The 121896-nt window shown below is 41.5% G+C and overlaps 1 protein-coding gene and 1 long non-coding RNA gene across 2 annotated transcripts; both read right to left on the bottom strand.

Moving 5' to 3' along the window:
- Positions 1-223: 223 nt before the first annotated feature.
- LOC137149091 (uncharacterized) lies at positions 224-81824 on the bottom strand. The gene is made up of 2 exons (XR_010918662.1): positions 81744-81824; positions 224-1898 (listed from the first exon to the last, which is right to left on the bottom strand). It is a non-coding gene; the product is annotated as an uncharacterized lncRNA (long non-coding RNA).
- A 4018-nt stretch (positions 81825-85842) lies between these two features.
- Positions 85843-111395, bottom strand: IYD (iodotyrosine deiodinase). Its single transcript, XM_067542399.1, has 5 exons — positions 111159-111395; positions 101373-101567; positions 98772-98931; positions 92085-92241; positions 85843-88441 (listed from the first exon to the last, which is right to left on the bottom strand). Exons 1-5 carry the CDS (start codon positions 111343-111345, stop codon positions 88259-88261), a joined length of 882 nt encoding a protein of 293 aa, XP_067398500.1. The 5' UTR covers positions 111346-111395; the 3' UTR covers positions 85843-88258.
- Positions 111396-121896: the final 10501 nt, after the last annotated feature.

The following is a 121896-nucleotide window of genomic DNA, read 5'->3' as shown; positions in this document are numbered from 1 at the left end:
GAGTGAGGTATGAGCATGAGGAACAAGTAAATTAGTTTATTTGTGATAAAAGCAGGTGTGTCAGTATTTTGGCAGTTTGTGGAAAAACATTGCATAGCCCTCGGAAAATATACTATTTGTAGAATTTGTTAACAGTACATGAGAAGTTTTAAAACAGGGCTGTGGTTGAAACAAGTTACATGTTTTGGCTCTCTGGCCTTCATGCTTTTGAATTTAGTTGTAACAAAGATTGACGCTATCCATATGCAGTGAAAACAAGTTAAAGCCATTTTCAACCCCAATTAAATTTTAAATCATATTTGTACAAACACATTTGTTAAACTTACTTAAAAATTTGGGACAACATGGCCAAAGTTGATTTGTGATTAGCTAGGTTTTAAATTATTGACTCTGCACATGGAAAGATTACACTATAATGGTTGCAGATCCTAGACCATTAAAACACCAGTCCTGTAACAATTGTGCACTTTTGTTTTGGCGTTCAATGGAACTGCTCAAGTGTATAAAGATAAGCACTTGCATAGGTGTTTGTAGGATAAAAACCTGAGTTTGTATTTCAAGAATTGTATTTCAATCATTAAGATTGAACTGCAAAGCTTAAAATCCAGCAAGTCTTCTATAGCTGTAGGCACAACTGTGTATCCATAATTATGTCTGCAGTTAATTGTGGGCACAAATACTGCCATTGATGTGTGTTGGCACAGACATTTAGATGCCAAAATGTTAGTATTTGCATCTGCAATTAGTTGTGGGCTCAGTTTTGTACCAAAAAAAAAAAAAAAGGGACCTTTTCAAAATCAATCCTTAAATGTTTAAGATTTCAAATAATTAAATGAACAGCTGTTTAGATAAATATTGCCCTTTTCACCAGTACAAAAGTACAACATTTCACCAGTAGAAAAGTAATCCATGTTCTCCTGAGTTGAGGATGTTGTCTTTGCTTTAGGATGGTTGTAGTGTCATATGTAGAGCCCTGCAAATCTGCGGATATCCACGGACCACATTTGCAGAACTATATTTATCCCTCATCTAGCACTATAACCTTTCCCTGTGTAATGTTTAGCTCCAAATACGATTAGGCTTTTGAATCTTTTCCTCCTTGCTTTTTTCGCACCACAAAAGACTTTCTGAAAAAGTGATCTCAAGTTTAATGTTGTTCAGCTTTTCAGTGGATGATATTTTATAATTTTGTAACTGTCTATGGTCTGTTTCTTCTCATCATTTGCCTTTTGGAGTCTCATTATGCTGCTTGAACGATTTGTCTGAAAATTCTAGTCAGTTGTGTCAGTTACTGAGATTGGCAATAAAGCAAGAGATGCAAGTAGACCCAATAGTCACTTCAAAAGAGAATCCTGGCCTCTAAGAAGCAGACTCTCCACTCTTCATTTATTCCAGTTATCATCACTTGATGTGATTAGATTGATTTTATTAATAATTTGATCATGAAAAGTAAAATGTGATCACTATTGGCCTCTGTCAAAATCCTGCAAAAGTTGAAACATGCTGAAGTAACTGCAAGACTCATGTGAGTAAGATTACAAACATGCTTAAGTCTTTGCTGAAGCAAGGCTTTATACTGTATTTGTAGGGGGACCATTTCCCTATATGAGTAAGCCTTCTTTAATATTTCATCTCTTTTCAATATACAGAATTGCTTGAAGCTTTCATAGAAACATGCATGTTCCAGAACGAAACACAGTCAGCCTGTGATACGTTTTATAAGATGAACTTTTTCAGGTTCAAATAATCCATAAGAAGATCAAGATCAGACACTCGACTTTGCTATCAACCCAAGTCTATAATGCCACAGGAATCTTGATCCTTCACTTCATTATTGTTTGATGTTCCACTTCTCAGTAAATAATGGTCTTCTATATTTTTGATAGGATATTTCTGTTCTACAGCGGGGAAAAAATAAGTTTTTCAGCTATCGTTTCAGAAAACATGTTCATCCACACACTCAAGTAAAACAAAACAAGCATATGAAAGTTATACAAAGACTTATGCAAGACTGTACATTTTCCAGTGGAAATTCAATTTGAATGGTATATTTAAAGGGCTAGACAGGGCCCTTAGGCTCAATCCTGAGGAAGGGAAAAGCATGTACTTGGGTTGTCCCTACAAAGTTTTCCAGGAAGCACAATTCCTCTTGTGCTACCCTCCACTACTGGGGGTAAATGGTAAATTACTTCATCTCCTTTCTCTTTTCAGGATGCAGCTTGCTTTCCTCTTCATGGGAACAAGTTACCCAGGGTGGTTGTGGAATCCCTGTCCTCGGAGGTATTTAAAAACAGGTTAGGCCAACACTTTTCAGGGATAGCCTAGGTATACTTAATGCAGCCTCAGCACATGGGAATGAATGCTTCAAGCCCTATATTTCTATGATTCATGCTGGGCTTCCCAGCACATATGCAGAGGCAGAACCATGGCTGCACACATTCTGTGCCCTCTTTATTTCCCTTCCCCACCACTTGCTCACAGTGAGCAGATATTGGGCATACTGCCTATGTTCCAACCCCTCTGCCCCCATGATTCAAGAAGCCCTAACTCTGGTACACAAGGGGTGTGGCAGGTGTCACAGTTCCTGGATAAATTGCCCCTTCTGAGACCCTTTTCCAATCCCCTTTCAAGTAGCAGACCCATGCCTCTACTTCTCTCTGGGGTTGGATTCCCCAACCTAATCATTCCCCTGACTGGGTCTCTGGGTTTACCCCTCCCTGGCTGCCAGCCATGTTACCAAGCAGATTCCACTGGGTTTGGGCCCTGCCAGAGTTTTCCTTTAAGGTCCTGTGGTCAGTAATAGTATCCAGTGACAGAAGCAGTTTCTTCAAAACCAAGTATGATTTTTTTGCCCAAATGGTATAGAGAGCTGGGAGAAGAGTACTTAAAAATAACCGTGACCTATACCTATATTGTCTTGTGTTTGGCATTCTCCTCAAGCAGACATGACTTAGCCTTGCTATGCCCTGTGCTCTCTGCATACCAAGTTACAGTGAGACAGCTGCAGACCCTGGCTCTCAAGTCTGTGTGTCACTCTCACTGCATACTGACTCCATATCCAGGTCAGCTTCCAGCTGAGCGGATCACTTTCCCCATCCCTTTCTGCTGAGGGCACCTTTTTAACCCTTCAGGGTCTTTTGATCTTAACCCTAGCCCTGGAAAGAGAAAGACATCCTAATCTGAATGGTGCCACCAGGTAGGTTCTTTCCCCCAATCATAGTGGAGCCATTGTTTTCTCCTTTGAAGCAGATACTGGGAGTGGCTGTCTTTTCTGTGTCCTTGTTTTACTCTTCCTGGGTTCCTTAACAACTCTCATTTTACTGCCTCCTTTGGTTGGCCTATGCATTCAGGTAAGTAACAATACAAAATTGAACAGGGAAACAGAAGCATACATAATTTTAATAAGAAATAATACAGATATTTTTCCAAGTTGTCACAGGCAATACTTACTCTTGAATGCACCCCTGTACAGCCACATTAGACCATCTAGTGAATCATCCAACATAAGCCTCGATATACACAAAAGAGTTGAGTCATATGCACTCTGACATCTGGCTACGGGCCTTCTCCTGTAGTCATTATTGTGGGGCGGGGCAGGGGGGCAGACCAAAAAACTTTAATTGATTTAATTTGATATTTTGCCTTATTAAGGGCTTCAGGTCCACTATGATAGGGCTCACCCCTGCCATTGCTACCTACTAAACATTCCCATAGACCTGGTTGGGACTCCCACACATACAGAAGAATAGCAGGATCAAGCCTGATGTTTTAAGAAAATGCGGTGTTTCTTTAAATGCAATTATGAGTTACCTTTCATCACTGTTAATACAGATTACTTACATGGTAGTTTAGAACAATTAGCCTGATGATAGAGGTCCATTGTAATTTAAAGGGAACATCATAAAATATACAACCACAGGTTTGTCCTTGCTCATCTAAGCTATTAAAAGAAATTTTACCATTGAAATGAAAAACTTGTGGAGCTGTACTTTCAAGCTGTGCCTCATAAACTGCAATCTTCCATTATAATTAGGCTAATTGTTTTAAATTACCATGTGAATAATGAGTAAGAACCATGGTAAAAAGGTAATAAACTAAATTAAACCCTGGCTTAACTCCACTGACTTCTCTGAGCCAGATTCATCCCTCCTGTGATTCCAGTGTATTTTCCCAAGTGCTTGTTTCTGTGGACACCAAGGACGTGTTCACACTGCAGTCAGCTGACTGGGCTCACAGGGTTCAGGCTGCGGGGCTATTTACCTGCAGTATAGACATTCGGGATCAGGCTGGAGCTCAGGGTCTGTGACCCAGCCGGAACCTGAGCTCAATCTACACAACCTACATCACAATTAAACAGCCTTACAGCCTCAATCCCACAAGCCCGAGTCAACTGACACAGGCCAGCTGTGGGTGTTTAGCTGCAGTATGGACATACCCCAGTAGGCCTAAATTCTCCCCTGCTTTCAGGCTGCTCTGTGCTGTGTTGCGCTGCCAGCACAAAATGACCCTCAAGTTGAATAGGTATTCATAGAAGATTATCCAGCAAAGGGTGATTCTCTAGTCCTACATAAGGGCCAGCAGAGTGGCTTCTATGCCACCCTACCCTCCTGCTGGCGTAAGGCTGGCCAAAGCTTGCCTGCACGCTGGTAAACCCTGCTACTCTAATGGCCTATCCAGCTCACTAGCAGCTGGCAGAATTTTAAGCAGTCCTCAGGCTGCTGTAAATTACCATGAGTGATTGGCATTCAGCCAGCCCAGGGTGGCAGGAGCAGAAAGACATCTTAAATTTTGCCAAATTTGAATGGTAATTTATACCCATTTTTGGATTCACTTTGAACGTATATAAGTGACTACGAGGTGCACAGTAGTGGAGAATCAGATCCCCAGATTGTAATTGCAGACTTTATAATGATCAAGGCTATTACTTACCAAATGATAACTTACAGTGATCTCATGGTTTAGCATCTGGATACCCAGGAAGAGGATATGAGCACTGCTACTACTAATGAAGTTTTTTCTCTTGTTAAAGCAGGGGTGGGGAACCTTTTTTCTGCCAAGGGCCATTTGGATATTTATAACATCATTCGCGGGCCATACAAAATTATCAACTTAAAAATTAGCTTGATGGTGGTACGCAGAAGACGGCTGAGTGTCTGCTGCCGAATTCCCCCCCGCTGCTGCCGCCGTGAAACTGCGCCGCCGCCGAATTCCCCCCCGCCGCTGAAAAGGGGCAAACGATAAGGCCCGCGGGCCGGACGTTCCCCACCCCTGTGCTAAAGTGACAGAGGAGCTGTTTTCATTGATAGGGTCCTAGTTTCAATTCCCAGCAAAGACAGATTCTTTTGATGATTTAAGAACTGTATATAGCACAATAGGTGTGCATAGCATTTTAAAATAGAGAGAAATAGGATGCAAAAAACTTACAGTCTAGGAAGTTGAGTACAAGTGGGGGGATAATGACATTAGACAGGGAGGAGTGAAAGGAAAATATACACAAAGATTTAATGGTTGCAGATTTGGCATAGAATATCCTGTTAGGCTATGTTTACACTACAGTTTATGTCAGCATAACTTGTCGCTCAGGGGTGTGAATAAACTACCTCCCACCCCAAGTGACATAAGTTACACTGACATGAGTGCTTGTGTGCAAAGTGCTATGTCAGCAGGAGAGCTTTTCACGCTGACATAGCTTCTGCCATTCACGGAGATGGTTTTATTATGCCAGCAGGAGAGTTCTCTCCCATCAGCATAGAGCATCTTCATCAGACACAATGCAGCAGCACAGCTGCATCAGTACTACTGCAGCACGTCTACATGTAGACATGCCCTCAGTTATTTTTGTTTAGTTTAGAACAGTAGCATGGGAATGTGGGTCATCATTGGAAGGATTCTAAAAAAATAACTTTTGGATTTTTGGTTTTTTAGAAGGATCATGATCCCAGCATCTTGTAAACATCTCTTTATGTTTGATGCTCTGATTAGAACATTTCCTTTTTTTCCTTAAACAATTTCAGTGTTTTAAGGGACTGTGATGTCTGGAAGATACTAGAGCAATGATGATATTTTCTGCTATTTCTTAGGGATTATTTTGTGTAATTTTTAATCTTTTTTGTTTCCAGGCAGAATTGCACTAGTTGAATGAGTGGCTGACACAATGTACTGTACATGCAAGAGACGCAGAATCAAGTCACTTCCAAGAATGCAGCCTTCTGGAGTCTTTAGTCTGCTATGTCCAAAGAAATATTACATTTTGGCAGCAAGGCTGTCCAATTTATACTGGATACTCTTACTGGTTTACTGTGAGAACTGATTATCCCAGGAAATCGCAGGTTAAAAACCTTCTTTTATAACGTATGATTAATGTAAGAAAGAGAGGGTCTGCTCCATTTCCTCAAGCTTGAGGTCCAAACCTTCATTCCATGCCCTCCGATATCTTACTGATTCTTTCAATGTTGTGATACATCAGGCTCAGCAAAGTGTCTCCTCCTTCACTAGTTTGACTTGACAAAGAGGCCAACAACCCCTTAAATCCATTAGCTGCATGTAAATCTAAGCAGCTGCACAATGAGTCATTTCAGGACCAACTAATTGAATAAATGATTATAATTGTGCTCAACTAAACTAGCACATCCCCTGTGAAATCCTTGATGTCAGATAAAGCCATGCAAGTTAAGTCAGCCATGGCAAAGGCATAATGTTTAATCCGTACCTCTACTCCAAGACCATTCTTAAAATATGAAGTACAAAGTCTTTGGACTACCACACTTATGTCAACAGTTTCCACATATTTTGTTTTCTAGAGTTCAGCCAATGACCTACACGGTAACATTTTTGAAGGCTCTTATGTCACTTATGCACTTCTGTGAATTTTATGCCATCGATATACAGAGCCAGAATTTTAAAACCCAGAGAACCTGCACAAGTCTCCATCAGTGCCAAGCTAACATTAGGAAATCTATAGAAGCTATTCTTCAGGGTTCTGGCAAGAGTTGGGATGAATTCTAAAATGTTCTGGGGTACAAACATTCATTTGAACTTTTCCGAGGCCAAAAGGGCCTCAAAATGGCACATGATTGGCACTTTGGAGTGGTCCGTTTCAGTGGGTTTACAATTCACAATTATCCTTGGCATTGAACTGTCAGTCAAAATTTCACAGCATGCCTTGTGTGTGTCAGTTTTCATTTTTTGCAGTGACATTAGTGCTGAAAGGTGATAAATTGAATGCCAGCTGTAGTGTCCTCCATTTATGCACAGAATAAGTACAATATGGTTGGGTGCAGATGTCCTGCTAATTATTTATACTGCAGTAGTGCTTAAAAGACTCTGTAAGGAATCAGGACTCCCAATCAGTGCTTAAATATGGGGGAGGTGTCACAAGTGGTCACAAACTCAGAAAAAAAAACCCCAAAAAAACCCAACCCCAACAGTTCTAAAAAATTGAAACTCAGACCAGGTCACTAAAGGGTACACTTCAAGTACTGTCTTACCAAACCTTCTGTTCCCAGATTATTATAGATCCTCTCCACTTTTTTCAGACCATTTTAATTATTGCACCCAGTGTACTAGACATTGTACACATACATAATAAAGAGATGGTCCCTTCTCCAAAGAACTAATAGTCTAAATCAGTGGTTCTCAATCCCAAACCCAATCAGCACACAGTTGCAGCTCATGTGACATCCTCAGGGCTGCACAGGTAATATTGGATGTGGCCCACAACAGGTTGAGAACCACTGGTCTAAATAAATCTGACTCAACTTGATCTGAACCCTTAAGGAAAAATCCTACATAACTGAACAGTAACCATTCTCTGCATATTTTTAAAACCATCTTAGATAATTATATCCCTGCTATAGAAATCAATTGTATGGTTAAAAAAAACACTTAAGATTATCCTCTATTAAATTCTATAGCTCTTTAGAGCAATTCCTATTAAACATCATTAGTTTTCTAAATACATTTATTGGTTTCATCCCTATTACATTCTACAGGATTTTCCAATCCACCTCAGGGAGGTGAGGATGTAGTTAATGAGAGCCAATTCAGTCTGATCTTTCTGTTGAGACAATCAAGGACATAATGAGGGATGTGGACATAAACACCTACTAGTGAGTGAACTGTTTCACCTATAGATCACTCTAATGGGTTGCACATAACCCTTTCCTGTCCTATGTGGCAGTAAGAGACTGCACCAGGTCCAGGGAAATAGATAAGCCTTGTAACCTGACAACTGCCAGCTTGCCTTTTCTGAGGGAATACTCCCAGCTGTATCTAACAAATAGGATATGAAAGGAGAAAGCAGTTAGTCAGTCCAGGCTCCCTCTGGACAGAGCTTCTTTTTATGCAAGGCTGGAGGAAGCGCAGGGTGATTGGGTCCCAGGGCGTAGGCATAGCCAGGGAGGGTACCTGATTCCTGGTCCAATATAACTTGGCAAAAGGTCCAAACCAGCCTGATAAGTCCCTAAAACTAGTTTTACCGATAGAATAAAGACATGCTTTATTGTTAATCAGTTTGTTTCATGTTCTCTTGACATATAGAAATGACCATAATTGCTTCCTTGAAGCAACAGGAGGCCCACTTTATGGACTAGTGAGACAAGAGATTGATCTGTTGGACTAGGCAGCATCTGTGAGTGAGGACACTTATTTCTTTGTGTAAGGACAGTGAAGTAGTAAAGATCTTTGTTCATCCTTTGTGTCCCACTCTTCAAGGACTGTGGTTGGCTAAACTTCATCGAATCTGCTTTACACACGTTACCAAACATGAACTTTTTTGGGTTTAAATCCATGTTACTAACAAGACATGTGCCTATCATAAACCTGATCACCTTGCTTGTATATTGTATCCCTTTCTCTCAACCATGGCCTTTTTTTTTTTTTTTTTTTTTTTAAATATTTCTTTCTTCACAGCAGGGACCAGGTCTCCTTATGTTTCTCCAGGAATAGCACTTTAGCCCAAGGACTTCTTGGTGCCAACTAGCTGAAGTCACAGGGTTACATAAATGTTACAGGAATCCCCTGGATTTGACATCATGCTAGTCTGCCAAAGAATCTCATGGAAGGTCTCTAATAGAAGCCTGTGTCACACTGGTCACCATAATCATTGCAAGATGAATGTATGGAAAATAGATGAAGGTACATGCTAAAAATATATGTTCTCTAGGTCTGTAAGTTAAGACAGGTCATCAAAAGGTGATCCACATACTCCTATCAGGCAGGGGAGAAGAGACACTTATCTCACCCTACCTGGTTAGATGCAAATTCAATATTATATGGTTTACAATGGATGCCCTTTTACAGTCTGAGCAAAATGCTAATCAACAGACTGCAGAGGTTGCAGGGAAAAAACAAAAACAACAAGAGTTACCCTGTTTAGAGGTAATACAATGAACTTCTGAAACTGTATCTGGGGTGCAGATGAATGCTCAGTTATTCCTTCAGTCTATGAGGATGAGCCACCACTGGGCTTGATCTTACGAGAAAAGATCTCAGCCAACTTGATTGAAAATGCTGGGAAAAGGATTTGGGGTAAGCTATCTTGTAGGAGATAGGGGAATGCCTCATTTATTTTAGTTATGTTTAAGCTCTAGAAAGCATGTTATGATTTTATTTTATATATAACCATTTGTTTCCAGTATTCTCACACTGTCACTTGAATCTCTGTTCTTAGATAACAAATTTATTTTTGTTTTCACTGTGTGCTGTGTGTTAAGCAGAGTGGTAGTTCTGAGTTGAATCTTGCAAGCTAAGGTGTACTGTTTCTTTGGGGGTAGCTAATATGAGAATTCTGTTTGCGTTCAGCGGAACAAGGGCTGAGCACTCCAAAGGGACACTCAGAGGCTTGAGGGGTTGGTGGCCTATCGCTAACTTGTACAGCGAGAGTAAGGCCTGTGGAAGCATGGAAGGTAGTAATGGTGTTGTCAAAGGCCCATGGTCTGAGGGAGCTGATCCAAGAAGGCACAGACAAGACTTCTTCATTCTAAGGGCAAGTGGTGGCAAAGTATCTCACAACCCTGGGTACCCCGGGGAAGCATCACAAGGCCCATAAATGTTTCCACAAAACAAAATTAATAGTCAGCAGCTTTTTATGAATCTGCTGCTCCTGACTATGGATTTGAGTTGGCAACCTGAAGAATCTTTTCTCCTATCACAAAATCTCCTGACCTATCCAACCTTCCCCTCTCCCTTCCATTTTTAAACTGTCTCTCAAGATCTAATTGGTCAACTACAGCCCCAGCTATTCCATCACTGTTAATAAATTGTGGCAAGATTCTTCTCTGGAAGTTAGGAAAGTTTTCTCCCAGTAGCCATCCTAACAGTGATTTAAATCCTGTAGCCTCTGTTTACCCACTGATCTTTGCAAAGGTTTTCCTATAAGCAATTTATAGGAAATTTGCCATTTTTCATCAAATTTGCCTCAATTTGCCATTACCAGCTTGACTATTTTCCACTTGAAATGAAATATGAAATGCATAGACAGCAGCCTGCCAACTTCAGGTAAGTAATAGAATTAGTTGCTTTAAACAAATGTTGGAGAGTCTGGAAACAAAACTTGTCAATTCAGAAAGCTAATGATCACAAACACACTAACTTGCAAGGTTCAAAGGGCTCACCAGCTTTCTTAATGAGGGAATGGGAAGTGGGGGGGACTTTCTAAGACATAAATGGGAATTAGAAGCTCAACACCCATTGAAAGTCAATGGGCATTAGGCACCACAGTCTTTTATGTATTCGGAAAATGTCCCCATGTCTGTGGTGGATGATGACCTGGCCTCGGTTACACATGCCTTTATCACCTCCTGTCTGGACTATAGCAATGCAGCATCTCTAGTTGTGAAGCCATTAGCCCTAGTTAGTTAGAAACACCAGTTAGTACAGAACATTGCAGCATATCTCCTCAGCAACACAGGCTACTGTGAGCAAATGAAACCTTTCCATAGAATGTTGAGTCATCTTCAAGGTCTTATTTTCAATGTGCTCAATAGCATGGGTCCGGTTTACCTAAATAATTACCTAAAGCTTCAGGATGAGGCCCATATTCAACAACTCAGCTCCTCCTAAGGTGACCAGCCAGCAAGTGTGAAAAATCGGGACAGGGATGTGTCGGTAATAGGAGCCTCTATAAGATAAAGCCCCAAACATCAGGACTGTCCCTATAAAATTGGGACATCTGGTCACCCTAGCTCCGCTGGCATACTGGAACTTTCTACTTGAAGGGCAAAGTTCGTCTGTGCAAGAGACAGAGCCTTCCAGGGGACCAGTCAAAAAGCATGGAACAAACTCCCAGAAAAACTAAGGACCACCACAAACCTTACCACCTTTTACTCTGAGTGCAAGATGCACTTCTTTGACCTTCAGTCTCTAATAATACATAGCAGCATTTATTTATAAAATCAAAAACACTAATGACACATCACACTGCACAATTCTCCATGTGAGGAGAGGATGTGGAAAGAACAAACCATTTGTGATGGATGTTAGTCACATCATTTAATGCATTACTGGAAGGCACTCAGATACTACAGTGATACGGGCAGTATAAAAAACTAATATACAATAGAAGTAGGGAGTTAAAGCACCAAATCTGGTCCTGTTCATGTCCCTTTCCTCTGTGCTGGCTTTATTACTGGAGGAGGATTCCAAATCAGGATCAGAATAAGACCCAAACAAACAAAAAATCCACTCTCAGAGAACTTTCCAGCATTCAGCAAGGGGACATACACCGTTCCTCTAAGGTAGACTTTCCTGGATATCTCCTAAGTTTCTTACCAGGTCCCTATAGGGGTACTTTTTTTTTTTTTTTCTTTTTTTTTTTAAAACAGATCTCACTCCAATCCTCCTTTTCCTAAAACTGAGCCAGGAGCATTCCCTCTATATACTCTCCATCAGTCAGTCATATGACACTTCGTCAGCTGAGCTTTCTTCATCATGTGCCCTTTCTGGAGTCTTAAAGGGGTGATGTCCCCCCCATAATAAATGTGATGGCTACACCTGCATTTACAGGAGAACACTATTACCGCATATTAAAAATGAAGATAATAGGAGTAAAAGACATTTTCCCAATTTAAAAAAACTATTTTGGATAGCTCTGCCAAAGCAGTGTACTGACGGTTACAGTGTGGGCTACAGAAGCCAGATTAACATACACCACCTCTAACGAGAGAGACACTGGAGGTAGTGCTCGGCTGATCTCTTGTTATTGAGTAGGGACTGGAATAGCTGAAACAGTCATACATGGTTTGCTAGGACCCATGATTCGTGTCCTTTCCCTATGCTGTGTATTTAGCAATCAGTCAGTCTCATATAGACCCCAGTCGTTTTGTTGTCTTTGTGATGACCTAAACTCAAACAATGCTGGTCCCTGATCTACCAGTCATTGTCACCATGGAGCAACATGGCTGACTTCTAGAAAGTAAGCTGGCTTGAGGCACAGCTCAGGGTGCCTACCAGGGATTCAGCCTCATGATGACCCAGCCATCATAGGGTCAACGAACTGGAAGTGCACAGGTTTGAGAGGACAAGATCAGTCACTGAAATGAATGAAAGCTGCTGACAGTTATGTTCACACACAAAAGACTTTTTAAACACATAGTTCTGTTTGACTGCTATCTTATCTGTTCTCTGCTTCACCCCACTACTACCCCCAATTAACTTTGAAATTAGGAAACAGAAATCAAATGGAAGCTGTCTTTATTAGCATTCCACTGCCGAACAGCCACTAAAATGAGGAGGTAGCTGTCCTCTATTAATTGACAGTTTTTGATAAATACAACCAAATCTCTGTTACTAATATAACAATAACTATTACTATGGTAGTGCCTACAAGGCCAAGCCATGGACCAGGACCCCAGTGTCCTAGGTGCTGTACAAACACAGAACAAGACAGACCCTGCCCCAAAAGAGCTTACAATCAAAATATAAGACAAGAGACAAGTGAGTACAGATAAATGGGAGAACACAAGGAAACAATGAGAACCTTTGATTAACAGATGCTCAGTTAATTAGGGTAGCAGGCCTGTATGTTCTCTTGTGCTCAACTCCACTTTCTTTTTGTCCCTGCCATGCAAGTCTTCAGTGATCTGGAATCAATGAAATCACTGAATAAAATTTGTACAGCTCTTTTCATCCCTCTTATAGGGGCTTCAAGCTCACATCCATTCAGTGTTCTCTCTCTTAGAGTCTCAACCATTTAATGGAGACCTGGACTGATATCACAGTGGTCTCCCTGATCTATTTGACACTTTAAAACAAGGGAAACTTTTAGGCTATGGGGCTACATTTCAGACACTACCCTGTTTATCCTGGCTAACCAGGATTAACAAATCAGCCTGGTATGCAAAGTGCTTTTGTAACATGACTTCAAAAATGCACCAGGAGTGAAATATCTTAAACAGTGCAAAAGAACCACAGGTATAAGGCAGTATCTGCTTTCAGTTACACCCAAGACAGAGCACTGACTGTTGCAGCTGCCAGCTGTGAGAGGCAATGGAGATGGCAGTGCTGACTCTCAGAGATTCGGTTCAGATGGCCTCAGGAGTGACTCTGCCCCTGTTTTCAACTGCTGAGAGGCCTTAGGCCCCCTTGATCCTGGGACCGCGGAGGAATTTTCCTTATACCTCTGTGGGCCGCTCTGAACGGGGAACACGATGTATGTAACACAACTTCTAAAAAGAGTCTGTACTGTAAATAAGATTCAGAAAATTACTTTGTTTAAGAACCAACACTGCATATGATTTGAAACAATGGTAATCAGCTGAGTAGATGGGAACCTTCACTGCCTCCTCCTCCCATTCAGTGCGTCTCGTGTTCCATGGTGCTTAATAGAAACCGGACCCTCATTAAACCTGATATCATCTACAAAAGCCAGACAGACATAGATTAGTGAGAAGCATATGCTAGACCTTTCCCAAAAGGATATCCTCTCCACCAGAAGAGGTAACAGAGAGGGCCTCATATTGTAGAGTGGAAGCCACTATTACACCATTGAAGATTGATAAGGATATAAATACTCCAGACACACAGTTTGCTAGATTGTTGAAGGATAGTTTTTTCTTATGTAAAAGAAAAAAAAAAAACCCACATAATACTTAAGGAGCAGAAGAATACTGCAATGCACTGTCTTTTTACAAAGATGAATATTTCATCACAAGTGCTGGAAATACTAGTTTATGTATAGTACAAAATATTTAGCACTCAGTGTATTTGCTGCATGTAAGTAAGGTGAGTAGATGTCCCGATTTTATAGGGACAGTTCCAATATTCAGGGCTTTGTCATTTATAGGTGCGTATTTCCCCCCACTTCCATTCTCAATTTTTTGCACTTGCTGTCTGGTCATTCTACTTGGAAGGGCTTGTCTAAGGGAGAGTTGCACCAGTTTAACTAAAGATGCAGGTTTCTGCTGATGCAGATAAGTGGCCAGAGCATTCACGTCCTGACTGTGACCCGTCAATATCATGTAGATCGTTATCCACATCAGCGAAAAAGATGTTATCTGCATACACTTATCAATCTTAGTTGTAGGTAGGCAGTAAGTATATACATTGAAAAGGAGAGAAGCTAGAATGGATCCTCGTGGGAATTCTTTACAGAGATGCCTAAACTGGTTGACTTTGTCTCCAGCTTGCAAGATAAAGCTCTGATCCATCATCAACTTGGCAGGCAGCCCCACACACTAAATAGTATCATGGAGATGTGGAAACATGACGTTTGTCACAAAGGCAGTTTGAGCATGTAGCTGAAGGCTGAGAGGACGTTAGGCAATGTGCTGACCGATAAGAGTGGTCAGCTAGGCTGGGCGAAGTTTTCTCGGAAGCTGAATGAGATAGCAAACTACTGACTGCCTCTTTCTTCTTGACTGAAGTTGTATTTTTCCAATTTAGCAATAAGCTCTGCGCATGCCTTCTTTTGTAACCAAATACGGGAATGTAACCAAATACGGGAAGTTCCTTGTGTTGCTGTATAACAATGACTTTGTAATAAATTTGTATAAAAACCCTCACACAACGCAGATCAGGGGCGCAGTTCAGCTGAAGCTGTTGCCCCAGTTAATTACCTTGTAATAAAGGTCTTTTCCTTGCCCACCCAAAGAGAAGTGAAGACTGTGTTTTCTTCTACAGAGACTTACAGTATGTGAGTCTAAAATGGCAGACACAATCTTCCATCTGCACAGTTGCCTGGCCAATCAACCCTTTACAGTCTGTGTTGAGGATCATCACTCCCTTCGTAGCCAGTATTCACTTATTTAGAAGTCAAACTACACTGCAGTCTAACATACGGATCCCATTTAGCACACTTAAAAAAAAACACCTCCCACACTGCCTTGATCCAGAAACTTAGAGGAACCTACTGGACAGCAGAGCAAATGTTTTACTAACTTCAGTCCTGACATTGGTATTCACTCCAGTGGAAACTGGTGCAGCAGTTTGGGGCAGAAATCAGCATACGCATCTCCTGTTTCAGAGCAGAATTCAGTCACCCGTATCATTAGTGGTTGCTTTAGCCACACATAAACATCTAATTTATGTGTTGGCTCATATAGCTCCCCCCCAAACTTTGATGAGATGCCATTATCCTTAAAATTGCATGGAGGGCCATGATGAATGAAAATCTCCTGCACACAAGTCTGACAATTAAACCGGTACAAGTTTGTGTGCCAACAAGGCCTTTGTAAATTGCTGATAATGAGAAATAAATTTATTTTAAAAGAAAACATCATGCAAATCCTTCATAATATTTAACTACATTTTTATTAAATAGGCTTTGGTGAAATACCCATACATAAAGAACCTGGGTGGAGTCTTCCTGGGGAAGGCCCTGAAACAATTTCCTCTTAACGTATCCTTGTAATTCAGTTACCAACACTCACAATTTCCTGTGCTATTTGCTGTATTTTGTAAGCCAAAATATGCACCATGATCCGATAAGAGTCAATCTTCCAGAAAAAGAACATAGACCAGAATAGTGTCAGTGCTGCATGCAAATTATTGTAGCCTGTATTTTTTAGAAGAACTCGATGGCTTATGGAGCAATAACTGCACGTACAGGTGGCTTGTGAAACACAAACCATTTTCAGGGGATGGATTGGTCATATAATAATTTGCGACTTTTCCTCTCTTAGCTGCAGGGTTGCAATCATCAATAATAAAGTTAAATCAAATATTAGTTCAATTTTTTCATAATTAAATCACTTGTAACAAGAACAGCTGCTAAATACATATTTTGGTTGGCAAACTTAAAATTGCTTCCCATAGGGAGATGCTCTGTGTGTATTACTGAAACACAGTAAGTTTGAAGAAAAAACAGACATACTTCAGCAGCACAAATCCATTTCTTGCAATAATTTATTACAATAATTTACATTTTGCAGTTAGCCTATTTTTCACATCAGGATGAAGCTATCCTGAAGTATTGAGCTTTGCGGGCGACTAATGAAATCCTCATGCAAATTGTACATTGAGGTAATGAGAATTTTACCTCAGTAATGATCTATGTGAAGTCTGAAAAACTGGGCCTTATGTAGAGAGCTAAACTGTGGTCTGGCTAGTACAAGGGGCCCCTTGTGTCCCTGTTCTTGCTAACTGTATCATGCATAGTGGTGCAGGAGAGGAACCAGGCTACACACTATAGCTACGTTTTCCCTTGCACAGATGAGTAGAACCGGTGGGAGTGGGGCAGAGTCCAATGCATCAGCAGGGTGTGGGGAACATATACTGAACATGGTATCGTAGAGCCACAATTTACCCTCTCTCTCTCTGAACCAGTCTCCCTCTCAGGAATGTCTCCAGCTGAAGCTAGGGGTGTGATTCCCAGTTCACACAGACATTCTCATGCTAGCTTTCCTACAGCTAACATGCTAAAAATAGTAGCATAGGTGAGGTAGCATGGACAGTGGCGAATAGTGGCACAGGCTAGCTGCCCCAATTACATACCCATGGGGTTCAGGCATATGTACTCAGCATGGCTAGCCCATGTCGTCACTCACCGCTGCTTGTTCTACTTCAGCTACCCTACTATTTTTAGCATGCTAGCTAGCTCGTGAGAGCTAGTGCGAGAATGTCTCTGCAAGCTGGGTATCACACCCTTAGCTCATGGTGTAAATGTAGCGTCATGCAGCCCCTTCTTCTGGGCTCGCTACATAGCCACAACTGAGCCTATAGTGATGACTGTCTCCCTGATGAAATGCACTAACCCCAGGTGTGAAATGAATCTAGTTATCTTCACCAGGAACATTACACAGATTATTTGTTGGGAGAGGAGGGGAAGAGGAGAAGCAGGAAATAAAAAATAATGTATCCAATTTAAGCTTTAGGTAGGCAATAATATAAGCTGGAATTTAGCCAAGATGTTGGGTGTTTAAAAACTTCCATGTAACAGTGTGGCAGATGCAAGAAATCATGCTTTGTCTGAGACCTTTTAACTAGCGCTGGTCAAAACATTTTTCGAGTGCTCCAAGCACTAGGCTACTGAGTCAGACCTTCTTTCTGGCCCAGTGAATATTTAATTATCTACTTACAGTGGAACAACTCCAACAGGAGAGCGTGAGAAAGAGATACTGACTTTATAGCCCAGTGCTTAGGAAACTTACTTGGGACCAAATCCCTGCTTTTAGTGAGGCAGATAGGGACTTGAACCTCTGTCTCCCAATACCAGGTGAGTGCCTTAACGACCAGGAGTTTAATTATTTTGGACTGGAGGTGATGGTGGGATGTCTCTCACTCTCATGGTTTTTCACAAAAAAAATTCAAAAGGTTTTGATTTCATTCTTCATTGGAACAGAAACAAATTTCAAAATTTCTCACGAAATGGAATTCTTGTTTTCCAGCAGCCTTAAGTCTAAACTTAGGGGTGACTCATGGATCTTTTTAGTTCTAACCAGGATGCAAGGTGGTTTGAAATATTTCTCTGGAACAGAGAAAACTAGGTTAGGAAGGCTACTGGCGTTTAAATTAAAAAAAAAAAACCCAATAATGGGGAAAATTATCATTTGTATTGCAGTAGGTGTCTAGAAGTTCCAGCCATGATGGGGGTCCCATTGTTTCAGGCATTGTGCAAACACATCATGAGAGACAGCCCCTTCTGCAAGTAGAATACAGTGTAAATAGACAGGACAGACAAAGGATGAGAGAGAAAATAAAGGCACAGAGATTTGAAGTGACTTATCCAAGGTTACATCTCAAGTCAGTGGAAGAGTAGGAAATAGAATCCAGGCCCCCAAGACCCCATCCTTTGGTCTAGCCATTAGGCCACACCCTTTTTATATAGTTCTATTTAGTTCTATAGTTTGGACTATATCATGTGGGTGGATGAGATCTATCTTTTGAGCCGAAGAAAAACTCTACCTGCTTGCACCTTCTGTTTGCAGAAGGTGTCATGGAATCTTCTGCAGAATCACTAGTAAAACAGATATAGGCAATGTCTATACTGACGGTAGCAAATTCGCCGCTGCCAGATCGATATGTCTGGATTGATTGAGCGGTCAGTGTAGACCCGCTCAATCGATCAGGAAGTCGATGCTGGTAAACCACCCCCTTAAGTAGCGTAGCGCTGCGTTGACGGGAATGCTGTTTCCGTCAGCACAGCGCAGTGTAGACAGCGCGCAGAAGGGGAGCAGAGCAGTCGATGTGAGTTACGCAAGCTACTCTGCATAGTTTGCATAACTCCTGTTGACTGCCGCCGAATCTCCAGGTAAGTGTAGACCACGTCATAAATTGAGACCTGTTGGAAAGTCTGTTATATTCAAACCCACACATGCTAGATATAAAGCTCTATAAATCACATTAAGCTTATGATAGGAACTATAAATTTCTCAGAAGTTTACAGATAAGACTCTCACTGTTTTTTTCCTTTATGGTATAAGTTAAACAAATAGCCCAACACAGCTAGAAATATCTGCAGCCCCAAAACAACAAAAATTGTTCCACACCTGCAAGATGTGGAGCCAGTCAAGAGTGGGCGAGTTTGTGAAAATGAGCTCCTCCCTGGCTTTGTTCCGCCCTATTCCAGTATGGATCCTTTCTCCATCTTTTCCTCCTACAGCCATGTTGTAAACTGGAGTTACTGTAGGTTATAGGTAGAGGATGGAACTTGTCAGTTCTTCAAAGAGGAAGAGAAAAGACAGGTGCTTCCTACTCCTCGACCAGTCCCAAGGCTTTTTGTAAAATTTAACTTTGGTTTATTTGCACCCTTTCTTTCTTGTGCTCCCCGTGGGGCAGTCCATATTGCATCACCCCTAACTTATGGCTATGTTTTATAGGCAGTCTAGCCTTTTGTACGAAATGCTGTTCCAAGAGTGCCTCTTCTTTTCGGTTATCTCCGTCCTTCCCTGCCTCTCCTTCTCAGCTCCCATGGTCTGTTGTCATTTCTCTTTATGCTTGTTACAACCCTGGATAAGCTCCATTTTTCAGGTGGCTCACCAGGCTGCAGGGCAATAGACTCCCATGTCCTTGTAGGCTGGCTGGGTCTGGACAGGTCCAGTCACTGTCTCAAGCTCTAGGCTTCTAGACACATACTTGGAGTGCAGATCAGATCATCTAGCTAGCTCCCCTCCTGAGATATGCGGTTCCCTAGTCTAAGTGCGTAGGCCCTGAAACTAGTGCTAGTCCTCCCAAACACTGCACAGTAGTTATTGCATGCTGCTTTAAGTTCCAATGAAGCTGCGGGCCCTCTGAGTTACTGTTTCATTCCCTTTGCCAGCTCTGCCCACACATCGACTGTCCTAACCACATCAGCCACATCATCAGGAGCTCATTCACCTGCACATCTTCTAATGTAATATATGCCATCATGTGCCAGCAATGCCCCTCTGCCATGTACATTGGCCAAACTGGACTGTCACTATGCAAAAGAATAAATGGACACAAATCAGACATAAAAAATGGTAACATCCATAAATCAGTAGAAGAGCACTTCAATCTCCCAGGACACACTGTAGCTGACTTGAAAGTTGCCATACTTCTACAAAAAAACTTCAAAAAACAGACTTCAGAGAGAAACTGCAGAGCTAGAACTCGTATGCAAACTTGACACAAATCAGATTGGGTCTGGAATGGTTATCTCATTACAAGAAGTAATTGTCATTGTTCACACATTCTCACCTTCTAATCAAGGGTTGTGAATAGGCCTCATCTACTCCAACTGAATTGACTTTGTTAGCACTTGCCCTCCCCATTGTTGTTTCTTACCCTTGAATGTATATATATACCTCCCATCTGTGATTTCCACTTCATGCATCTGACAAAGTGGGTTGCAGCCTACGAAAGCTTATGCCCGCAGAAATTTGTTAGTCTTTAAGGTGCTACAGGACTCTTGTTGTTTCATCATTTGGAGACTACATGACAGTTAAAAGCAAGGGGGACACAGACTTTGCAGAGGAATTTCTAAACCAATCACACTACTCCTTATAGACAAAGCACAAGAGATATAGGGAGCTATGGGAAAAAGAAAAATCTGCATCTAACACCTACCCCATATCTTCAGAGCCTTTTGGATATTGGTCAGTGTTCTTTCAAGGTTCCAGGATCCTCCTCTCCTCCTTCAAAGTCATGCAAGGTGGTTTTGTTATACCAGTACAAAGTGCAGCTTTGCCAATCTAGCTGTATCTATACTAGGAGCACCTTGCTAGTATAGTATAGTGGTATTCCTATACCAGTAAAGCACTCCTAATGTAGTGACGGCCTTAATTATAGATTACAATCAAAATGGGGTACTCACAAAACTAAGTGGAGTTTGCAGATTGCAGGTTCCTTGAGGTTGGGAATCTCATTATCTTATTTGATTGTAAAGCACCATGCACATCATACTACATAAACTGGAGACTGGCCTGAGCCAAACAGATTGCATAGCTTCAGTTGAGCTCTTCCGACTCAGAATGCTGTGAGGGGATCTAGCTGCTGAATTCCTATTTTAAGTCACTACAGTCTGAACAGAGCCCAAGCACTGTCCCTGTCTTGGGGCCCCTGGGCACACCCTTGGGTTACAAGCCCTCTATCTAGCAGCCATGTGGTCCTACTGCCCAGCCCCCGGAATCAGTGCTGACTCTAGAAAGGCCACTGATGTATCCCCAGACTACTGGACATTCTGGTACTTCCGGGAACAGCGTGGGCCTGCCTCTGCCTGTTTGACCCCGCCCCCACTGGCGTGACCTTGCACACATAGTGCACATGCAGTCAGACTGATGGGGGCAGAGCAGTGCATTCTTCAAAATGGCATCTATGTGCATGATACCAGACACAATCATGTCCCGTTGTGTCTCAGTGCTGGACAAGAGACAAAACCATAGACAAACAGGACTGTTCAGCTTAAAACCATACAAATGGCCTACCTAGATGACCCTTCAGATTCCCCCCGGAGTTTAAAACACACCCACTCCCAGAACTCTAGTCATATTGGCGTTCTGTGCCCAGAGTTTACTTCAAGGAGCAGATGTAACATGTAAAACATCCAGACTGCACCATTTCCTCACCACTCCAGAGCATTTTTAGAGCTGGGGTCAGAGTCCTTTTGCTGCAATGCATGGCTGGTATTATGAAACATGGAGCATTTTGTCTCCACCTTACCGTCCTTGCCCTTGGCCATTCCCTGCCCTTTTCTTCTCCTGCCCAAAACTTCCTGTGTGGCTCTAAGTCTTCCCCGTGGGTGTCCTTTTAAAACTCCTGTTTTGGGAATTTCCACTCTCTTCACCAGGACTCTGCTGAGAACTCTGGTCAAACCTCGCTTAGCATACCTATTGTCTGGTCACAACATAGTCATTACAGTTAAATATTTTCCAATGTCCCAAGTCTGGTGGGTACATGCTAGGTTCTGCCAGCCCAGGCACATACACAGGGGGGCATTCAATTTCTTAACAACTTCATAATATCAACCAAAATTCATAATTCCCCAAATTATCACATATACCCCAGAACTTGGAGAAAGTTTAGACTGGATCTGACCAGTGCTACTCAGTCCCATCTAAGAATCACAGCATCCTGAAGCAACTAAAATTGGGTAGCACTCAAAAGATTCACATTAATTCAGATAAACACTTAGAAATCTGAATGCCAACATAAAAATTAAAAAGATTGCTTAAATCTGGAACAATTTAGTCAGAGATCTAATGAGAATAGGCTATTCCCTGTTAATATTCATGTTAACATTTAGATTTTTGGACTTTTATCTGAACTGAATATATTAATCATTTAAGTGCTACTTATTTCCATTTGCTGTTATCCATTGGTGATTCCTACTGCTGCTCAAACTACAAATAATGCAAGAACAACTTTTTGAGACATTTTAACACTTCTATTTCTGACCTTGGATGGAACCCAGAACTTTAGAGATACACTACCTAACTAACAGCAATTAAAAATGTGGAACTGCTTCAAAGCTTAAAAGAGATTCACTTTGGGTTTAGGACACTGATCTGTGTCAGTAAATACTTTTTTCCAAACCATACACTTCTATTCTAGAAGCAACAGCCATTATATGGCTTTTAAACAATACATTTTCAAACTGCCTTGTGTAGATTTCAATGGAGAAACAAACAAACAAACCAATAGGTATCTGCTTTCATTAGGCTTTACTGAAAAGAAACTATCTGAGGAGAGTGCATTCTACTGAGGCCACAGGAACTACTAGTTCTATGGTTGGTTTGAAGACCACCCAAAATTGCCCAGAATTCAGAGGAGCTCCATTATATTACATTTGTATTGAGCATCTGCAGCCCATATGAGTATCACACAGGAATGAAAAAATGACAGTATATACAATATGTGAATAAAGACCAATTAGTGTTGATGATAACCTTGAATACTGCATGCAGTTCTGGTCACCCCATCTCAGAAAATATATTAGAAATGGAAAAAGGTACAGAGAAGGGCAGTAAAAATAATCATGGACATGAAAGAGCTTCCATATGAGGAGATATTAAAACGACTGGGACTGCTCGGCCTGGAAAAGAGACGACTAAGGGAGGAGATGATAGAGACCTATAAAGTCATGAACTGTGTGGAGAAAAAGTGTTATTTACCCTGTCACATAACACAAGTACCAGGGTTCATCCAGTGAAATGAATAGGCAGCAGGTTTAAAACAAACAAAAGGAAATATTTCTTCACACAACACTCAGAAAGATTAAGCCCTACATTTTCAGAAGTGTTCAGAAATTTTGGTTTCCTCAGTTCTTGGGTATTCAGCACCTCTGAACTGTTGGAGCTGATGCTCAGCATTTCTGAAGGTCAGACTTTGGGTGTCTCAAATTGGACACCCAATATTACTGGACACTTTTGAAAATTTAGTCTGAAGTGACTCTCACAAGGCCATAGAGAGCGTCAGTATCATTAGTAATTGAAGGAGCCCTCGGGAGTTGCTGGTGACCAGTCCTGCGTTCATATCACACTCCTTAAGTAGACTTCAACATTACTTACTTTTAAAAATGTAAATGTTAAAGGCAGTGCAGAGCAATGAATACAGTAAAGAATCTTCCAGGCTCCGGGGGCCAGTAGCAGATACCATGACAAGAGTCACAGACTTAACATGTATGCATTTTCAAGGTGAAGGCATCTGAGGCTTCTCCCCAGTGAGGCAGCAGTGCCGCTGTAAGGACATGTACTGGTTTCAATATGAAAGGAAAGATAACTACCTCAGCCTCCATTTATTGACGCATCAAATGCATTGAACAAGATGCAATAATCCAAATGAGTGAATGATTTTTTAAAAGAGTATCTTGACATTTTGATCACATCCAGTTCATTTAATAGTATGATCATTCTGTTTCAAAGCCTGTGCATTGAGAATGAATTTGCCTTGTAACTACTTGGCTCTGAAACTTGGTATAAATGCAAAGGGAAGTCTTTATGGCTGAGCTTACTCGCTGCCAATTGAACAGTAATAAAAATGACATGACAGATACACCTTTTGCCTTAAAGTGTTATTTGTTTCCATATGTTTCACTGTGTTTTTTAGACTTAATGTATTTCACAGACCGAAACCCTCTCCAATTTATTTTAGTCTTGGTGCTATTAATGTTGATATTAACAAACGGACTTTCAGTCAGGGTGAGCAAATTCATTTAATCTAATTTTGAACCCACAGAAATCGAGTTCTAAAGTTCAGCTTGAACTTTAATGTTATTGGGTTCATGTTCTGCTAAGCAGAAAGAGGAAAATATCCAAAGAAAAATAGCATAGAGTGCAAAAAAATGAAAAGAAACAGGAGGAGAGGAAACTTCTATTGGAAAAAAATGAATACATATTATAAAACTCCCCCTTGCACCAAGCTACGTTGGGAGTGGTGGAGGGTAGGGAGTTCTTCTTTCCCTACTGTAGGATTCAGGCTTCCATGTAGAAAATGTGATTCTCCCTCAGGAGTTTAAATTACAGGAAAATGTAGTTCATGAATTCAAACTAATTTTGCAAATAAAAAAATAAATGGGGTTGCAAACCCTCAAACACAAGATTTGTTCATTCCTATCTTTGCACATTATATAAAGCTGAACTAAAAACAAGCTTGTGGTTTTTGGCAGCAAGTAACGTAAAGAGAATGAACAGTTGACTTCTGATATTTATTATGTATTTTTAAACAGTCACTCTTTTAAAAAAGAGCAAGAAGTTGTGAGTGGATTAAACACTACACACTCAGGATGCATTCAATCCAATGCAATTTGCAGCTAGTAAAGAAAAAAAAGGCTTAATAATAAATTTTTACATGCTTGAGGCCTCATTCTATAAAACCATCTACATACAGATCTCCCACCGAAATCAAAAGGAGTTCCAAATATGGAGAGCATGCATGAATGGGTCTCTACTGTACTTTCTAAACTGATTGTGGATCTTTTGGGAATACATCCTCCACTGACCAGGAGTCATCTCTGGGGTGAATCATGGCGGTTGTTGGTTTAGTGTTTAATGTTTGTTTGTTCAACAGTTACATGTAACTAAAAAAACTAGGATTAGCCTTTAACAGTTATAAATGTGTTTGTAAGCTGTGGTATTTGCACATCTTATATTTGTGTTTGAAGCCCATCAGAAAAGGAAATACAAATAATGCCTCAGGGAGCTAATTATGGGGTTGAAATAATGAAACGGCTTAACTTCTCATAACAATTCAGTTCCTAAATGATGGAAATACCATTACAAGAACAGCTCATAAATGGCTCCTTAGGACAAAAATGGCCTCTGAAAAACAAGATAGGAATATTTTCTATTTAATTTCATCATGTTATTTCAGTTTAAATGTGTAGAACTAGCACATAGTAGTGGGGTCCTTCATAGATCAGTAATATTTACAGTATCTAGAAAGCCCAATAATTGTTTTCCATTGCTTCATCAGTAAAGAAATACACTAAAGACAGAAATAAATGGATGCAACAAATGAGTTTATCCCTCTGAATGCCACACCCACACACAACTGGGATTTCTGGAAGTACTGTAAGGCCTCCTTGCTCTATGAGGTACCATGTACTGTTGGCTAAATAATTTATTTTTTAGTTCACCAGCAATTAAAAAAATATTGTTTTGATCTGAACTGAAAGTGAACATTTTGCAAATCAAAAAATCAGGGAAAAGTTGGGGATGGAAAGAAACATTTCATTTTGTTTTAATTGTGAACATTTCTCAATATTTGAAAAAATTAGAGGACAATTCAAAATAAGTTGTTCTGTTTTGAATTTAAAATATCAAGACATTTCATGTCAACATTTTTTAAACCAAATGTTTTGATTTTTTTTAAGTCAACAAATTTGTGACATATTTTGCCTTAGCCAAATCTGCATTTTCACTGCAAAAAACTTTGGTGAAAAAAAATTCACCTCTCTAATACTGTGCCTCCTAATGCAACTGAGAGTGAAGTCTCTTGTTTCATTCTGTCAGTAAGCAAATCAATCTCTACATGGAAATGGAAACTAATTAACACTATGAAGACAACTTTCTGCGTTTGATAGGTATTGCAAACCTGAATCCGCACAGATTAGTTTGGGGATAAAACTGCAAACATCATCTGCATTTTGCTGTTACTATTACAATACTTAATAGCACCTCCCCGAACTTTTGTTTCTGTTTGATAAACAAGTTGCTGTAACATTTACCATAACAAAAAAAACCAAATCCAAAAAAAGCTCCACCTAACACATGAAAGTTTTTGAGCACAAACCTGCGTAAGATGTTATAAAGAAAAAAATGTATCTGTCCACATGGTTTTCCAGTTGCTCGTGAGCTTCTTGGCTCAGCTGTTCAATAGCAAAACAAAGCCCATGTTCTGTTTTTAGCAGGGCTATTTTTGTAGTGACAATTTTCAAAGTACTGCTCTGGTAGTCTTCCACCATTTATAAAAAGTAGTCCATTGTCCTTCCCAGGGGACAGGAGGGGAGAGCAGTACCAACAACATCCCCAGTGATCCTTGTAGTAAAAAAAGACTGAAGTCTTTACAATACAGAGTAGTGAAAGGAAGAAAGAATGAAATTAATATCTGTTTAGTATATGTAATCTCTGGAAGGTGCTCAGACACCACAAAGATGAGTGCAGTATAAATACCTAGAGAGGCAGGCCATCGACAGCCTCCCTTGGAATCTTCTGCAGCAGTCTGTTGGCAAAATCATTTTATGTGCATTCTCTCGCTTATCTTTATTTTATTTCCAAGATAAGATGATCTGAAGAAAGGACTAGGCCCTTACAGCTACAATAAAGACAGGTGGTCAAAATGGATGGAAAAAGGGCCCACTTCTTCCTATGACCTTCTATGCAAAGCAAAAAGATCATGCTGGGACTTGGTGTGGTGTCTTGGAACACAGCTTGCTTCCAGGCTGGATTTCATTACTAACACATTTCACCTTCGTACAGAAAATGGAAAATTCTATCAATGCAATATGCAGAAATGATGTCAGCCCTTTGATATGGGAGGATAAGGGACCTCTCTTTTGGGGTATTTGTTTTAATGATATCACAACTGTGTGTTATGTGGTTTGAATTAAATAGAATCCTTTGAGCCTAAACGACCGCATTGATCTTTCATAAAATTGCCTTGTTTTGTCTGGTGCTATTTAACACTCAATCTACTATACTTCCTGATAGAACTGCCATTTAAATTAATTCCTTTTAACTGATACATTTAAAAGAAGAAGTAAAGAGACAGCAGCCCAACCTAATTTTAAACGTATTGAGACAAGAGTTAATTAAAAAACAAGAAAATAGATTAATTTACTGTAACTGGAGTGGAAAAATCAACACGATTATTATTAATCAAACTCTAATAGAATCGGATCTGTCAATAAAAGCCAACTGTTTCACACTATTTATAGAATTTTTAAAAAGCCCTAATTTTAACTCAAACTGACTTTAAAAATTTTGTTTCAAATCGGTATTTTGAAACAAAATTAAAAAAAATTCATTTCAGACTTAAAATGTCATTTTCTTAGTTTTCTGGTTAAACACCCTCTACCCCCAAACTAAATGAAACAACATTTTAAGGTGAGATGTCAATTTGGTTTGAAAATTTCCTGTGGTAAAAACAAAAAAAAACAAAAACAAAAACAGAAAAAACCAAATGAAACAAAATAAAACTAACCCCCCCCCCCCCCCAGACTTTTTGGTATTCAGAATCAACTTTTTTCACCCAAAAAAATATTTTTGATTAGCTTGTAGTTTTTGGCAGTAAATCTTTCCACATGGAAAACATCCACCAATTCTACTATACGCTGTTACTCAAACATGGGATGCCCTGTTTGGGAGAAGCCTGCTTTGCAAGAAGCAATATGATGGACTAGATGAACTTATTTTCAAATGTATGATGTTTTTACTGTAAAATGAGAAGTGCCATATTACACGCCTTTGGATTAAAAAAATAAAGGGAAGTTCCACAACCTGTGAGAGAGATTTGATTCTTCCTAGAATTGGCAAAGTGCCCCATGCTAAAGCAAAAAAGTTTAACTTTAAAAGCCATATAGCAGCCATGAAAAATGGAAGACTCATTCTTAAATTAAACACAAACAAAAAATGCAGATTTTAGCTTTTAAATTGGGATTTTCAGAGGTCTAAAGGAGTTACATGCTCAACTCCCATTGAATTTCTTAGGCTCCGTTTGAAAACTTGAAAATTCCAGATTCAGCTCTTTTTTATTTCAGCTGTGGTTACCTGACAGCATAGATGAGAGTCCTGGTGATGCACACAACCCAACTGGTCATGAATGTGGAGCACAGCCAGATGCGCTAGGTGGCTTGACCATACTTAGAACATTAGTATTAACGTTCTGGCTGAGTCTGACAAAGGTGGAGTTAGTCTTGCTGTACCATCTTCTCTCCAGTGCACTTCAGTAAGGACAAACTTGAATTTAGCTGTATATTTTTAGGTTTATAGATCTGAAAATTCCTTCCTTAGTATCAAAGTCCTTCTTTATTTAGTAATGACCTAAATGTACCAAATGTCTTCCATTGTGAAGGTGTGGAAGGCATTGGTGAAAACAAATCAGGGACACAGGAAGTCAAAGCAACCCAGTTCCCTTGATTTTAGTCAACTTAATATCCAAGTACATCAACAGCATTACAAAAAAGGGGAGTGAAATAACTAGGGACCACCCAAGAGCTCTGAATACATAAACCACTGAAACAGCTGAGAAGCACTAAAGAAACTGAAGTATGTACTGCTTTAAGTACTATTCCAATCAACATATGAAGTCCAATGACTTTTTACCAAACTGAATTACCATAACAGGTCACTAACTCAGTAAAATAATAATCTAAGTATTAGTTTCAAGTCTTATCAGAAACATTCTTTGCAAAAGGAACTTTAGAAATACCCTTTTGTAGGGACTGGCTGATGTGGCTTTATAGCATAAGGATTTTCCTGACAAAGGGCCAGTAAGTGTTTCTTCAACAAAATATCCACTCCTTTTTTCATGTCAGTGTATTTATGTGATTTTACAATTAGTACGAGTTTTGCTGATCTGATTTAATACATTAGTCTTGTGGCTAGATAGTACAACTATGGCTAGGGTGTTAGACTTGCCATGCATTCTTGTAAAGGTCACAGAAGGTCACACCCCCTGTTTTAGGCAAGATTTCCCAAACAGCCATTTTCTACATGTAAATCAACAGAAATTATTATTTTCATTTTCTGACTAAACACCTCTAGTTTGTTTAAACTACATAGTTTAACAACCCAAACACAACCCAAAACCCCAATTCTCATGGATTGGATCTCTTTATAGTGGATCAAGGCCTTCGAATGTAAACACCTCAGGGCCAGAATTGTGTTCTTTGCATATCACACTTGTTACAAAGCACCATCTACATCTACTGGACTCTGTAAATAATGTAAAAATAATATTTTGCATTATGGAGACTCTCAGCCTCTTTGTCAGTATATTTCGGCATACAATGGATGTAGACATGTATTTTAAAATCATTGTTAGTTTAATTAATAAGCTGAGATTCTCCATTCGGTTATAGGTACAAAACCACAGGCCTGACTAAAAATTCTTGCATTTAAACCCCACTGCTTTCTGTGTGGTGGATATAAACCATTACAAGGGTAGCAAAACATCTGGGGTTAAATCATGGCCCATTGAATTTAATAGAAGTATTCCACTGACTTCAGTGGGTGCAAGATTTCACCACAGTGATATATGTCAATAGCGGTAGGCTTTAACTAGATAATTAGGCCCACCTCTATTTCTTTGCAGACTTTTCTTTCATGTATTTGCCACCTGATATATAGGGGGACAGCCTGATTCTTAAAAAAACAAGAAAAGAGAAGGCTATATCTCTACACCATATGTCCTTTAAAGGAACATAATGTGTTCCCCATATCCATACTTCCTTAACTTGCTCAGAATCCATCACTTTCGCCTGCCTCCTATGCACTATAGTATTTGCAAGTTCAATAGATTAGGTTGAAGACTCAATGTAGTCAAAATATTTTCTTCATTTCACAAAGAGGATTTAACATATGCTTTCTATCACCATCTTTTCCTGCAACCAGAAATAAGGACAGATGAATGTATATCCTTTGGCACTCTGTTGGTATAAAAATACACCAGCTCTTTTTTGAAAAACAGTTCAGGCAATTTTCTGAATGAGTTCCATACAAATGAGAATGTGTACTTTTAATGCAAAATCCAGATGCATGAGTCATCCCTCTGTTGAGAGTTCAGTGCTATCCAAAGTAAAAAAATCTCAGAAACACATCAGCAGGAACAAAACTGTGTAAAATCCAGGCTAATATGACAATTACAGCGATAATATTAACAATGGAATCCATCACAACCAGGGATTTAGGTCTGGTCCCCAGATGGACACAAAGAAGTGTGCCCACGTTTGGGAAACTCCGGCAAAGGAGCTCACAGGCTGTAAATCTAAAACTCAGCTGGCTAATACGACAGGATAATGCTTCCATTTTGAGACCAGTCATTTCTAATTGTGCAATGTTAAAGGGCTGGCCTACTCAGCAGAGTGATTAGGTAGAAGTGGCACCTTCTTACTCAACAGTCCTGCTCCTTGGGTGCATTCAGAGCAGAGTCTCAGATTTTAAAGACAAAAACAAAACAAAACAAATCAACAGATTTTACAGATTTTCACTCCTATTAGCTCTGCAGAGCCAACACAACTAAGTGAGCTCTAGATGCTATTCCTTGCACATTAAAGACTCAATCCTACTCCCACTGGGTGTCAGTGATAAAGTTCCCATTGATTCGGTGCAGGATCATCCCCTCAGGGCATGATTGACTTCAATCAGCCACCAATGTGCAAAACCCATCAAAGGCAATCAGATTGCACAGATGACTGAGGGGATAATTTGAAGGCAATGGTGCTGTGCAGATGTAACCGGGTGTGTAATATGAAGGCAGCGGGTTGCACAGGTGTCACTCAGTGCCTAAACTGACCTGCAGAACCTGTAATGATACATGAGAAGATGAGAACTCGAGCTTGGCTCTCAGCTCTCAGGTTGTTTGAAGGGCTGGTAGTTTAAAACCACAACAATATATTTTTATTTGTAAAATGAACACATTTGATAAGGAAATCACTGAGGGACAATTAACATAGAACCCGACAAGGCCATTTTAATCAGGCACTTTTCAGTGTGAAACCACACTTCATTTTGCATGTTAGCAAATAAGTGAAAATACTTTGCACTTCTCTGGTGGCCCCCATCTTATAGCATTTTACAAATAAATAAGTTAGGTTTCAGCAATCCTATGAAATATTCTCATTCCCGTCATAGATAGGTGAACTGGGATGCAGGCCAAAACCTTCCAGCGTATCTTCTGATTTTGGGTGCCTGACTTGATGATCTCTGAAAGATGAGGCACCCAAAATTGGAAGATACTTTAGTCAAAGCGACTTGTCTGCAAAATCTATGCTAGAGCCAAGATCTGCTGGCTCACAGTCCTGTGTCTGAACTGCAACACTATTCATGAATTAATAACTCATATTAAAAAATGATACATTTAACATTTGATTTGCAAGTTTGATCAAATTTGCTGGCCATACATTAAATGCATCAATGATATAGCATATACAAATATATTTCCTACTTTAATGTTCTTGTATATGAAAACATTCATATTGCAGATGGGAGGTTTATGCTGCGGGAGGCCATTTTTCATCACCATTATGATGCCCTGCCAAAGGAGGCTGCAGTGAAGAAACAATTCCTGCGGCAGCCTGACCATGACCATTCCACTACATCTTTTTAGTGGCTGTGCTAATGGGCTCTCTCATTTCTGTAGCCACTACCTCTTTCTTTTCCACCTCACTTGCCAGTACAGACCCTATGCTTCAATAACATTAGATTCAATAAATTCAATAATATTAGTTTCCCTTTGCCAGATTGTAGTTTAGGTGAATTATTCCCCAGTTTGGAAAATATTGATCACAGAACACACAAAATATCCAGCTAAGTCTGAGATGCAGCTAACAAATAAATTCTAACTCACTCAGTGCAAAGGATACAACTTGTTTGCTTAATCCATAGGGGACAGGAAAAGAAAAAGGTGCCCTTGAGATGGCAGTAATGGAGGAGATAGCATCACCTCACTACTTAATGAAGACAATGACAATTGTTAGTGAAGAATATCCTGTCAGGAACCTGTGTCCCTGTTGATGATCAGGTCAATGCAGGGGCCCAGACTTGAGGACCTCTCGAGGTCTCTTCCAGCCCTACATTTCTATGATTGTCAGAGCTACAAATGTTATAGTTCATTAGCTCTATGATGACAAGTACAAGTCCCATGCTGCTGCTTTGGAAAAAACCAAGGATTATGCCACAATGCAGTCTTTATTTTCCATCAGGAAGTTTGCAGTATTTCTTCCTGGAATGCTGAACTCTATTTTTTAATGTTAATGAAGTTTTAAAAATTTATATATTCTTACACAGCCATGTCCTGTCATGTCATAACTATCCAGCTTTCAGAAAGCTTCTGACAGCTACAGGTTATGACATAGTCACATTTTGTTAGCAAATTATAGGGTGAGAGCACTGTTCAAAGGGGCCAAAGATTAACTGGGCATGGAGACTAAAGAGGTGACTAGTTAGCACCAAAAATGTGTGGCCACTGGTCTCCAGGGACCTGGACTCAGACAATTAACTCACCTCATATTGCCCATGAAGTATTTGTTATGTGGTAATGATTTCTAGTCATGATCCAGCAAGGCAAAACTTGAACTAGTATCCTAGAGGGACAAAATTTGGAATAGAGGTTTGAGGTACCACCTTGGATCTATCTATCTGTTCCTCTTGCGTGTGCTTGTGGGAAATCGGACAAAGAAAAGCACAGTCATCTCCTACCTCAGACAATGGAAGGGTTATAACAAGTGTATGTTTATTCTTTAAGGCCTCAATTTGTTTTGGAGGAATTTTTTAAAATTTTTTTTTGAAAGCCTGATCCAATGGCCATTTGAAGTAAATGGAAGGACTCCCATTGACTTCAGTGGCTGTTGGATTGGATCCTATGTACATGAGGCATTGTGTAATAAAAGCACTAGAAGCAACCAACACTGAGAAGATCAAGTATTTTGATCTATTACTTTATGGTAATCAAGTTTTTCTTTTAACCAGTTTTTAGGTGCAGGAGAAGCAGAATTAACCATCGTTGCAGAAATGAAAATCTTATGGTTTTGGGTTTTTTGTTTTTTTTTTTATAGAAACTATTCAAATTTAGATCCATCATTTACAAGAGTTAACTATCGTTTTGTGCTAGTTTAAACTCAGGTGTGTGGGCTTCCACAAACATATGTTCTGTCACACCCAGATAGCGTCTATGAGATGTTTTTGGAGTCAAGAGGGAACTGTCTCACATTTCTGGAATGATGGTGGGATTTATAAAGTTTTCACTGGCCTGAAAAAAATAAAAAAGAATGAAAGAAAGAAAGAAAAAGCAGAAACATCTGCTGGAGTCTTGAGTGGATTGTTGGCTAAATTCAATCAGCAGGGGAGTCTGAAATAGATCATCTCTGCCTTCAGCAAAAGGCATCAGTGGAATGGAGTCATCAAGAATAAATACTACAGTGGAGGCCACGACATACCTATAGGGAATGAAACAATTTGAAAAAGTAAAATAATCCCCAGAAATATCAACAAAGGAGCTAACAGCAGATCTCACATTCCTATGTTCACACAAATAAATTCATCTCTTATTAAAGAAGAAAGAGAAACACTTTTGATTTTTGAGTCTGGAATAACATTGAACAATCATACAAAATACCAGAAAAGAAGAAGTCAGAACTGAAAGAGATGGCTATGATATTCTTATTGGCCTTACTGCCCAAAGGTTCAGTGATCCTATATTGTCTACCACACCTAAAGATAGGAGGACAGACTACCAGCTCTGATGCCACTTGTTACATTCCTAATGCTGTGCTCTGTATCAGAAAATGTTCCTGCAATAATAGAGAGGTAACAGAAGTAAAATGCACCATGAGAAATACAGTAATAGTAACAGAGCCACAAATTAGAACTACTCCTTCCTTTTAGGTTTTAAGCTAAAATCAAAAGAGTGCTTTGTAATCATCAGGGGAGTGTCACTAATGTCTTTATGCTGTCCCACTGGCAGTAAAATATAAATAGCATAAACAACAACATAGGAACAATGATGTGTCCATCTCCCATAAATTATTTTCCCCTTCCTATTAACAAACCAAAAACCGCACATGTTCGCTGACGTCAGGGCCTGCTATCAGGAGCTCACATGAAAGCGCTGACTGTGTTTTCCATTAGCTAACTTCTAAAGCCAGAGCACCCTCCAGATTTCAAAAGCACATACTGTAAAACAGTTCTGGCAGCAGACTGACTAGGATCTTGCACAGCTCATGACTAGTTACCTAACTCCAAATGTGCTGATGCATCACTTAATAGAACTGGGTCTCAAGAACATTTTTCATATGGTTGGGAAGAGCTTTTTCCGAGCCACAGTGTCTTTATATGACATGCTTGCCTAGAAAGCACTAGTGTTGTAAGACAGTGAGGGGGTTATTGGTTTGCCTGAAGTGAATACTGAATGACACTTAATTCAAGCAAACTGAGCAGCTGTGATCAGCTATTTATCTTGATGGCCTGGAAGCTTAATTGGGCAAGTGTGTTAAAATTCTGGTCCTGTGACTGCACTAGTATGTTTCCACAGTTAAACTGATCAGGCTCCAGACATGACTAACTCTTCACAGCTGCTGCAAATTGATTTCTCCCCTTTAAATGACCGTCAAGCTCCCAAATGAAAAATCACTGGTTTTTTATTACATCTTGGTTGCTGCTAGAAAGCTAGGCCCAGATTTTTAAAGATATTTAAGCTTTGCTAAGCGTCGACTTTATAATGCCTAGCTCCTCAGTCTGTTAGGCACTGCAATGCTGAGTGGAACAACATCTAAATAACTTTAAAAATCTGGACCCTACTCTGAAGGTGTCAGATACCTGGCATTAAGTCTGGCTTAAAATAATTTGGGGCTCTAAATGTTCAAAATGACCCTCCTTAGTGGCTGCTTCTCCTACCCTCAAACCAGTGGTTTGGAGCCAGAGATTATCAGTATGTAAAATAAAATAGTCAATAGCAGCCCTGTTTTGCCATAGCAATTTTTGCAAGAAAATTCAGTCATGGCAATTTGATAAGTTGCAGATTTGTGACTGATCCATTATTATTATTAATATTATTATTAATTAATTAATATTATATTATTAATATTATTATATTTATATATATATATATATATATTTTTTTTTTCAAAATTTTCTGTCCTGACTTCACGATCAGTAGACTTCTTCCCAGGGGCAGGCAACAAGAAATCACAACTAGAGCTGAATGAACAAATGTTTTTTCAGTTCACCAACCAGAGCACCAACTGTGGATGCACTCCACCAATAGAAAAAGCGCTGTGCGAACATGCACAAGTGATGTAATTATAGAGCTTTTTGAATATCAGCGTAACTTGCATCAACACTCTCTGTAGTGTAGACAAGACTTAGGGGACTGGGAGTCTGTTGAACAGTGAGACTGGAATGAGGCACTGGAAAGAAAGAAAGGTACATGACAGCTGCTTCTGTGGACAAGACAGGTGCAGGCCTGAAGGTTCTGCAAGAAGGGAGTTGCCTATGTGTCATTTGTTACCACTATTTGAGGAAACAGGGCTTATGTACATTTTTTAAATGAACAAGTTTCACTAAGTAAATACTGGACTCCAGGCCACTCCAAATAGTAAACTGACCCTCAAGGCCTCAAAAATATTAAAACTTAGCAAAGGAGTAGTGCTATTTTTATTTAGTAAACATTTCTTTAGCTGTCAAAGATCTTGTCTCAGCAGGAAAGAAATCTCCAGATACCTCTTCTGTGGAGTGAAAGCCTTAAGGCGGAATAGTTAGAAATATAGAGCTTTAGGTGAATGCCATGAGCAAAGAAAACACATGCAACAGGCAGACTTAATGTGCTGCTCATCCTGTCTTCATGTAAAAGGTTAAAGAAAAAAAAAACTGGAGGTCAGAAAAAATCAGGACAAAAGAAGTCTTTACAACATTGCTTTTCCCGTAAGCTTGGTCTTGTCATATGGTTAGGGTAAAAGAAAACATATCACTATGCCAAATATTTTTTTAAAGCAGTTAAATTTTGCAGAGCAGGGAAGTGGACTTTACTTGTGGTAATGTGAAGGTGTGTGCCCTCCTCCTCCCAGATAGGATCTCATTTATCAGAACATAGATTCATTTCTAAAGGCACCCATGCAAAACTCTCCTCACTGTATCAAATATGTTGGGTATCACTGACATTCTTGGGCAAGTTACTTAAACTGTACTTTTGTCTTGGGCCAGGTCTACACTATGGACTTATATTGCTATAACTATGTCACTCAGAGGAGTGAAAAATCCACACCCCCTGAGCAAAGTAGTTATACTGACCTAATCCCCAGTGTAGACAGTGCTGTGTCAACGGGAGGGCATCTCACAGAGGAGGATTAACTACACTGATGGGAGAAGCTCTTCCGCTGGGTAGTAGCATCTTCACTGAAGCACTACAGTGGTGCAGCTTCACAGCTGTAGTGCTGTACATGAAGACAAGCCCTCGCACAGATCCAGCTCATTAAATTAATATTTATAGCATGCTTAGAGATCTTCAGATGAAAGTTGCTCTGGGAGTGCAAAGAATGTAACTAATTCTTGATCTCAAACTATCCAGTTGAAATTGGGCACTCAGAAGACTCAATCTTGTTTTGGTAAATTCAAAACAAATGGAAATAATCTGATAGGTTACTTTACTCTCTAATATTATGTTTTATAATGAAGAAAAGTCAAATGTACTGCATTTATTTCATTAGAACTATTTTTCCAGAGCGTTTAGGGGAAGAATGTTCTAACTTGGGACATGACAGTGACAGCAGGGCACTGTGGGTAGCTATCCCAGTGTGCTACTCACCACTTTCTGCAGCTAGGAGTTGTGGGAAGGCGGAGAGGATTGCAGTGCATCATGACTATGGGCTCCACATTTTATGATGCAGTTTTTTCCATCCCATCATTACATAGGTTTCCAACTTCATTTTGTGGCATTTTTCAATGGCCCCTGTTTGCTATGTGCCTGCCGTCTCTGTCTGAAAGGATGGATCCTGTACTGCAGGGGTCCCCAAACTTTCAGTTGCGAGGGCCACATCACTCAGTCTTGCTCTTATGATGGGCAGGAGAGGCTGGACCCAGGTCATGTGAGAAAGGGTGGGAGGGAAGGGGCAGGGCCAGGAGGGAAGAGCGGCTGCTGTGCGGCGCTGCTTGGGGCTGGGAGCAGTGTGCTGGGGCCACGTGGGAGAGGGGGAGGGGAAGCGGCGGGGCCGGGAGGGGAGAGCAGCTGCTGCACAGTGCTGCTTAGGGCTGGGAGTGGCGTGGCTCCGGCCAGGGCACCGTTAGGCCTACATGGCCTGGGAGAGGGGCAGAGCTGGGAGGGGGGAACGGGCTGGTCAAAATGTGTGCCCATGCATGCGGCCCGCAGACTATAGTTTGGGGACCCCTCCTATACTGATCTCCACTGTTGTGGTCAGTGTTATGAACAGATTGTGGATGGTCATGCAGTATATCATGAGCTCCCAATCTGAATAGGAATCAAAGGTGCCTGACCTGCTGGGTGCCATGGAAAGAAACACCAGATTCATTGAGCAGCTGCACATAGTGGACCATGGCTTTGGGGCTCGGGTAACAAGTACTGAGTGGTGGAAACGCATCATTATGCAGGTCTGGGATGACGAGCAGTAACTGCAGAATATTCAGATGTGGAAAGCCACCTTCCTGGAACTGTGTGTGGAGCTTGCTACAGAACTGCAGCGCAAGGACACCAAAATGAGAGCTGCCCCTCAGTGCAGAAGTTTGTGGTGATCACTATGTGGAAGCTGGCAACTCCAAACTGCTACTGGTCAGTTGTGAATCATTCTGGAGTCGGGAAGTCCACTGTTGGGGCTGCGTTAATGTACATGTGCAGGGCCATTAATCACATCCTGCTACGAAGGACTGTGACTCTTGGAAATGTGTGTGAAATAGTGAATGGCTTCACAGCAATTGGCCCCAGACCATCTTGCGATCAAGTACATCAGTAGAAATGAGTACTTCTCTATGGTACTACAGGTGCTTGTGGATCACCTCGGGCATTTCACTGACATCAATGCAGGGTGCTCAGGAAAGGTGCATAATGCACTCATCTTCAGGAACACTAGCCTGTACAGAAAGCTGCAAGCAGGGACTTTCTTTCCAGACCAGAAGATTCTAATGGGGGATGTTGAAATGCCCATAGTGATCCTGGGAGTCCCAACCCCTTACTCCTATGGCTCATGAAGCCTTACACAGAAAACCTGAACAGCAAGGAGCTCTTCAACAATAGGCTGAGCAGGTGCAGAATGACTGTAGGGTGTGTGTTTGGCAGATTAAAAACACGCTGGCGCTGCCTTTATGGCAGGTTAGACCTAAATGAGGAAAATATTCCCATGGTCATAGCATCCTGCATCCTCATAATATTTGTGAGGCTAAGAGTGATGATTCCTCACTGTGATTTGTAGTCTGCAAATGATCTAGTTGCCACTATGTATTAATTGCAACAGCAACCACCATGTGTAGGAGACAAAGATTAATTATCTTTCAAAGAGTATGTTTTTATTAAATACCAATTAACAACAACACACACAAAATGCTTGGTGGGAAGGGAGATAACAGAGAAGGGCAGCGTAAGCTCTCATAGCTGTGTGTAAATCCAGCTATGACTTTGGAAGCTGTCTGAAGGGATGGAAAAAGCACAACAAACAATCATAGAATATTAGAGTTGGAAGGGACCTCAGGAAGTCATCTAGTCCAACCCCCTGCTCAAAGCAAGACTAACCTCAGCTAAATCATCCCAGCCAGGGCTTTGTCAAGTTGCAGGTCCTTTTCTGCAGAACTGCTGCCTAGCTCATTGGTCCCCAGTCTGTAGCTGTGCATAGGATTCTTCCTTCCTAAGTGCAGGACTCTGCACTTGAACCTCATCAGATTTCTTTTGGCCCAATCTTCCAATTTGTTTAGGTCACTCTGTATCCTATCCCTACCTTCCAGGGTATCTACCACTCTCCCTAGCTTAGTGTTGTCTGCAAACTTACTGAGGGTGCAATCTACCCATCCTCCAGATCATTAATGAAGATGTTGAACAAAACCAGCCCCAGGACCGACCCCTGGGGCACTTTGCTTGTGACGGCTGCCAGCTAGACATGGAGCCGTTGATCACTACCTGTTGAGCCCAATGATCTAGCCAGCTCTCTATCCATTTTATAGTCCATTCATCCAACCTATACTACTTTAACTTGCTGATAAGAATACTGTGGAAGACTATCAAAAGCTTTGCTAAAGTCAAGTTATACCACGTCCACCACTTTCCCCACATCCACAGAGCCAGTCACCTCTTCATAGAAGGCAATCAGGTTGGTCAGGCATGACTTGCTCTTGGTGAATGCATGTTGACTGTTCCTGATCACCTTCCAAGTGCCTCTCTTCCAAGTGCCTTAAAATGGATTCCTTGAGGACCTGCTCCAGGATTTTTCCAGGGATTGAAGTGACGGTGACCAGTCTATAGTTCCCTGGATTCTTTCTCTTCCCTTTCTTGAAGATGGGCATTATATTTGCCTTTTTCCAATCATCAGGGACCTCCCCCAGTTGCCACGAGCTTTCAAAGATCATAGCCAATGGCTCTGAAATCACATCAGCCAGCTCCCTCAGCACCCCCTGATGCATTGCATCTGGCCCCATAGACTTGTGTATGTCCAATCTTTCTAAATAGTCCTGAACCTGTTCCTTCAGCACTGAGGGATGTTCACCTCCTCCCCATTCTGTGCCTCCCAGTGCAGTAGTCTGGGAGCTGACCTTGTCTGTGAAGACAGAGGCAAAAAAGGCATTGAGTACCTCAGCTTTCTCCTCATCCTCTGTCACTAGGTTGCCTCCCCCATTCTGCAAGGGGCCCACACTTTCCCTAAGCTTCCTCTTGTTGGTAACATAGCTGTAGAAACCCTTCTTGTTCCCTTTCATGTCCCTTGCTAGCTGCAACTCCAGTTGTGATTTGGCCTTCCTGATTTCATTCCTGCATGTTCGAGCAGCATTTTTATAATCCTCCCTAGTCATCTGACCAAGCTTCCACTTCTTGTAATCTTCTTTTTTGTGTTTAAGCTCACCAAAGACTTCTTTGTTAAGCCAAGCTGGGTGCAATGAACAGAAGTATGATGGTTAGTTCACTCACAGCATTAAATCATTATAGTAAAATACACCTCTTTTTAAATACGACTCAGTTTCTCACTGTCTTTGGCAAGTGGTGAGTTCGGCCCATGGTGCGGGTGTGGATTAAGATCGGGCAAAGAGTCTAGGCAGGTTTTTCAAGGGATCATTGCAGGCAACTAGGGACAAAACTGTAAATTCTGCCACCATTTTCCACAAGCAGGGGTCATTGCCTCTGATACCTCACTCATGAGGGTAAGCAAGGATGCAAAAGGTGCATCTTCTACATGCGTGCGGCTTCAAACCAGGTCCTTACGCTGCTCGCCTGTATGCCACTTTGGGCCTTGCACAAATGATTGCCAATTGGCACGGGAAAGTTTCCTACAACAGGGGAAGGAACAAAGCAGCTCTGCCAAGGAACCTTCATCAGAGGATTGGTGAGTACCTCCAGGAAATTTTCCTAGACATCTCTCTGGAGAATTCCCATGAATTCCCATGAAATCTCTATGTGCATTAGTGCACTTTTCCACTGGGCTGCCTTGGCTGAACAGAGGAATGGGAAGCACACTCAAACACAACTAGTTTTGTGTGTTTCTAGCCCTTCACCCACTTCTAGAATATAACAAAGCAAAGGACAGCTCTACCACATATAACCGAGCAACATCGACTCAAAAAGATCATTTACCAGAACTCCCCTCTCCTGCATCATGCATGACAAAGACAAAGTGCTGGGACTGGCTCAAACTCTTCTGGTTCAAGAAGAGGTCCTGGCTCCCCATGGTACCTGACGACCCTGTTGCCTGTCCCATCTCATCCTCTAACTCGATCTCCTCATCTACGACTTCATCCTCGGGATTGAGTTAGCTGTCCATTGTTTCCAGCCCCACCAAAGTATCCACGAGGTTCTTGGTGGTGGAGGTGGGGTCGCCGCCAAGGATGGTGTCTAGCTCCTAATAGAAGTGACAGGTCTTCAGCACAGCACCAGAGCGATGGTTTGACTCCCTTGCCTTCCGATATGCCTGCCTCAGCTCCTTTATCTTTGCACAGCATGCCATGAGAAATCTGACTGTAGGTTTCTAAGTTCTTATGGAGAGTGTGCAGTCCTCCTCTCCACATATACTCAGCAGAGCCAACAGCACCAAGCGAGAGAACATTTGCTGCATGGAGCCACCAGGGTCAGCTGGGAAGAGGTGATGTGAGCTCTCTTCACTGAGGAAACAGGAAGAGGAATTTCAAAAATTCCCAGGCCTTTCAAGGGGGTGGGGTGGATGCCTGTATACCTGAGTGCAGTGCAGCAAAGTTCAAACTGCTGACCAGAGCAGTCAGGATGGCATTGTGGGACACTTCCTGGAGGCCATTTACAGTGACAAAATCAAGTGTCATGTCTACACTGACACTTTGTTGACATAACTTTCTGGCAAAAAGCTCTATGCCTCTCGTCAAGGTGCTTTCATTTTGTTGGCAAAGCAGGAGAGTTTTGTCAGCAGAAGGGGCATTGGAGTGAGTATACTTCCACTGTTTTGTTGACAAAAGCTGACTTTTGCTGGAAAAAAAAACTCTGTAGTGTAGACAAGGCCTTAGAGTCACACATGGGAAACCTTGATCCAAGCCTGTTCACTGAAACCACATGGCCTAGAAAGCGGAGCCTGGATGGCTACACTCCTTTTGTACAATTACTACGCAACACAAAGGAACCTCACACCTTCAGCTGCCAAACAAAGGCAAGTACTTTAGCCCTCAAGTGCTGTTACAAGATAGCTCCTTTAGCTCTATGAGAGGCTTCATCTTGGATGCTTCTACCTCAACAACCCCAGTGTGCAAGCCATTAGCATCCTCCACCATGAAAAGGAATTTTCCAGTCACTTTTTAGAAGTATCTGTCACTTTCACTGTCATTAGCTGTGAATGTCCCTGAAGGCAGCTGCAACAGTAATGCTATTCACTAGTAGGAAGTTCATTCTAGTACAGGGGTTCTCAAACTGGGGGTCGTGACCCCTCAGGGGGTCATGAGGTTATTATGGGGGGATGCAAGTTGTCAGCCCTCTGTGTAGGCCAGTAAGGATGGCATCGCATGAGGGGGAGGGGTCATCACTTTTGGGGGGGTGTCGTCAAACCTGAAGTATTTTAAAAGGGGTCCCAGCAAAAGAAGTTTGAGCACCCCTGTTCTAGTGGGTAAAATTAATACATAGGAAATTCATTTCAGTTTTTCCTTAAACACTGTTAAATTAACACAACAGAAATATGTGAAGTGACAGAACTTGTCTTATAACAGCTTTGAAAGTTTGTCTTCAAATGCTAAGCAATATCTTGTGTCTTAAAATATGTCATTAGATTGTCAAAATGGCAGCTTTGTGTTTGAACATTAATTATCCTTCATTATATGGACTTTAAAAATGAGACTGTGATTAGAAAGTCTCCGATAAGTTTTCCATTATTACATTTTTGTTTTCCTTTAAGGCACAGGATTATAGGACTGCAGTCACTGTAGATCTAGACTGTTGCCATATTTACACTCAGTGTATTTGTTACAAAGGGAGAAGTGCCCAAAAGTTCTGAACATGTCTTTTTAGGTCTTGTGTACATACAAATATTGTACCCCTTCAATATACCGGTACAGTTAACCTGTATTCACCCCATCCCCTACCGTAGATGCAGTTATCTGAGTAAAAAAGGTGCTTTATACTGGTATAGCTGTTCTTGTAGGGAAGGGGAATAATCTAGGCCAGGGGTTCTCAACCAGTGGTACGCGTACCACTAGTGGTACGCGGAAGCCGGCTCGGTGGTACGCGCGGGCAAAGCGCACCGCCGATTCCGCCGCCGAATCCCCCCCTCCCCGCCGTCGAGAAACCCAGCTGCCGCCGATTCCCTCCCCCGTCGTCGCCGACAAACGCTGCTGCTGATCCACCCCCACGGCCGAGAAACCCGCCTGTTGCCGTTCGCCCCCCGCCGCCGATTCCCCGCTCTCACCGCCGCCGAGAAAACCTGCCACCGTTGCTCCCCCCCCGCTGAGAAAAGCCGCCGCTGCCGTTCTTCCCTCCCCCCTTGCTGCCGCCGAAAACGGGCAAAGTGGCTGTAGGGTTTCAGCGGAGGGCATTGATTCAAAGTGTCTACAGCGCTTTTTTTTTCCTAGTATTACTCTGGCCAGGTACAGTCAGGTGAAGTGGTACTTGGCCTGACTGTACCTGACCGGAGTGGTACTCGGGGAAAAAAAGGTTGAGAACCTCTGATCTAGGCCAGTATAAGGAACCTTTATATGAATACAGTTGCATCCACGTGAGGGCCTATGCAGATTTAATTATTTCAGTAGGAAAAAAGATCCCCCCCACCCCCAAATCACACCTCTAACTGAGATATAAACTGTTTAGATGAGGCCTTAATCACAGGCTCCTACATGTAGGGTATGTCTACATTGCAGCTAGGAGCAAGACTCCTTGACAAGGTAGATAGACTCACACTGTCTGATGTAAATCAGCTTGATGCTAGTATGCCAAAAATAGCAGTGTGGCTGTTGCTGCTCTGGCGGAGACTTGGACTCAAACCCACCTGAGCTGCAACATGCACACTGCCATTTTTAGCATGGTAGCCCAAGCCGGACTAGCGCATGTCTGTCTACCCTAGCTGGGAAGCACGCTCCCCGCTGCAGTGTCGACATATCCTTTCAGGCTGTCTATACACAGTTTATTTATACTGCTTTAACTATTTCACTTTGAAACCGGTATAGTTTAAGCAAAACATCTCTCTGATGTGGAGGTAGTTGATATAAACCTTCTTATACCAGTAAAACTAATTCCCATAAAATGTATGGGAAACAGCTATACCTTTTTGCCAGAATACCTGTGTCCACATTAGGGGTTGGACCAATTTAAATATGTTGATAAAATATATCATACCCCTAATAGGAACAGTTAAATCAATACAAAAACTGTGTGTAGCCCTGATCCCAGTTACGCTGATGCAGAAAAGGACGTGTCTGGTGGGCAGTATTCATGCTCTCAGAAGCAAAAAGTCTTTTCACTCCATAAAGATTGAAAAAACAAAAGGTTCCATTTGAAGTTTGGAGTGCAAGTTAATGACCTGAGGATGCTTTTTCCCCCCCTCCTTCCCCTTTCTTCTTTTCTAAATAAAGATCATCTGCCTTGGGAAATGAAGCCAGGGTTCCTTAGAATAAACAAACATTTTCCAGATACCATCCAGACCTTTGGTTTGCTGAAACCTAATGCTATGGCCCTTATCTTAATTAACATGTGTACAAAACACCAACTAGAGTCAGATAAATATTTCCTTCTCCTCATTTCTCTATTGTCTAAATTGAGTAAACAATCAGAAGATGCCAGAAGGGCAATAAAATAGAATAAAATCCACCAAATATTTTTTCTGAAGGTGGCATTTGTTTCTATTCAAAATGTAAGAGAAAATGAAATACAGGAAAAGATCTAGTATTCTGTATTCTACTATTAAAAGGGTTAGTTTGTTTATTTATCAAGAATGACTAATATTCTGCCTTGTCTGTTGCATCCCTATTGATTGCTACGTGCATAGCTAAGTACTGGCCTGTCTATTCTCCACTTATCTTTCCCTTTTTGATACATTTCTTCCATTTACCACCTTCCACTACATTACCTTTCAGCACCAAACTCTAGAATAAACCACTTAACACATCATTACAGAAAGGGAGTATTACAAAGAAAAAAATAGATGGAGAAAGGAAAGGGCAAGATCAATTAATGGCCAGGATATTGATTGTCTGGGATATATCCATCTAATTCTAAGGAATTATCCCTACTTGTTGCTTCAGAGAAAGATTAAACCTCATTCCTTTTTCAATCTCTCATCCCCTGGGGCCGGATTAACTCTCCTGTGGGCCTGGGGCTATTAGATTTTGTGGGGCCCCTCTATACACGTCTTTTTCGTAATTTAAAACAAAAATGATCACAATTATGGTATCGAGGCTATTAACGCTATACTAAACTTACCTTTTAATTAATGTAACGCTATTCTGTGGTTACATTTCAGTCTCAAACCATGTAGAATATAGTTAAGTTAATTTAAAATAGCCTACTTCTTACCTTAGAACAGCCGTTATATCAGTTTCTTTCTGGTCTTCAGGGCTGAGAAATCTTCAATGATGTCACTGAAATCCAGTTGACGAAGTAAGTAATTCTCTACTGACATTAGAGTCAAATTATTCAGTCTCATCTGATCCATACTTGACCTCAGCTCGTTTTTTATTAGCGCGAGTTTTGAAAACAATCATTCCCCTCCCGTGTTAGTTACTTGCAGCGTCAAAAAAAATCTGTAAGGCAATGTCTACATTGGGAAACACAGACTGCAGACTCCATTGTCTTAAAACATGAAGTAGCGTCTTTGTTTTCCTCATTTTTTGTGAACTCCCTAAATTGAACCAGTTGATCTGCAAAATCCTCTTGTAAGTCGGTACTATATTTGTTTTGTAGTTTAACAGCTGAATCATGTAGTTCTGATGCAGAAAGTAGATGAAGATGGTTCATAAATCCGAAGTAGCCACATGCCTTTTTGTATGCTTCATACCTGTGATGCAACTCTGCAACAACTTTATCAATAACAACGCTGAAAACCTCCACGCAAAATTTCTCTTGGCCTGACAATTTACAGTCTGGCTTCCCAGACTCGTCCTGTTGTTTTTTACCCTTCAGTTCCTGGTGCTTTTCCGATTTATACTGTTGAGAAACTCGAGGTGTCATTTGTTTAACTGTAGTTTCAAACTGAACTCCTAGTCCAGCCACAAAATCCTTTAAAGAGCCCGCCAACTTTACAGCATTAGGCAAGTCAAGGTCAACAGCCTGAAGCGCAGTGCTTGTTGCTTGAAATCTCTGCAGAACTGTGTTCCAGAGGTTGCAAAGAAAAACAATTTCCAGTTTGTCCATTTTCATGACCAGTGATCAAGCATTGTTGCATGAATTTGGGTTCTGATTTGGATTGTCAGCTAGTTTTTTGAGAGATTCCTGAATATTTTCATAATTCAGCCATAGTGCTTTTGTAGCCTGGGCGTGTGCAGACCACCTTGTATCTGAAAGAGCTTTCAGAGTCTCAATTCGTTTATTGTCATTTGGCTCTAATCCTGCAGTAACAATTTGCCAGCGAGTGTTGATTTCAAGCAGAAATTTAAAAGTGACTGAACAAAGGAAAAAAACACTTTCATCTCTAAGCAGCAGTTCACACTTGTAATCCCAACTAAACTGAGAGTGAGAGCTGCGCAAGGTACCCACTTTACTGATGGATTTATCTCCTGAATTCGTGATTGCAGATCTTTGTATGCCCCTGACTTGTTACTAGCATTGTCATAACACTGACCTCTGCAATTTGCTATGTCAATGTCCATCTTCTGCAAAACTGTCAAAACTGAATTACAAAGCGATTCTCCAGTACAAACTTGTTATTGCGAGAAATTTAAGAAAACACTCTTGAATCTGCCCCTCTTGGGACACATAGTGGACAATGAACATAAATCCATCTACGTGGGATATGTCCGGAGTGGAATCTACAATCATTGAAAAGTACTTTGCAATCTGAAACTGACTATTTCTGAAAGCACCCTTTGTCCCATTAAAGTTATAAATTCCTCACAAATCATTGAAGAAAGGTATGAAGGTCTTCCTTTACCAGCATTCCCATATTTTTTTATATGTTCATTTAGAAAAGGATCAAACTGACTCAATAATACCAAGTTGCCCAAGTAATTCCCATTATTGGGGGATCCAACAGTTACATTGTCTCCTCTGAAAGGAAGCCCACGCTCTGCCAGAAACTTAGCAACTGCAACAACCCGTCTGAGGACCTCTTTCCAATAAGCACGGTCATTTTCAAACTGTTTTTCAATTCCAAGTCAATCTGCTCTTTGGCTTTTGTCCGACCCCAAGAAATCCAGGTAAGCATTGCATTTCTGTGACAAATGTCGCTCTCGTGCTCAGCAACACAAACTGCAGCATGTTTCCAGTCGTTAAAGCCACAACCACTAAATGCCCTTGTATGAGAGGACAAATCTCCAAACAATCGACACACAAAACAAAAAACAGACCCCGTTGATGGAAAACAAAGAAGCCACTCACGAGGTACAGATTCCCCATTTTGAAGAGTATGTGTGAAGAGGGTTTTCGATAAACACCGTTTCTGATGTTCATATTGTTTTTCAGATGCTGAAAAAAAAAAAATCACAGTTTTTGTTTTGAAATAGTGTTGGCCCTTTTGTGATCCAATAAGATCACACCGTTTCATTTACTGGGCCCCAGTGTGCTTCATTGGGGTCAAAATTAGCTGGGTTTTTACCTTCATCACATGCAGCTATTTCACTCTCATCCGAAACAGGCTAACTTGTTGTGTCTGGACTGTCTGTTGTGGCTGCTGTCATCCCCTCGCACGGATTTGTGACACTCATTGACTTGTTTTCCAAATCACTAATATCTGGTGCCTTTGTTGGTAGCTTACTGAAATAGTCTGTCAATTTTGGTATTTTGTTTAACAACTGTTGCTCACCAATTGTTTTTAACTTCTGTGCTTTCCTCTTTTGAGCTCCGCTGTCATATTTTCTAAATGCACAGTCATCCCACATTTTTATCAAACCCATGCACAGGGGCACAGATCCAAGCGATAAGAAATGGCATGTGATTGGATTTTATCACATGATAATTATGATCAGAAAGCTGTTTTAATAAGATATGCTGGTAAAATGGATCTGTTCTACCCCAAACCATAGATCATACTTTTTTATATATTTTTTCATGTATATAATTATGGATTTATTTTTGAGGAGCCCCGCTTAGCCTGAGGCCCTGGGTTGCAGCCCCTAAAGCCCCTGCGTTAATCCGGCCCTGCCCCCATCACAGTGGTTCCCAACCTTTTTGAGTGAAAGCCCCACTAGTTAACACTAGGTGAAACACGCATGCCTCAGCACCCTGACCTGTCCCCTCACTGGCCATCAACACATATAACCCCTATATACACATATAATAATAAAATAATAACAACATTAAATTACATCATAATAAATTACTCTTACCTGAGTAAGAAGCTAAGCCTTCCCTGGCACATCTGCCACCTCATGCCCCCTGTGGCCCCGCCTCTTCCTGTCCCTTATGGATTTAGGGTAATAAAGTGGGCCTTGGCAGGTTGGCCAGGAGTGCTCCTCTCCAGTCGGGCACCCAGCTGGTGTGGGGCTTTGGGTCTGCTCCTCCATTCCAGCTGGAATGGAGCTTGGGGGTGCTGCTTCTTCGCTCTGGCCGGCGTGGAGCTTGGGGTCTAAATGACCTCAATATTACTGAAGCCTTATGAACCCCGTCATCTTTGGTGCCACCCAAGGGGGTCCCACACCCCACTTTGGGAACCATTGCCCCATCATACTGCTGCTGTCCAAGAAAGTTACCCTTTCCCCCCAACAAGTACACATAAGGTGGATTTTGCGAATATTTCCAGGACCAAGAATTCCTAATGTCAATCACTCTGCTTATTCCTCAGACATGTAGACCCAGTTTCAAAACCCATGTTATGACAAAAGCCAACCAGATCTAAAGCTGTTTGAATAGTTCAGTAGCTTTTTTTGATATTGTAATATCCTTAAGCATACAATAATTTCCTTGTATATAAGTTTGTCATTCAAATATTTTACTCTATGGACTGATTGCAAATATTAAAGAAAAAAATTGAGCAGTTGTTTAGCTGTGATACATTAGAAAAGCCATATGGAATTTTTATTGTTTCTTGATTGGGTAAGCACTTCCAGCAGGAATACTCTTGTGTGCAAGTTTTAAAATGGGTGTCCATAAATATCAGTACCTGAGGCTGACAAACATTTTCCATAAACACTTTTGCTAGTAAGCCTTGTTCTCTGAAACATGTATAGAAACTAGTCACAACGGGGCACAAACATATGCTCATGTGGTGAGAGCAATTGACTACCTTGGCATCGCTTATCAGTTCTGACAGCTAATCAATCGTTTCTTCTAAATGTTAGTACTGCAGCCCTCATCCGCAGATGTAGCCTTCACCTGTACATGTATTTTGTCAGGCTGGTTCCCAACCCAAAGGTTGGCCCGTTCAGTTTAACTTAATCTCCCCTTCATTTCACTTCCTCCTACTCTCTTATTTTACCAAACTACATTTCAATACAGTGCCTTATTTACGTAGGTTTCCAATCCCTTTTATGAACAGTGAAAGCCTTAAGACTATTTCAGTCCTTTTAAGAAAAATTCAGACTTAGGCTATCCTACATGATGAAATATTTTATTTAAGTAATTGCATGGGTGCTTGAGAAAAGCTGAAGTCTTACATCAGTCTTACTTAATTGTTTAAGGATATTCAAGTGAGGAGAAGCATTGGAGGAACTGGAAGAGGAATATCCTGCAATTGCCTTTGAGGCCACAAAAACAGCAGCAGGGCAGGAAGGGTGTCACGGGAGAGCACGTTTCCTCCAGACAAAATCTACACAGATGACCAAAGATGTTTAAAATAAGTGTTTATGCCACAGGAAACAACAAGAAAACAGGAACTGTCCTTCATAATGTAAGGGAAGCAAATGCACACTTCAGAAGAAGGCTCTGATTCTAGCTTCTTAGTTGTTTGAAGTCTCTTTTTTGATTATTGGGAGGGGAAGCTTTGACCATCTGCATGTCTTCTTTGCTATTTGCCACCAGTTGCCCAGAACATCTACAAAGAGTGTTATTTTCCAAATACCCCTACTCCAACCATGGATTTGAATAACCCAACATCACCCTAACTAAAGGTCTTTAATCACAGGCTCACCCCAAGTAGTTTCTATTCCCTTAAAGTTATCATCCAAGGTGATAACACATTCATAACCACTATACCTGATGTATTAGGAATTCTGTTAGCTTGTTATTGAAACCTGTGTGTATTTTCACATTTGCTGTACTTTAATCATTCAAAAATAAAAAAAAGAAAGAAAGAAATCTATCTAGTTGTTTACACCATGGTTTCTCAGGACCCAAATTTGAGTTGCCAGAAAGTTTCAAAGGGTCACATGACAGCTCTTGTCCCATGGGGTTGGCTGGGCTCACCTCCCTGTTCCAGGCACAGCAACTGCTGGGGTCCCAGCACCACTCAGGTTTGGCCCAACCCTCATGATGACAGGAGTCTGGGTTGGCCAAATTTGAGTGCACTGCAACCCCATGAGCCAGTTCACAACTCCACTCACACAAACTTGGTCCAGTCAGGGAAGCAGGCCCAAACTGTTTCTTCTAGTGCCTTGAGACAGACGGATGCTACTCTGAGAGGAGCTAGTGAGAAGACTGGAGTAACAAGCTCCCAATGGACTGTGTTGCTAAAAGGGAGGCTGCTGTATTTTGGACCAATTGGAGCCCTTTCAAGGTCAGAGATTTCACTCCTAGGCATGCTGCATTGCAATAATCAAGTCCAGAGGTCATGGATGTGTGATTCACCTTGGACAGGTACAGGTCTACTAGCCAGGCCTAGATAAAAGAAAGTCTTTTCCCCCAATCATAGCTATTTGCGTATCCATCATCTAGAAGGACCCAGAAACTGCAGACCAATTTAACAATCTGAGGCCTGCCACCCTCTCTTCAGGTGTTCAATCTCTTTGAAGTACTTCCTTCTCCCAGTCTGTCAGTTTCAACCAACTGCTCTTCATTTATGCACTGAGGTTCCTCAGAAATTTGGGCAAATGGGCGATAGCACTCTTTACCCTTAATGCAAAATTGAGACAAAAGTTGGGTGTCACGCTCAGACTGCTGGCATGTGAATCCATGGCACCTTATGATTTTCCCCCAGTAGCTTGCAGGGATGTTAAACAGCATAGAAGAGTCTTGCTGTGCAATCAGTGGTATCATGACTCCTTTCCACCTGGTCTACGTGTTCCTGTAAAAGTCAGAGTGCATTTGTCATACATGTTCAAAGTTAGAATGGTCAATGTTATGCACCAAGACAGGAAGTTCTGTCTCAGAAGTAGATCAGCCAATATTTCCTGAAATATGCAGTCTTGCATTTTTTTCCTAGTTTCAGCTTCCACTGATAATTCATCCCTTTGAGCTAAAAGAAAAAAGTTGCATTGCCAGACTTTTAATAGATAATTGTTTTTTTAGAAGCTCAGAATCCCTCCCCTCCCCACAACTTGGCTGACAGGAAACCAAAGACTAAACTAGAATTCTAAAATGGGAAACATCTGAATGTAAGAATGGAGCAATTAGCTGGCATCAATGACAAGAGTATTAACAAAAGCATGTCTGCTTCCTAGAAACCTTAAATAGAAACTTGCTACAAAGCACATACACTTGATCCATGGTGAATACCTCTTCCAGTAAATGAAACAGTTCAAAATAATTGATAGCAGTTTGGATGAGTTGGGAAGTGGCAAATGTGTTCATTTTTTTGCCATTGGCAACCTCAGGGCTGTATTATCCATTAGGCACAATAGGCACAGTGCCTAGGGCCTACTAAACTTTCAGGGCCTATGAAATTTTTTTTTATATATAATTCTTTATTTTTATTAAAAAACTATTTATTAATAGCTTAAAATCATATTAGTTATTTCGGTCGGGGGGCCTATGAAGGCAAGTGTGCCTAGGGCCTACGAAGGTATTAAAACAGTCCTGGACAACCTTATATTCAGCTATATATTATGAGTATGGCACAAGTGAAAATAAGCATTAATATTAAACATCTGTCACATCCCAAAGGGCTAAAAGGTCTAGAAAGTACCAGTTAAGATTTTTTACTTAAATATTCTGTTTGCTTTATAATTTAGACATTCATTTAAAGCTAATATTGAATTGTGAAAAATACACTAGCTTCAAGAGCTTGTGAAGTGAGAAATGAAGAAAGAATTGCTAAAGAGATTCTATTGCAATTAGACTTTTGAAAACAACCTTAACTCAGACCCACAAGACATCCTTACAAATTCTTCCAGTACATACATCCCTAATTGTGTATTTTGCATAGTCCAAGATACAATGCGTTTTAATGATTTAGATGCCAAAAGATTTTTTTGTAAGCCATATGGGTCAAAATGAAAGTTGTTTTCAAAATCTCATTGCAATAGAATCTCTTTAGCAATTCCATCTTTCTTCTTCTCTTCTCTCTTCACAAGTTCTGAACTCAAACTTCACTGCTAATAATGCAATAAATTTCAGTCTCGCCATGCTGACTCTCATAAATCCCTGGGTAAAAGATCTTGTGTGATCTTCAACATAAAAATGAAGCTACAAAACTCACACAGAAGCCAAGAATTGAAATTGTATTTCATTTGGAAATGTTTTTAAACTCCTTGGAATTTGAAAGGGTTAGTGCACAACAGTAATAAAATAATGACAGTTTTTCAGCCAAGTTGCTTCCCTAAGCAAGCCAGGCTTTGGTGTTTGAATAAAAATTCCAAGAACAATGCACATGGAAGGGTTCCTCAGTGCCAGCTGTAATTAGGGCCAGGAATATCTGTTTGCTTGACCTACATTATGTGGTATTTCTACCGTGGAGGCAACAGTGCGTCCATCTGCTTGGTTTAGTTCATTACCGGAAATTAGCGGTAACTGGTTTGAAGTCAATTCTTAAAGCATGCTGGAAGTGGAAGGGGGAGGAAGAGTCCTTTCTTCTTTGCCTTGGTGACAGCTCCCATGTGAAGAAACAGATCAGTACATTGGATTGTTCTGCCGTGTGCCTAGTTTGTAGCATCTTTGACATATCCATTTTTTCAGTCAATCCTCTTTTCTCAATGGAATAAAAGAACCTAGTGCTTTATCCTTTACACCTTCTGTAGGTGTTTGTGGGGTTCCCCTTTACCTTCACTTCACCTCCCCCCCCCCAATCTTATGAAAATAGAGCTTTTAATTCAGTCCCATCATCACATTTTTATTCCAAGGAAATCCCCTGAGTGAAGCAGTTCTCTGAAGCACCTTTGACATTACCTTCCCTCCCCCCACTCCTAACAATTCACTATTCTTATCTGAATTCATGCTTCGTTTGCTTTTCTGAATCTGGCACAGACTGGATGGCCCAGATGCTTTCTCTCTCGCACTTCTGACCAGCTTTTGTCCCAAGCTCAAACGCCTTCTGATTTATATCATGCTGAATAGCTTGGAAGACAGCAGACAAAGCCAGGGCCTCAGCCTGTTTTTCCTCTCTCCTTTCCAGCTATTGTGTCTCCGGAGTATGCAACAAAGGCACCAGCCATACAAAAGGAAAGGCAGAAGAAAAGATGGGAGGAAAGGAAGAAGTAAGAAGCTGTTGTGTAATGGATCACAGTGAATAAGCATGCTGGCAGTTTAATCACCACTAAGAAAATGCTCGAAGGCAGAGGGACTAACAGGATTCATGGGGAAAAATTCAGGCCATAGAGTTTCATCTCTGTACGGACAGACGCTGTACAAAGACAACAATCTGCCCTTGCCTCTTCCCCCACCTTCCAGCTGTTTCCACTTCCTTAACATATGTTGAACCAAATAAAGTGTTTACTAATTTCATATCCAGCTTAAAAAAAAAAAGAAAAAAGCATGCACTGCCAGCACAGGAAGAAGGTGAAAAAATGAGCAGATAAGAAGAATAGTGGAAAATAAAGAAAGGCATTGAATCAGTACATTTCCCAGAGAGTGCTTCTGGATTAACCTATTTGTTGCCATGCTAGACATTAAGAGCAACCTCAGTCTTTACAAGACTCACTGGATCATATGGAATGTCCAGCACAAGAGGTGTTAAAGGAAGATCTGTTCTCCTCACAGAGCCTGATGGTGAGCCGCGCAGCTTTGACTGAAAGCTACAACTGGAAGATGTCTGTTGTTCATTCTGCAAAAGCAGTGCATACAACAGGAACACTTTAAGGTTCAACAGAATGTGAGTAAGTGCATGGAAGTGATTTTCCTTGATAAAATAGTATTAATAACTATTACCTAATTCTTATATACCACTTTTCATCAGTAGAGCGCAAGGACAATTATAGCTACCACCTTCCTTGGCACAAGACATTTCCATAGGAATTTCTGATAAATCAGAGCTAAGGACCTAAAACAAAACTCAGATTGAGATCATTCTGACTTGCAGCTCACTAATAGTTTGATCTCTAGCAGTTGAAAAAAAGCAAAACCAAACCAAAATCACCTAGAAACTTTTTTTAAAAAATAGAATTGCTATTTTTTCCAGGGCTCATCTCTCCAGAACCCCAAGCTCAATCAACTCCAAATTTGGGTCAGTAACTCCAACCTGCACACTCCTGAGGCACACCAAATTTCAAAAGAAATCCAGCTAAGCACGTTGATTTTAAAGGACTCAGAAAAGTCAACCTTCAAACAGACGTCATGATGCATCTTTAACTGTAGAGGCACAGCACAAGCATGGTGTGTACACAGACTTCACACTCTATCTCCTCAAGGAAATGGAACATCGCTTGACACTCTTGCTGGTATTTTTTTTCCCTTGTGAGCACTGCTTCAGTACAGCAACAGCTAGCAGAATGCTTCAACTATGTGCTAGTAAAGGACTGCGATTTAAAAAAAAAAAAAAAATCTCAGAATTAATCTAGTTAGAGAGAGATGCAAACATCCTCAAACTTGGTAGAAGTTGGGCCTGGTCTATGCTAGAGGGTAAGCTGCCTTGTGTTGACCTATCCGGAGTAGTGTCTTCACTTAAATGTGGCTCCAGCCGACACAACTGCCTTTCTATGCTGATTTAGCAACACCACCTCCCCGAGCAGCATAGAGTCACTGTTGACGTAAGTAAATCAACTCAGTGTCAGTGTAGACACTCCATTGCTTACCACGACTATTACTGGCTTTCAGGAGCCATCCCACAATACCCCACTCTAACAATACAATTGATACAAATGCTCCTGGTCAGGATGTGCACCACCAACCCAAGGAGCCAAGTGTGCACACACATAATGATTTAATAACCGTGGTGGGTGTATGCCGACATAAGTTAGGTCAACATAATTTTGTAGTGTAGCCATAGCTTTAGGATCTGAGCTTTGCATCTCAGGGTCATCTCTAGAGACAGCACCAAGCAAAATTCTTTCAAACTCCAGAAAAAGTTTGGGTCTGCTTTGAATTTTCAGGTGGCTCCTTATTTTATTTTAACTGCTTTATGATTCTTCACCCCAAATTACATGACTCAGTAAATGAGGGAGAAGGAAAGGGAGTCTTTTTATTGTATCATATCAAGTTGGCAACAGCTTCCTTATTAGGATGTGAAAATCTAGAAGCAGAATCATGGAGAACTTTTTTTTTTTTTGCTTTATCTTTAACACATAGCTGGTGATCTTGTTGCTGTGATACCTGCTGAGTAAGGAGGGGGTGGCCTCGATCTAGCTGTTTCAGGATCCATGCCAGCTAGTTTTTCCTCCTGAGTCAGCAGTGGCTGTGCTATCTCCACCCATTGGGATACAATGACACACAGGGTTGTTTCCTTCCTTCTCTGCAATTGCTGTTCTCTGTTAAGAGCCATACCTCCCCATCCCAGGGCAACCTTCTTAGGGTCACATTCCCTAGCATTCAAGGAAAATCATAATAGCTGAGATGATGAATATGCAGCCACCAGGAAACATTTTATATTTTGCCTATGAGATATAATCTGAGGAGACTTTACCAGTCCTATGAGATTAAAGAGAACACTTTCACTGCCAGTTGAGAAGGCTAGTATGCTCACTAAGTGGCTAGGCAACTCAGATATTCATGAGCTGCATCTTCCTTCCCTTCCTCAGTTCCAATGGCCCCATTCTCATTTATCCCACTGTTGTGTTGAGTGCATGAATGGAGGGGATGCAGATAGAGATTGCTTTAAGCATATTCACACTCCCCATATCTTGGGGCCATTCAGTGCAGGATGATCTCTAATGTCATTTAGAGCAGCCTAATGTCTGCTCTAATTGACATGATGTTTTCATGGTCCCCTAGTCCACGGGAAACATAGAACAGCCAGAATACAGTGCACTCCAGGCACATCCCCTTCCCGCACCTGCCAGGGGCTGGGAGTAAGGTTGCTATAAGGCTGCTCTTGTAGTTTTAAGCAGGCAGTGGAGACCCACTGGGTGGTGCAACCTCTGGTGGCTGGGCATGGCATGGCAGGCTTGCCTCCTTTTGCCCCCCCCCCACTGACAACCCATCTGGCTCTGTGGTGACCTGCTTCTTCTTATGACTCAGCCCTCTGACTGGGTCACAGTGTCCCACCTCTTTCCATCATCTTCTTCAATTCCCTTTCCTATATCTACCCAACCTGTTCCATCACCTACAGTCCGTCATTCTCCCCAAAATCCTTACATAACCCTTCCCTCATTTAACATGCTCTCTTCTCTATATCTTCCCTGGTCCAGAATCATTTTCCCTCTTCAACTTTCACAACAACACTCTGATCTTCACTCAGTTTTCCTTCCATCACTCACTTCCCTCACTTCCTAGTACACTGATAACTTCTTGCTATAAGGGACCAGGGCGTAGGCAGTCTTGCCTAGTGGTCGCAGCTGGGCTGGGGTCTGCACGTAAGGGACAGTGGCTGCTGAGCAGGAGTTAGAGGAATGGCAAAAGTCAGGTTCAGTAAGGAAGAGTTGTGTTCAGAGGCAGGCCGGAGTTCGAGACCGAAGATCAGAGATAGAGATAGTGCCAGGCAAGAGTCAGGATCAGAGTCAGGCTGAGATCAAACACCAGAAGACAAGGTTAAGTCAGGAGTACCAGCAGGCCAAAGTCTGTGTGGTTGCCCAGACAACTTCCTGGGACAACCCCTGGAGTTAAATAGGGTGCTTGGCCAATCAAAAGGTCACAGGGTACTGTCACTGTGGCTCCCTTGAGCGGTACTTCCTGTGGCACCTACTCTGCACAGTGCTCATTGGTTGCAGCTCCGCATGGCAGTGCAGGAAGATCAGCCGTCCTAGGCTCCGCAGACCTCGCTTCTAGTCCACAGACCCTTATGCTTGCTGCTTTATCCTTTCACACTCTAACTTCATTTTCTATCCATCATCCACCACTTCTATTCACTTACTCCCCTCATTCATTTATCCCCTATTTTCATTTTCCAAACAGTCCCCACTCTTCCATCTTATTTATTTCTCTAAAAACCTTCTCAGTTCCCACTAATCAATCTCCTCTTACCCTCCAACACCATGCCTCCAACATGTGCCTGTCTTCCTTTCATCCAACCACTGTCATCAAAAGCTACTTTCCCCATCACATTCCATCCCTTCCTAACACCTTATTCAAGAATAAAATGACACTATACATAATAAAGAATAACTTGCACTTCTATAGCACGTTTCATACTTGAGCACCACAAAATGCATTACAAATATTAAACTAAGCCTTACAGCATCTCTGTAAGGTATGTAGCTGTTTTTTTACATTTTTCAGATGGGAGAAACTGAGGCACAGAAAGGCAAATTGACTTGTCTGAAGTCATACAGACTGTTTTTAGCAGAGCAGGAATGGAACCTAGATCTCTGGACACCTCTTCCTGTGGTTTATCCACAAGATAGATACGGAGGAGCTTGTTCTTTCTCAACAGCTTTCTCTTTGGTTATAGCTACATTTTTATATATTTCTTTATAGAATTTCTTATATCTTAGGCACATTCACAATTATTTGCCCATAGTTTAGAGATGCAGGTTATCTGCCCAGTCTGAGAAACCAGTCAAATCGCAAGCTTTGTCTATAATTTATGGGTTTATTTAAAGAATTATCAAAAGATACCATTGGTAACACCGTATTTTTGTTCTTTCATAAACTCAGTTTCTTACTTTAAGCAAACCAGCTATCATAATACTGAAATTAAGTACAGCATAAAAAAACCAAACCACTTTTACTGCATAGCCAATAAATATATAGAACAGTGAGCTGGGCTGTCATCATCTGTGCATTATCAATAAGATATTGTCAGCTAATTTCTGATTGCAAAATTATTATGAATAGTAATTACTAATAATTTTAAGAGTCAGAAAGGACCTAATTGGATTTTCAAATCCCAGTAAGTTTGCAATGTTCATCACTAGAAAAATTATCTTTTCACTTGTGAAATGAACACACTTGTTACAGACTCATTGAGAGAGAATAAATATTACACACCATGTTATATTTTTTATTCTTCAGAGATTTATTACCTCTGGCTGCAGCATTTGAAAATATATGGACCTTAGGTCATTCACCAAGTCCACACACATATATCTAATGTAGGTAACTTCACTACATCACTGCGCCTCTGAGTGCATCATACGGTGAGCATTCCATGAGAGAATTTTGTAAAGATACTAAATTACAAATTTTCAATAGGCCAAAATGGTTTGATGAAGCCAAGAAGAGGTACCACGATTTACAAGTGTCCAATAAAACTGATATATAAAAGATACACAGTACTAAAAAGAAAAAATATATGAAAGAACACAGGCTTCTCTAAAGATACTGTGACCCCTACTCACACAATACTTAGTCAACATCTCAAGAAGAGAGTCCTTACTGAACTGTCACTTTCACTTCCTACAGCACCTGGGTTTTCTCTGGGGATCTCCTGTCCAGGTAATGACCTAACCTGACCCTACTTAACTTCTGAATTTGCCAAGTGCACAACGGGATGTGGTCAGTGGAAATAGTGAATGACTATGGCAGGCTAACCGAAGGGGTGTCTCTCCCTCTCTCTGATCTTTACCTCTGTGTGAGTGTGTGTGTGTGTGTGTGAGAGAGAGAGAAACATAAAAAACAAACGTTTTTAAAAAGTTTCCTTTTGTGTGGTATATAAAAACCTTCCTTTAAATGCTCATGTAAGCATCTGTCTGAGAACCCCATCCCCTAGTGTCCAAGTACCATATTACCCTCTTCCCAGACATATTAACAAATCTGGATGAATAATGCAAAAAAGTTTTCTATGAATATTTATTGAACTTTTTTTTTTTTTTTATAATCAATTTGCTGGTGCTATACACATGCCACTTTTATGTTTGCTTGCCATGAACTATGAAATGATCAGGTTTTATTGACAAGTATTTGCGGGAAATACATTTCAGAGATTCACATGGGAATATTCATAGAATCAAAATGTTAAAGTTGCACTTTGCACACACAAGTATTCATGCTGGAAATGATTGTATACTCATCCAGTCAGGCAATAGACCCTCCGCATCGCTCTCCCCCAAATATGTAACTTCTCTGAGCAATCACAGCTAAACACAGTGTCTTGAATTTCAAATGTTTGCAGCTGTCATAAATTAAAATACTTTAAAAGATATCTGAATAAACACATACAACAAATACACCAAAGGAAATCATGATCTGCTCATATAATCAAGCAGCTCATTCATTGTACTCAGTTCAGTCACATTTATTCCCGCTACTCTGCATAGTTAAAACTCTGCAAGTTAAAAAGATGTACATTTGATCATTTTCGGACATAGAATCATAGAATATTAGAGTTGGAAGGGACCTCAGGAGGTCATCTAGTCCAACCCCCTGCTCAAAGCAGGACTAACCTCAGCTATATCATCCCAACCAGGGCTTTGTCAAGCCTCAGCTTAAAAACCTCTAAGGATGGAGATTCCACCACCTCCCTAGGTAACCTATTCCAGTGCTTCACCACCCTCCTAGTGAAAACTTTTTCCTAATGTCCAACCTAGACCTCCCGCCCTGCAACTTGAGACCGTTGCTCCTTGTTCTGTCATCTGCCACCACCGAGAACAGCCTAGCCCCATCCTCCCTGGAACCCCCTTTCAGGTAGTTAAAGGCCGCTATCAAATCCCCCCTCACTCTTCTCTTTTGCAGACTAAACAAGCCCAGTTCCCTCAGCCTCTCCTCATAAGTCCTGTGTTCCAGCCCCCTAATCATTTTTGTTGCCCTCCGCTGCACTCTCTCCAACTTGTCCACATCCTTTCTGTAGTGGGGGGCCCAAAACTGGACACAATATTCTAAATGCGGCCTCACCAATGCCGAATAGAGGGGAATAATCACTTCCCGCGACCTGCTGGCAATGCCCCTCCTAATGCAGCCCAATATGCCATTAGCCTTCTTGACAACCAGGGCACACTGCTGACTCATATCCAGCTTTTTATCCACCATTACCCCCAGGTCCCTTTCTGCAGAGCTGCTGCCCAGTTCGTCGGTCCCCAGTCTATAGCTGTGCATGCGATTCTTCCTTCCTAAGTGGAGGACTCTGCACTTATCTTTGTTGAACCTCATTCAACATGAATATGAAATAGACAGTTATAAATAGTTTGACGTCCAGTTATCCTAGGCAGTAAAGTGCAGTCACCAGAAGGGTCCAATGAACTTATGCTATTGTACAAACAACAGCTCCCTTGATGACAAAGACAGAAACAGCTGGATTTTCCGAAGTACACTGTGGAATTATGAGTTTACAAGCACTAAATTGTGGAGAATGCAAAGGAAGGGTGGCTGTCATTTACAAACAAAGGTTTCTGAATCTATTAAACCTTAGGTTGCTGACACTTTGTCCATTTGCTACTCAAATATATTCCATGGTGAAGGAGTGTTGGGGGAAGGGAAAAAGGGCCAGAGAAGCCATAGATATCCATATCAGTGTCTGGAAAAAATACCTTTAGTGTCAGTTTTCAAAACTTCATTAACTAAAAATAAATAAAAATGTTCAGCATTCTAGGAAGAAATATTTCAAACCTCTTAAGGAAAAATGAAGACTACATTGTTGTATAACAGACCTTGTTTTATTCAGAACAGCATCATCGGGATCTTACAGTTATAGCTCATTACCTCCATGATGACAGATATATCTGTAGTTTTATGACAACAAATAGGAAAGCAAGTTCCTGGCATGACATTCTCCATTAACAATTGTCATTGTTTTCATAAAGTAATAAGGTGATGAAATCTCCCCAGTCACTCCCATGTCTTTAGCAATCTCTTTTCCCACCACAAAAATGCAGCAAACCAGTTTGTAAACTTGACTGGGTTCTTAATCAGCTTTTAGTTAGAAATTGTGAAAACAGAACACTCAGGGAAAAATAAAGTCTCACAGTAAGCTTCTTTATTCTTTAAATTTAGGTTAAAGATATTTGATCCCTTTATGTTGGTTTTCCAAAGCATGTTTGTTTTCACAATTGAAGAGCTAGGAGTTACGGCAAAAAAATTAAAATGAATTTTGTTCTAAAAGTTTAGCCTGTGCAAAAGACCAAGGGAAGACACTGCATCTCTGAAGAGGGACCTAAGTTGTAACCTTTACCACCCTGCCCCCCTAATGGGCCTCAATAATGATATAAAGGAAAAGACTATCATAAAGGCTTGGGGCATGGGGGTGGAGGGAAGGAGGTCAAAGAGTGGTCCATTTTTAAAACCCATTGAATCTTTTTGCTCTGCTGAGACGGCGAGTTGATACCAGCTGTGACGGAAAGGTGTTCACATCAGAACACATTATTAGCAACTGGATAGAAAGAACCACCTCAATTCACTGAGCTAATGGAAAGATGTAAAATAGTAATAATTGACTTCAGCAGGGCTCAGTCCGGGCACAGGACTTTGTTTACATGGAGATCATTGCAGGACTGAGGTCATTGACTTCAGTATCATTATTAAGGAGGCAACTACACTTGATCTACTGTAACTACATAATGAAATCAGACAGAGACCTCAGTGGCATTGTTAAGACTCAGGAAACAAGACTAAACAGCATTAAATGAACGGGACGTTTAAATGACCCATGTGTGAGGATGGAGCTAGCTGCTTTTCCTTTTCTCCACCCGTTCCTGTTATGAAGCCAATGCAATCTGTTTAGCTGCCTTGCTCACATTTTCAAGAAAGGGGGTCTAGAGCATTATTCTAGGATCAGTCTGTGATCCAAAGGAGAGATGGAAACACACACATTCTTTATGGCCAGCGACTGGGAACAGATAGAACAGGAAGAGAGGATTCTGAATGAGAATAAGGAAGCCAATTATTATGCATGTGCAATAAACTCTGTGGTAAGCAGTTCCATGGTAAAGGAGCTGCTGAGACAATATCTTCTAGTAGAATTCATAGCATATCCTGTATGGAACTGTGCAGTTAGATCAGAAATCATAGCTGAAAGTGAACTTTTCCCTTAAAAATGGCTGTATTTAATTTTAAACTGTGCTCTTCCTATTGGTCAATGTACATCTGTCTGGCTAGCAGCTCATGATGTGAAGCATGACTGACATCCACCCACACATACCCTGCCATGACAAACCTCTCCACCTGCAATCACATTCAGGTTAGTCATAGGTCAGATGAAAGGACCTTCCTTCCCCTGGGGCCATATAACAGATCACGACACATGGAATATTTAAATAAACCCACTTGTCTTCATCTCAGAAAGTGACCTATAGCATTGCAAACACTTAATTAGATTTTGTATCAGTGGAACTTCGTCAGCAGTAAGTACATAGCTTAGCTCAATATCTTCGGTGTTTCTTTTGCTGTTCCCACTTGGAAGAGCCATTAACAGCTTCTGGGAACTTTTGCTTGGTACTACAAATTCATGTTCCACTAACTGGTTTTTTTAAAGTTACAGATATATGTTTGTTAGGACACTATCAAACTTAAATTACACCCAATATTTAATTTTTCATAAAATCTAAGAGTATGACTAGTAAATAAATTGATTTAGCATATTTCTTTAAAAAAAGATTTTAACAAAACAAATGGTTTTCAAATGAAGAGACATTTCCCTGCAGTGTCTGAAAGCCAAACACGGCTGCAGGAACACCCCGGAAGGGAAAGTGATTACAGATAAAAGAGAAATGGACTTTATTGATTTTTACATTTCCCAAGTTGAGGGAAATGCAAAAACCAAAATCTGTCATTAATATTGACAAGTAAATGTAACTTTAACATTTTGACCATTATTAATCCAAAAAGTTTTAGTAATATAGGCAAAAATGTGTTTATCAACTTTATTTAAAGGAACAATTAACTTAAAACGTGTAAGTTGTAAATAAAGCATAGAACTACATGTTATAGCATGATTTTAAGACATTTGGCTTATGCGTGTCATCACAGACCTCTCTCCACATCCTAGTTCACTTTGTACAATATTAGAGATGGCCACAACAGTTAGATCTGGGTCCACAAAGTTCAGTCTAGACCATATTGTTTACATAGTCCCCACTTCCTACTTTAAGTTACTTAGAGGTAAGACCAGGTCTGCCGCTGGGATAGGATGGGGCAGGGGGGGATCAGGTGGGGGACAACTGCCCAGGAGCCTGGCGATTTAAAAGGGCCCTGGCAGATGGGAGGATACATACATATCCTCCTCTTCTCCACACACCCTCTTCCCCCAAGGCTCCCGCCGCTCACACTCTCCATCCCTCCTCTGAGCCAAGCTAATTTATTATGTGCCATGCAGGTTCCCAGGTGGCTGATGAGGTGGTATCTGCTACTCAGCTTCCTGGTTCATCAGTAATCTCCCTGGGAGTCCAAGGGACCTGAGAAGCTGAGTAGCAGATATCGCCTCATCAGCCACCTGGGAACCTGCATGGTACATAACAAATAAGTAAAAACTTCCGGTGGAAGCCCACTCGGACCGCAGCCATCCCTTTCTAGGGGGCCCATTGACTGCTCTGCCGTGTGGCCTGGAATTGCTGTCAGTGGGCCTGGGTGTGACACTTAGTTGCCCTTCCTAAATCATTTATTTTTTGAATAATATTCTTCAAAGGTGGATCTACAGGCCATGTATAACTTTAGTCTTCAGAAGTTGGGTAGCAGACTCTCTAGTTTAAGAGAGGTTTATTTATAGCAATATTATGCACAAAGTAATCTGCTGATTATGGTGCTTCATAAGAAAATTGTGTGATACCAGTGCAACTTTATGCCCTGTATTTATGCCCATGTCTCCTACCAGGACACTCCTATCAGGATTGCAAAATTAGTAGATATTTTAACAACAATATTTCCATTCAATATATCGCAGTGACTCATTTTAATCAGCTGGATAAACACTTTCCTTATCCCTTGATGACTCACTTGATTATGTTTCAATAACAAAGTATAAAAGGCAGAAACTTAGATCTTTCAAGCATTTAAACACACAGGTTTGTACTGGAGCTGTACTGCCTTCCAACTAATTAGTTTCTCTCCATTATTCCCATTCTGCAATCTAACAGAACAACAGACACCTAACTCACTATATTTCCTCTGGACTTGTGATTCTGACAACTTCTAAGTTAGCAGCTGTCCTCAAAATCTTTGGTTTGTTTTAGATTCCTCTTGAATCCTCAGCTTTAAGGATCAGCTCCTTCATCACCTAACTCTTTGGGTAACAAAAGCTTTAGAAGCATCTGGTACAGTGGCTGCAAAAAAAGCAAACCTCCATTGGATCTGGCATCTGAGATACTAGTCAAAAGATTAAATGTCAGCAACTCTGTGTGTGCGCGTGCGCGCGCACACGCAGGCACACGCACAGCACACACACGGCATGCACACACGTACGCACAAGCTTGTTTGTGTGCTTTGGTGTGGGAGAAAAAAAGTAGATGTCGTCATTAGTCATTTGTGTGCAACCTCCATGCTGTCAGTGCTAGAGAGATTAAAATGAAACATGGATCTAGAAACTGGGGTGCTGTGCATTATTTCCTTGAAAGGGGGAAACTACAGCTTTAAAAAATATACAGGAGAAGTGGGGGAGGGGAACCAACCGGAGAAAGAGTTCCTTTTGCTGAACAGGACTATTCACTGTTTTATACTCTGCCTTCCCCCAGAGGACATATTTCCAATCAAAAAATGTACAAGGAGACCTAGTCCTATTCATACTGTAGGGCCATTCATGAAGAATATTATAAAATATTGGCAAATGCCTCTCTTAAATCCGAAGAAGGTCAAATACATCTATTAAAATTGGTCCATTTGAAAGTAAAGACCTCCAGACATGTCTGGAGAGGAAATAAAAACTATTTTATTTTATTGCACTGTGGCCTCCTCTTGCTCATATACCTTTTTTGGGGGGAAACTGCAGCTTTCCATTCCTGTGTGGCTCTGGGGGTATTAAACATTTTCTGCATTGTTTCGTGCCCTGCCAAGCAGCTGTCATCTCAAAACTTCTTCTCTGTAGCCCTCACACAGTGCCAAAGACCAACCTGCAGCACTGCAGAAAACACTGAACCAATTGAAAACTCTGGTACTGAAAGAGAGGAGTGACTGAAGATGCCAGTTGAAGAAACTAAAAACTCCCATTCTTTTGGGATGGACCCTCAGCTCAATAAAAGATATTTTTATAAGGATTTTATCTTGTTACATTTCTTCACCGAAGCCCCAGTTTAGCAAAGCAGTTATGCCCAGGCTCCACACAACCCACTCCACACAGGAACTGGGAATGTGGATCCTCTGCAGCCCTGTTACTGGCCAGAAGATCTGGCCTAGACTCTATGTGAAATAATTACAGGGGTACACCAGGCACCTGAATGCAGACAAATGTCTCTCCCCTTTGCAGTGACATTCTCACTTAAGCCCAGGCTTAAGTCCCATTGAAATTCAAGAGCGACAAGATTGGCGAGGTAATAGCTTTGATTGGACTAACTTCTGTTGGTGAAAAAGACAAGCTATTACTTTACCCATCTAGTTTCTTTCATATCCTGGGACCAGGTAGCTATAACATTGAAATTCAAGGCACTTACACATATGCTTAAGTGTCTTGATGAAGCAGGACCTCAAACACAAACAAAGTTCCTAGCTAACACAAATAACATGTTACAACCAACAGGATGCAATTTAAAGTAGTCATTGAGGCAGGATACAAGCAGAGCAGGCTATATTCACATTGCAAAGCCTGGCCCAATTTGGAAAAGTTGAGGCACCGGCCATTCAGGGCACAGGAAGGGGGAATAGGAGAGAGAGAAAGGAAACCAGACTTAGATAAAATGGGGCCTGATTCACAAAAAGAACAGTACTATTTCTATTCAGGATTGGCTGGAGGAAGGGGGGAAGCAACTGAGTTTCTTTTCTTCTAAATTCCAAAGCTTTACTCTTCTCTTGCCTTCCCACCCAAATGTTTGGCAGTAGCTTCCCTCAATCTGCTCTGTGTGAATTTGGAGCCAGGGTGGAGTAACAGATGACTGGCGTTTCTACCCACTTTCATATGTCACCAGCTTCCGATTAACAGAGGAGGGTCTGTCACTATGGGACCAATGTGTTATCTCTTCTTATCCCTGCCACCCTCTTTGGCATATCTTGCTCCTTTGCTCCCCACCTTAAGATGGGTGTTGTGTATTTTGTGTCTTGCCTTTTTGCCTCGGTTGCTGTAGCAACAGAGCTTAGCTTGTTGCCATAGCAATAGAGTTAGACTATTAGGGGATAGCTCAGCCAGTCCTGGCTGGTTTTTAGTGTAGTTCAATAAAGACTTTTCTTGGGTTTGCATCTCTCTGTGTTCCATGCTGATTTCTCTCTAAACACAAGTACTTTCCAAGGGTTTAACATAACAATGGGTTTGTGAGATATGAAAGCAGAATAATCATTTACACAAGTTGAAGGAGGAGTGGGGAAGCGCAGTCTTGGACAGGATGGGGAGACAGGAGATCTGGGTTCTCTCTCAACTTTGAAATTGTTTAACTTTTGACCTGGTGCAAATCACTCAGCCGATTTATACTTCTGTTTGTCTTTCTGGAAGACAAGGATAATTCCGCCTCCTTGCCTTCCAGTGTTTTGTAAGTGTTCATTCGCTAATGGCAGTTTAGCGTTGAGAGAGCCTTCTAGGGGGGGCTTTATAGAAGTGAAAAGTCTCATTACTATTTTTAAAGTGTTCCTAAATTCACCATAATATCTTGAATTACCTCCTCTCATGAGAGGATGCTCAGCTGGGTGGGGTAGGGATGGCAGGAGGGCAGGCAGACAATGCCTTAGGATTTTCTTAGGAAGTTTTCCAAACCACAATGATCCTGAGGATGCAAATAGCTTCTGCATCTGATCCCTGGGGACCCCAAGCATCTGTAACTCCCTCACACCATGGCTCCCATGCTACCAAGTTTCTCATCATGGTGAGTTTCCCCAGCTCGAAGGAGGCCATGGAACAGTTAATACAGCCCAAGGCTGCATTAATTCCCTGTTAGCTTTTCCACAATTTTAAAGCAGAGTAACAGTGCATTGGGGTTGGCTGATCCCTCCTCACTCCACACAGGAACTGGGAACATGGATCCTCTGCAGCCTTGATATTGGTCAGAATATCTGGTCTAGACTCTATGTGAAATAATTACAGGGGCACACCAGGCACCTGAATGCAGACAAACGTCTCTCCCCTTTGCAGTGACATCCACAGTTCCCAGGTAGGAGTAGAAAGCATGGATGTTTGCCAATTTCATGTTGCCAGGTACTAATCGGGACACTCCTGATATTCCAGGCTTTTTCTTATATAGGTGCCTATTACCCCACACACCCCCATCCCAATTTTTCACATTTGCTCTCTGGTCACCCTACCTGGTACTCACCACTGACTCAAAAACAAGCATTAATGCGACATGGTTGTTGTAGCAGCAGGTTCTCTTATAACAGTTCCAACTAGACACTTTTCCTGCAGGATTTACCCCAAAGTAATCTCTGTGCAGATTGCTGCTACTTCTGCAGAAGCTTTCACATTTTAAAAGATAAAATGTCTCCATTGGGTCAATGACTAGGGTGGGTGGGGATCAGATACATTAGGAGTTGGAATCTAGCCTGGATCTTTTGTGTTTGCCTTCTACCAAATGTAACTGGTAGGAACCAAGGACAGATATTTATCAGGATCAACCAGTTACTCAGTGCCACAAAAGGTTAAAGGCTAAATTTTCAAAAATGATAAGGTGCTGGTGCCTACTAGTGCCTAAGATAGAGAAAGCACAGGCTAATCATCCATTTTGAGAAGGAAGAATGTGGCGACAAACACTTTGAAAATGATCAAGTGCACTAAAATGTGCACAGGTGCAGTGTGTGATGTACCAAATCCCCTGCAACTGATTGCACCCAGCAAAAATGATGATTTCTGGATTAACATGAAGAATGCACCCACAAGAGGAGATGTGATGCAAGTGGAATTCCCAAGCTCCTGGTCACACTGTCGTTGACCAAGAAATATTTCCTCCCACTGCCTTTAGGAAGGAAATGCATTCTAGACCCCACCCACAGCATCCAATGCCAGCTATAGGAGAAGCCAAAAGGAAAAGATAAAGGAAAGACAGCTGTCTAGTACCTCTTAGCTGAGCTGATAAGTGATGGATTGCTGAAAATTAAGAATCGTGTGACCGAAGCATATTTCTGGAATCATTTGAAAGTCAAATAACCAGTAAGGGCCCATCTACTCTACAGATAAAACAACTATATCTGAGCAAAACTGGCTGCCATAGTTAGTGTTGGTCAACATTATATTTTCTAGTGTGGAGGGGACAATATGGTTCTCTAGTTAAGTTATAGAATGTATTGTATCCTAGGTGTTGAGCAGGGTACCAACAAGCACCTATATTAGCATTTGCTTTGGAGAGATGTACCAGAAACTATGACTCAGCTGCAAAAATTCACATTCAGCAGTGGTTGGGGTGAATGCTGTATGTCTTTCAAGTGGCATCAATATTTCCTTTTTCTAAACCCATGATTTAGCTGTTAGAGGCCTTGTATGTTGGCCCTGACTATTGTTGAAACAATCCATGAACTGTCACAGTTAATGGATTCAGCAGCAGAGCAAGAAAATACTGCAAAAATGTTTCTGCAGATACTGAGAGCAACTTAATTTAATCAAGTTGAGTGGCCACTTGTGCCCCTTGCATATTCACATTCTGCAAACATTCAAGCTGTCAAACTTAATAGCATGAACGTTCACAAAAGCAAATTTCAAAGCTGAATGCATATTTGCATAAATTAATATTTAAATTTATGTTAAAAGTACTGTGTGTTCACCAATCAGGGAACAGAAAAAAATAATCAGGCAGTTTACCTGAGTTACAGCTAAGCAAACAGCTTGAATTTTGAATATTAAGTATTGAATATTTGCAGTGACTTGTTTGCCCTCAATATACAAGAGTGAAAAAATTCACACACAAAAACTGACTAAATTCAAATAATGATTACATTCAAGGAAATTAGGATTTGTTTGCATAAGCGGCTACCTTCATTAAATAATTCATTGCAAATTGTTTGTTCAGCTCTGATCAGAAGGAAAAAGAGAGCTTAAAATCCAAAAGGAGAAAGTTTCAGGAAGATGATACAACTTGTCAGTCTCAATGTTATTGGTAAAAGCCACTCAGTCCATGGCAAAATGACACCAAGGGATCCATTGCTACAAATACACGTCTTCATAACATGTAGCTCTTCAAAGAACATAGATATGGGCCATAAGAAAGTGCCAGAAATGCAGATGGCATAGAAGTTGAGGATTTTAAATAGCATCCAATAGGGCTAGATTCAACTCAGAATCATTACACTCAAAGCAGACTGCTAGTTGAAATAATGCCCAGTGACCTTGTAAAATTACGTAATACTGGGGGCTTTCTCAGGACTTTGTCAGGGACCACAGTTCCTCCCCCGCCCCCGCCTCCCCCCACAATCGTCAAGAATTTGAATATAATCCCAGGAAATCCTGTTCTATTGACAAAAGATGTTGTCATCCCTAACCTGTGCTTTGCAGCTCCCCGCAGACAGGATTGGCCATTTCCAAATGAAGTCATTGGAAGTGCACGCATGTATCCGTGCTGAATGGCGAGCTCTAAATACTTTCTTGTTTTTCAAATTTGAAATGCCAAGAGGTAGGAACAACACAGGACTTTTATTCTAAAGTGTCCCAACCCCAATATCACAGACCATGCAGCCAGTCCCTAATAGTCAGCTATTGTGTAAAAATATCATCAATCAGCTGGCAATGTGTTTGGTAAAATTGCTGCAGATTCAACCCTGATATAGACAGTGAGAAATGCTAGACTGTCCCAGTGTGGTTGTTATGTGTCTGACCAATCCCACAATAATGTCTGGATCATCCCCTCCCATGGTAAAATCTATAGGAAAGAACTTAGGAAGAGGGAGTCTCCACAATGATCAGCTGTGGAGTTGGCTCCCCTATGTCACTGGGACAGAAAGAGTGAGAAAATGGGCACCCATCACCCTGCTCCAATCTCTCTCATATTTACCAGAGTACAACAGCTTCAGCAGCAGAGATGGAGGGAGCCCTGCATCAGAATATCCCATTGGCCAGTGGTTAGAGTATGCTCCTGAGGAGTAGAAGATCCCCATTAAAATCTTCATTCCTTTCAGGCAGAGAGAGGGGAACTGAACCTTGGACTCCCACATTCCAGGAAAGTTATCTAGCCACTGGGCTAAAAGTTATACGATGGGCACCACCATCTCCTCCATGGAGGCCAGATTTTGAACAGTACCCAATCAGGTAGCCTCTGACTAGGTCTACCAATTGGGCCTCATATGCGATTTAGGAAGGCAAACATCTATCTTTCCTTGGTTCTTGGATTGCTCCAGGGCTTAGGGAGGCAACAGGTGGTCACGTGCGTAGAGGGTGCCAGCAGTGTGCATGCCCAGAAGCAGAAATGTAGGTACCTATGGAACTTCTACCTTGGTAACTTAGGCTTGGTCTACACTGCCGGTGAAATTCGGCAGCAGTTGACGGGAGATACGCAAGCTACTCTATGTAGCTTGCGTATCTCTCATCGACTTCCTAACTTCTGATTACCGCGCTGTCCCCACCACACTGCGACGACTGGAAATGCCCTTCCGTTGACGCAGCATTTCTCTTTTTGTGGGGGTGGATTAACGCGGTCGACTTTGTGATCGATTGAGCAGGTCTCCACTTCCACTCAATCGATCCTGCAAAAATCAATCCGGCAGTGCTGACAGTGCCACCGTGAATGAAGACATACCCCGAGACACCTTGCAAGTTTAGATGCCTACAGGATTAGGTGGCAGTTGAGCTGCAGTTGTGGATTGCAGTGGACCCTAAAACTGGGCTGTCTCCTCTTAAGTACCTCTGTGGATTGGGGCTCACGTACCCATTTCTGCCACCCGTTACTTGCTTTGAATAGTACCTCACCCCACCAATGAGACACCTTTTCTTCTTCATTTTAAAAAGATGTAGTGATCAACACAGGCCCCACCTGAGCCATGATTCCCCTTCTAACAAAAAAGAAACTGGTATGAGAGAAATGAATGTAGGAGGGTAAAAAGGCAAATACAGTGCTAACCGTTCACTCTTCATCATCCTCAGTGCAGCTCTCCAGTAGGTAACCCCCCCAAACTCACAAAAACACTCCCTCCCCCCATCCCCCCTCTCTCTCACACACACACACACACACACACACACACACACACACACACACACACACACACACACTTTTTTTTAATCATATCAGGATGCAGGTGTGATGGAAAGGAAAGTGCTGGAGGAGAATTTTGGTCAGCTCTTAACAATGGTTTCATCCGTTCAACAAGCCCTCCCCCATCTCCCCTTGAAAAATAATCAACTGATCTCTCTGGAGTCCTTAAGGGTTGTTTAGCCTAAGGACTGTGTGATCAAGGCTTTTATTTCTTTCACCCAGCAAATCAAAGGATATTATCAGGGAAAAGCTGAAATCTAGAGACTGGTCTTAATACCATAGAGTGTGCACAGGTCCCATTCATCTCAGTGGGAGCTGTATTTGTGGGCAGAACTTGCTCCTACTGGTGTGTCCCACCCACAACTAACTTTCACATATCCTCCATTACAAAATTTAGAGGAGCTCAGCAAGACAAAAGTGCTGGAACAAATGCCTTTGTTTCTGGGAAGAGACAATAATCATCTCAGCATTCCTCAGAGCGCTGAGAATTTGTTCTTCCTCACTCTACTTCAAAACACATGGAAGGGCCCACGTTGCAGTCATCAGATTTAAGGTTATTTCAGCAAAGCTTCCATTAAGGGCCTTTAATTCTTTGCTAATAATCTGGACAGTGGAGTTACAGGTCCAGAAAAGAGGAACATTTCCTACCTTCCTGAGCTGCCTTTCTAAGGGTACATTGGAGCCCAGGGTATGAATGGCAGCTCCCACAGCTGTACTCACAATAGGAGTGAGTACTCTAGTTAGCTCACTAAAAACAGAAGTGAGGATACAGCACTGCAGGCTAACATGCTGGCTGCACATGCACGTATGTAGCCCATGCCAGAGTGTTCTCACTTCTATTTCTGCAAGCTAACTAAAGTACAATGCGTGTGAAAATGTCTACACAAGTTGCAAGTCAGACCTGTAGCTGCAGTGTAGATATAGCCTAAGAAATGTTACTGTAATGGTTGGACTGGCCGTAGACCTGGCTTGACATGAATAATTACACATGGGTGAGACCTAAATCTCAGGAGACAGAATTAGAGAGGTAAATGGATCAGCAGGCTGGAAGCAGAACATTTGTATTAGCTAAGGTAAGGCGGGGAATGGCCAGCAAACCATTTACAATGGACAAGATATGTTGGAAATGCAAAGACGAGGTAAAGAGTAAGCTGCATGTGAACAGAATGTGCTGTACAGGGATTGGTTCCTACAAGTGATCAAGCCAATCCCAAAACGTATTATGCAGTGTATAGAAAATGCCATGTAATGTGTAAACCTACGTAAAGAAAGAGGTTGCTGTGTAATTATGGATGTCTGGTATGCCCTATATCCACCCCCTAGATTTGAGCGTGATCAACTCAAGCAGAGTTTGATTGTATGCCAATAAAGTAATCTCAGGGCTGAGTTTGGAGTTGAGCTCAATTCTTGGGAACAATTGAGTGGATAAGGTCTCAGAAGCCACTCCAACACTGGCTACAAGCTTACAACAATGCCACTACAGTGTCTAGGAAGATTACTGCAGTATTATTTCTATGGGGCCTTTTGGGTCTGTTAATTAGCTTGAGGAATCAACTTCACCGCCTCCTACTTCTCCTCCCTTCCACACAAAGCCATGAATTTTCATGAATGTATCCTTTTCTTTATCAACTTACAGTGCTCAGACTTCCCAGACAGACTTTCCTCTTTAGCAACTATTTAATTGGAAGAATGAAAAATGTGTTCTATTTTCCCCACAAGCCGGCAAACATTTTTCCCCTGGGGGTCTGCATGACTCATAATGGCAAACAGGCAAAGCATGCAAGAATCAGTTAATCAAAGTAACTTACAAAGATCATACCTACCTAAGCATTATACACACTGTATTCTAAGTGTCCTTTTGCCCTATGCATAGATGATGCTTTTTACTGTACTGTTCCAGCCAGTGGCTGTCTCATATCAATAAGTTACTTTCCTCTTCATGAAAGACAGGACAACACAGACTATAGATGAGGATTATTTACCATTTTGTACTATGTAGAAATCTGAAATCATCTTTGGAAAGAACCAAAATTCAGAAAAAATAGCAGTCAATGAGTATTTTAGGTTTCCACCTACACGTTGTGTTTCCCTCAGTGAACAGAGTTCTTTGATGTCAGAGCATGCATGATGTTAAAAATATTTCCCAAGTGTTTATGCACTCCTTGTTGGCCTCCTATATTTCCAGTATTCTTTTCAGTATCTCTGACTCTTATGGGAAGAACATGTGCACGATTAATGAGCAAATAAGGACAAGGATTAGGCACATACAACACAGATATGAAATCTGGAAAAATAATGTGTGCAGTAGGAGTGAGTCTGGGTTTCCAATGTGGACTGATTCTGTACACACAAACATGATTACCAGTAACCACACTCAGAGGGATAAAGAGAGGCACAACGATATTAAATGCTTTGCCAAAGGGAACAGGAATAGATCTCTTGGCTCCAAGTTCTGGGCCTTAACCAACAGGCTATCTTCCAGCCACAAATACTACTGTACTTGATGTATTACATCCACTGAATACCATGAAAATGTACAGGATGTGCAATGGGAATTCATATAGAATTCCTTAACTCTTTAGGGGAAGATTTTTCAAAGGCACAAAGGGCAGCTAGGTAACCAGCTCCCATTGACTTTCAGTGAGAGTTGTGCACCAGCTCCTTTAAGCCCCTTTCAAAATCGCAGTCTGCATAACCTGAGTACTTAATTTTTCAAATTGAACATTATGTTAAAGGTAGTTTGTGAGTGTCCTTATATTCATACACCCAATCTGCATTTCACCCCCTTCTCCTCCCATCTTATGCCTTCTCTGTTCTAGCTTCTAAGACCACTGAAGTTCATGATATAAAGGAAGTTGTGTATTAAACAATTTATTTAAAGATAAAGACCTGGTTCTCATTTACACTAAGGTTGATTTATACTCTTTCTGGTAGTTCAAATGAGTCTCAAATGAGGGTAAATGTAACGTATTGCCCACTCTAAAGCCCATTTGCATTGTCAGAGAAATGTAACTGTTCTTTAGTGTAAATGAGAATCAAGTCACATGGTTTGCATTGATTAGTAGAAGAACAATGGAGAAAAAGTTTAACTGCAGTTAATTTTGTTGTCCATAATTAAATTATGGATGTAGCAGTATCCAAAGGGAAGTGAACTCCATCACAAGTAGGGAAATCACTCCCAAAGATCTCCTTTCAGTCACGTGGCAGAACCGTAACACAGGATTCCCATCAGCACATCAAGGCTGAAATGGTTTATGATTCACATTTACAAGAGAAGTCTTTTGAATAAACTGGCATTGGAAAAGTTTGTGTGAAGAATTTGACCTAACTGCAAGTAAGATAGGCCTGTGGAGATTTGGGCAGGAGTATGGAGGTTAAAGTGGGCATTAGAGACACAAGTAAAAATAAACAGGAAATGTATTATACAAAAGAATAACGGGGCCCTTTCTTGGTTAGGATGTATCACAGAGGGGAAATGAACATTTATTAAAGCAACGTCATCCATTTGACAGTCTGTTTGGGTGACTAACTGGAAGCACATCTATATTTAGCTTAGGTACAAAGCATAAAGTTGAAATGAAAGTATAAGGATTTATAGTTACAGTAAAATGAAACCTCAAATGATTTAACAATATGCCAAATGTTTTCATTACTGTGCAAACACTTTTTGACCCTGCACCCAAGAGCCCAGGTTTCATGTAGTGTAATTCTGCCATCTAGTGGTTTCAAGGTAACAACAATGAATTCAACTCTTGCTAATGCATTACTTTGAACATTTCCTTGTTGACCATCAGAAGCAGATAAGAGATGAAAAATCAATAAAGCTACACACACACACACACACACACACACACACACACACAGGACAATCGAACAGTTAACTGACAAGTGCCAAGGCTTTATTTTAGAAAACAAAGACTAATAAAAATCTAGCAACTTCCTCTGACATTCAAATAGTACTCCAGTTCTTAAGATCCATGCATATATTTTAATTGCTATTACTTATGGAAAGGTAGTCTCAGTTAAAAAAATTACAATCATGTAGAGAGTACAATCCGATTATAAAGGCTGCATGACACAGAATAACCCACTGGAGGGATATTTTTCCCTCAACCCAACTGCTTGATGCCTTGGGATCTTTGCAGCTTGAAACTCATAGGTTGGGGGGAAAGGGGTACAGTTTCACGATAATGGAGTGGCAATAGAAACGTGACCCTTCAACCAGGAGTTGAGCTCCAATTCTGCAGGGGAAATCCCATAGACTTTGGGCATAGACTAGTGAGGAGGGGTTTAAACTAGGTTCGATGGGGGATGGGGACCTAAGCCTGGAGGTAAATGGGGAAGTGGGACACCAAGAGAAAGCAGAAGTAGGAGGGTGCAACAGGGGACGCCTCCTGAATTGCACTGAGAAAGTAGGGCAATTGGCCAGTTATCTTAAGTGCCTATACACAAACGCAAGAAGCCTGGGAAACAAGCAGAAGGAATTGGAAGTCCCTGGCACAGTCAAGAAACTATGATATGATTGGAATAACCAAGACTTGGTGAGGTAATTCACATGACTGGAGCACTGTCATGGATGGATATAAACTATTCAGGAAGGACAGGCAGGGGCGAAAGGGAGGAGGAGTTGCACTGTATGTAAGAGAGCTCTATGATTGCTCTGAGCTCCAGTATGAAACTGGAGATAAGTCAGTTGAGAGTCTCTGGGTTAAGCTTAGAAGCAAGAACAATAAGGGTGATGTCATGGTGGGTGTCTGTTACAGACCACCAGACCAGAAGGATGAGGTAGATGAGGCTTTCTTCAGTCAGCTAGGGAAAGTTTCCAGTTCACAGGACCTGGTTCTCATGGGGGACTTCAATCACCCTGACTTCTGTTGGAAGAGCAATAAAACAGACAGACAATCCAGAAAGTTTTGGGAGAGTTTTGCGGACAACTTCCTGTGCAAGTGCTGGAGCAACCAACTAGGGGCTGTGCTCCTCTTGACCTGCTGCTCACAAACAGGGAAGATTTCATAGGGGAAGTAGAAGTGGGTGGCAATCTAGGCAGCAGTGACCATGAGATGGTGAAGTTCAGGATCCTGACAGAAGGAAGAAAGGAGAACAGCAGGATATGGACCATGGATTTCAGAAAAGCAGACTTTGACTCCCTCAGGAAGCTGATGGGCAGGATCCTCTGGGAGGCTAATATGAGGGGGAAAGGAATCCAAGAGAGCTGGCTGTATTTTAAAGAAACCTTATATAGGGCGCAGGAACAAACCATCCTGATGTGCAGAAAGAATAGCAAATACGGTAGGCATCCAGCTTGGCTTAACAAAGAAGTCTTTGGTGACCTTAAAACACAAGAAAGAAGATTACAAGAAGTGGAAGCTTGGTCAGATGACTAGGGAGGATTATAAAAATACTGCTCGAGCATGCAGGAATGAAATCAGGAAGGCCAAAGCACAATCGGAGTTGCAGCTAGCAATGGATGTGAAAGGGAACAAGAAGGGTTTCTACAGCTATGTTACGAACAAGAGGAAGCTTAGGGAAAGTGTGGGCCCCTTACAGAATGGGGGAGGCAACCTAGTGACAGAGGATGTGGAGAAGGCTGAGGTACTCAATGCCTTTTTTGCCTCTGTCTTCACAGACAAGGTCAGCTCCCAGACTACTGCACTGGGCGTCACAGAATGGGAAGGAGGTGAACATCCTGCAGTGCTGAAGGAACAGGTCCAAGACTATTTATAAAGATTGGACATACACAAGTCCATGGGGCCGGATGCAATGGATCCAGGGGTGCTGAGGGAGTTGGCTGATTTGATTTCAGAGCCATTGGCTATTATCTTTGAAAGCTCGTGGCAAGTGGGGGAGGTCCCTGATGATTGGAAAAAGGCAAACATAATGCCCATCTTCAAGACAGGGAAGAAAGAGTATCCAGGGAACTACAGACCGGTCAGCCTCACCTCAATCCCTGGAAAAATCCTGGAGCAGGTCCTCAAGGAATCCATTTTAAGGCACTTGGAAGAGAGGAAGGTGATCAGAACAGTCAACGTGCATTCACCAAGGGAAAGTTATGCCTGACCAACCCGATTGCCTTCTATGAAGAGGTGACTGGCTCTGTGGATATGGGGGAAAGTGGTGGACGTGATATACCTTGACTTTAGCAAAGCTTTTGATGCAGTCTCCCACAGTATTCTTATCAGCAACTTAAAGATGTATGGGTTGGATGAATGGACTATAAAATGGATAGAGAGCTGGCAAGTCCATCGTACTCAACGGGTAATTATCAATGGCTCCATGTCTAGCTGGCAGCTGGTCACAAGCAGAGTGCCCCAGGGGTCAGTCCTGGGGCTGTTTTTGTTCAACATCTTCATTAATGATCTGGAGGATGGGGTAGCTTGCACCCTCAGCAAGTTTGCAGACAACACTAAGCTAGGGGAAGTGGTAGATACCCTGGAAGGTAGGGATAGGATACAGAGTGACCTAGACAAATTGGAGGATTGGGCCAAAAGAAATCTGATGAGGTTCAACAAGGACAAGTGCAGAGTCCTCCACTTAGGACAGAAGAATCCCATGCACAGCTACAGACTGGGGACCGATAAACTAGGCAGCAGTTCTGCAGAAAAGGACTTGGGGGTTACAGTGGATAAGAAGCTGGATATGAGTCAGCAGTGTGCCCTGGTTGCCAAGAAGGCTAATAGGAGCATTGTCAGCAGATCGAGGGAACTGATTATTCCCCTCTATTCAGCATTGGTGATGGCCGCATTTGGAGTATTGTGTCCAGTTTTGGGGCCCCCACTACAATAAGGATGTGGACAAGTTGGAGAGAGTCCAGAGGAGGGCAACAAAAATGATTAGGGGGCTGGAGCACAGGACTTATGAGGAGAGGCTGAGGGAACTGGGCTTGTTTAGTCTGCAAAAGAGAAGAATGAGGGGGGATTTGATAGCAGCCTTTAACTACCTGAAAGGGGGTTCCAGGGAGGATGGGGCTAGGCTGTTCTCAATAGTAGTAGATGACAGAACAAGGAGCAATGGTCTCAAGTTGCAGTGGGGGAGGTCTAGGTTGGATATTAGGAAAACCTTTTTCACTAGGAGGGTGGTGAAGCACTGGAATGGGTTACCTAGGGAGGGGGTGGAATCTCCATCTCTTGAGGTTTTTAAGTTGTGGCTTGACAAAGCCCTGGCTGGGATGATTTAGCTGAGGTTAGTCCTGCTCTGAGCAGGGGGTTGGACTAGATGACCTCCTGAAGTCCCTGCCAACTCTAATATTCTATGATTCTATGATTTGCGCAACAAGCTGCTACTGGCTCCCTAATCCATTTCCCATGTTCAAGGGGGTTTGAAAGCATGAATACTAGCAGTCAACACTAATGTGTCTGAACTCTGAAGTGAATTTTGATTCAGTCACATCTGCAGCTCTTTTACATTTGTTTTCCACAAACATTCAACCTTTACAGTACAAATCCTCATGAAAAGTGTTTAGCTACTTGATCATAAAATCTGCAAATTGCTCTGTATTAGCTACACAAGTCATGTAGTATTGCTTTTCTTCACTGATTGGATGACTTGTATCTAACCAACACAGCACACGGTTAGAATATTGCAATCAAATGTACAGGGCACGTTGTGTTATCTAATTACAGCATGAATTGCACATTGTGTGTTCAGTTGCAATTCAAATGATTCACAGAACATCAATTATGTGCTAAAGAAATTTACTAATAATTCTGAATAATAACTAAATTCATGGATTTCATAGTCCATTCCTGGACAATTTACCAACACAGAAGGTAATACTCACCAAATAAGTTATTCAGTTCTATTCAATGGGGTGGAGGATGGTTCCACACTGAAAATTCACTGCAGACACTTAAAGTTGACATTCAGTGGGCTGATGGTTTGCTGTGGCCCTCCTTATTACACGATTCATAACTATTTTGCCGCTACTTTGCGCTGCTCCTGATTGTTAAATGTATCAGGGTGCTGTATCTCGTCTTACGCTTCAACTGTAAGCTCTTTTGGGCAGGGATCATCTTTTTGTTATCTCTCTCACACTCTGTTAAACACATAGTAAGAGACAGTCCCTATGTATTTTGAGGAACTTACTATTGTGCAATCAGCCGTACTTTACATGCAGAGGATTTCTTGTGAGTTTCGGTTAATAGAATAGTCATGCTTGTTTTTGTCAAACCCTCTTAGCTACCAGACACATATTCTGTAAATGGAAATAGTTTACACAGGGAAACTCTTGCCTTACGCGGTTTTATAGGCTGAGCTCCTAGCCATAACTAGGGAACAGTCACCACCATCTATTGTAGATATGAGAGTAATTTAGTTCTTTGTGATATGTCTACATTTCCCCTCCCCCCCCCCCCGTTTAAAAAAAAAATGGTGTGCTTCCAAATTGCTTCTACACAACAGTCTAATTTGGATGATCAATTATAGGAACATGGCTCCTAAACCCAGTGCATGGCATATAATGAACAACATCTTTTTATTCATAAGAAAAGCAGAGATTTTCATACCTTGGTATGATTTAACATGCAGAGAGTGACCCATTTATCTGTGGCATCACCCTAAAGCTGCTATAACTTGATAGCCCCGCTTGACCTTACTAAGATCACTCATGGCTTGTTACTGCGGCTGTAACTCCAGAGGAAAACAAATATCATAGTTCTCTTTAGACCAGCACTGCTACATTCATTTCATGTTCAGTAAGCCTGTTACTTAAAAGGATTATATAATTTTTTACAATTACATGGAAATTTGGCACTAGAGGGGTTTGAATTTTCAAATCTTCTTACAAAGATCCTTCCAAAATAGTCTTCTTTTGTCCTAAATTTATGTAGAACCTGTTCTACTATAAAGATAAAAAAAGAATAGTAGTTGTATTCCCAGCAATCAATTTAGCTTGATAGGATTTTACCTTCTAATTCTTGTGAAATAGGCTTTTCTCCTAAACCAGAGCTACCTAACACAGGCATCTTGACATTTAAAAGAGAGGAGAAACACCCTGTAAATTTACATTTACAAAGATGTTCATAGTTGTGGCTCTATTTGACAGAACAGGTGCTTGATTCTGTGTCTTCCAAGAGCAGTGATATGTTTCCCTAAGAAAATGAGAACTCTTCCTTCCTAGGAGATCGCTTGAAACCTCTTGTAGATGACTGACATTCATTAGGCACCATTCCATATGATACCAGTCAGATATAACTCTACTATGCCTTATGCCCTTGCATACTACAGCTGGAGTTAGTAGTGGTGATCAAGTAACCATCCTTTATATTCTAGTCTTCTGGTGATCTGTTATTTGCATAGAACTCCAGCAAAAGAGAAGCTAGTGTTAGAGTCTGGATCAAGACACAAAATTTGGTCCAGATTTCAGACACCCCAAAGATTAGGGGTGTTTGGATCCCAGGCTTTGTTTCTTTGGCCTTAATGAGCTTTAAAGGTTATATAGCAGATTATAAAATTAAGATTATAAATTAGAACAGATTAGCAGATTATAAGATTAAGATTATAAATTAAAACAGCAGCTATAACCCCAAATCCTGGGCTGACATCCTGGCATAGCAGTACATTTTGGAAATACTACAGCTTGTTTCAGGGAAAGATTGAAATATGCTTTTATTTAAACGCATTCTTGGTATAAAATGAATCCTACATATCTTTAAAATTATTACACTTGCACATTCTTGCTGGGATTTTCAGTCACCCAACTCCTCATTTGCTCTGATTGTTCCAGCTGGTGAAGTCAGTATTTCTAGTGGCTTTGTTTTCTAAATACATCTTATAATATTGAAATGCTTTGTTTTGAAGTCTGTTGGGCAGGACCAGCCCTGCCCAAGTTAATAGACACTTCACTCTGGGTTAAAATATAGCTGCTACTGCTATACTTTATACTGTTATGAAACTACAAACTATACCTATGTGTTCTTACACCTTCCAATGCATAAGAAGTCTTGGATTGTTTTTCAATAGTATATTTAAAGTATTGATATTATGCATTTGATCAACATTTATATTTGTCTGCATTGCAATTATGGATGAAGGCTATTTTCTATATATATCACCTACAATTTATAGTAACATTACACAAAAGACAAATTGAAATAAAACATATATGACTGAATTTGCTACTGAATTAACTCATAGCACTATATCCTCAAATGCTTTACAGAAAAACACTATACAAAATAAGAGTTGCATCAGAAGAGTTCAGATTGATCATAGCCAAATAAGACAACAGCCTACTGGGTCAGACAAATGGTCCATCTAACCCAGTATCCTGTCTTCCAACAATGGCCAGTGCTTCAGAGGGAATGAACAGAACAGGCAAACATCAAGTGATCCGTCCCCTGTCATCCACTCTCAAGCATTGTTTGTCAGCATGATTCTACTGCTTAATCATTTTGAATTACATACCTTTTCAGTTGTCTCATAGTACCCTCCTGCTGAAATATTAGAGTCAGTTCTCATATTTTAGGGTGCCCAGGCATATAACTGGATAGAAGGAAGGGGAAAGATGTTTCAGGTGGGTCCTATTTATCTGAGAAAGTCATATGAAACCCCAAAGTGGACTCTCTAGAACCCACTCCATTTTCCCTTGTGCATAAAATGCATCTGCTTACATGCTGGTGAAGGTGCAGGAAAGCACCTTTCATCTTCAACGCATTCCTCCCCTTGCAAGCCTGCCCAGTGATTAGCCACTCCCTGATCCTTAGTATCTCTGTGCCTCAGTTTACTCATTGATTAAAGCATGGATAACCACATGCCTAATTCACCTGGACACAGATTCCATTCTATATTGAGATCCTCTGGGGGAGGGAGCACATACAAGTACACAATACTGCTAATTTATCTTATGAGGCAGAAAACGGACCAACTAAACCTTTCAACAACACTGAATCCATTTCTCTCCAGAAAACATTTCCAACTACCCGGCCCTCGTTAACCTGAGTCAGCAGGCCCTGTATATTGTTAACCTTGATTAGTCCTTGAGATCCTACTAGGACATATGAGCTTGCTGTGGAGAACAGCAGCTCTCAAGTCTTTGTAGCTTTACATACCGAAGAGATTGTTTTGATTGTTTCTTTTTCCTGCTGCTAGTCTGCAGTGTTCTTGACTTCATGAAGCTATCATTGTATGTGATCAAGGCTAGAAAAGAGATAGCTCAGGCTGTAACCAATAATGCCAGGGAAGATTTTTAGAATACTGCAGAGAGAAAGAGTTGGGCTGGGCTTGGAACCAGAGCCTAGTAAATAGCACAGATAGAAAAGAGGCAAACCCTAGAAGCAGTTTCTGTGACTTACCCTGCGTCGCTGGGAAAAGTAGCTGCTATCCCAAGATATCTTTATATCATTTTGCCCCCTGTGAGGAAAACATGAAAGATCTTTGCTCCTTTCCAACTGGCAATGCTACAGTTCACCGGCAGGTTGCCCTTAGGAGTGAGCTGGTGGAGGACCATGCTTCTTTTACAAACTAAAGTAGAGGGAGCAGGGTTAGTGAGTGAGCTCTACTTACACCAATTTCTGTTACAAACTGCAAGTTGTTCTATTTATGGGTTTGAGTAAGTTGGATGGTTTGAAAAATACTGAGCATGGAGAGGTTTAGGCAATTCACAGCACAGGCCATGAGAATCTTACAAATGTAGCATTGGAGTCCAACAAGTAGCTGAGCCTCACAGCTATGAAGTTGCACCTGGAAAGTGTGTAGTCAATCAGCTGATTAATGCAGACCCTACATTTAAAGCATACTTTTATGACTATCCATATTTTTTTAGCATCTACATTCACTCTTTTATAAAATAAAAATACTGAGTAGCAAGTATTTTTAAATTGTGTTGTTGCTTGGGACAACTGTAGTGGCAACAGTCACTTCAGGAGAAAAAAAATGAACGAACAAACAAACAAAAAATCCAACCTGTGAATTCTTGTCTCTGCCTTCCAACCTCAGCAACAGCCTTAATAATTCACAAGTAATCCTTTTTAAAGTGACTAGATGGCAGAATTCTGGTGTGTGAAGAGCTTTGCAAACCACTCCTTGCTTTTAAAGGGGCGCTGTAAAGAGTTTCTTTCTTAAACTCTATCCAGGAAACAATTCCCACCTTAACTCTGGTCATCCTTGCTGCATTCTCTATGTGCCTCTGGAGTTCACTCTTACATCAGAAAACAAAGCCAAGACTCATACTAACGTCCCTTTGACTATACTGGAATGATTGGATGGATTCTCTCTGCTCAGCTGGTATCATGATTACCTGAAATGCAAACTGACCAGGGCCCCCACATGGTGGGGGGGGAAAGGGTGCACTTTACTGCGACCCAGAGGCCCTGGGGGACCTGTCTGCAACCCCCATCACCATAAGGAAAAAAAATTTCATGGCTCATGAGATTGTATGTATGGGATGAGGGATTGTGGTGTGTGTGTGTGTGTGTGTGTGTGTGAGGGGGCCCGTGTTACAAGTTTGTACTGGGCCCAAAAAAATTATGCTTGGGCCCTGAAACTGACCCACCCTCCCCACTATTAATCCCACTCTCTGTTCTGTATGCAGTTCAGACAGCTGCACTGTGTTTAACTTAATAAATGTGTAAGCAAAAGTTCATCTGTGGCAGGCTTTCACTCAGTTCACAAAATAAGACTGCTAGCAGGAGGAGGAACAAGGGAAGTGCTCTGAAATTGTGGGGCCTAACTCTGATCCTTTGTCAAGTCATGCCTCTGAGCAGAGTTCCTCTGGGTGTGTCCACTGACTCCTGACAAAGTGGGTTGCAGCCCACGAAAGCTTATGCCTGCAGAAATTAAATTTGTCAGTCTTTAAAGTGCTACAGGACTCTCATTGTTTTTACTGACTCCTTAGATGCCTTTAAGGAGCAGTGGGCATTGTCAGAAACTCTCCGCTGGGTGTCCCTTTCTGGTTCCCTGATTTGTAACCATAGACCCTCACTCCCGTTCCTGTATTTTCTTTGTTGTCCCCAGTATTTACCTGTGACCTGGGTTCAACAGCTTCTGCCCTTGCGTTCAGAGAGCAGGCCATTAGGTTTGGGTGGGTCTAGGCCCACCATTTCTCAGTAACCACACCAGGACAACAAGGTTGCTGCCCCTGGGCCTTAAGACTCTTCCTGGTTTGTATTTTACCTGTGAACTTGTGAACACAGAAAATCTAGCCAAAAGGAGAATTCCTCTTTCTGCCTTTTTGTTCATAAGAGGTGATCTTTAGCTGGTAGACACCACATACTGCCAGGCAAGTTCAAAATCCAAGCACACCCCTCCATCCTAACTTTGGAAGCAAGAGTGGTATTCAGTCTTCATACCATTAAGGTTTCTCCTTTTTTTTTCAGTAAGCAGGCGCATGCCCCTTCCATCCCAGTCACATTTTTGACTGAGATGCAAGGAAGTTACCCATCTCTCAAGTATATGGGAACAAGGTAATATGTAAGAGAGGGAGAGGAACAATGAAAAGACCTTGTGAAGTACGAATCATGACTGAATACAATATAAACTCCCTAAGAGTGAGGTGGCTGAGTCATACAAGGTGGGTGGGATTTTCAAAAGTACTGTGATGTACCTCTTCTCTCTGGAAGTTTTCCATGGACTTCAGTGAGAACAATGCTCAGCCTTGGTCTAAGCTCTTTTTTTATATGCTGTTCTGCTTATTTATTTAATTTCTGCTCCTTTGCCTTTGAGCTGAAGTGGCTTATGCAGAATGGCTTCACAATCAGGAGTTTAAGGATTCAATCCCCTCCTGCGTTGCCCACGTTGAATTACATAAGACCCAGCTAGGGTCTGCTTTTGATTCTTAGGGCTTGTTTACACACAGAAATTGTACTGCTTTAACAATACTGGTACAGTTATTCCCACACAGGAAGTGGAATAAGCTATCATGGTAAAAGGCACCTTTATACTAGTATAACTATTTCAGTGGGGGGAAAAGTCATACCCTCATTGAAATAGTTATACCAGTACAAGCATTGTCTGTAGACCAAGCATTAGAGATACCCCAGAAATCTATGTCTCATCCTTATTCAGTGCTAACAGCTTCTCAAAGGCCAAGTTTTCTGCTGGGTAAGATTCAAAAGGGGATTAAGAATAAAAAGGTTTTGAGCTGTAACAAAGCACAGTGAAAGACTGAATAATGAAAACATTAGGAAGTGTCTTGTAGGGGGACAATCCTGAATTGGCCAGAAGATGGACTGGATGATTTCAGAGCTTTGTGTTTTCTATCTACACTCTTGAATTCCCAGGCTTTCATGTATCGCTCACCAAGTGCCAGATTTTCAAGAGCTCAGTAGTCTGGGTTTTGAGCCATTTTGAAAACCTGGCCAGAAGTGTCCCAATGAGAGCTGCTAAATGCTGAACCCCTAAGAAAATACGGGCCTGCTTGTTTACTGTGGTTCACATTTTTAATGGGTGACTGGATATAAAACTACACCCCTCACAAAATGCCTGGGAGACATTTCTAGTCTTTGCCCATATTACAGTTATTAGAACCAACAAATGGAAAGCCTTCAATTAATAAGAGTAAAGCAACTGTAGATGGAATGTTTCATTTTATTTAAGGAAGTCCTGCAGGAAAACACAGGAGCAAAATTTCTTAGCTTCCAACTTCATTTGTGTCTTAAAAATGATAGCATACTTGTAGAATGTTGGCAGATCGAAGCAGGCTTGACATAACAGCAGCATTAAACATGATTGACAAGGTTATCTCAGACAGTGGCATCAACACTTGTAATACTACCAAGATGTTTGTATTTGGATTGTATTTTTGGTTTTTTAGATGTGCTTTGCAGGGTCAAAGATTCTCTGCTGGATGGAATCTTTAACAGAGTCATTTCCGTACAATCGATGAACACCATCCACTTTCATTTTCCTTTTGAAGTGTCAATTTGTTAATTTTCAGAGTCAAAGAATGGAAAAAGAGAACAGTTTTTGTTTGACAGTTCATTTTATGTTCTCTCTTTTAACCACCATAAAATACAGGACCTTGCCTACACGCTAGTTTAATTAAACTGGTCCTGTTAAACAAGAGTTAACCCTTATGTGGGCACACTTATTTTAGTTTAAAAGGGACTTTGGATTAGCTTAAATCAACTGGGAACAGGTTTAAGCTAAACTGAAATGTGTTTCCGTATACCAATTTAACTATACTGTTTTTAAGCTACAGCAAAGTCTGGTTTAGACCAAACTCAGAGTGTAGCTTAAAGGAAATCTCCATGAATTACTACATAGGTGGCATTTGACTCCAGTTAAGATTCATCATATTTTTGCTACGAGGGAGGTGCTCTGCTGCAGTTGTCGCGGGGCAGGAGGAATATACTTGCTCATGTGGTCATTGTCATTGTGGTCATTGTGTCCAGGAATTAGATGGTGTTGTAAGGAATTTATTAAAGAGCTTCATCTTAAGACAACATGCTGGCTTCCTAGAGATCCCCTGACCTGTTTACTTAATGCTCCGGTAAAACTTCTACATTGTAAACAGAATGACAAATTAATTTTTTTTTATTATCAGCTAGATTTTGCATGCACATTACTGGAAAAATGTGATGACTCCTCCTATGGAATTGTGGTGTAGTAAAATATGGACTGTCCTTATCATGAAAAGCTTTCACACCAAGTACAGAGAAATGCCAAAAAGAGGATGGGTATTTAGAAATATGCTCATGCATTTTAGCATACTTCATGGAGGAGGGATCCCCAGCTAGCAAGGTAGAATTTTTAGCCGGGTTCTTTGAATATTTACCCGGACCCTGGGGAAGTGACGTATGATGTAGTATGTCAACTTTTTATTGTAATTTTGCCTTAGTAAACTGTTTGACAAGGAGAGTGTCCACACAGAGTTTTTTTGCACGAGTTTAACAAAATCAGTTTAAAATTACAGCTTCCATTAAGCTGGAGCACCTGTGGTTGCAGACAAACCGAGAGTCAGTATTGTGGTTTACTTTATGGGTTATGTCTACACTCAGTTAAAAATATGCGGCTGCACTGGCTGACTCTGGCTCGCAGGGCTCAGGGGCTGTTTAGACACTCTGGAACCCTCCCACCTTGCAGGGTCCTGATGCCTGGGCTCCAGCCTGAACCTGAACATCTACACTGCAATTAAACAGTCCCTTGGCCTAAGCCCCACAAGCCCAAGTCAGCTGGCACGAACCAGCCACGGGTTTTTAATTGCAGCATAGACATAGAGATATATTTGCTTCACTAGGGGCAGCAATGACGGGAGCACTAGCATAGAGAGCGAACCAGCATTTTCATCATCATGTCACCTAACTGCCCAGAGCACATGTAGATGACACATCTTGGTTGCCATGTCTGCTCTAAATCTCCCATAATTGGGGGACATGCACCAGTGGCAGCAAAGGAAGGAAGCTTAGAGAAAAAAATCTAGCTTAGACAAAGCCTCCAAGTATCTCAGTCACGCAGAAATAGTACTAATACATGTGCAAATATTCTCTTCCTCTGCAAAGGATATTGCAGCTAGAAGGCAGGGGATCTTTGACTGGTCTACATCAAGCAATGTACAAACTGCTTAGATCTCTTCTCTCTGCTGCCTTGTTCTGCTGAAACTCCCAAAGTGAAGATAACTGTGCAAGTGACAACCAAAAGATATCAGGATGGGGAGGTACTTTCCAATTCAGGGAAAGAGTCGCACCCTAATGGGGAAAGGAAATTGAAGCGATGAAAACAACTTAAGTGCTATTGTGCATATCCCCTGGAACAATCAGCCAGGCTCATTGATAATAGCAGCTGTCAGGTTCACAGAGCTTGATTGCTTCCTGCTATTAGGTGGTGCAGCCGCTGCAATTACTAGTGTTAAGAAGGCATATGGGTATAAACAGCCAGAGCCACAGGTACATTTAAGAGGACAAAGATGAGCTGAGTATAATAGACAGATGGGCTGTTGCGTTAGAGAGAGCATTTTAGTAGTTTCTTTACTTGGTTGTTCCGTGCTATGTAACCACCATAATGTCATCCAATGGCTTTCGTGTCAAATCAGGCACGGTGGCGTCTTTGCTGGGGTACCCAACAGGGAGCAGCAAGAGTAACTTCTCATTTGTCGGGCGTTGGAGCAGCACCCGGAGGCGAGGGCCACAGTTCAGAGGTGTAGAAGTCACTGTGACCAGACCGACATTCTAGAACAAAAGAGAGACACAGAGAGACAGAGGCAGGCTCCGGTTAAACTGAACGAAATGAAATTCAGGCCTCTGAGTTCGTAGCTGACCTTCCATGCCCATCTTCCCACTGTTCAGCTCAAACATGCTCACAGGCTTCAAATCTCCATCAGACTTTAAAGCTCATCTCTAATTTATTTGTAGCCTTACCAGTAGCAAAGGAGATTTCCTACCCTACTTAAAACAAAAGACCCTGGGCTCCTGGCTCAATTTGGAGTTTGGTTCCCCCCTTCCCACCACCTCTATTCAGAGGCCAGTTCTGGCCCTCACTCCAGCTTCTTCACATGGTTCCAGCAACCTAGAGGGCAGTGAAGGAGTCAAAAGGAGCTGGGAAGGAACTCCTCACTGCGAGAGTAGCATAGGCTAGCATAAGCAGTTCCATACAACCTTTTGCCTGCGGTAGTGCTAAGTATTATGGACTCATGGTGGTGACTCTGTTCTTAAAGAGTATAAAATAATGTTTAGGAGCTGGTCAAGTGACAGTGAGGAGCAGGGCCACAGCCCAGCTGGCAGGAGCATCAGGAGTCATGCTGCATGACGCGTTTGCTAAGGTGGTACCGGAGAAAATCTGGAGCCTGATCAGACCCACTAATTCTGACTGGTCAAGGGAGCATGGTGTGCAGTACAAACCTCTGTGGCTGGGGATGACAGCTGACTAACTAACTGTAGAGACACCCCCTAGAGTAGTTTAGGAGCAAGAGGTCTGTGAGTAGAGGAGAGCACCATGCTATTTGGGGACATAAAATGCTGGTTCTGCCCCTTTCTCCTTTAGCCACATCCTCATTGCACCCACTTTGTACACAGCTACATGGAGGGGGAGTGGAGAATCACATAAGGTATGTCTACACTGCAATGTAAGCCCAGGGTTAGTGAGATTCGAGTCAGCTGACCCATCTTAGAGAACCCAGGGCCTGAGCGTCTACACTGATTCTTAACCCTACATTTAGAATTTTCTAACCTGGGGCTCTGGCGTCCACACTGCGGCACGCAGACCCAAGTCAAACCAATCGTATTCCAGACTCCCTAGCACCCTCCCAAAATGTGGTCGCTCTAGGCCTTTGACTGTGGTGCACTGTGGGAAAATTGCAGTGCTCCCCCTTCATGTTCCAGGAAGTTTGAACAGCCCGCCAACACAGCCTGCTGAGCAACATTGAGGAGACCCATTTTCAAGAAGTTCTCTTGCTTGTGCTTTCACTCCTGTGTCAGGGAACAGGCAGAGCAACATTCCGGTGGTATTTCCTGACCCACTAAAGGCCCATGACAGAGCTTGGGATAGAGGAGGAGGAAGAGTACCCTGGCATGGCAGACTTGCTCTGTCTGACATTGCTCAGTACACACAGTATAGCAGCTGATGCCCCCCACAGTGCTTCTGTTGCAGGGCCATGAGCTCAGACTGGTGGGATCACGTCATCGGGCAGACCTGGGATGACCAAAAGTGAGTCCAGAACTTTCGCATGATGAAAGCTACATTTTCTGGAGCTTCCTGAACAGCTTGCCCTGACCCTCCAATGTAAAGACCTTTGCCACCCTTGCCAGTCCAGAAGTGGGTTGCAATAGCTGTCCGGAAGCTGGCTAGCTCGACTGCTACAGGTCTATTGCCAATCAGTTTGGTGTTGGCAAGCTGACTGTGGGTAAAGTGGTGGCGGAGGTTTCTGAGGCAATCAGGGATGTGCTTTACTCCAAGGTGGTGAGCATAAAAGATATTCCTGAGCTAATACCTGGCTTTGAGAGAATGGGGTTTCCAAACTGCACCCACTGTTTGCCCTCTTCAACGAGCCCATGAATATGTAAACTGCAAAGGGTAACTAATCCATTGTTATGCAGGCCTTGTGGACACATAGGACGATTTATTAATGTTAACATAGGCTGCACAAGCAAAGTTCATGGTGCCAGGGTTTTTTGCCAATCGGGAGTCTTCGTTCAGGGTGCCAGTGAGTTGCCTGAAGTGTGGATCTGGTCCCGGTCTTCCGATACTTGCTCAGTCTGCTCCCTGCCCTAGTCACCAGTCCAGTAAATTGGCAAAGCTGCCAGTTTCTTCGCAGTTTGCTGGTGTGCATGGTCACTCCTGGTACTTTTACTAAAGTCCACAGTGTTGCTGGCCTCACACCAGAGGGTCACCAAAATCTGGCTGTGCTCCCATCACCAGGAAGCAGCGCATTTTGGAGAAGGCCTGTTCTGTTCAGCCTCCATTGCTAACACAGAAGGCTCTCAGATGGTGTGTTTGCAGCTCAGTGGTCAGATGAAAATGGAAGGGTTAACACTGACTCGCCAAGCTGCTGCTGTACATCTAGGGGGATGGCTTCCATTTTCAACTGAGTCAGTTGGAGATTCTTAGGACAGAGGATAAAGGAAGTTGGCCCATAGGATTGTGGGATACTTTTGGCAGACTCTTGGGACCTAAGTCTAGTGGGGCTTCATCTACCCTGCAAAGCAATAGGGCTTAAACCCTGGGTCACAGCTTGACATGGGCTTGGACCTTCCACCCCAGCAGGGTCCTAGGATCCTAGGTCCAAGCCACAGTCTGAGAGATGTGTGTGTAGACAGAACGGGGTTTGGGATCAATCCTAAATCTAAGCCTGGGCTTACATTGCAGTATAGACATACACAGCTGCAGAGGAGCAACATACCAGTGGGACAATTCAGGCTCATGGCCTGCTCCCTCTTCAGATTTCCTGCTGTGAAGATTTTCCTTCAGAACGAAGGAGTCAGAAAAATGTAGACTAAAAGAGAAGAGTCATTTCACTGGTAATACATTGGCCCACTGTTATTGTGCTCCAAAATTATTTAAAAGTTTTAAAAAATGCACTATTTAAACATTTTTGCATATATTAGATAGAAGAAGCAGAATTAAATGTTGAGAGACTAGTCAAACAAACAAGCTGATTGTCCAGTGTATAAAGTTCAGAGCTTTAAACTCTTTAGAAATAAATTCATCTTTAGAAATGACTTGAACAAAACAATTGAAACTGTATTGCCTGTTAAGCAAAACATATGCCTGCTTCCTGCTCATCCCCAACCCTCGAGTGTTGCGTGTTATAACACTGAAAGTGATCTCAAAGCAAGATGTCCTGGGGATTAATGAAAGGACATTGTGTTAGGGTAATGGCATATCATTTTTGGACTGCCATACTTGTAACCTGAGAATCCTAGCATCATTATTAGCGTGGTACAAGACTTATGAGTGCTCAAGTTGGTATCTACTGCAGCTCTATTAATAAGACAGTATTAGACCTGTACGTGCCTGAATTTACTGTCTAAAAGGAGGTGCAGATAACATGAAGCACATTGCTTAAATTAAGCTCTTCTTATTGTTAGCCAGTTTGGATGGAGAAAGATTTACCTTCTCAGATTTGGGCCTATATCTGGCTAGTCCACAATGTCATCTTTCCATGATGATCCATGCTACCAATGGATGAATATTAAGCTTCAAACTTTCACTTGAGTGATTTTCTTTTAAAAAATAGCAAGTTAAACTTTTTCAAACTTCAAAAATAAGATTTGGGTTTCATCCCAGTTTGCGGCAAAGGTTCCGTTCTATTCTTACCAAGCCCAACCCAGCCATATTTTGTACTGATTCCGACTGGATGGCATGCTGTCAGCGTACCTGCAGTGCAGCAAGGAGAATACCACAGGCAATAGAAACACTGATCTCATTGTAGTAATGGGTCTTCTTTCGGCCATTTGGAAGCATCCCGTACACCTGCTTAAAAATGAGGATCAGACAGGGAGCTGTATCCAGGTATTCTTTTATCCAGTTTGTTCTGCAAAAGGGTGATTTTTGAAGACATTTATTGTGCAGTCTCATTGTTTTCACTACCACATATAATATATGTATTGGCTATAAAAGGTTGGTACGGATGTACAACAGGTATAAAAGGTTTTTTTTAACTACGCAAGCTATTGATCTTAAACACGTTTAAATGAAGTTTGTTGGATGTTTTTCTAGAAATTGAAACTAGAACTAGAACCCTCAGCACACTCCATCTATGTATGAGAGAGAGATTTTATTTGCCCAGCTCTTAGTGTGCAGTTGCCTGAGACTATGGTGCAGATACATCCCCTCCTACTTGAGGACTGGCCTCAGAAACACTCCCCTCAGGCACTGGGAACTAAGACCATGGCATGATTTTCAGAATTTTTGGGTGCCTCTAGCTCCCACTGTAGCCAGCAGTACCTACTGGTAGGCCACTGAATTGGGAACTTTTGGCAACATTTTTAAAACTATTTTGTGTAGTACATATCCAGCCAACCTAGACCTGTCCTTGTGTAGGTCATCCCTTTTGGATTTAGTCGCACTGGTTCCAGATATGTTGTTATAGGAATGTATGTGATGACCTAGATTAGAAGGATATCTAAAGAAGCTATTTGTGAAAAGGTACATTTCCTACTCTTTTCATGTATGCTATCTCATCTTATTAAGCAAAAATAGACATATTTTAATTATTTACATGGCACACACATACTTCGGTCTTGCAACAGCATAATTACTATTGTTTTAAATAAATAAGTGGACATGGAGAACAACTGAACCCCATCCTCTTTATAACAGCCCCTAACATACTTGAAGACTTATCAGGTCCCCCATCAGCCTTATTTTCTCAAAGCTAAACATGTTTTTTTTAAAAAAACTTTCCTCATTTTATCTTTCTTGTTGCTGTCTTCTGGGCTCTCTCCAAATTGTCCACATCTGTCTGAAAATGTGGCAGCCAGAATTGGGCACAGCATTCCAGGTGAGGCCTCTCCAGGGCCAAGAAGAGTGGGACAATTACCTCCTGTGTCTGACATACAACACTCCTATTAGTATACCCCAACATTATAAAAAGCATTAGCCTTTTTTGCAATTGCGTCACATTGTTGACTCATATTCAATTTGTGACCCACTACAACCCTTAAATCTTCTTCTGCCTAATCAGTGATTGCCCATTTTATAGTTGCGTGTTTGACTTTTCCTCCCTAAGTACAGTACTTTGTACTTGTGTATATTGAATTTAATTTTACTGATTTCAGACCAGTTCTCTAATTTGTCAAGGACATTTTGAATTCTAATCCTATCCTCCAAAGTGCCTGCAACCCCACCCAGCTTGGTGTCATCTTTAAGCTTTAAGCATACTCTCCATTCCATTATCCAAGTCATTAATGAAAATATTAACTACTGCCAGATCCAAAAGAGATCCCTGCAAGACCTCATTAGATCCTCCTATTGGACAGTTAACCATTGAAAATAGAATTTCAAGCAGTTAATTACCCACCTAATAGTAATTTCCTCTAGACCAAATTTCCCGAGTTTGCATGAGAATGTCATGTGAGATTGTATCATAAGCCTTACAAAAAATAAAGATTATTGTGTCTACAGCTTCCTGACCGCAATCCTCTCAGCCAAAAACCCTGTCAAAGAAGAAAATTAGGTTGGTTGGGTATGATTTGGTTTTGACAAATCCATGTTGGCTATTACTTATTACCTTATTATCCACTAGATGCCTACAAATTGGCCTTCAAATGACCCTCCAAACCTCTCCAAGCTCATCATCAGAAGAAAACTTCCCACAGATCAGGACACATCAACTCAAAATCTCCAGACCTTGCCAGAACAGATGCAAAACCTGCAGACATATCTCCACTGCTACAGTGATCAACACCCTCCATAACACACCTTTCAAGATCCAGGGGTCCTACACATGCCTATCACAACATTAGGTGTACATTATCCAGTGCACTAAGTGCTCCAACAAGTAGTATGTGGCCAAAACCAGACTGTAGCAAAGCGGCGTGGCCTTCCTCCGAGGCCGACACTGAGTGGCCGACGCACGCCACCTGATGAGCAGGCCCGGGTACCTCGCCACTCACAAACTGGAAGCACAGGGGCAGGACAGGAAGTATAAAAGCCAGGCCCTGCAGCTCAGTCAGGGGGAAGCTGCTGGAGAACGAGGGCTCTCCCCCAGGGCTGGGACTTGAGCCTAAGCCTGTGAAAGGGCCACTCAAACTACTTACTGGCTAGAGCCTACAGGGCCTGCTAGAGCTACTGGGCCCTTGCGACTGGGAAGAGTTGCCTGTGGCCAGTGACTGGGAAGAGCTGCCTGCTGCCAACAGTGTGGAGGAGCTGCCTGCAACTTGCCAGAGCAGCCTACCCCCAATGACTTGGAGGAGCTGCCGGATGCTAGCAACCCTGAGGGCCTGCTGGGACTGCCCCTCACAATCTACCCTGAGGAAGTGGACTACAACCTGGACCACAGGCACAGGAATGGAGGAAATAGCCCAGGGATAGCTGACCACAGGCTGGCTGTGTTCAAGCCCCCACAATATCCAGCGTGTTTTGGCTGCAGCCCTGCTGATCCAGTGGCGGGATGTCTCACCACTGTTAGGGACCTGGGCTGGGGGGCAGTGGAATTGGGTAGGCCTGCATCCCCCTTTCCCCTCTCTTGCCACCACACCCCTGGTGTTGTAACCTCACCCTGCTCTGCCTGAGGGCCTGGGCCATAGACTGCTTGTTTTGCCTGCCCCGCCCTGACCTAGGGCCAGGGTTACTGATTCTTTGCCTGCCTGTAGCGAAGTGGTGTAGCCTCCCTCTGAAGCCGACACCCTGCGTCAGCCCCAATCTGTTACACAGACAATCACTATGAATGAACTCATATAGGAAAATGATGAAATGCCAAACACCGTATCACCTGTGGGTGAACATTTTTCACAAAGCAATCATTCTATATCTGACCCATCAGTCCTCATTCACAAAGGAAACCTGCACAACACTTTCAAGGACCAACCTGGGAGCTTAAATTCATAACTTTGCTAGACAATAAAAATCATGGTCTTAATAAGCCATAAATCCAGTGTCACACTAACCCATTAGTATTCTTTTTGTCTTATGACTACTGAGGTGTTAACAGGCCACTTCACCTTGAATGATCCCTTAGATATGTGCTTACTACTTATGCTGAACTATCTGTTCAACCTGGTATTTATCTGTGACACTCTGAGTACTTTTTTCAGACCTGAAGAAGAGCTCTGTGTAATTCAAGAGGGGTAGCCGTGTTAGTCTGTATACAGCAAAAACAACGAGAATTGTGTAGCACTTTAAAGACTAACAATTTTAATTTCTGTAGGCATAAGCTTTCGTGGGCTGAAACCCACTTCATCAGATAGGTGGATAGGTTCCACCCTACAAGAAGGCCAATCCAGGAACCTATCCCTGCAACAAACCCCGTTGCCAGCTCTGCCCACACATCGATTCTAATGACAGCATCACTGGTCCTAACCACATCAGTCACACCATAAGGGGCTCATTCATCTGCACATCTGCTAATGTTATATATGCCATCATGTGCCAGCAATGCCCCTCTGCCATGTACATTGGCCAAACTGGACTGTCACTACGCAAAAGAATAAATGGACACAAATCAGACATAAAAAATAATAACATCCATAAACCAGTCAGAGAACACTTCAATCTCCCAGGACACTCTGTCACTGACTTGAAAGTTGCTATAGTCTTACAAAAAAACTTCAAAAACAGACTTCAAAGAGAAACTGCTGAGCTTGAAATCATCTGCAAACTTGACACAATCAAACTGGGTCTGAATTGGGACTTGGAATGGTTATCTCATTACAAGAAGTAATTGCCTCTGATCACATATTCTCACCTCCTAATCAATGGTTGTGAATAGGCCTCAACTACTCTAACTGAATGGACCTTGCTTTCATCCACCTCCCCCATTGTTGTTACTTCCCTTGGATATGTATATATGTGCCTTGTGATTTCTATTCCTTACATCTGAGGAAGTGGGTTACAGCCCACGAAAGCTTATGCCTACAGAAATTAAATTTGTTAGTCTTTAAAGTGCTACAGAACTCTCGTTGTTTTTGCTGTGTAATTCAAAAGATTGTCTCTCTCACCAACTGAATTTGGTCCAGTAAAAGACATTATCTCACCCACCTCGTCTCTCTAATATAGAATCACAGAATATTAGAGTTGGAAGGGACCTCAGGAGGTCATCTAGTCCAACCCCCTGCTCAAAGCAGGACCAACCTCAGCTAAATCATCCCAGCCAGGGCTTTTCAAGCTGCAGCTTAAAAACCTCTAAAGATGGAGATTCCACCACCTCCCTAGGTAACCCATTCCAGTGCTTCACCACCCTCCTAGTGAAAAACTTTTTCCTAATGTCCAACCTAGACCTCCCCCACTGCAACTTGAGACTGTTGCTCCTTGTTCTGTCATCTGCCACCACTGAGAACAGCCTAGCCCCATCCTTCCTGGAACACCCTTTCAAGTAGTTAAAGGCTGCTATCAAATCCCCCCTCATTCTTCTCTTCTGCAGACTAAACAAGCCTAGTTCTCTCAGCCTCTCCCCATAAGTCTTGTGTTCCAGCCCTCTAATCATTTTTGTTGCCCTCCGCTGGACTCTCTCTAACTTCTCCACATCCTTGTTGTAGTGGGGGGCCCAAAACTGGACACAATACTCCAAATGCGGCCTCACCAATGCCGAATAGAGGGGAATAATCACTTCCCACAATCTGCTGGCAATGCTCCTCCTAATGCAGCCCAATATGCTATTAGCCTTATTGGCAACCAGGGCACACTGCTGACTCATATCCAGCTTCTTATCAACTGTTACCCCCAGGTCCTCTTCTGCAGAACTGCTGCCTAGCTCGTCGGTCCCCAGTCTGTAGTTGTGCATGGGATTCTTCCATCCTAAGTGCAGGACTCTGCACTTGTCCTTGTTGAACCTCATCAGATTTCTTTTGGCTCAATCCTGGGACCAACACAGCTACAACAACACTACATACAAACGGATAGTTTAATAATTTGTTCCAGTATCTTTCCAGGTATCAAAGTTAGCCTGTTTGGTTTATAATTCCCTGTGTCCTCTTTGTTCCCCCTTTAAAAGATAAGTACTATATTTGCCTTGCCCTAGTACTGTGGGCCCTCACTTGTCCTCCATCAGTTCTCAAAGATAATCATTAATGGTTCAGAGATTGCATCAGTTAGTTTCCTAAGTACCCAACAATGAATTTCATCAGACCTCTGCTGACTTGCATACATTGAATTCTTTAACCTGTTCTTTCGCAAGTTTGGCTTGTGTTCCTTTCCCCTTGATGTTAATAATAATTGTGTTAAGCATCTGGTCATAATTAACCTTTAGTGAAGACAGAAGCAAAATAGGCATTAAACACCTCAGCCTTCTTGAAAGCATGTTATTGTTACTCCTTCCCCACTAAGTAGTGGACCTATACTTTTTTTCATATTTCTCTTGCTCTTAATGTTTTTATAAAACCTTTTCTTGACTTTTATGGCCCTTGCTAGGTGTAACTCAATTTGTGCCTTAGTCTTTCTGATTTTCTCACTATATGCTGTGCTACTCTTTTGTACTCCTTCTTAACAATTTGTCCATGTTTCCACTTTCCATAGGATTCCTTTTTGATTTTCAGGAAGTTAGAGTTCCTGATGGAGCCATATTGGCCTCTTACCATTCTTCCTATCTGTCCTTTGCATTAGGATAATTTGTTGTTGTGCCTTTAATATTGCCTTTTTTAGAAACTGCCAGCTCTCCTGACTTTTTCCCTTATATTTTTTTCTCTCGTGGGACTTTGCCTACCAGTTCTCACATGTTTTGTGCCACGTCTTAGCTGACTTGCACACAGCTGATGTCTGGCACTACTCCAGCCAGAATTCAGATGTAAATGGTGGCACGTCTCCCTGAGTAATTTGTGCTGGGAATCTCTGCATCCCTGCTGTGGAAAGAGAGCGGAGCCATGGAAGCCTCTCCATCCTCTTGCCTGGAGTAACATCCATGATCTCCTCCTTTCCCTTCTCCCTGCCCAAAGGGGAAGGATTTATTTAGTGATAAGTTTTGTAGCCTCTTCCCTAGCCTGAAACCACTTTCCCTACAGGAGGTGCCCTGCAAACTGGTGAATGTTTAAAAGTACTTCTGATCAAAAAGTCTAAAACACAGGATATTACATTGAGAGGAATAATTTTCTTTTCCTTGAAGTAAGAGAAAAACAAGCAGTGCTAGTGTGAATAAAATTCCCTAAATGGTCTTTTCTTTTATCTTTCTCACTTGCCAAGTTAGATTGATTTTATGTACCTTGCCCAAGATTTTTAAAACTGACTAATGATTTTGGATGCCTCAACATTCAGGTGTTCAACTTGAGACCCTTAATAGACACCCAGTTTTCTCAAGGTGGGTGCTCATCTCTTTATAAAAATCAGGTTCCTTCAAGATGTCTCAAGTCAGGTATTCAAAACTCCCTAGTCCCTTTTGAAAATCTTGGTCTATTATTTGCCTTGATTTTCTACCTCAGTCTCTTCAGGTCATTAACCCATCGGTCTCCCATTCTTTTCTTGTAGTTTATTTCCTCCTCCTCTTCGATGATCTCCCGAATCTTGTGTTTTACTTCTGGATCCTGCACTACCACAAACGTCCAAGGTTCAGTGTGTGCCCCACTTGGAGAAGTTCCTTTATGCAAATAAAGTCAAATATCAAAAATCAATCAACAAAATGCTGGGGGGGGGGGGAACGAAGAGTCGGATCATCTTTCTGCATGATACAGGACTGAATCTCAGAGCAATGAGAAAGCAAGCTGACTAAATGGGAAAGAACGAATTCATACCCATTGGTGTTGGTGGTCTCATTTCATTCTTTTTGTGGAGGAAAGTGAAGTTCCTGTTATAGGGCATGCCTGTGCTGTAGTGCCCCCTGCAGCGTCCGTGTGGTGCTGCCCTTATTCCCTGCCTCACTCTCCCTCCTCAGACAAACCAATAACTCCACTCAGGCACTCCTGATGCTTGTCTTAATTATATACTCCCTGGGTTGTTTATTACAAAACCTCCTATAGAAGTGTCCATAACAAGTCCCAAAATAAAGAAAAGGTGGCTTTCAGAGTTTCTCTGAAGCCTGCCCCCTACACCCAGTCCCCTCAGGGTTACTCTCTGTCTTTATTTCTCTCCTTAGGACTGAAGTCCCAGCCCTCTTCCTGGAGCTGGGTAATTCAAGCAGTAATACCTCAGATGGCTCCACTTAATCCTCAGACACAGAGGGCTTGAGCATCTTCTGATGGTGTCTGTTTCCTACTAACTGAGGGACCCTGTAGAAGCCATCTTATTCCCTTCAGTATCTGCAGGCACCTGACCTGCTATGAGGAAGGAGGCTGTATTTATACTTGTTCCCTTTTCCCAGCTCATCCCCAATTGGTTGGGAGAGAGGGGAGCCTTGCCCCACCCTCTCTGCAAGGTTCCTGGTCCCACGCCCTTAAAGAACAAGGTTTCCTCCTAAACTTTTCTTACTCCCAGAATCACTTCTTCTCGCTCAGTATCTCCCAGTTCCTTGTATCTATAATTGGACCTTTCAAATCTTAAAGAGCCATGCTGGGTGATGGGATGGACTGACCAGCAGGCAGTGCTGCCCTCAAGAGGCAGACTACTTGGTCACAGTTCCGTTCAGAGGTGCTAAATCCCCTGGTTAGGTCCTATCTCATGTCTGTTCTGATGACAGTCTTTAAATGAGATGTGAGAATTTAGACATTTTTTAATTTAATAGATGTAAGGTGTCTGTCACCAGGCATCTAAGTGCCATACAGTAATAATGTAATACATTAAAATCAAAATAAAGCATCAACCAGCCCGAATATATAGCCAACTCAAAGCAAAGGCTTTGGCTTCAGGGCAAAGCTGATGGCCTTCAGGTAAGCCATCCTAGTAGCCAAAAGGAATGAGTTTCCAATGTATACAAAGAGGAGGAATATTGTGATGCTAACATCTGCCAAAGAGCATTCAGGTTTGATTTGACAGACCAAAGGCAGCTGATGTATGCAGGGGTGTATTAAACCTGAACTTGTTCACTCAGTCCTAATTGCCATTCACTAATACAGTGGAAAGAGTATTTAACTGTCTGAAAAGGAATAAAATCAAAGCTATAGAATATACATATTTTACAAGACTTAAATGCCTATAAGAAGTAAAGTAGGTGTAAAAGAACCTGATTATATCTTCATATTGACTGACTGGACTGTACATTTAACAATTTGTAGGTCTTAGAAACAAATGATCACTTGCTAACTAAAGCACTGCTTAAGTTTTGAGATGCCCCATGAATAAACTATTTAAAGATACCGCTCTGTCACTCAAATTAAATGTGGCTTATCAATGACTTTAAGGAGAAACAAAGTCAGACAAGAACTAATGGTGCTTATGTTTTTCCCTTTTTCAACTCCTCAAAGCTTTCAGAGCACTTCCTCTACACTGTAGGCTTGTTCATTTTGTTGCATGTGCCAAAACATGTTCAGTTTTTTAATGATTGCCAGCTAACTGGAATACATCATTATCTTCTCACATGCAGGTACGGTAACAAAACTGCTCACAGGTTTTTAAACCCGGGAAACAATCTACTGCAAATAGGGGCTGGGATCTCTGTATTAGTAATCCTGCTAGAGGCTGCTGAAACCTACTCTAATGCTGCTTACAATTTTGGGCTTTACTAATGGCAGCCAGATTGTAGGACAAGATAAATAATGGGGGTCAAATTCATCCCTGACCGAAGTCAATGAGATTACAGCAGAGTTGAGTCTGGTCCTGCCATAAGAGACTGACACACAGAAGTTCAAGCAAAGAACTAAAATTTATTTCCCAAACACAGTCACATGGCCCTGGTCAGGATTCCAAAGGTTACCATAGTAATTACATTGCAGGGGTCAGTATCTACAGACTCAGTGGCAGTTCAAGTGTTTCTGAACACTCCTTCAGTGCCCATTCAATAGACCTGCACTTAAAGCTAGGACCCTGGATGGCATCTGCTAAGTTTTAATTTCCTGTCTTTCCTTATCACTCTTATCTTATGCATTTGAGCAGCAGGAGTCCAATGCTTCTGTCATACCCAAGAGAGTTATTCATTCAGTACCATACCTGCTGCTTTGATGACATTATTAATGACCTCCCCGGGGACTGGCTCATCACTTATGAACCTGACAGACCGTCTCTTATTGAGAAGCTCATAAAATTCCTTTGACCTTTTAATCATTTCATCCTCGGAGTAACGCTCAGCAGAGAAGGGGACGTGTGCAATGTTTTCATCTAATCCTTGCCAGTCGCTATCAGCCTCTGTAAAGAAGAAGCAGAATGCATGCAGTGGTAGTAAGGATTTTCTTCTTTCTGAAGGAAGCCATAAATATATTTGACATTAATCACTATAATGTTTTAACCTAAATTTGCACCTGTGCACCATTGGAAAGCCAGAATTCCTAGCTTCCAGATGATAGAGAACATTAATCTCCAGCTCTAGTTGTCAATTCCACTGAATAAAGAGGCTGTTTAAAACAAATGACCAGGAGCATCCTAGGTTTTAATCATTCTCTAGTCAACTGGCTCCTTGTGTGACCCATCAACACCCTGTTGTGCTTCAATCCATCCATCCAGAAAACTGGGTTAAAAAATAAGACCTTGCTGTGAAAGAGATGCTATGTTTCAGCTAAAATTCAGCTAAATAAACAAAACAAAAATGTGAATGCTACATGTGTTTTTCCCCAGAGCCTACTACATTCAAATTAACAAAGTCAAACAAAAGGCTAATTATAAACAAGTGAAATTTCCTTTTGGGGATGAATGCCATCCTCTCTCCATGGTCACGTCTCATACTAAAGGTGCTATAATGCAGAGCTCAGTTCAAATGTGACTTTGTGGTTAAGGTCAATGGTTTCACAATGTTTTGTCTGTGTGACAGCATTAGGAGAGGGGAAGAAGGGCATCTACACTTGTGACAAAACCATATTAAACTCGTGATAAAACGTTGCTTTAAAATACTTCCTGCTAACACACATAAACACACAGCTAGTCTGATTCTCTACTCACATTTGTTCACACAGACATAATTTACACTTGTAAAAGGGAAAGGAGGATCAGGCCCAGTTTGTCATGACTAGTTCACCTCAGCCAATCAATTTTAGCCTCATCCTGGTCCAAATCATCCAAGCATACTGTGCTTAAAGAGCGTTAATAACAATTCCACTAACTTAGTCTCTCCTTAGAGCAGATGGACCCAGAAAGTAGAAAGTGTGACTATTTTTTTTTAAATTGAATTTTTAACAAACAATGTTTTTTTTTCTAAGCAGAACAAAACACAGAAAACAAGACAAAGTAGTAATTTTCTCACCATGTTTTTGTGTCTTCATGACTTCTGCTTATGTATTGCCAGCCTCTACCTCTTTCCCCTTGTTAAAACTTAAAAATCACTCCTACATTTCACTGAAATTTTGCCTTTTATTTTCTACGCTATGTTATTTTTCATAAATTGAGATTTCTGTTGGCTCTGAGGTCCCATTCCTCCCCTTATTCATTCCTCAAGCATCTAAGAGTTCTTAGTTTTCTTTCTTTTTTTTTTCCAACTATTACATTTAGTGAAACCCATTTAGCTTTTACATATTGGACATTCAATAATAAGTCATCTGCCAAGATAGACAGTTGAAAAAACTGGAATATTTTCTTTTATGATATTATTAATTGTCTTTTGGCTGTTATTCCAAAATAAAGGGGATACTACATAATCCCAAGAGGGTGGCTGTATGATCTTTAAGAGTGTCAAATAGAAATTCTCTCTTAATTTTAGTCTCTGATGTTGTTTTGGGGGACCCATACAATGTATTTGCTCATTCTATAAACAGGTCAAAAAATGTTTCCAAGAATGGCTTAGCATGTAGGAGGAGTTACAGCCTGTCCAATTTCATACTTAGAATCCAAACAAAGAGATTCTGGACTTTAGACCATATGCATTTCATTGTACATAGAAAGAAATCACTGGAATATTTGTCCCTTGTAACATTTCATTTTTGTTTATCATGCTCATACATTGTTTGCAAGGAGCTGGCACAAGGCCACAAGAAGTAATAGGTTGTAGCATTTTTGCTGAAACATTATTGATCTCCAACATGAAGAAGAAAACCTGTATGCCAAGGAGAATGCACATCCTTCCAAGGTAGCTATTATGCATTTTATGCAAACTATGTTATATGTGGAGCTAAAAGCAACCCCAATATTTAGATTGCCTAACACTTTCTATTTTAAAAGATCCTGATGACTTTTGCTTCAAAAGTTTTTGCATCTTCATTGTTTGCAGCATGTCTTTAATATTCAGAAAGCGAAAAAACTTCAAGTTACAGTGATGCCTCTTTTTTGTCCCATGAAATTCCCTTCAGCTTTTGCGGAGTTACAAGCTATTAAAAATGGCTATTTTCTTTCTCTCACTCTTCAGTCCTCAGAAAAAATGTTGGCAGCATGCCAAAACACTAACTACTACAAACATTCTAAAGCTGGCCTGATGTGACCACCAAAGTAGAGCAGGAGCTCCACACACTGTGCTGTAAACACCTGGGAGAGAAGAAAACGAGAAGGGCCGGGCTCCCTTTCCTGCCTGGACCTGGCATACAAGAAATTGGGTTTCCATGACACTATTATGGAACCATCTTCTGATAACTCAGAGCCCCAAACCATTCCATAAAAAGCTCACAGAAACATTATGTAATCAGGCCACCGAGACATAGAATGACACAAGTTAAGGACGCCACTGTGAAGCAGATTTCAGCACACTGCTGCTTCTAACTGATCAGTGTCCTTTGCTGTCTGCATATCTTATCAACTGCACATTCACACATCTTTATCAGACCCTTGGTTCTCCTGAAAAAGGAATCAGTTACCCTAATCAGAGCACAGAGTCCCAAAACTAACCATTTACACGTGAAGTCGTGAAGTCCATGGGAGTTGTGCTCGTAGCTGAAGACAGAATTTGGCCCACAATACGTTTTTGGTTTCAAGCCCTGTTCTAGATGCATGTCAGTGTGGTGTATTTGTGTAACACAGCAGTCTGTATTGATTCCTACTACCACACCTAAAGCAACATAGATACACTGACATTCCGTAACAATCATTCCTATCAGTTTGCCTGTAGTGAGTTTGGAAACTGAAAGGTGTTTGGAGAAAATATCCTGATCTATCCAAAAGAAGAGGACTCTAGAAGACAGTAGCCCCCCATTCACTCTCATTATTTGCCTCCTTACAATGGGGATTAGTTAGCACTTAAAATTAAAGAAACCCCAGTCATGAAATGTACTGCACTTTCTATTAGGCCAATTGTTGGAGCAGATCCACTGGTCTGACCTTGACTCTTAAGCAGATCAGTGAACAGAATGCCCTGCTTTGTCAGCACTCTTTGTAAAGCTATTGCAAAACCTGTACAAAAATTATTAGAGGGATCACTATCCTAATGTGTAAGCTATTACAAGGCATAAATACAGCCATTAATAAAAGAGGTATGCCAAATGGTGCAGAATAAATATGAACAGTTTGTATTCTTCATATGCTGAAGTTTGTTTATTGTGTAATTCACAATAGCCAATATTATAATATTAACAGGTCATGTACTGAGATGAACAGAAGACCTCTGAATATTGCCAACCTCATGGGAGCAGAAACAGCATTTGAGAGGTGGAGAGATTCCTTTTAGAGGTCTTATGAATTACACTGTATACATGCATCACACTTTCAGAAGAAATGGTGTATACATTTAACAAGAGTATATTGCCAAGCTTCACTAAAATAGGATCTCTTCTGCATAACTGTAGCACACCCCTGCTAATGAACTCAGTGTATGATCCTTAAGGCAACAAGGGTAAGAACGTCTCCCCCTGTTTTGAATGATCCTTATCTGTTGCTGTAAATTGGCTTTATGTGCATCTTTACGAAGCAATTTCATTGCTTGCTTTCCGTTATCACAAATCTCCACTGATCTTAACATCTGCTCCAGAAAGACACTTGCATTTCTTCCTGACTTGCGTCTCCATGAAATATGGCAAGAGTTAACTGAGAAGGATTATGAAGAGACAAAGTGGGTGTGGTAATACCTTTTATTAGATCAACTTCTGTTGGTGAGAGAGAGAAACTTTCGAGCTTACACAGAGCTCTTCTATAGGCCTGAAAAAGATATTACGTCACCCACCCTGTCTCTCTAATATCTTGGGATCAACACTGCATACACAGATAATGAAGACATTTCAGAGGTGAACTGTACATTAAGATCTCGGACTTCTAACAGTTAATGGTGGATCCGTTAGTCTGAACTTGACCCAGCAACAGTCTAGATCTAGGTAAAATAACTGTATAAATCTCAGTCAGTGGGAGGCAAAACATTCTGGCCCAAATTTTTAAAGGTTATTCAGGTTTAGTAATGCCTAACATATTTAGGAGCCTAAATCTCATTTTCAAAAAGAATTTAGATACTTAGGAGCCTACATCTCATTGATTGGCAATTAGATTTAGGCTCCTAAGTGCCTAAATTCCTTTTGAAAATGAGATTTAGTGTCCTCAGTCGGTTAAGAGTTGCAACACTGAGTGCAGCAATGCCTAAATACCGTCATTAATATGGGCCTTTGTTACTGTGTACTGCAGCTATGAAATGTATTGTTTACTGCTGTAAGAGTTGCTCAATCTCTCTCATAGTTCAAGACAAGGCTAAAGAAAAATGTTTTCCATAGCTTTCTACAATACTGAAGTGCTTAGAGTCTTATTTTGGTAACTGTACAGAGCCTTGGTACATGGTTGTGAAGGATGCAAATAGCTATTGTAGATCTAGAGAAGAAGAAAATTTCACATGCTGGACCACATAAATGAGGAAATTTCTAGGGGGAACAAATATAAAAGAGTAAACAGATCTGCTGTGTTGGCAGTCATGACAATAAATGAATGTACTGTATGCATTCCACTTAGCAAACGATTGGTATTCAGACTTCTCCATGCAATGTTCTCCTCTTTAACTCAAGAAAGAACAACAACAAAAAACTCTGTAGCATCTAACCTTTTCCCACTCTGCAATTGAATTCCATTAAGCAGCTCTGGTAAGTCCATCCAAGCAGTAAAACTAACTGCACCTAATGGGTTAGTGCTCAAAGGTATGTCATTTTCAAAGATTGCACCCTGCACCACTTTTAGGCTCGCTGGATGGATGGCCAAGCAAGTGCTAGTGTTAGCCTAATGGATATAAAGAATGTAATTTGATTGTTGTGCTGATTTAGTAAAAGCATACCTATGTGCTGTTTGCTTTATGTCCAGGCAATTTACCCACCATTTGTTTAAGTGAGAGACATGGTCAATACAGACCGAGCTTGAACTGTATTGAACTGTATGGCCCCATATCTCTTTTACTTCCTGGTTCACAGAAGACCTTGTCTTCTCTTTCTGCCTTGCTGTGTGCTAGATACCAGCTGTCACTTGTCCATCAAACTAGCACCATATTATTTTTGTTTCTTCCTTTTGCAACAAGTGTTGCCTCTTGCTCATAACTCAGTAAAGCAGCTTCAGTGGGGTTGTGTGGCTTCCTCCAAGAACCAGTAAGAAAAATGAAACAGTTCTTGTCTACACAAAAACGCTCAGGAAAGTTAATCTGAATTAACTAATGTGTGATTTTAAAATGGATTAGTTAAACTACATTAAACCTCTATTAAACCTCACACTCATTCAAAATTAAAATAGCCTTAATTCGGTTTAGTTTAATCCCTTAGACAATAAATGAGCAATAGCTGCAATTAGGACAAATCTTAACCATATTTTTTCAGACAAAGTGGGGACAGTGATTCCAGATGACCTCTTACTGAAAAATTGTGACATCTTACTGAAATTTTCTATACCTGTGTTGGTGTTTGCACCAAAATTCATTCCCATCTGATGGCTGTTGGTTGGTCTGTGGGAACTGGATAGGTGGTCTCACATCAGTGGCTATCAAGCTGGGGTCCACATCACAAAAAAACCAGACATAGCTCTTGGACAGTTGAGGGTTTGTAGCAAATGAATCCAAAATATTCCATCCAGTTAAATAATAATAAAATAAACTACACCTGTGTTCTACCTCACGGTGGCCTTGTCTTCACTAGGAAAATTAAGACCTGTAATTCACAACCAGTACAATGGTAGACAGGGCCCATTCGGGGGGTGGGGGAAGTGGGTATCACTTAAGCCCTGTTTCAATGAAGCCTCCTACATTGCTACCATTGGTGGAGAATTGCTAGTTCGTTTGTCTAGTGCAGTTTTTAGACCAAGCTGCTTCTGAAATATGGCTGTGCAAGAAACATAATTAATTTTTTCCCAAACAGAAAGACATTTTTTTCTTTTCCAAGTCCCTTATCTTAGACTTGGTCTCTGCTTCGAAGTTTTACCAGCATAACTATTTCGGCTAGAGGTGCGATTTTTTTTTTTTTTATTTAAACAGAAATAGTTCGAGGCCAGGTCTACGTTACAAAGTTTTGTTGGCATAGCTATGTCAGTCTGAGGTTTGAATAACCCACACCCCATAGCCAACAGAGCTAACCAGAACAATCCCCATTGTAGATGCACCTATGTCGATGGAAGAGAGTTTCTGACAGTTTAGCTAGCATCATTTGGGGAGGTGGTGTTATTATGCTGACAGAACTCCTGTCGGCATAAGCTGCACTGAGTGCGCTCTGCCAGTATAGCTGTACCGGCGAAGCTACACCGGCAAAGCATTTCTAGTGTAGACAGGGCCCTAGTGTAAATGCAGCTATACAGTTATAAGGCACTTCTATACCATTACAGCTGCATCCACACTCGGAGGGTCGTACTGCTCTGACTATATCAATTTCTAGGCTATGGCTACATTAGAGAGTTTACAGCGGTGCAGCTGTAGGCTTTGCCTACACTAGCACTTTTGTTGGTAAAACTTTTGTTGGTTGAGGTGTGAAAAAAACCCACAACCCCCTGACCAACATAAGTTTCACCGACAAAAGCATTGGTGTGGGCATTCTCCTACTGACATAGCTATCACTGCTTGTTGGGGGTGGTTTAATTATGTCAGAGGGAGAAAGTTCTCCCATGGCAGAGAGCAGCGCTGTAAGGTCTGTAGTGTGCAGCTGCTCTAAGCAGATGGGAGAGCGCTCTACCGTCTGTTTAACTACTCCAGGCCATGAGTGGCAGTAGCGATGTCGACAAGAGCGCGTCTCCTGCTGACCCAGCATTGTCCACACCAGTGCTTATGTCAGTGTAACTTATGTCGCTCAGGGGTGATTTATTCACCCACAGGGTGACAATGTTATGCCAACATAAGCTGTAGTGTAGACATAGCCCTAATGTTAACAACACCTTAAAACTACCTGGTTCGAGTCAACTGAAACTTTCCACAAAACGACGTCTCCTCTAACTACAGGTCAAACATGAGACATTTCAGGTAGAAATGAGCCTTCCTAAGAAAGTGAGTGAAGCTGTTTAAATAAAGTATAGCTTATAATGGAAACTTAATAATCCAGGACTCTGTTCCCGCACCCACTGAAGTCAATGGAAGTTTTTTTACAGACTTCAAAGGGAGTAAGATCTGGCCTTTAATTATGGCATTACTAGTTCAATAAATCACTACCAGGAGGGCCTTCTTCCGATTTCAGTTGTATAAATCATAGGGGTTTCCTTTGTGAAGCAGAGCAGAATTTGCTTAGAGCGCATTGCAGCTTTGCTCTTATAACTTCTCTGGAGATAAAAAAGTGCTTGCCTTGCAGAGACATTGGACTTTAAACCACACAGCACATGGAGGAGGGATTATTGCTGCTTGTTCAAAAGTGAAAAAAAAAATCCTACTGTGCTGGGGGGATGTTTATTGTGTTATAGTTACAGTAAATGGAGGAGGGTTGTCTAAAAAATCTCCCTTTTTGTAACATGACAAAAATATCTGTTTGAGTATGAAAACTGATTTTAATTTGACTGTGAATATTCTGAACAACATTTTAATTTGGCCCATTTTAAATTACTGGAATTTTTTTTTAAAAGAAAAAATATAAAACATTTGAAATCTGACACTTTGGCATGAAGGCCTCTCTTTAAGGACTATTTTTTTGCTTGTTTAGAAAATGCACCTTTTAAACTGATGGAGACATCCATAATCAAAAATGCCACACTGAGAATTCACAGCTCATCACTTTAATTAGCCATGGGGATTTTAATTTGCCACAGTTTAATTAGGAAATTCAAGCATAAAGTGATAAAAAGGGAGAGGACTTTGTTAATTTTGTAGGGATTAGTTTTTCATTGTGTAAGGAGGATATGGTAGTTGAAGTGACTATTGTAAAAAGTTATAGATAATTTAGGAAAGAATAACTACAATTTAATTAGGTTCCATTGTTGAGATTTTGGATATACATACTAGTAAATTAAACTTGAAAAGGCTTGTGAATAGATAGGTAATGTTCATTAGCAACAGACAGAGAAGCAGAAAACTGGTTGAAGTTTGAAGAGTTGGAGACATGGTCTTTGGGAAAGCATGTATCGTTATGGGATAAAAACCTAAACATAAAGCTTTAAAACCAGAGTGGCTGAAACAAGTTGTTTGCATTAAATGAGAGTTTTTAAAAGAGCTCTAAAATTTAAAGGGAGAAAAAATCTACAGCATTAGTTTAAGAAGAAACAGAGAAAACATATAAAGTGTATCCAAAGAGCAAAAAGAAGAAACTCTATATTTTGTGCACCTACACACTTAAGTACCAGCTCTGCCTCAGAATCTACTAGGATAGATCAGTGACCTCAAACAGGTATGGAGGCCTTAGCTAGTGGTTCCCAGCGCAAACTCTATTGCATTGTGGGCTCAGATTAGCTGCCTACCTATTTCTTGAAAAATCTGGCCCAATCATATTTTATTATTAGAGGCCCCATTGATATCAGCGAAAACTGTGTGTGCACTAGGACTGCAGGATTGAGCCACTGATTATAATTAAAGGAAAATTTCATATGTATCTTATTTTAAACTTATGTTTTCATAAACAACTGATAGAAAGGAACAGGTCGGTCTAACAAACACTTTGCATCAATGATGAAAGTGATGAGCACAAGGATATAATGTATGTATAGATACAGTCCAGAGTTCATTTATTCATATATGTCCCAAAAGCTATATGTAGAGGGAACCCCTTTATGTTCATAGCCCACTCTCTTTCCACACACCCCATGTAGGGGCTCTCCATTGGTCTCAGGATCCAGATGGGCAGAGGGGGGCAGGCAGTAGGACCTAGGAAATGAACATTATTTCCCCCCTCGTCACACTGACCTGCAAAGTTCAGACTGGAAACGGCAGGTTCAGAAGCTGCATTACAACCCTACAGATTCCTTCCACAGTGGGGAATCCCTCTTGGGGTAGATTATGGGCCACCCCTTAACTACAGAATCCCTGGACGCTGTGGAGGGCAGGAGAGGGGTCACCAGTGACTCAGACGAGGCACCCACAGCCAGTGTGAGGACCCAAAGGGATCCAGAGGCTTGTGAACTAGCCCATTACCCTGTTCCACAGGGGTCAAGACCCATGCTCAATAGAAGGAATGGGAAGAAAACTCCACAAGTGGAATTCATGGCAATTTCCTCTTCTTTAGCCCCCATCTCACAATTTTTCCTGCAGGAGCAGGCACTCTGACCCACAATTAATTACTTTATTTAAAGCTAATCATGTTGCCCAATACTTACTACTTTGGCTGGGTCTGACTTATTCCACCAGAGGTAGAATTTATGATCTCTGTACTACTGAAAGAATGACAGTGCACTGTAGCTACAAAGCTGTGTGCACAGACTAACTCAGTCTCATTAGTCCAGAGGATCACGTCTCCCTTCTTCATACCAACACATGAAAATTAGACACAAAACTGCTAAGTAGGGTTCTGTTTTCCTTACCTTCTTCCTCTACATGAAGGTCAGTGTGGTCTTTTAGATCTTCATCAACCCATGGGCGAGATTTGGACTCATTTTTAGTCTCCCTCTTCTGTTCCTTATTGCTTTTCCTGTTGCTTTTCAGTATTAACCCAATCAAAATACATACAATTGCTATAAAGACTGGGGTGAGGGAAGGAAAGAGTGCCATGAGCTGGAGTTTAGTTTAGAAGGGCACACCCTTCCTTCCACTGACCCGTTCTTTTCCAAAAAGAAAGAAAAGGGGGGTTGGTTGGAGGGTGATAAGCAAAAAGGGGTGGAACAAAACGTGGAATGAGAAAGAGTAAAGTTCATCACTCTTGTTCTGTTATTTTCCCAGAGGCAAACATTCAGTATGGCTGTAGCATACCTCATGTGCTGGCATCCTTTTAAAAATCTGACACAATTGGGTAGTTTTCAAAATGCTGGAGCTCTCTCCCTGGGGTCTTAGCAATGTCTTTGTAGGGTCTGCATCATAGTTAGGGAATGGTGGAAGTCCTGGCGCTGCCACAATCACTCCTTCATTTTTGTTTTCTGTTGCTTTTCTTCTGTTTTTGTGCAGGTGCATAGACAAATTTATTTATTCATCCATGTATTTATTTGGGAGGTAGCATTAAAAAATAATAGCAGCTGAATAGCACTTTAATGGAGTCGTTTTATACCATGACTAAATTTGTCCACGTGTAATAAAGTGAGGTAAATGAGCTTCTGTTCCAAATATAGCTTTTTCATTATTTATAAATGCAATCCCTACATTGGTGGGGGTGAGGGGGGCAGCTATATCCCCCTCTGTCCCACTCCTGCCCCTCATACGGACCCAGTTGTCTACACTTATGTTATGGTCTTGTCTCCTGTTTGTTTTATTTCAGCATTGCCAACCCCAAGCATTTACAAATTATGAGCCAGTCCCCCTTCTCCCCTCCCCCAAATCATGAGGTTTAAAAAAAAATCTGGAGGGTTTTTTTTTTTATTGCTTTCTCAGCCTTTAGTTTTCAGAGTTTCAAGCTTTTCTCTGCAGCCCTGTGGGCCAGAAGCTTACTTTTTTTCTTCTTCATAGATTCAGAAGCCAGAAGGGACCATTGAGATCATCTAGTCTGACCTACTGTGTAACACAAGCCTTAGAGCTTCCCCCAAATAATTCCTAGAACAAATCTTTTAGGAAAACATCCAATCTTGATTTAAAAATTGCCATTGATGGGGAAATCCAACATGACCCTTAATAAATTGTTCCAATGGTTAATTACTCCCAATGTTAAAAATTTACACCTTATTTCCAATCTGATTTGTCTAGCTGCAACTTCCTGCCATTGGATCGTATTATACCGTTCTCCACTACAGTGAAGAGCCTATTATCGAATATTTGTTATCCTTCTAGTTATTTATGTAGCGCAGAGGTTCTCAAACTGTGGTCCACGGACCACTGCTCCATTCAGGCAGTCTGCAGAAAGGTTGCAGAGCAATTGAGAATATCTGTATTTGGCCATGAACTTGATTTATTTTTTCTGATGACGGAGATCACGGCCGTTTTGACGATGATGCCGCTGCTAAAGAAATTTTTTTTTAAATTTTTATTCACATTTAATCCAGCAGCGAAACATGTGTTTCTTTAAATTGGTACCCTACTACACTACATACATAGTTTTGATTTGCTGCATTTTTCAGCTGTGTGCGCGTGGTTTTCATTGGATGCAATTCAGCTAACCTGCCTAAATTGTATTTATTGGTCATAATTGTCACGTGGAAAGTATGACTGTACCAGAATCCAGTGCTTTTTCAAAAAATTTAACAGTTGTCAGTCCAGTAAATAGAATAGTAGTCAACACCCAGGAATAGATTTGTGGTTGAAAACAGGTGTGGCGAGGGCGACTAGTTCAGCCCTCTCGTGGGTACTGTGCCCTCTTCGGCTGCGACTATGACATGCCTGGGTGGGAGCAGGTGGGGGCCCCGACCCAGGGACCCTGTGTGGAGTAGTCTTCAAACTGCCCAGTCCATGACTTACTCCCTTCCCTGTGTCACCTGTCTTTGGCCCCACTGCTCGCAGTCTGCTCCCTGGAACTGGGTGGGGAGGGGTTCTCCCTCAGGCCTGTGCCTTGGATCCCTGGCCGTAGCCAGACAGGTACCCCCTCCTCTTGCCTCTGGTACCTTTGGGGTTGTAATATGTGGCAGTGGTTGCTCCAAGTCCTGTAGCAGCTCTCCTCCGCTCCGCTCTGCTTCTTCTCCTAACTCCCTTCCAGCTGCTCCTGTCTACCTAACAGGGAGGCTTTTAACTGCTGGGGCAAGCTCCTTGATTGGCCTCAGCTGGCCTAATTGGCCTAATTGCCCCGGAGTAGCCCCAGCTGGATCACACAGGGAACAGGGATTTGTTCATTCTGGGGCTAATATAGACCCCCTCTACTACTCTCCTGTAGCCATCAGGTCTGGCCCTGTCACACAGGCTATTTGAAAAATAACAAATAATCAAACCAGTGATGGTGAGATCAGCGAAAAGTTCAAAACTGAACATGAGACTACAGCAAGCGAACATAAATCTGCAAAGGAAATTTTCAGTGCAGACCCGTGTTTACCAGGAACCAGTACAAGTACCAGTAATGAAAATATACTGAAACGCCAAAAAACGGTAAGACAATATGACTCAAGCTATATTAATTTAGGCTTCACATGGACTGGTGAACAAGATGTACCAAGGCCGCAATGTGTGTTATGCTAACGAAAGCTTGAAGCCTGCAAATCTATGGCATCATTTGGAGACAAATCATGCTACTTTCAAAGATAAACCTCCTGAATATTTTTCAGCACAAACTGAATGAGTTGAAACAAGGGAAAGTAACAATGTTTGCTCATGCAACAGTAAATGTAAAGGCCCTGGAACCTTCATAGCGTGCAAGCCTTTGAATCGCCAAAGCGGGGAAGCCTCACACTATTGGGGAAGAACTTATTCTGCCTGCAGCTAAAGAACTTGTGTTTATAATGTGTGGAGAGAAGACAACAAAGCAGTTAGATTGTGTGCCTCTTTCAAATGACACTGTGTCACGCAGAATTCCAGATATGGCAGCTAATGTTAAAGACATTCTTGTGAAATGTGTGAGCAGCAGTAGGTATTTTGCATTGCAATTGGATGAGACGACTGATATCGCTGACATTGCAAATCTTCTTGCATACATCATATATGAGTGGGAAGGGAAAGTACTGGAAGATGTTTTGTTTTGTTGTTCAGTGCCAAGAAGAACAACCGCCAAACAACTTTTCCAGTTACTAGATGAGTTTGTGAAGGCACATGGTATTGATTGACAACGTTGCATTGGAGTAGGTACGGATGGTACATGAGCAATGACAGGAAAACAGTGGGGTAATGGCTCACATCCATGAAGTAGCACCTAATGCCACATGGGTGCACTATAGCCTTCATTGAGAGGCACTAGCTGCCAAAAAAATGCCAGTGGAAATGAAGGGTGTTTTGGACTCTGCTGGAAAACTGTTAATTTCATAAAAAGTAGACCTATGAATTCTTGGTGTACTGTGCAATGAAATGGGTAGTGCTCATGTATAACTTCTTTTTCATACAGAAGTACAGTGGTTGTCAAGAGGCAAAGTACTTACTTACTCATTTGTTTGAGCTACGTTCAAAAGTACAGCTATTTCTAACAGACCATCCATTCCAATTCACAAGTTGTTTTGAAGATTCATCCTGGCTCTCGTGATTGGCTTAGCTCTCTGATATAGTCACATGCCTAAATGAGTTGAACACTGGGCTGCAGGGAGTTTCAGTGACTATATTGGATGTGCAAGACAAAATCAATGCAATGATCAAAAAACTTGACTTGTTTGCTAGTCACGTTAAAAAGGATGATTCCAGCACATTCCCAACATTGGAAGGTTTTCTTTCTGAAAATGAACTAGTTCTTGACAAAAAAATAAAAAATAACATCGAAGAACTTCTTGTTGCTCTTAAATAACAGTTTGAAGATTACTTGAAGCTGAACCAAATTATTGGATATGTAATCCTTCTGGAATTGAAATCAGTGAGCTGCCCTCTGGCTTGTCCAATAAGACACTAGAGTGCTTGTTACAGATTTCTTGCGATGAAACATTATGGTCAGAATTTAAGAGACATTCCCTAACTGAGTTTTGGATTCAAAGAACTGGAGAGTACCCAGAACTTGCAGAAAAAGCAGTGCATTTTCTGATGCCATTTGCTATTACGTACCTGTGCGAGACAGGATTTTCATCACTTAACCGCCTTCTAGTTCAAGTACAGAAGCAGAATGAATGCTGAACCTGACCTAAGGCTAAAGCTGACAAACATTACACCCGACTTCCCTGAACTTTGCTCAGAAAAACAGTTTAAATGACTAAAATATGAATTGTGTGCTTTTATCTGTAGAACAAAAAACCATTAATTATTAAGGTTTTTTTTAATTTAATGCTTTTATCCAAAGCAGTTTACAATAGTTACCTAATGGCACAAACAACATTTGGAAAGATAATTAAGTGGTCCACCGAGACTCTAAGCAATTTTCAAGTGGTCCACGAAAAAAAAAATTGAGAACCACTGATGTAGGGTGTAAACACATCACCCCTTACCCTCTTCATCAAGCTAACTAGCTTGAGCTGCTTTAATCTATCACTACAAGAAATGTTTTCTAATAATTCTTGTGGTTCTGCACCCTCTCCAATATCCTTTTCTATTTAGGCACAGGAGGGAAATGAGCATGGAGTCCCTGTGTAAGCTCCCTAACCACTGGGCTAAAACTATAGAAAACCACCACCTCTCTTCTGCACCTAGGTCCTCCAAAAGATTTTTGGGGCTGAGTTGATTTGGCGAAATCATGTCTCATTTGTGAATAGTTTTGGGGTGACCAAAACTGCATTTTTCAGCACATAAATTATTAGCCAAAAAAAATTTCTCTCAGCTCTACTTCCAGATTTTTTTTTTGCAATAGTTTACCACTCTTAAAGGGATACTGCCAACTTACTATTTAAAGGTACTTCATCAGAAAATAGATTTTTTTAAAGTGTTTTATTTATTTTTATTTATTTACTTTTTTAAAGTTTAAGTGTTATTCTTCTCCCCTAGTGGTATATAGAAGGATCTTCTGAATGGACCAGAGAGCACCACTCAAACATGCTCAGGTGTCTCTACCCCCAACTTCCCAATCCACCTTCTCTTTCTGCCTAATGTCCCTTCATTTTCAGCTCTGCTGTTGCTATTAATGATAAGCACTCTCTTCCAAGTCCCAGGAAAAGCCATGTACCATCAACAAAACAACAACACTGACTATACACAACATGCTGTTGAATGCAAAAAAACAAATTGTCTGGGAAAAAGAGAAACACATTCTCTCTCTCTCACTAATTTCTTCAGTTACATTAATCTTAGGTGAAAAGTTCCAGAGGGGTAGCCGTGTTAGTCTGTATACAGCAAAAACAATGAAAGTTCTGTAGCATTTTAAAGACTAACAAATTTAATTTCTGCAGGCATAAGCTTTCGTGGGCTGCAACCCACTTCGTCAGATGCAATCTTAGGGTTACTTGTAACAAGAATAGCTCCAAAGTTGTTGGAGGAAAATGTGATTTTGAAAGTTGATGGAGGTCTCTTGAAGAGGGCTTATGATTAAATATTAATAGTTAGAAAGATTAAGTATGGTAGACTATATCCGGGAAAGCCATGACTTTGAAAATAACTTATGGGCAATAAGGGATAATCAAGTGAACATGAGCTCTCAGTGTGATTGTTGGATATATAAATAGGGAAATATACATCAGCAGTATAGGGGTAGAAATACCTCTGTATATGACATTAGTCAGACTGTTAGTGGTGTACAGTCCAGTCTTGGATATTGGAAAACTGGAAAGAATTCAGAAACGTGCAACAAGAATTATCTGAGGTCTGGAAAAAAAATCTACCTTACAGCAAAAGACTTTTCAACATCAATCTCTTTAGCTTATAAAGGAGAAAGTTAAGAGAAGATTTGATCATAGTCTACAGGTACCTACATGAGGAGAAGATTTCTGATTAAAAAATATTCTATCAGGTACACAAAAATCCAATGGCTGAAATTTGAAGTTAGACAAATTCCAACTGAAAATAAGGTGCACATTTTTAACAGTGAGGGTAATTAACCATTGAAAGAATTTGTGTGGATACTCCATCACGTGAAGTCTTTCAGCCAAGACTGGCTATCTTGGACATCGAGACTGGGTAGCCCAACACACACTAGCTCCGCTTGAGCTAGCGTGCTAAATATAGCAGAGTAGCTAGGAGTAGCAATGATGGTGGCAGCTTGAATTGGCCACCTCAGCACAAACTTGTCCAGCCCCCCTGGGTATATTCTTGGGCTGCTAGCCCAGGCCACTTCCAGTGCTTCCTCCCCCCCCCCCCACCCAGCAACACTGCTATTTTTAGCACACTTACTTGACCAGAGCTAGTGCAAGTCTGTTTACCCAAGCTGGGACGCATGCTGCCAGATACAGTGTAGATGTATCCTGAAAGGTAAACTCTAGTTCAACCAGAAATTATAAGCTTGATACAGGAATTATTGGGTGAAATTCTATGGTCCCATAATCATTCCCTCTGACCTTAATATCTGCAAATCTATTGCGATTTCCTGTGCAGGTTGTATCTACCTGGCTACTCTAAAAGAAGATGCCGAATTAGGGAAATGGCTCATTGTTCATCACTCTTTTCAAAATGTGTTTTTGCCTTTCTGAGGGTTATAAAATGATCTTGAGGCTGGAGCATGAGTTTGGGAGCCAGGACTCCCAAGTTATCTTCCTAGTTCTGCCTTTAACTCACTGTGTGGCTTTGGGCATGACACTTAGCCTCTATAACTCAGTTTCCCCATCTTTAAAAAAGAAGATGGTACTTGCCTAGCTCACAGGGATGTTGTGAATCTGAATTAATCAGGTTTGGTAAAGTATGTTGAGACCCTTAAATGGAAGATGCTAGAGAAGTCCAAACTATTGTAATGAATCTCTGGCTGCCTAGATTGTTGCTATGCTTCTCAACACAGCTACCCAGAAATCACAATGGCTACAGGGAGAGAGCCCAGCTCTCCTACTAGAAAAGAATACACCCTTACTACTGAGCTGTAGCAGAGCCTTCATTAACGGTTAGCAGCAGCTCACCCATGACGCACAATTGAGCATGTCTGATTCTACCCACTTTAAACCCTTTCCCTCTTCTTTCCCTTTCTTCTCAGCAAATATAGCTGCTTGTAGGTGGTATTCCCTTATTTTTCCTGGTAGCATTTGAGCTGGATGTGCCTGACTTTTAGTCTGTCTCACTTAGCTGCAAAGATGAGCCTTAATGCAGCTGGACACAGAACGAGGCCAAGTGGTGCACCTCAGTCTTGCCTATTTTCTGCCTGTGAGAACATAATAGTCTTTTCTCCTATGGGTCTCATTTTCTTTCTGCTCATTTCCATTGTTGGATTTAGTGCGTAGGATGGCCTATGAGATGCAGATCAGACTAGACGATCTAGTGGCCCCTTCTGGTAGATGTCCTGGCTCAGGCTGGCGATCAGGATCTGAAATAGTATCTTCCCCCCCACTCCAGCTTCAAGAGTCTGAGCCTGCATGCCTCTGCAGATATTTTTGGCACCATATCACAAGCCCTCTGATCCCAAGCCTGTAGGCTTCGGCTCTGAGACTTGCTGCTGCAGGATTGTTTTTGCTGTGCAGACATATCCTCAAGCTCAAGTACTGTTACAGCCTCCAGTGCTTAATGTTGCCACACAGGTCCTCTCTAAATCCTGGCCTGGACACACCGGTAATGGAATAGGATCTTCCTTGGAGGCGGATTGTCCAAATGAACTCCGATCCTGTTCCTGAAAATACATAGGTTCACGTTAAGGTGTAAGGGATACCGTTCCTTTGGGGTCAGAAGTTTGCAACTGGCCAAACCCCATAGGTGTCTCTCTCTCCCTGCACAAGGTAGGTCATGCAGCCTCACCATCTCTTTAGACTGCACCTCTGGGAGTCCAGCACTCCTATGTCACACTGTGATCTCTATTCAGTCAGTTCAACTGAGATGACTCCTGGTAGAGACTTGCACACTCTTCAGGGATTAATGCACCTCACCAAGCACTTGCACTAACACTCCAACAGTGTTGTCAAAACAGCAGGATTTATTAGCCAGCTGGAACACAGCACAGAAAGTCCTTAGGTTAGCATTGAGAACTGAAGGTTAAAGCAAAGCCCAAGTCCATTCTGGTTAGCTCAGCCATGCTGTAGTGAACCCCGTTGTCCAAGCTCTGTCTGTGTCTCAGTCTGAACTCCTTTGTCAGATCCCAGGTGAGAGACCCAACTCCTTCTAGCAGCATCTAGTGAGCCACCTCACATTTCTCCAGTCCTTTGTTCTCAAAATGAGGGATGTTGCTCACCTTTCCTGCTGAGAGATGGGGAAATCCATCTCTCTCGGGGTAGTGGGTTGCAAGTGTCAATGTCCTGGTGATTGGATTTGCCATTGTCTTCTTGGATTCTCCATTGACATGAGATCGGTCTCAGCCGGTCTTTTTTCAGTGACCCTTTCAGGCTCAGACAGCTAGGTGACATTCATACCTATGTCTCTTAGCCTGCCCTGAGAACAAACAATCCTTCTCCCCGCTCACTGGGTAGCCTTGTGAAGAGGGAAACTGAGGCACACACAACCTTCATGAAAAACATACGAGAATCCCCCACTTTGTTACACCCCTTATAAGAGAGGGCAACAGGAACCAAAGTGGAGACTGCAACACCTTCTAGAAAGCTAAGAGGCCAGAGGCCCTACTCCCAATGGACTTCTACTGGAGCTACTACAGAGAGGAATTGCCCCAGAAACCAAAAGGACAGAAAGGAGACTGCGTGAAGTACTTTATTGCTAAAGCTCTGATGTAAGAGCCAGAAAGTTTTGTGTTACTGAAGTTACTGGTGTGAAGAACGGATGTGGGGAAGGGACTACTTGGTCTGCACAGACTTTGAGGGAAGAGGCTGCAAGGTTTTTATTTGTTTTGTGAAGAAGGCATAAAGTAAAAGAACTAACCCTGCTGAAAACTGCTTCACTGGATTCCTTGAGAGAGCTCAGACGGAATTACCCCAGGGCATGATCTTCCCCGGGAAGAGCAAAACCTAGTCCAGCAGGAGGAGGGCGCTGTAAGATAGCTCCCCCATCCAGTACAGTGCATAACTTTCCTCACATGAGTAATCCTATGGGATACTCGGGTGAGCAAAGTTACACACATGTATGACTGTTTGCAGGACGGGGCCTGAATAGCATCAGGACATCGATGTTCTCCTTGGTGAGAGGCAATGTGACCTAGGGGCTAGAACATTGAATGGGGACTCAGAGACTGAGTTCTATTCTGCGCTCTAGCATTGGGCTGCTGGATGATTGTGGGTAAGTCACTTCACTGCTTAGTACCGCTGTATCGCCATCTGCAAATACGGGGAGAGCGATGGTGAACTGTCTATGAGGTCAACAAAGCATTTTGGGATCTACTGGTGGCGGGGGGAGGGAAAAAGCTTTATATTATTGTCGGTTTATGATATTTCTCCCCTAGGGAACCTATTCTTGACAGCTTTAAATATTCACATGCATGCAGACACACACACAAGTACAACAACATTTTTGTGTTCTGCAGCTGAGAAAGCATTCTAGAGAAAGGTTTAATGCTAAAGAAAAGAGGCAGTGTAACAAGTTGCATGGTAGTGTTTTTAATAGTTACTTTTTTGATGCTGAGAAATCTTGTCGTCATCTCTCTCTTTTGGAACAATTTTGACTCTTTCAGAGGTGATGGATTATTTATTATTCTCTTGCAAACCAAAGGAATACAGCACATATTGCATTAAAGTCCCTTCAATATTAATTTAGGCAGAATCCATAGTCACAGCAAGACAGTTAACTTCAATCTGACAGAATTCCCACAATACCCTGTCTTATTAAAATCTGATTTAGTTTAATTAACTCCACACATAAACATTCAAAATATAAATGCAGAAGTGCACTAAGGGACTGAGTGGGAGATGACGATAGTCAATTAAAAACCCAATTTGACTGTTCATAGCATCTCTCAGCACACTATGTAAGTTTTCTTCAATCTAAAATAGAACAATTACTATCATGACAGGCAGTACCAACACTGCTATCGTTATGGTCACCATTTATGCTCTAAACCCTGAATTTCTGCCGCTGATTTTTTTTTAATCAATCATAAATTTAAAAAAAAAAAATCACTCTGGAGAAAACATTACACACACACCCTAAAAACTAATCAAGCTATTTTGCCCACAGGCTGTGAAGAATGAAAAACTTATTATAATTTTCTTTCTTGAAACACTTGAGAAGTGCTCAGGTACTTTGCTTACGGAGACCATATAAGTACCTGGTTGGATAGCTACTGACCTTCATATTACAAGCACTTAGCCCCAGAGTGATTTCTTTTCCATTTCTTATTAAATTCTTTGCTCAGTTTTCTGTTATGAAAAGACAACAAAAGTGTACTAAGTTTAGTGGACCAGCAATGGCTTTTTCTTTCAAAGCAGATGAATTTCAAAAATGTGCATTTGCACAATGGCCATTTACAGGTTCCAAGTGAATGCAGAGCAGTCTTTCAACACCCACCTGAGGGTTCTAACATTATGCAGATCTGTCTCAGCCCATAACTCTTCAATATGCCTCATCTCTACCTTCTTCCTGACCTTAGCATGCCCCTCATCTTTCTTCTCTCACCCTATTAATGATGTCATC

Source organism: Emydura macquarii, unplaced genomic scaffold (assembly GCF_026122565.2).
Source record: "Emydura macquarii macquarii isolate MOO-44397 ecotype Brisbane River unplaced genomic scaffold, CSIRO-AGI_Emac_v2 contig_705, whole genome shotgun sequence".
Taxonomy (NCBI): domain Eukaryota; kingdom Metazoa; phylum Chordata; order Testudines; family Chelidae; genus Emydura; species Emydura macquarii.
The sequence above is the reverse complement of the archived record's forward strand: the minus strand, read 5'-3'. Positions and strand labels throughout refer to the sequence as shown.

Bases quoted from the DNA above. Each gene is read 5' to 3' on its own strand.
- IYD (XM_067542399.1), bottom strand. From the start codon at position 111,345: ATGGCACTCTTTCCTTCCCTCACCCCAGTCTTTATAGCAATTGTATGT. The intron at 92,242-98,771 runs GTAGAAAATCAA...ACCCTTTTGCAG, and splicing joins AATGACCTGAAGAGACTGAG to AACAAACTGGATAAAAGAAT. The intron at 88,442-92,084 runs GTACGCTGACAG...CTTTTGTTCTAG, and splicing joins TTCTCCTTGCTGCACTGCAG to AATGTCGGTCTGGTCACAGT.